The sequence below is a fragment of the Xiphophorus maculatus genome, chromosome 6 (assembly GCF_002775205.1).
Source record: "Xiphophorus maculatus strain JP 163 A chromosome 6, X_maculatus-5.0-male, whole genome shotgun sequence".
In the NCBI taxonomy this organism is placed as follows: Eukaryota; Metazoa; Chordata; class Actinopteri; order Cyprinodontiformes; family Poeciliidae; genus Xiphophorus; species Xiphophorus maculatus.
This window is the reverse complement of record NC_036448.1, coordinates 6,344,825-6,488,484: the sequence shown is the minus strand read 5'-3', so window position 1 is coordinate 6,488,484 and position 143,660 is coordinate 6,344,825. Positions and strand designations below refer to the sequence as shown.

Below are 143,660 nucleotides of genomic sequence, written 5' to 3'. Positions count from 1 at the left end.
GGATACATAGTTTTTATTCAAATCAGCAAGTGAATTGTACGTCATAGAAATGCGGAGTCGCTAACATTGTAAGAAGGATATATGAAGAAGGAATTCCTTGTGACATAAAACCATCAGGCTATAAAATATGGAGATCACTGATTTTGTCTGGAGCGTATAAAACTTTAATCAGCTTTTTAGAGAGGGTTTTGACGTAAGCCGTCCAGTCTGATCGTATTAAGAGTCCTCTGTGACATATGATAGCTTTGCTTTCATGCTCATCACTTCTGAATGGAGGCATGGAGTTTACGAGCAGATGTTCCTGAGCTTGGTTTTCTTAAGTCTATGCCCTTATGGGATCTTTATGAATGTAAATCACTGAATGTTTGTCTGTTGTTGAGCTTGATGTCTAACAGTTTGGCCATTGCCTTTAGTTACTTGGCATTACGTTGCCAATATTCAACCTTTGTGATCATCAAAGTGTAGCCAAGTCAAAACTGTAGAGGGGGAATTTCACATATCAAAACCATCATATTCAAAACCTATTATTCCATCACATTGACAATGAACATTGTGGATGTACATGTGAGCATTGTAAATGTTGATATCTTTTGAGTCTCTACCAGACCTACAGTATATCTACCAGAGACTCGACAGTCTCTACCAGAGGCTTTTCAAAGAGACTTTTGAGTCTCTACCAGAGTGGACGTTTGAGTCCACCAGACTCAAATGACTCTATCAGCTGACCAGTAGCAGCTATTCATCTGTCTTGTTAGGAGTTTAGACTTACCTTGTGTTTGACCCTGTGGGGTCTTGCAGGCAGTGGGTGGGTGTGGGGGGGGTTTGCAGCTACAATATGACTCCTGCAGCTCCGACCCATTCTGCAGCGTTTAGCGGGGGGAAAAGCTCTCTGATGGCTTTTGTCTCATGTATGGCCTAATGGCAGAATGGCTCAGCACGGAGCGCCTTTGATGCTTTTGATGCGCCTCATTAACGGTTTAAATTTACACCTGCCTCGTGCATTCCTGCGGGACCCCCGCTCGCGCGTGAGTGGGACTGTTTGTTCTGCGTAACGAGCATCGTGAACACCTCGGTCTCTGATGTGTCGATGAAGCCACAGCTAATTGGTTTTCAAAACATTTTTTATTTATTTATTTTCTTTGCATGCAGTTGGAACACACCCGAAACGGCATTAATATTCTCCGCCTGACGTCTGCGAATGTACGGCAGCTTTTGCTTCGCCGCAGCAATCCTGCTCCGTGCGGCGACAGGAATCGGCTCAGTGAGGGTTAATGAGACTTGATTGATGAAGCGACAGGATGGCCGAGGCGAAGGAGGTATCCAACGTGGCTAAGAAAGTCAACCCGAAGGCAAGACTCAAGCTGTGGGTTCGCCGCTGGAAACCATTATTCTTAGCTAATAAATGCAAACATTTGTTCCTGATGGCTCACTTAACCTCTTAATTTATGTATTACCACCAGAACCCTATTCAGCGGAGAGCCATCGGTCAAACAGGCCTTCACAGAAAGGCGCCGCATGGCCCCTCTTCCTCTTTCATCCGGCCTGTGCTCGCTGCGTGCTTCTCCCAGCGAGGAGCGCCGCTGCGCAGCCAGAACTGGCTCTCAAACGCTCCTAATTGTCCTGCTTATTGACTGCTCGGTTCCGGTGCGTTACTGATTTTCCGCCGCTTCGCGGACGGCGCTGCGGCTCCAGTTTGGGACATCTGTGGAGGAGGGGGTCAGGGGTGAGGGCAGCCCCGGGGGCCTGTGTCCATCTGCCTCGACAAAATACTCCAGTCTTCTGAGACAAGCCTGCTAAACACCTCTAATAGCCTGTGTAACGTTTGCATTAGTAGCCCCAGAGCGAGACGACGTGAATAGCGACTGGAGAAAAATAAAGAATGGGAAAAAAGCCTATTAAGATATCCATGCTGTACCGCCTATTTGAAATGATATCCACGGAGTAGAATGAAAATAATGACACTGTGCAAATTTCTCCCCATTATCTCAAACCACAGCACCAACGCCGGAGCAGCTTTTTTTCTGAAGATATCGATGAATCTGGGACGCCGACATGAAAGAGCAGCTCAGGAAACGGTTTCCTAATCTTCTAAAAGTTCTTCAGGAGGACAGTTTTTATTTCGTTTCACAAACTCAGGCAGCTGCTTTTTAAAGATTAACCGCCTCAAATCCGAGGGAGTTTTAAAGATTAAAAAAAAAAAAAAAAACTTTAAAAAGAAAACCTAGGAATGGTAAATTCATCAGTGTTTCATTCTGGGTGAATTAATTTAGCGTTTCTTTGGAGCAAGAGGCAGCACTAAGTTGCTTTATTAGTTCTCTCAGTGCCCTCAGCTGTCTGGATTGGCGTTGGTGAGGCTGCGAGAGGAACCAAAATGGTACAGAACAAATTCAAAAAGCTCAAGAGGAAATCTGTCAGCGTGCTTTCATGGTTTAATTTAGAAAAAGTAAGAAAAACGCAAAAAAATGTGGCTGATATTCAGCCTCTTCACTTTGACAACCCCAACAATTGTCTTCAGAAATCACCCAATCAGATGTGGGCATGTTTAGGTTTGAATACAAAATGGCAGAGGAAATGTTCAGACACAAATTGAGCTGAAAATCTGTTAAAACCAGAAAATTGATGTTCATAGACACTTTCAGACGGGCCAAATTGAGCTTCTAGCTGTTTAAAAAATGGACGAGACCTTCAGAGACCTACCCCAAATGACATATGGTTACAATTGCAACAAAAGGGGGTTTGACAAAGTATTGATTCGGCGCGGCTGAATACAAATGAAAGCCACATTATTCAGTTTGCAGCATTAAAGGAGAAAAATATAGGAATATTGGTTCACAAGACGTTCTGTACTGATCACTGCAGCGTCAAAGGAGCATTCATTGAGATTCAGTGCAGTTAATGTGCCTCCGTTCTTTGCTCTGCCACAACCGGCTTGAGATGGAGAGATTCAACCACAGCTTTGGAAAGGTGGATATTGTTTTACTAAACCTCAAATTTAGATAGAAAACGCACTTCTTTTTTTTTTTTGGCTTCCGACAAAATTGAAGCACTGACTACTAACTGTGTTTGCTACGCGTTTGTTGACACGGAGCAGTAAAATAATTACGATGCAGATTAAAGTGAACATTTGCCATGGTTGCAGCCATTTACTGAGCCATGTGTAAAAATTCTTCACATCAGTGTTGACCTGCAGTATTGCACTTTCAAGCGTCCAAGAAATGGTTAGTAACTTTATTTAACCTATAGAATATGTCAGCCATTCCATCTCGACGTCACACTGGGTCAAAAACTGTAAGATTACTTCATCTTCAAAGCAACGACATTGTCAGAAGCCCACATTTCTATGTAAAACAGTGACAAAATGAGACCAAACAAATGTTGACGAATGTTTCGGGTTAAGATTTTGATTTTTCAACATACCTAGCTACGCTAACTAGTGTGGGGTATATAAATAGTTGGGATTTCAAGGAGGAAGCGCTACTGTTTTAGTCAAGATCACCTAACCCGAGACCAAGACTTTGAAAATGTGGTCAAGACATGTCTGGAGTACCACAGCATTGGACGGTAGATGTAGCAGCAGAAACAGAAGATGTAATTGGTGGCAGGATGAGGAAAGACGCTTGGGCATCTGGCAGTCAGTTAAAAAAGTCAACAGACAACTTGTTGGACTACATCACCACTCCCCTAGAAACTCTCACATTCGTCACGTCTTCGCAACACTTCGAGGAAGAAGATACACGTCCATATCTATTGTGATACATTTATACGCCCCATATGCTGAAAAATGAAAAGATACGACTGGCAAACCCAAAACGCGAACCCTAGCAAAGTCTGTCGAGTGACGGTACTGATTTCTTGCGCATCGATGAGGCGTCCTCTCAGTCCGATGACCTCTAGTCTCTGTTGGGACTGATGGCGAGATGTTCCAACTGTTGCCTGTAACACGACTCTGCTGGTGAAGCGGTCACCTTCCAGAAGGGCCAGCAGTTGATGCCTAGTTAGTTTTTTTTGTCAGAAATGACAGTGGCTACTAAAAAACAGAAAAATCTTCTGTGTCAAGTCAGTATTTACCTATTATGTGCAGCTATAATGGTGAGCTCTGAGCAAAAGGATTTTTTCTGCAAAGGACGAACCATCCGATAGGACTTCCTCCAGGACTTCCTTGTTTTCAGTTCCATCCATTACACCAACTTTCCAACAACTTTTTTTTTTTTTTGTGAAAAAACTACACATTGTTTTCCCTTTGCTCCACAGTTTTGTGCTTCATTGAAATCCAGGTGAAATACATTTAAGGTTTTGCTCGAGCATAACACAGCTTGTCTGTGTTTCAAGGAGGATATGAGAACTTCAGCTACAGCCTCTGAGGAAACAACGCCTTGTCTGAGATCACCCAATCTACTGTTATGCAGCGAGAGAAAATAATGACGTTCCGTCTGCAGGGAACACGTTTGAGTATATTTTCCTGTTCACAAAGTCCCCTCAGCTGGGAACAAGTACCTGTCTTAAAGGGCTGGCCCGCCCCCAGCGCCCCGACCGACTCCACCCACCGAGCCCAGACAAAAAGGCCCTTGCTCCGGCGTAACGAAGCGAGTTTGGCCCGCTCATTGCGTTTGTTAGCCCCAGCGAGACCCTGAATACAGAACAGCTATTCCATTTAATGAGGCAGAACTTCACGGCTGCCTCTCTAAAACTTTGTCAGCCGTCTGTTCTCTGGAAACAAAGGCAGATTTTTTTTTTTTTCTTTCTTTGTTCTATGGTTTTTTTGTTGTTTTTTTAAAGATTCATCTATTTCTTTTCCCAGCGACACACAAGCTGCTAAGATGAGTCGAGCCCGGGCTTTTCCCCCCTCTCTCTGTGACGCGAGACAAGCGTTGCAAACAAAGATGGCTGAGTGGAGAAATGGGACGCTTAGATGGGAGGAGCGCCGAAGAATAACGCCTCCGCAGGGAGAGCTTTGATGGCGCGCCGGTTGTAGTTTTATGAAATAGCCTACATTTGGTTTTGTTCTGAGGGTTTGAGAAGAACAGCGAGTGAGGATGTTTTCCCCTGCTTGTTATATTCTACTGTACTCTCTGAAGACGCGCACGCCCTCCACTAATTTGCCTATTTCTCATTTACTATGAGCAAAGATAATTGGGTGCTGCCTGCTGCGCGCGTTTGCATGCTTGCGAAGGCCTCTGTTTATAAAGCGCTTTCATTTTTAGAGATTTGCTGACAGCAGTGGAGAAGCAAAATGTGGAGCACCAACTTTGGTATATCCGTCATTTGCGCTCATTCTGTGGTCCGGCAAAACCCAACACTTTTCACTTCGGCTGTTTCCAGCATCGGCGCGTCGAACCGACCCAGAAACAGCCGAGAGCGTCCGCAGTGAGGGCAGGCGCCCTCTATGTTTGGCTCTCTTCAAGATGCAGGAAACGTAGATTTTTTTTTTTTTTTTTTTTTTTTTTTCAAGCGCCGATGGGAAATGTTTATTTTTGTTATATTTAGGGATGCAAAGCTGAGCATATTACTCTTAGAGGTGCTTATATCAATTTGTGCTGAGAGCTGGAATGTTTATCTCCAATAACCAGGTCTGGACCTCGAAATTTATTGGATTTTTCAATTACAGAGCGTTGTTCCGTTCCCGAACCACAGAGAGCGGCTAATGCCTAATATCTGTGCTGAGTGGAGAGAAAACATGCTCAGGATTTGAGCAAATATTAGGAATTTAATCTGTTTCTCTACATTCCCTGTTTGTAAGAAAAAAAAAGAAGAAGTGCAGTGTAGGGAAAGGTAAGCAGAACGCTACGACACATCCCCACTACCCAATGTTGTAGCTGGAATTTGGAAAACCAGTGGGATTTGCTAATTATTTTTGCCCAATGACCAGGCTAATTGTCGTTAGCAGTACGAACCAGTAAAAAATGTATTTCTGAGCACTTTAGGCATTCAAGCAGTGCAACATTTCAGTAATAGAGGTAGTACAGATCTGCAAAGTGCAAATAGAGTTTATTACTGCATCTACTACTATGTTTTATATAAAAATGCAGCCATATTGTACTTTGAGGTCAGATTTATGGCGGAAATTTTGACCTGAGACTTTTCCCAACCTAGAAGCTGTAAATATAAACTTCACGCTGATAGTATTATGATCCCGGGGGTTTGGGGCTTTGGTTGTTTGCTTCATGTTTCGGTGGCAAGTGAAAATTTGTGGTGGCAGCTACCAAATTCATTTAACTGCCAGACAAATGCCCCTGTAGTGACCGATGATGTCACAATTTGATCTCATGCTAAGCTAGGCAGGCACTCTGTCTGCACCAATGAAGATTTAGTTAGCACAGTTTGCTGAATCCTTACAGTGGCTGACCTTGTAAAGGAACTGGACCCAGCTGTTTACTGTTAAAATTTGTTAAACCACTTGAGCAACGAAGGAAAAAAAAGACATGGTGATATCACAGCAAGAGTAACAACTTCATCCTTCCACTGGTCCTCATTGTAAATGTTATGCCTTTCCAAAATACAGATCCAATAAATGCTACCAAATGCATCTCACATACTTTATGTATATTTTAGAACTTGATGTTTCACAATGTGAACTTAATTTTCTTCACATTTGGATTTTAGTGGGTTTTAAAATAAAGTATATCACATTGGTGTATTTGTTACACCGTTATGTTGTACAGAAGCCATGCAGTACAGCAGCATGACATGTTTAGCCTAAAAATACTGGCCATCCGTTGATAAACACGGAAAAATACAATAAAGTAAAGACAAACCATTTTTTGCATTGAACCACCTAATAAAGCATGAATTAAAACATTCCCCTTGAGGTTTCCATCTACCTGTGGCAGTGTACATCGAATGCTGCTAACGTCTGACTGAAACTAACCTTTCCCTTTCCTGCTCCTTTGTATTTCCTCCCATTAACTGTTAGACATGTTGTTCTGCAAGTTTCTAAACATGCTGTAAAGCTGCACTATCTCTGAATGGTTTATAGTGCCCAACATAAAAGCTGGGAAAGCATCCTCAGAGCAGAGAGTTGTCAAACAGTGCAGTGTGCTGTGACTCCTGTACATGAGCCAACCTAACGAGCCCCCAAACTCCCCAGCAACAAACTCTTGATATTCGTCAGCAGCCACTGAGTGCATTCGGAGCTTTGTGGCTGTTCAGAAGCAGATACCATTGTTTGAATGCACGGCTTTGAAAGCATTTGCAGTGCTGAGCTGCAATCAACGAGTTCAGTAAGGGCCAGCAATGCTCAAAGCGAGGGTTCTCTGTTTTCACTCTAACCACGGATAAACTATTGTGGATTTTTGTTTTAGATCAACGTTCAAACGTTGAGTTGGCCGCAGGAGGTATCGTGTCACGAAAGACTTAAGGGCTTAATTGCAACGTTTCTGCAACCATCTTTTTATGTCACAGTGTTACGCTCTTCCAAACCCAAACCTCCAGAGTTCTCAGTCCTTCTTACTTCCCTTATATCGAAAATACAAAAGTTCCCATGGAATTTATGCCAGAGATTTCTACAATGATGTTGCAGTAGTTAATTTTTGGGCTCTCCACATAGCTTGAGTTCACTGGGTACTCACTGCTCAGCAACTTTCATGTTATGCTAACTGGCTTCTCAAAGTTACTCTTAGGTGTTTCTCTGTTCTTTCCAGTCCATCTCAGGGCAACATAGTGACACAGGACAAACGATGCACACACTCACTCCTCTGGATAATTTGGAGATACCAATGAACGTAAAGGCAGACTTACGCGGAACAGATCTGCACAAAGGTAAACTTTTACAACCGTGTATGTGGTGTCCCTCAGTAGGAAACAGAGTTCACATTGAAATGTTTTGCATGTGTCACCAAGATGTCCCAATACTCACACTTCCACTTTTGTGTCCTTCGAAGGTGCGTTCCCACTGAAGGGTTCCGGCGGGGCCCAATTCTCCGGAGTGGTCTTTCGCCCCGTCCCCTTTGCACCCTCGATCCACACTTCGGCTATAAGCCTGCGTCCAAGCAGACTTGGACAAAGTCTATCACCCACAAATCATCACTGCTTGTGATATTTTGAATTAAAAGGCAGAGACATGCCAACGTTCACCGAGCTAGTTCTGTCAAAGAAAAATAAAAGTTTGTTTTCAAAAGTATTGAACAACAGTTTTTTTGTTTCATTCTATAGTGTGAATGCTATCAAATTTTCCTCTGTATTCAACAAGTCTTGACAAAACATATTTGAACAGCTACATATCTCCTGCAGTGACTTTGGAAAGCAAAAATCCATACTGCACACCTACAATCGTACTGCCACTTTCTTAAACGACTGCTCCTGCCATTTTGGATGTCAAAGTTACAACGCAGAGGCGCAAGTCGATGATGTAACCTGTGGAGTCCCAATTCTCCAATTTTTACACGCTTGTAACCTGCACACTCAAACCGTTATGTGCACTTCAACTGAGCACACGCCGTAAGGTGTAGTGTGAGTATTGGGACAGGACCAGAGTCAGCGCAACCAGTCTAAATAAGGACACGTGGTGTGTGCTGTGGTTTCTCTGGTGGAGAAAAAAAACAAAGTTTGTCCAGGTATCTGCTTATCCATTTAGACCAGAGGTGGGGGTGTTTAGCATTAACTTTTAGATGTGTCTCTACTTCAACACACCTGAGTCAAATAATGAGACCATTAGCAGGACTCTGGAGAACTTGACTGCACTTGGGAGGTGATTCTTCTGTTGGATTCAAGTGTGTTGGAGACGTCTAAAGAGTTGCAGGACACCGGCCCTCTAGGACCAGGATTACCCACCCCTGATTTAGACTGTAGAAAATGATGGAATGTGTCACGAGAGATGTAAGCAATCGGTACGCCCGACTACGAAATCCCCAACGTCCGCTGACGGTGTGTGCGGAATTTGCAGGGCTCACAGTACGTCGGAGAACGTGAGACCGTGAGACCGTGAATACTTACAGAAAGACTCCAGGCTGGGATTTGAACCTATGACCTTCTTGCTGCCGGATGACAGTGCTCCCTGCAAACCGCCCTGCAGAACTGCTGTGAATTTGTCATTATTCATTATCTTTACCAAACTTATCCAGACCTGGAAAACATGACAAACTAAAATCCAGACTTTTCCAGACTCCATCTCATATTACCAGTCGGTCAAGGGAAAACATTTCTTATATCTTCTTATTTAAATAAACCCATCAACATATAAGCACATGCTTATATTCTTGCAGTGAGCATGTTCTACGTAGACCTGGCTACACTGTCATGGCTTCACCCTCAGCAAACCTTGCTGCAACAGACACGCACGTAGCATTAAGTGATCTTTACACCGTCATTTTTCATGCTACTAAAAGCAGAAACCCACGGAGTTTTAGCGCAGCACATGAACAAGATAAACGACGGCCGTCCTCTGAGCAACAAACCTTTGTTCCTCCTCGCACTCTCTCCCACGGCAGAACTTTAGGTTACATAACGCACGCATAAACACTCTGCAAGCTGTCATTTAAGGGCGACTCTGACAAGCGGGATTCGCAGGCCGTCCACGTTTCGCACATAAACTACGATTCAAAGAGGGTTGACAACAATGAGGCAGATTGCTTTGACAAAGCAGATCAGAGGGAAACCACATCTGCCGCTCTCTCCGAGAGACATGCCCACTCATTAACTGTCATGCAGGATAGTGGGGGGGCTTTGGGGGGCTCACTTTAGTAAGTTCTCATTCTGAGGAGAGCGCGAGTGAACCTGCAGAACCCAAGGACCGTTTTGTCTTTCAGCGAACAGCCCACTTTTATGGAGCACATTGTCTTTGCAGCTTTGCCTCATTAGCCCTCTTCTGGCCTGCGTGAACAATCAAGGCTGGGCTGCTGAAATATTGATTAGAGCCATGCTGGACGGAAAAAAACAACAACAACAACGAAAAAAAACAGTGCTGGATGTGTGTTGGTCTTTTTAGTGCATTTGGACTAGTTGTTGAATATAGTTATCTGTCTTCTATGGGTGTTTACTCCTGAGGGAAAACAATGCCTACCCCCTTCAAAGTCTTGCAGAGAAGGACACACTTATCGCATAAAGCCGGCGCTTGCGTTTGCACCCCGCCGTTAGTGTATGCTAGCGACGAGCGCCTGGGGGCTTCACGCGTGGGCGTGCACAGTGTCCCCTCTTATTTTCGTGCTGTTTTTCGTAGCGGGCATGGGGGGCAGTGGGGGTCGGCGTTCAAAGAGAATTACATAGTGCTGCTCGTTCAGGGCAGGGTGACTCAGTAAACGGGGCGGGAGGTGTGAGGTTTGGGGGGGGGGGGGGGGGGGGGGGGGGGGGGTGCTGCTCGGCGTGGAGCCGCACTGCTGAGTGCAGCACCAGCTGGACTTGTGTTACCTGTGCAATCCTCTTTAGTCCCATTAATATAGCTGTGTGCCACGCTCTAAATAGCACTGCGGGGACTTGAAACAGCAAGAAAAAGGTAGAGAGCTGCAGAGATGGAGGAAGGGAATGGGTGAGATGGGAGAGGAGTGGGGGAGGAGATAAGTGTGAGAAGCGGCAAAAGTAAGCGAGAGTGGGCGTTCTGTTGCCTATCAAATAAGTAAGTTTAAGAAGCGTTTCCACCTCAGCTGCAAGTGCACACTGATTGTCTTATGTGACTCATAAAGTCTATAAAGTAGGTCAGTGGGTTGTTGCTTAAAGTTAAAGAACTAATATGTGATTAAAGTTACTGCAGTGAAGTTTGTGTGCAATATATGAAACATGTAAGAATCTCATGCTGCTAAGAGCATTCTTTTTTTTTTTTTTTTTTTTGTCGCACCGCAGACATAATATTTGATCCTGGAGAATTTAATAGTTGAACCCTTTTATTGTCTCTGATTTCTCCCAGCTGCTGTAATGTGTAACACTTGAAGCAAGTCGAGAAAGAGAGCTAGCGCCTGCAGAACGAGAAGCTTGGTCTTATGTCCGGTCTGTTGATTTGGGGACACTCTTTGGATCGATATCCCTTTGAAAGACCTAATGATGGCCCGAGGTTTCGAGCATCCATCGGGAAGGATAAAATGGCCGGCATTATCACAGATTCTCCTCTATACTTGCCTGGCCATCGCCTTCCCACACAATTCCACTCCATTCTAATCTCCCTTCAGTACTGCCTTTGGGTTTTCTCCCATTCACTTGGACACCTTTGGTAGAATTTCAACCAGGTCAATCAGCGAACAGACGGAAAAGTTGTGAACAATGATGTTGAATTTCTGAGCTGTTTTAGAATCTGAGTCTGCCTGTAGTTTTAGCAATGGCAGCGGAGGAAGTGGACGAAGCCGTTCAGTCCGTTGTGGTCAAATATTGACTTAATAGTGACAGCCATCTTGTTCAGCTCAGCACTTCTCTCTCCGCAGTGGAGGACGGTTGTTTACAGCACAGGCAATTTCGGGTAAGCTTCACAGCATTGAATTGGCGCATTACATACGTCACGGGAACACAACACGATTGAGAACTAATTAAAACTTCAACGTCAGCAGCGTCTACGCCTCCAGCAAGCAATCGTTTCTCAACAGCCCAGGGTCCACACTCTCTGTCCGGAGGGAGGCGAAGAACAAGGCTCTGGTTTTTACCAGGCTACGGCTATACTAACAATACGCAACAACGGGCATTGTTAAAGTGCAGTGAAATGGAGGAACCGCATGTAGGTAGGGAGGTCAGACATGTACGATGCAGAGCAAAGCATTTAATAATAGAAGCAGAAACTGACTGAACGGAGTGCAGAATCAAAACCAAAACACACCAGTGGGGGCAACAGGAACGTACAACAGCAGGATATTGCAATGAAGTGAAGAAACAGGTAGTGATACATAAACAATGAGGACCGGCTGAGATAGGGAGCAGTTTGAATGAATGATTGAAACACCTAAGAGGAGCTAGAAAGCTGTACAAACATAACACAAAACATCATCCAAAACAGCAAATGGCTCAACTACCAAACCCACAAGGACACAAAGAAGCTCAGGAAAGCGGAACAAAAGGAACTAGACTACTGGTTTTAGAAAGATGTAATATACCTGTGTGCTAACTCAAAATCTCAGTACGTCCTCGGAGTGGAGGACGCCAGCAGCTAGTCAGACATGTGCCTTGGGGTTTTAGCTGAGCTTAGCAATTTTAAACAACTCGAACTGAAAATAGACATATTAGTTGGGTGGAAGGCTGAGTTGACAGATATTATCGGTCTGTTATCTATCTTTTTCAGCTAGCAATTCCTGTGGTTTAATGTGAAGCTACAATGTTGGAGCCTGCTGGCTGTATCAGCCAGGACTTGTCGGTCCTCTAGCTCCACCGAAAACGGAGTGAAGTTTGGGATTTTGTGTCAGTTGAGCTGCAGCATTGATAATAGTGTGTTCCTGCGCTACCCAGGTCCTTTGGTTTTAATGAAAGTTGTCCTGGCAGACTCGAGGTCGGTTGATCCGCCGAATCAGCTGATGAGTGAAAGTGATAGAGCTCAACCAAGATAACTCTACACAGAACCTTGGACAATGCTTGGCTAAAAAACCAGGGCCCAAATGTAGGAATGGTATGCTGTAAAACTGCACACGGTTAAAATCTACTAAAATAATGTTCCATCTTTTCCCCTTTCAGCTTGAACTTCTATAATAAACACTCAACCCCAGCATGAAATGCATAATTACTCCAAAATTCAATAACTTCCAGCAGAATAATGATTCTGGGGTTTTAAATACATTCAGTGCTTCCAATAAAACTGAATCTGTTCTTCGATCCACACCGGAGGATCGTAAAGAGTTGCCGCTTTTGTCTTAATTATTAACGCAACTGCGAACATTGGCAAGTCCAGGTGAATATGTCATAGTATCCTGGCCATTACCCTCCTACGCAATCCCGCTTGATTCTCATCTCCCTTGGAAAAAATCGGCGAACAGAAGGAGAGGTTTTAAACGATGTCGTCGATTTTCTGCGCTGTTTTAGAACTAGGCTGTTCAGGCCATGCAGAATTAACAGCTGCCTCATTTGACTCGGCACATCTCTCGCCGCAGTGGAGGATGTTTGTTTACAGCGCAGGCTGATGTTAAATACGTCATGGGAAAACGTTAGTGATTGGATACAAATCAGAACGTCAGCGTCCGCCTCTCCAAAAAGCAATCGTTCTCAATAACCGAGGGTCCGGACATTCTGGACGAAGCATAGCTTAGAACAACAGGCTGGTTTTTACCAGGCTAATTTTGAGCTGGCAATGAGCCACAACGCATTTATACACCAGTGATACCATTAGTCATGGATTACTAAAGTAAATATGAGGATTGTAGGTGGATATATACTCAATCTAAAGGTTATCTTTTTCAATGTCCAGTGTAGAATATGCCCCTGCAATAAAGAAAGCACTTGTTTGAATGTTTTTTGTGCATCTTTACCAGGAGTACCAATAATGATGGAGTATGGAAATTGTACGTAAAGTGTCACAGTCGCATTTTGCGGAAAATCTACACGAGACTTATTGTATGTTGTGGTTTACCGCTGCTCTGAGTCCAGAGTGAGACAGTTGCTTATTCCAATGTGCTTTGAAATGCTCAAGGTTAAGGCTAGCGCCCTGCGCGGGCCTGTTTTTAATAATCATACTCGTGCCCCGGAGTTGCGACTATTACCGCCTGCTTCTGCACATTCACACAACTCACGCAGCTCCGCTGACCTTGTGCCGTCGTCTGTCTTCAATTTAATCCTCGACGTATAAATTTGAATCAGAAAACAGTCCGGCCTAGCTCTGTGTTTGCACCGCAGCGTCTCACGCTTCACGTCTGAATCGGAAGATTAAGGAGGCTGCGCTCCTTCCAGTCGGGATGGATGAAGGCTGTGCATTAAAAATTGATGCTACAAGGTCACAACATGATGCTGAGGGTCCTAAACAAGACACAACGCTCGCACGCTTGTGACCGGTTGTCATTCTGTTCAGCTGCTACATGCTTGTTTTCCGTTTAGGCCACATTCTGGACTCTATATCGTAACATGTCAGATTATAAATAGCCAAATCCAAGCAGCAATAAGAAGATTGTGGTACTTTAGCGCGGCCTGCCACTTTAAGAGTGCGATGACGTTTGTGCTTTAAAGGCAAGCCATGTTGTTTCTACTGTATAGAAAATATATGAAGTGCTTCACTGGTAAACAAAAGGAGCCAGGGACATTTCTTGAAGAATAAGAAAAGCATTTAAAAAATGTAGAACTATACAAAGAAATGAACATGTAAATGTTTTATTTGCTGTGTTGCTCCTGCATCACACAATGTCTCAGTGAGTCTGTAACATTCAAACTGATTAAACTTCTCTCCATTTTCTCACTTCACTACCAAAAACTTTCATTTTTTAATGTCATTTTAAGTACTAAACCCACACAGATTAGTGTATAATTTTGAAGTGGATGAAAAATGATACATGGTTTCACACAATTTTTACTTAAAGGGGACGCATTAAGCAAAATTCACATTTTGCTCATTTCTGTACTTCTATTTGGGTTTCTACTGCTTCTGAAAATAGTCCACGGGCTTAAAAGCAACAAAAAAAAGACACCCAGCCAAACTAATGTTTTTTGATGTCTTGATAACAAGCTGTTACCTAGCCTGTTACCTAGCAACCCCAGCATCAAGCCGCCGTCACCTAGAAACCCAAGCGCAGCTCCAGCACGTCTGGTCAGCTGGTTTTACCGCTGTACAATGGCTGCTGGAAAAGATAAGAGTTTTGTTGTTGACTGACTACTTGCTGCATTCTTGTTGTTTGCGCTGGAGGCTCTAACTAATAATTTTCAAAGATGTACAGTTGTATATAACCATTTTCACGTGCGAGTGTAAACGTTGAGTTGGGGGTGGATGGGGGCGTGGCCAGCAGCAGCTTATTTGGATTTAAAGTGACAAGAGGCCCTAAAACGACTCAATCTGAAACAAGCGCAGAATAGGAAAAACTAATCTTATTATTATCCATTATTTGTGCAAAAAACTTTTATAAACACAAATCTATTCTAACCTGTTCAAGGAAGCTTAAGCTTAACCTTTAAAATTTTGCGAACTCTGTACCCTTCCAATACGTTGTCCTGAAAACCCACTGAAATACATGATTACGACATGACACATTTAAAAAGTTGAAAAGTCCAAACTTACAAGTTTACACACATTCCTGCACAGTAAGCTTTGACAGATGGATCGTCCCAGGCTGCATCACTGTTTACCGTCCTCCTATAGACCACATCACACACAGCTGCATGTCTAAGTGTATATGGCCCACGCAGTAACAACACATAACTCCACATGAGTGACATCCAGACGTGCGCCACTCCCTTCCTCCGTGCCTTTCTTAGCTCATCCACCCCCCATCTGTTCGTGTAAGGCGCAGCGCAATCTGGCATAGTGCAGCCATCAGGTGTGCAGCACACAAAGCCCCCGAGCTTTTCATTATGCTCACAGGCTACCTTGTAGATCCTGCTTGTTTTAAAAAGAGGGAAATGGGGCATTTAGAGGAGTTTGCGTTTTAGAAAACCTCCTCAGAGTAAATGCGACCCCTCCCTGCCCCCCATAAAAGCCCCCTCCTCACACACTGAAAAAAATGCTGGGTTAAAACTAATCCAACGTTGGGATGAACCAGTGCTGGGTCAAATTTGGACCGAGCCGACGCTGGGTTGTTTTAAATCAACAGGGTTGGGTTGGTGGTTTGACCCAGCATACTGGGTTACAACAACTACCCAAAGATCAAGTTAAATTGAGCATTGCTTGAAACTGGAGTATGTACGTTTTGTTTAAGATAAAAGGTTTTTAGATATTTTTTAAAAACTATCATTATGTGGTGACAGTATAATATGATAATCTGTTAAAAGAAATTCAGCTCCTCTGCCTCTCCCAGTATAAACTTCAGAAATGCACCACTCAGTCAGGAACAACCAATCAGAGCCAGACGGAGGGTCTTAGCGCCCTTAATCACCCGCGTGTACTGGCTGCTCACACACTCCCCCTTTCTCTCTGTTACAGCTGGTTCACCACAACAAAGCCTGCCATCAATGTTAAAACTAGTTAGCATGGCCACCGATGACAGATAAACTTTTTTTTGTTTTTTTTCTGGAACTGTAAAATTTTTTCTCTGTCATTTGCACATTTAGCAGCGTGCCCAAGGGTGATTGACAGCGCCAAGACCTCCCTGCTGGCTCTGATTGGTTGTATTCAGCTGGGAGCGGTGCATTTCTTCAGACGGCAATAGCTGGATGTTTTTACAGGTTATCTGTCTCATGTTATACTGTCACGGCATAGTGACAGTTTTAACAAATATGGGAGGAAAAATATGTTTTGTAAAAGTTACATACTGCAGCGTCACAGCTAAAATGACCCAAAATTGGGCTGAAACTCACAACCCATCACAAGGGTTATGATTTTACCACTATTGGGGTTAAAAAAGAAATTACTTTAAAATTCGCCATATAAAAACTGAAAGCTACTTTTATTTCCATGTGATACATATACATATGTCAGGCAGAACTTTTATATGAAATTTACAAAACATACAACTAATAAAAAGTTTTAAAAAGTATAAGTGTGCATGTGCGGTGGGCTAAAACAAGGGGCCAAAGTTGGCCTTGTGGAAACTCCTTCATGCGAGGCTGATGTGTGAATCTTTACGGGACCCTTTCCCTCCTGACAAAAAAAAAAAAAAAAAGAAGCAGAGTGACGGAAGCAGCTCCCAGACAAAAGCGGCCCAAACCGAAAAGAGGAGAAAGGAGAGAATGAGACGGGGAGGCGGGATGGAGTGCGATCCTTTAAATCATCATCGGAAAGTCATTAGAAAGCTGGCGGGGCCGGGCAGAGACGGCCGCACAGATTGCGCGCTCCCGAGCACAATACTGCTAATGAAGTGGAAGGGAAGAGGGGAGTGTCCGCCGACAGATTTCTTTGCTCTACTTACTCCTGCGGCCCTAAAGTTTCCCCACAATCTGTGTGCGGGGTGTAAAAGCCGTATTCATGAGGTGTTAACCGTTTTGTTTGTCGGGGCGAGGAATTTATTCAAAGTGTTGCGGCTATCGGCGACAGATGGGCTGGAAGGTGATGGGTTGGAGCAGGAGTTAACTCTGGGAGAAGGAGAGGCGCAGGAAGCAGAGAAGGAATGTCGGGGCGTAAAACTGGACGTTATCAATCTGCTGTCGGCTTTTGTGGTGCCAGCCCGGGCCTGCTGCTGCGCTCGGATCAGCCTCATTGCCCGTCCGCTGACCGACTGGATCTAAAACCTTTCCAAAGTTAAACTGTGTCACGTGGTTCTCCAGCCAAATTTGTAGTGTAGATTGGTGTGTTTGTGCATCTTTAAACATGAAAGGAAATAAAGTACATTTTCATATTCCTAAGTGGAAACTATGGGAGTTTAGCAGTAGGAAAATCGACATTTTAGCATTTTGCCTTTTTCCAAATTGGATTCAACGTCTCACAGTGCTTCACAATGACAATGTGAAAACAGTTTGCTCGTAAATTTAGTAAAAACCACCAACATCAACTGGCCTTCCAACCTCAAATGGTATCAACCACATGTATATAATACATGTGTTTACATTTTGCCAACATAATTCTTTTGAATGTATCTTCACCGACATAACGGTGCCGATTTCCTCAGTTTTAGAAGATCTATGATCGTATCCACCGATCTCATCTATCTCCACAAAGATCAAAAAATCAACCACTGCCCTCTTCTGCTCTGCCATGAGAAAGGTTTGACTGACAGACCAGTCCACCAGGCCACATCTGCATATTTGCAGTTAACAACAGTCCATCCCCCCTACTGTTGAAAACTCAGCAATTTTCTTCCTATCTTTTACAAAATTTTGGACAAAAAAAAAAAAATCAGTATCGGCCAAAATTGGAATCAGCGGGTCAAGGTTTCTAAAGATCGGCCAGAAAACCACAATCAGTGCACCTCTGGAAGGAAGTAATATCAGCGTTTTGAATTGGCCCATCCAAAGTCCTGACTAGAAACTCAGAAAGAGTCTGTGGAGTTAGCTAAAAATTAGGGCGATGTGAAGGAGGCCTTCCGACCTTAAATGGTATCAAAAACACCAATGGACACATCAAAACACATTTTTCCATCTATTATTAAGAAGAGTGTGAATAATTTCTGAAAAACCTGTCTGCTTTCCTGTCAGAAACTAACTTCTTGACGAAAAGAAAATAATTTCAAAACTTCTGGGCAATGCTGTTCATACGTATTCACAGTCTTTGCTCAATACTTTGTTGAAGCACCTTTAGCAGCAATACCAGCATCAAAGCAATAAATGGATGGGCAATATCGATAGAGGAATTTTAGGTCCATCCATAGATTTTCTATGGGATTTAAGTACAAGCCGCTTCTTTAGTCTCTTGCTAGGATAGTTTGGCTAATCATTGTGCTGGAAGTTTCATCAATGCCTTACTGTGATTTTCAGAGCAGAGAATTGGAGGAGAATTTCAAGAATATTTCAAGCTCTTCATGCAGAAAAATATCCGCATGATCCCTGACCGTAGGTGTGGCCAGGTGATTAACAGTGTCGGTTTTTCTTCCGGTCTCTCCATCTATAAGGTTAATTTCTGCAAAACTCAAGTAGCCTGTCCACTCTACCACAAAGGCCTGACTGGAGGAGTACCTGAACTACTGTTGACCTTCAGGTGGTTCTCCAATCGGGGGACGACTGAAGCTCTGGCTGAGTGATCGTGAAGTTGCTTGTCCTCACCCTGACAGAGTCCCGACCAGTTGGTGGTAAAGTTTTGAAATGAACCTGGTGGTGCTAATCTTCTTTCATTTCCCAATGGAAACTACAATGCTGGCAAAAACATTGATGTATTTATATCCTGTGCTGGAAGTCGAAACAATTTTTTTTTACTTCATCGCTTGGTTTCTGATCTGATGTGCCCTCTGGTGTGTCCCCATCATGACTAGTAAGTTATCCAGTTTGTTTTCCAGGTTAAGAAGAAGCAAAAAGAAATCCCAGATTAGAGTATAAAACGTTACACATCTTGGGTTTTATTTTAAATTAAACTGCTTTGGTATGATTTGGTGTGCGTGGTTGTTTGTCCTGTCTGTCTCTGTGTTGCCCTGCGACAGACTGGCGACCTGTCCAGGGTGACCCCCGCCTCTCGCCTGGAACGTTAGCTGAAGATAGACACCAGCACCTCCTGACCCCACTAGGGACAAGGGTGTAAGAAAATGAATGAATGAATGAATGAATGAATGAATGAATGAATGAATGAATGAATGGTATGATGTTTGAATTCAACCATTATTGAACAATTTCCTTTTTACAGTGCATTGGCATACAAGTGTTAAAATGACAGTATATGGTTGTCGTGTTCTTTTTGCCAAAACACCAACCTGCCTACTTGAAGTTTGGTTTATTCATGTACCAAACCAGGTAAACACAGTTGACTAAAGAAACTTCAAATGTCTTTGAACATAACTTAGACGCTAAAATGTTGACTTCATTGTAGGCTAATGCAGAATGTGGTCAACCCAACAAAATTTGCTGCCCCCCCTTCAGAAACTGCATTATGTTTTTACAAGATACATAAATAGAAAATCAGAGAGAACATTAATTTATTCGTGCTTATTGCACCTGATGGTGTTCTGTTCTGGTCCTTAAATGTGAACACAACATGATAATATCCTTGAAATTCTGTTATGGCATTTTGTTTCGGCTTTCAGACCCAAGATCATCAGTCGTCCCCATCTGAGCAACCCTTTGAAAGTTTTCTGGATACGTCGTGTCCGAAAGGAAAGCCAGAGAAGGGCCAAACATGATAAGTTCGAGTTAAGATCGTTGACAGTTTTGTTTGTGTTTTAGTAAAAAAAAACACCAAAAACATTTAAAATGAATCTTCCAGCCAGAAATCTTGAAGTTTTACACTCCCAGTATTCCCGTGAGAAGCCGCCCTGTAATGTCAGGCTTCCAACATTTACTTCTTAATGGCCACACAAAGGGGCCAAATTAACCCACCGACCACTTTATCATGAATTCAATTTCGATAAGAGTTTGGGAATAACGCTGCCTGAATGGTCTCTGCATGTGAAGTGGTGTCCTCACCATTAAGGCCTCTATATCACCGGGAGCAGCGGCACCAACTTTCTCAAGTGTTGCACTTCCCGGGAGCCGACGGGGCGCGTTCACTCCTAACGATTCCCATCAATGGTGCAGAAGGGTGAGGCCCTTATCCGGGCCAGCTCTGCGTCGAGAGCGGCTCTCCGCTGGAGAGGCCGTAATTGGATAATTACTGCTGGGAACCAATTAGAGCTCAGGGCCCGTGATGGCACGCGAGTTCGGCCAAAGGAGGGCCGCGTGAGCAAGTGAGATTTGGGGTTGGTGCGTGCGGGGGTCACCAACTCTGATCGATTATCCTAAACAGACACCCCTCCTTCCCAAAGTCGCGCGCACAGTCCTCCTTTCTCACCCTTCCTGCCCCCCTCCACCCGCAGCCCCCTCCCCACTTCCAAGCGCTTATCTGCTGGACACAAAAGCGACCAAATCGCCCATTTCCATGTGAAAGAGTTAAACCCCAACAAAAGGCACGGATCGGCCGAGCAGCTTCAGACCCCCAAATACCCTCTGCGATCACTTGAGCAAATGGAGCCACAATGCGGAAGAATGGAAGAAAAGAGGGGGGAGGTGGGGGGGGTTGAGGTTTGCTCTAAAGACATATTTATATAAGTTAAAGAAAATGCTAATATGTCTCGTGAAGAATGGAGAGGATTTCAGAGACTCTCCCTAATTCTGCTTTTGTTGCGCTCGCGTGCAGACGGGCGCGATTGACACGGTGATCACGTGACAGAAGTTTTTTTTTTTTTTTTTTTTTTTTTTTTGAGTCTTCAAATCAGAGCTTTTCTTGTCAGGGTAGATGTGTGTGTGTGTGCGTGTGTGTGTGGATGCAAGAGTCTGTCCAGCAACTGTTTTAAAGGGGGAGGAAAAGTGTCTGTGTAGTGCGCGCGCGTGTGCACGTGCAGCGATTTTTTTTTTTTTTTTTTTTTTTTAATCCGCCAGGCGAGACGCGACATACAGCAGCAGCGTTATTTGCTTTTGATTGCTCTGTACCTCTGGGTGTGAGAAAACGCTGAGCGGTGTTGGAATACGCGGGAATCCGGTGTACACTCTGAGCATGTTGTGCTGTGGGCTCAGGAAAAAAAAAAAAAAAAAAAGCCTCTCTGTCTTCATCTGAAAGAGCTCTTCACCAAGTCGCCTGAATGAAAGATCTTTTATTTTTATTTTTTTATTTTTTGCACCGAGGTTAATGTTGCAGCTGCAAAACAAATTACTACCTCGAATATCATTGCTGTTTTTGTTTTGTTGCCCTCGTAGAAGTTTTTTTTTTTAATTATTATTATTCTCTGCTACTGCTAATATGTATTTAATTAGTTTTTAGAGGAGAAAAAATAGTGCTTTTCAACAAATAAAAATAAGATAAAGTAAAATATCATAGCCCTTATGAAGGTCATCAATAACATACCAAACCATCCTGGCCAGCAGCAATGCTTAGGATCCCTTTAAAGCCTTTAACACCGTTGATCACATCTTGCAGATATTGTTTTCCAAACAAACGGTTGATTGGCATCATAAATCAAGCACAGCCCATTGATGGCTACCAGTGTTTTTATTGTATTTTATGTCGTTAATAGATGTCTTTTGTCCCGCAGAGTTGCTCATTGCGGCACAATGTTCCTGTTACGCCGATGAAAACAATAAAATAAAGGAGTTCCACAAGGCTCCATACTTGCTCCTATGTTTTTGCATTACAAAACTCAACTTTTGTCTTCCATGCTCATCACTCTGTCGTTCACTGCCTTCATTTTCATGCCGGATATCATGGTATTATTAATAACCATGCTTTTCCATCTTGTGTATGTACTCAAGACTAATGTAAGCGGGTCGTCCCTACATAATTATCACTTCAGTGACTGGAATGTGTTCATATACAAAGCCATTCTTCCCTTCCACTATCTTTCCTTTTAATGTGGAAGCAAGGAAATTATCATCTTTATTGTAAAAAAAATTATTGTACCAGCAGTAATCATTGAACAGGGAAATAAAGCTTAGGTGTTTTAGTGCTTAATACAAGGAACTTTATGCAAACTGGAACCGTCAGTCTGACCTGTTTCTGCAAGACTTAGCATCCCTGAATGAAGTAAAATCCCGGTGAGAACTTAAGTGTGCGGCATTGTTTCTCTGTATCTTTTTAAGTATTTCACTGCTACCGTTGTGAGGTCTTTGAATCTCTTGCTACAATCTCGGTCTGCTACTGTGGAGATCCGTAAAATCAACCAGACAGACTGGGTTAAATAAATGAAATGATTGAACACAGCAGTAATTCTACAGGTGGTTTTAATACCGTTGACTGAGCTGATTGCACTGGGTGACATGGCCTGGAGGGGCGCAATAAGTCCATAATTTCTGATTTACAAAATGTGAAGTACCCTCTACACCAGTGGTCCCCAACCACCGGGCCGCGGACCAATTGGTACCGGGCCGCGCAAGAAATAATGAACTACTTCCGGATCTTTTATTTTGAAAATCCTAAACCGGATTTTACCGGTTACGTCTTGCGTGTCAAAATTGAGCCAACTTGCAGCAGAATGAGTAACAAAAGAACATCGGAGTACTGTGAACCCTCGCTATATCGCGGTTCACCTTTCACGGTCTCGCTGCTTCACGGATTTGCATTGTGTTCTGCATTCTGATTGGCTAAACAGTCTCTCCGCTTCTTCTCTACCTGTGTGTCAACAACGTTGCGGTTTAATATGTACACCTACGTAACACAGCTTGCCATATTTAACATAATCGATGGTGGCATGTCGGTTTATAAGAATCTTTTTGCCCAGAAGAAAAAAGAGCGACAACATCTACCGATAATTATGTTCTTCTCTCGAAAAAAACACACCTGCACCAAGGGCTTTAGAAGAAAAAAATGCTACAGAGCGGAGTCAGGATGCAGCGGCTCAGTCAGAAGTGCAGTGAAATACTCCTGAGTCACTATTTGTCCTACTGTACCTTGATTTTTTTGTTTTTTCATAATCATTTTTTATTTTCTCCTGTTCTAATCCAATGACTCGGGTCGCGGTGAGGCGGTGCTAATCTCCGCAATTCGGGCATGGGAATCCGCCTTCAGTTCATATTAAAATTATTATTTTACAGTACAGTAGTAAAGAGGTTTTGTTCTTTGGTTTCAATGTATTATGAAATATTTCATTGTATAATAAAGGTTCCTACTTCGCGGATTTCGCCTATCACAGGTTCTTCTTGGAACGTAATCGCCGCGAAAAACGAAGGGTTAACCCGGTCTGTCTGGTTGATTTTACGGATCTCCTCAGTAGCAGGTATCTGACCGAGATTGTAGCAAGAGATTCAAAGACTTCACAACGGTAGCAGTGAAATACTTAAAAAGATACAGAGAAACAATGCCGCACACTTAAGTTCTGTCAAGAAAATCCGAGCTCATCCCACTTCCCCATGCTGGAGATTTTAGTTTAACAGTAATAATAAATAAAGTTATCTTTAAAATGAATCACTCAAGTGACATCAAGGCCCAACCGTAGACTTAAGTGTCAATAAAGTTAGTTTAACAGTAATAATAAATAAAGTTATCTTTAAAATGAATCACTCAAGTGATATCTAGGCCCAACAGTAGACTTAAGTGTCAATAAAATAAATCTGGTTGTGTGTGTTGTTTTTGTCTCATGCAAACTTTGCTTTAATTTTACTTTTTTCTATCTAATCATAAGAAATCATAGTCAGACAGAGAGAGTCATGAAACAGGAAAAGCAGGTTTCCTGGAAAAAGAGGAAGTTTCCAGCCTGCAGATTCATAAAAATAGATGAGACTATTTCTTATTTTAAAGCATGAAAGTTTAAAGAATTAAATCTAAACATTTTGATAATTTGATAAGATTCAAAGTAAAATACTTATATTAATATTGGTTTACTTGTAATAATACTTACACTTATATTTGTGGGAACACTTACAAGGAAAACAAGTAACTGTAACTTTAGTAGTAAATAATTAGAATCATGTATTATTCTTTTGGTTTCTTTTCAGAAAAACATCTGTAATAACTCACATTAGGATTATAATAAGGATAATTAATAAGTTATGGTTATAAAATCATAAATGAATGATAAATCAGAGAAGCTGAAGAAAATAAATGTGATATAAGTTATGGTTATAAAATTATAAATGAATGCTAAAATCAGAGAAGCTAAAGAAAATAAAAGTGATATAAATGTGATTTTGACATTGAACTTGAAATGGTGTAAAAGGTGTAACTGCAATTAAACATCACTGATATGTTGGAGGTAGAGAGTAGGTGAAAGGTGAAAGGCAAGGAACTAACAGGAGAGCAGAGATGATCAACGCCTTATTTAGAGAGTAGGTGAAAGGTTGTGCAGGCAATGGACATAGGAGGTTGAGCAACCCTGAGACATTAGCACAGACATCAGGACATAAGGTCTGTAAGACAGTGATGGATATGAGATCATCTGTCTAAGCAGACAGCCAATGAAACAAGCCCAGCAACAGTGCTAGCCAAAGAAACCCTATAAAAGGTGAGTGCAAAAGAGGAACCGTTCGTTGGATCCTCCGGGCAGCTTCGAGCCAAGAGATGGACAAAGAACTCTGCAGCTGAAGAAGAGCCGGGGCCACGGAGCCGAAGACTGTCCGGCCATGGGGACCAACCCGTCAGCCCTACAACCTGTGGCTTCAAATCGCACTTCTCTCATCGGCTGGGTTCAGACCCCAAAGACAAAGATGAAGACAAAGGCAAAGACAAAGAAGAAGAACTGGTGCCTTCCTTCCTGCCAGCACCAAGTCCTGTGTGACCTCACCATCCATGCGGAGAGGAGGCTCATCAGACCTACAGAGATTCCTGCCTTCGCTGATCAACATCTTCCTCCTGCTGCAACACCTTCTTCATCATCAGACCTGCGGAGATCCTGGCCTTCATCGATCGGCGTCTTCCTCCTGCTGCAGCACCTTCTTCGTCGTCGTGCCAGGTCTGGGGTTCGAGGCGCCAGGCTCCGTCCGTCTCTCTCAAAGGTTCCTTTTTTAGTTTTCAGTGTCAGCAGTAGGGAAAGATAGACTAGATGATTGATTTTACTTATTTGATTATTTCTGCTACTGAATTAAGCTGTACTGACCCTTGCAAAAATGCCTTACTAATAAAATATTTAGCATAAAGAAAATCTAAAAGATGTTGTGGACATTCAGTTAATGAGTCACCTTAAAGTTCTTTGATGGTTGTAAAATAGCTGTGATGTTTGATTCTGGAGAGGAAGAAGTGGAAAATGTTTTATAGGTTGCTGGTAGCCCATATTTAAAACGTCATCCTTGGGACTCGCCCGAGTCACTAAAACCTACCTGGTTCAATAACAAATGCAAGTTGTAAAATAGAGAACGAGCGACCGTTAACAGGTGTGCTCTGTGAAACTAGTTGGCTGTAGGCTGCTCAGTCTGGCTAATTCACAGAGGGAAGAAGGGTGAGACACCTGGATGTAGGCCGTTAAAAATCAGGTGAATCGTTTCTCGAAACCAGCTTAAACAGAGTTTACTTCAGTTCTGGACAGGGTAAATCCCGGCAGATTTAGGAAACTCAATTAACCCGTTAGATGGAGAGCTGGTAGCACATCTCCCCTCTCAGAAGAGGAAGTACGAGAGTGAGAGAGTAGAGACAGAAAGGAGGGGGGGGGGTGTTGCGCAACAACAGTTCTCACCGGGATTTTACTTCATTCAGGGATGCTAAGTCTTGCAGAAACAGGTCAGACCCCCCACCCCTCCACCCTACCCTGAGCGCTACAATAAGGTTGACCGTGGATGTTAGCTTCTGTGGAAGAGCTTAAACAGTATTAATGCATATTAAGGTATATTTACTGTTTGAACCATTAAAAAAGGCAGTCATGGAGGGGTCTCAAGTATTTGTAGATTACAGTAACTCACAGGTTGAGTTCACTGTCGTACTGTGGCTATCGCCATGTTTGAAAGACAGGCATGCTGGATTTTAACATATGGAACCAGATACATTTTTGACTTAAAACTTAGAAGTTTTCCTGTTTATGTTTCAAACCTGGAAATGTTCTAAGTAAAAAATAAAACTGATATTAAAATAGCTTTTTTTTCTCTCTTTTTTTTTTCAACCAATGATGCAATGCCAATTCATATTTCTTCATTTCACCAACCAGTTGCAGTGCGCGCACATGCTACACAATCTGATATCCTGTCCTGTTCTGAGCTCTGAACAGAAAATGAGGGAATAAGTAGACAAATTGCAAAGAAAAAAAAAAAACAGAGGTTGAAAATCCTTCAAAAAGCCTCAGGACCTCAAGTCTGACTCATTTAAAGCATAAAGTCATGAGGTGATCCCATTCTTCTGGGGTAATTGGAAAGTGATGTCATTAATCAATCAAAGTCTCCTGTCTGCTTCTTTGGGACAGGCCCAACTAAGCCGGGCTTGTTCATTCAGGTGCCTTCTATTTGACTTTCAGTGGCAGATGGGTTCTTTATAGAACATGCCAACCTGTATTAGCTTCCACTGCAAGGCAAGTGTTGCCCCTGGAAAAAGGGCTGGGGGGGTGCAGCATGAGGAGGGGTCGGGAAAGAGCGAGCGAGCCCTATAGGAAGAATGAGAAAATCTCTTAAAGAGCCGTGACGGGGCCCCGGTCTGTCTCTAAATGTATTTTAATGGGGGGGACCCTGGTGTCCGGGGCAATTCATCTCCCATCTCCGAGTAATGAAAGGAGTCATAGCCGGGGACTGTTTCTGGATCTGGAGAGGACGAGGGAGGGGGCAGGGGGGAAGGGCATGGTGCTACAAAGGCTACATGTGGCTTTGCTCCATTATGCCACAGTTAGGCCGAGAGGGAGGTAGGGGGTTTGGAGGGACTGTGAGGGGTTCAGAAAGGGCGAGGGCCCGCGCAGACCGATTCAGAGGGGGCCACAATGCAGGCGTGAGACGGCTGCAAAGGGAGACCCCGTCATGCCATTATCCCGCCGCTGCTAACGAGGGCTTCATAGGCCTTTGATATAATCTCGCCATTGAAATCCTGATAAGCACACCTCCCCACCCCAACCTCACCCTCTGCGCTGACAGCTAAATCCCGTTTGTAACGGGTGAAAGCCGGGAGTATTTGTGCATCTTCACCTGCGCCTCTCTGTTCCGGCAGCCGAGGCCACTGGGAGCCGCGCGCTAAACGGCGCCGTTACATAGGCTTTAATTTAAAAAATTAAAAAATCCCCTCTATGTCGCCCTCTCTCCTGAACAAGACATCTCGTGAGCCGATCTGAGCTAGGGCCGAATTAGAGTAAAATCCATGCCGAAGTGCACATAGTCCCCGTGTAGCCGGAGATATGATCTGAAAGACAAACAATTACAAGATTAGAGCACAGCAGGGGGCGGGGGATGAGTGAACTGGAGGAAGAGGGAATTTATTAGAATTTATTGGAATTTATGAAATGACGCTATTAGCACCACATTCTTCTGAGCGTATGCGGAAATGAATTTCTTGGAAGCGTCTCATCAACACATCATTGTGAGGTCAAATGCAGAATTTGAACAATTTTTTCACCAATAAAAATATGAAAGATGGACCCCATTGAACCCTATTTACTATGTTACCCCTAAACAAACTCCAGTGTGACAAATGTCTTAGAAAAACCAACCCTGTTAGTTAGAAGTGCACTTCAGAGTATGATTTATTGTTAGAGGTTATTATTAGAGAACAAGCGTCATCACGGTGGGTAAAGAACAGAGCAGGTCATTAGGACAGTTGTGGAGAAGTTTACATCCCAAACTGTGAGGATAACTGAGGTCTGTTCAATCAGAACACAGACACGCAAATCGTCCAACTAAAACTAACACAGCAGACCCTCAAAACACACCATGCCCTTTGTGAAACACGGCGGTGGCTGTTTTGACTTAATGAGACGGGTGGGAGTCCCAGAAGAAAACCCTCTAAGAGCCCGCAGATGACTTTCCTGCATGACAACAACCCTAAGCATGAAGCCGAAGCTACACTGGAATGGTATAATATCAAATCTTACTCCCGTGCTGGAATGGCCCAGTCAAAGTCAAGAACTAAACCTAACAGGAGAACGTGCGGGAAGTTTGGAAAACTGATGCTCCTTCCAGTCTGACTGAACTTGGGCTGTTGAGCAAAGAAAACCGTGCACAAAATGTCCGCCTGTCATGTCCAAAGCCACTGAGACACACCCCGAAAGACTTCCAGCGGCACGCCACACTTTTCAGACTCATCTGTGTGCAAAAGCTCCATATTATTTTACTTCTGAGTTTACAATGACGCAAAATCCCCAAAACAGAAAACAGTACCATTGCAGGTGGTGTGCCATAATGTGGGGGGGTCAAGGGTCCGAACACGTTTCCAAAGCACCGTGGCCATTTCCATTATTCAGCATATTCGTCCGGATGGGAGGGGGGATGAGGGCGCTCCGAGGACGAGGTGAAAATGATAAATTGTGTCGTGCGTGCTTCGAGTTTCAGGTCTCCTCCCGCTTTAGAGGTGGAGAGGTCAGTGGCGCGTCTCAGCCTCGTGTTTTCTCTTAGTGGGTTACACGGGACACGCGTGTGGGGATCCAAACGGTGTTTCGGTGTAAATCTCGTCGCACACTGAAACCTCTTTTCAGACGTAAAAGCAGTCCCAGTCAGACGCTCCTATTCAAATGCTTTGTCCTCTAGCTCAGGGACACTGCGCATCTCCGTGCCTCCCCCTCCACCCATGTGTCGGTGCGCAGACTCGTTTAACGGCCCCGAGGAACATAAACAAGCAACGGAAACTATAGCTGTATTAAATCAAGCTCTGCATTTAGCCCACAAATTGGGTGCCAACTTGCTCCGGACAGCCCAGGAATCTCTAAACGGGGTTTAGAGGTCTCAAAGAAGATCACCCCCGCCCCCCCCTCCTGTCTCTCTCTCTCTCTCTCTGTCTGTCTTCCCCATCTCAAAGCCCGGATTGGTCACAGTGCGGCTCATTTGCATGCCTCGCCATATAAACCCTCCCGCAGACACTGCAGCCCGCTTGCGCTGACAGAGCAGCACACCTCCAGTAGTGAGAGAGTGAGTGAGTGAGAGAGCGGAGCGCATCCTGAGTGCGCATAATCAGACATATGGAATATTTATCACGGGCTTTGTTCTGACAAACAACCCAGGAGAGTGGACTGAAGGGAGAGGAGGACACTTCTTTATTCTTATTCTTCTTATTATTATTATTATTATTATTTGACCAGGTGCGTTTTTGTTTGAACTCCTAAGTTGGACTCAGTGAGGACGGTTTGCTGAATTTCAGAATATCAAGATGGGAGGAAGAGGGTGGAACGGGCTGCTGGTGTTTACGTGCGCCTCCGTCCTGGTCTTGGCCGCTTTTACGCAAGGAAAAACGATGAAATATCAGACGTTTGAGGAGGACGCGCCGGGGACAGTGATTGGAAACTTAGCCAAGGACGTTTACTCTACTTCGCCCTTCTCGGGAGGCTCCAGGAACAGTTTCAAGATGATGAAACAGTTCAACTCCTCTTTCATCCGACTCAGGGAGAGCGACGGGCAGCTGACGATAGGCGAGAGGGTGGACAGGGAGCGGATCTGCAAGCACACCCTGCACTGTCTCATCGCCTTCGACGTGGTCAGCTTCTCCAAAGAGCAGTTCAAGCTCATCCACGTCGAGGTGGAGGTCAGGGACATCAACGACAACTCCCCCGAGTTCCCCCGAAAGGAGTCGAGTCTGGAGATCTCCGAGAACACGGCGGTCGGCACCCGGATCCCGCTGGACTTCGCAGTGGACGAGGACGTCGGGGTGAACTACATCCAGAGCTACCAGATCTCCGTCAACAGCCACTTTTCCATCGACGTGCTCAGCAGGGCCGACGGGGTTAAATATGCGGAGCTGGTGCTCATGAAGGAGCTGGACAGGGAGACGCAAGCCTCTTACGCGCTGGAGCTGGTCGCCATGGACGGCGGCAACCCGTCCCGCAGCGGGACGACGCGCATAAATGTCAAGGTGAAAGACTACAACGACAACAGCCCGGTGTTCGACAGGAGCAGCTTCTCCGTGGACCTGCCCGAGGACGCGCCGGTGGGCTCCCTGCTGCTGGACCTGAACGCCGAGGACCCGGACGAAGGGCTGAACGGTGAGGTGGTGTACGGGTTCGGAAACCAGGTGCCTCCCGAGATACGGCAACTCTTCAGGGTGGACAGGAAGACGGGGCGGCTCACTCTGGAGAGCCCCGTTGACTTTGAGAGCAAGAACACGTACGAGTTTGACGTCCAGGCCACCGACCTGGGTCCGAACCCGAGCCCGGCCATTTGCAAAATTGTAGTTCAGGTGCAGGACGTGAACGACAACGCGCCGGAGATATCCATCACCCCGATGACCTCTATCACAGCGGGGATAGCGTACATCACAGAGGCTGCGGCCAGAGAGAGCTTCGTGGCTCTGGTCAGCACCTCGGACAGAGACTCTGGCGCAAACGGGCAGGTGCACTGCACGCTGTACGGACACGACCACTTCAGACTGCAGCAGGCGTACGAGGACAGCTTCATGATCGTGAGCACCAGCCCGCTGGACCGGGAGAAGATCCCCGAATATAACTTAACGGTGGTGGCGGAGGATCTAGGCTCCCCTCCTTTCAGGACCATCTCGCAGTACACCATCAGACTGACGGATGAGAACGACAACGCGCCGGTGTTCAGCAAGCCCGTGTACGAAGTGGCGGTGGTGGAGAACAATGCACCCGGTGCCTACATCACCACGGTGGTGGCGCGGGACATGGACATGGGGTCAAACGGGAAGGTCACTTACAAACTAGCGGACACCTATTTCATGGGCTCCCCGATCTCCACCTTCGTGTCTCTGGATCCCGCCAGCGGCTCTCTTTACGCGCTCAGGAGCTTCAACTATGAGGTGATGAAGCAGCTGGAGCTCCGAATTACAGCCAGCGACGGCGGCTCGCCGCCTCTGTCCGGCAGCGCCAGCGTCTACGTCCGGATCATCGACCAGAACGACAACGCGCCGCTCATCTTGCAGCCGCCGCTCAACAACGGCTCGGCTGAGGTGCTTCTGCCCCGGGACGCGCCCACGGGCTACATCGTGACCCGCGTGGAGGCGCGGGACGCCGACGAGGGCATGAACTCAGAGCTGTCGTACGGGCTCGCCACCGGGGAGCCCTCCGTGTTTTCCGTCAATAAAGTCACGGGGGATATCTACCTGAACCAGGTGCTCAGCCACGACGTGGACGAGACCCTGAGCGTGACCGTGACTGTGAGCGACAACGGGAGGCCCGCGCTCACCTCCACCGCCACGCTCCACTTCCTCATCATCGCGGGCTCCCCGCCGAGCGACAGGACGGTGTACCAGGCGGGCGGCGGGGAGGAGGCGCGCGCGCAGTGGGACCTGTCGGTGGTGATCATCGTCGTGCTCGCGGGAAGCTGCACGCTCCTGCTGCTCGCCATCATCCTCATCGCGACCACCTGCAACCGGCGCCGGCGGGACAAAACCGGGGAGGACAGCGACTCCTACGGGGAGAAGGGCACGCTGGAGCGGGGCAGGGGCCACGCGGGGGACAACCCGCTTCTGCCCCTCCACGGAGCCGCGGGGGGAGGAGGAAGAGCGGGTGGAGAAGGAGGAGGAGCGGAGGTCTTTGACGGACACTCGTTCAGCAGCCAGCCCGGTGCTTTCACTCCGGCTCACCCCGGGGGCAGCGACATGTGCTCGGCCTCTGAGGACGGCAGCGAGGTGCCCTGTGTGTATGACTCAGACAACAACAGCAAAGTCCGAGGGAATAAACACGAGGTGAGATGCTCCTTTGGGACAGAGGGGTTGTGAGGAGGGGGAGAATTGTGTTTACTAAGCAGACACTAACATGTGCTTTCTTCTTCTTCTTCTTCTCTCCTTCAGGGCTACTCCACTCTGCCTGGCTATGGGAACGGCAAAGAGGCGGTGAGGCCCATCACCATCTGGAAGGGCAACTCTTACACCACCATCTCTGCCCGGGACCCCGCCTTCAGTGGAAAAGACAGTGGCAAGGGGGACAGCGACTTCAATGACAGTGACAGTGACGTCAGCGGCGACACTGGCCTGAAGAAGGATGGGGCCATGGTTCCTCCCATGGGGGGGCAAAACGGTAAGGAGTGAAGACATCAAAACAATAGATGAAGAAATAAGTTGTACCAGTCCACATATCTAACCTAACCTTGTTCCTCTGTTAGCTCTGTGGGCATGCACCAGCGAGTGTAAAGTCCTGGGCCACTCGGACCGATGCTGGAGCCCCTCGGCCACCAGAGCCAACGCGGCCCCCTCTCCGGCCCCGACCCTCTCCTCCTTCAGCAGCCTGCCCAAGACGGCCTCGCTGCCCCGGGACCCCAACCGCAGGGACAACTACTACCAGGCCCACATCCCCAAAACGGTGGGGCTGCAGAGCGTCTACGAGAAGGTCCTGCACAGCGAATACGACTACGTCCTGGTCACCCCGCCCAGACCAGCGAGGGTGCAGGAGATCAGCGAAGTCGCCATCCCCGTTTACACCCCGACTCCGACGCACTGCCCCAACAACGACGTCTAGGGCGGAGCGCCGCACAAACTCTCGCACTCTCGATGAAATGCACAGACTTTCCAGAGTTTTAATTTTTGATGCTTCAAAGCTGAGAGAGATGCGGCTGTATTGCTGAGTGAGCTTACAGAATCCTATCCTGGCATACAGAGCCGGTCCAAGAGTGAATGGGGCCCTGAGCAGAATTTGATTTGGGGCCCTTGTCAGCTGCCATCATTCAAATAATCCCTTTTATAATCAAAAGTTAACGCATCGTACATATAACAGAAATTATACTATGAAAGCTCACCCTAACTTAGGGGATTGTATAGCATAAACTGTAAAAACCATATAAATACTAAATGATTTCAGATATGATGTATAATGTGATCACAAGTTTTATTTTGCACAATAAACTGCAGATGTATCACTTGTACAAGAAAACAACAACAAAAAAATTATCTAAAACTTGACTTGTGCAACAGTTGTAGAGCTCTTTGCTGCCCCCTGTTGGCTCTGGAGGCCCTGAGCAGCTACACAGTTTTCTGATGCCTTGGGTCGGCTCTGCTGTTTCATGTATGTCTGTCTCTATGCTGAGAGCCGCCTCTGAGGTCCAGTCAATCACTTTGAGACATTTGTTGGACATGAAGTGTATCATATGCAAGCCTTGTACATGGAGAGATTTTTATTTTTCTATATATGAAAAAAAGAGAATTAAGCAAAAAAAAAAAAAAATGTAGATATATGTAAATACAGATCTTTAAGCATGCCTATTATTTAAAAACGCCCTCAGAAAATGTTCCATTTGAGGGGCCGTTGACTCAAAACGTATCAAGTTGATAACCATGTATGGAAACCTTTGAATGCAATAATTCATTGTACAGAATTTTTTTTTTTTAAATCGTCACAATACTATGAAAAGAAATAAACTTTGAGATACTCTTGTGAACCCCCCGCGCGTTGGAGTTTGTTCCAAAGGATGACGGAGCGTCAGTCAGACCAGTCGGCAGCGGGAGCCAACAGGCGTCGCTGTTATTGCAGCATGGCTGAGCCTGAGCGTCCTTGCAGCCCGCGGAGGAAGGTCACTTAAGGTTTTTTTGGGTTTTTTTCCCCCTCTGTGAATACATGATTTTGCTGGTGAGATGCCAAAAACAGACTGAGGCGCTTTTTAGCAACCCACCTCCTCCTGCCCCTCCGACTCCAACCATTTCACACACAAGTCAGCCAAAACCCGCCTTAGTAATCCTGCTCTTTATCACCGACTTTCTTGCATTTACAGTCGACACCGGATGTTTACATAAACCAAACAAAAAAAGACACGTGCACCTTTGTTTTCTCACCGTCTGAAGTTAAATCGGAACCGACGTCTTGTGTTTTAGGTCAGTTATATGCCCAGTATCACAATAATAAAAGAGGTTATTAGAGATTTATGTGTCGGTGTCTTCAAAATCAGACGTTTCCATAAATTTCCTCATTACAGCTAAAATAAAAGTGTTCAATTCAACGTTTGAACTGCGTGACTTGGGTCAAATCTTTTGCGTTTCCTTCCACAAGCTTCTCAGTAGTTTTTTGGAGTTCCCCCCTGACAGAACCAGTGTAACTGAGTCAGGTTAGTAAGGCTCCTTCCTCCCTGCCGTTTCATATCTAATTTCTCTATCGGACTGAGATCAGGGCTTTTTGCGACGGCCACACCAAAAAAAACCAAAAAACCCAACTTTGTTGTCCGTAAGCCACTTTGCAACCATTTTGGCTGCATGTCAAGGGTCACTGTCCATTTGTAATACCCATTTGGACCCAAGCTTTAACTTCCTGGATGATGTTGCCTTAATGTTTTCACATAATATTCTTTAATAACGATGCCATCTATTTTAGCCAACATAACACGATGCTTGTCATCCCCATACTGACCAGATGGGGTGCTGTTCCCAGGTTTTCATCTCCAAATGTAACAACAGACCAAACGGTTCCACTTTAGTCTCGTCAGACCGCAGGTCTATAAAAATGAATGTCTTTGTCCATATGTGGATCTTCAAACCGCAATTTGATTCTTATGTTTCTTTTTGGAGTAATAGCTTCCTCCTTACTGAGCGGCATATTCAAACCTAACTGGACATGTTTCGGTGCGAGTGACGACTCCGTCTTATCAGCTCCGGCTGGCATCTTCTCTAGGTTTTTGTTCTGGGTTCAGTTTTACTCATTTTGGACCAAATCACATTAATCTCTGGGACACAGAACCATTTCTCCTTCCTGAGCGATGTGATGACAGGACATTCACCGTGTTTACACTGACCAGATGAACGCGACTCCTTCTGGAGTCTGGACATTGTTCCCAAGGAAAAACCAGACCTGGGCAGCTCCACGGTTCTCTCTTCTGATACATTGGCCGATTTCTTTCGACTTTCCCATCATGTCAGAATAAGTTTGCTCACGAGAGAAGTCATTCAAAAATGCTGCCACGGCGTCACCTTCCCACCACTTCCTGTCGTCTTCTTCGTCTTTCACGCCTGCGGTGACGTCTGGTTGTTGATCACGAGACTCGTGTGATGCGAAAAAAAAAAAAGTGTTTCCACTTCAGTTCGACAGACATTGATTTCAATACAGCCAACAAAACAAAACAAAAAAGAAAACACCTCATCTAGCACAGAAATCTTTAATTGATAAATGTGAGGTGCTGTTTTTTCAAAATTGGCCTGTTTCCATTCAAGAAATTTATGTTTGTAATTCCAATTTCCTGAATTACATGACCAAAACATGTGAAAGGTCCTTCTGTTTTTAGTCAGATGGGTTCAAAAACCAAACTTTTTAAAATTCATTCAGCATGCTATGAGAGACAGGGAAGATTTGGTCAAGAGGTGATCTTGACCAAATCTTGCTTTGCTCGAACTTTTCTGCAAAACAGCTGTGTTCCCCGTCGAGCTTTTCGTCTTTTTACGTTTTTAACAACAGATAAAGCAACTTTTACACACTTGCATCTCAATTTTTAGTGACTTTGACCATTAAAACCCAAACTGGTTCCCCCAGTTCTTCATGCAAATACAACTAAAACCAGATATTTACCTAGTCGGAATAAAAAGACACATGCACCTTTCTTTAAAATCGCTGTCTGAACATAAATTAGATCAAACTTTTCTGGCTTTAGGTCAGTTAAAATCGCCGAAATGATTGCTATTTACTAAAATCAACAATAATGAGAATATGTCAGATTTATTGTCTCGAAAATGAGAAGTTTACATACAAAATGATTACCTTCTTTAACAATGATAATGTGATGACTTTGGAAAGTGCCGATGGGTTAACGAAAACGTTTGAGTAAATTGGAGGCATTTTTATTTATTTGCTTATTTTTGTCCACGTGCCAAACGCACACGTAATCCCATCGCCATCATTCATGGATTCAGGGCATGTTTTATTAGCAGCAAACGCTGCGGACGCAGGAGGTAGGTGTAGGAATGCGGCTCAGCGAGAGAGAGAGAGAGAGAGAGAGAGAGAGAGAGAGAGAGAGAGAGAGAGAGAGAGAGGACAGCTTTGGCTCGTCGCCATGTCCATCAAGGAGGAGGAGGGAAAAAAACCAAAACGGTAACATTCCGCAGGAGTAACCTTTGACCGGAAACAGTAACTGGGAACAAAATCAGGAGGTAGAGCAGTGCAAAGTTGGGATGGAAGGAAAGAAAGAAAGAAGGAAAGAAAAGAAGGAAAGAAAGAAAGAACGAACGAACTCCCCTATCCTCACGATTACTAGTCCACGTCGGCCCTTGCTAAGGTTGTCATAAAACCTAATGATATGAAATCCTGCGGATCAGAGCGAGATCAGACTCATGTAAGTTGCATGAGCAAAAGCCTATGGAAGCTTCAAAAGGGGGGGAAAAAAATGGTTAATGATTTTTTCTGGAAGAAAGCCTAAAAAAAAAAAAAACCCTCCGAGTTACATTAATGCCTTCTCTGGCTGCTAATCAGCTTGAAGTTACAACCTTAACTTTACCTTTTTTATTAAAAGTTCTAAGAGCTGAAAATGCTCAGCTTGGACTAAGAAGTAAAGGTCGGCTGAGAAGTGCCCTCCTCCTTTTCTAAGAAGGAGGAGAGAGACAGAGAGGGTTTTGGGGGGGGGATAGAGTGAACTGGGGCTTAAAAAGGTATTTGTCTGTTTGCCTCCAGTCATGGCCGGGAGCTCAGAGAAAATACCCATCGCGACAGCGGAACCAGAGGACCAGCATCAGTTCATGCCGCCGGTGAGTTGCTTAGTGCAAGACGGCGCCGTGGCACCCTGCTGTGCATCCCCCTAAGGGTGACCGGGTCAGTCAAACCACAGAGGTCTCATGTGTCGCGGGGTTTTTGTTTTGTTGCTCGTGTCGAACCCGTCCAGGCCTACTCCGCCGTGGCGGTGAAGCCGGCCTCCGCCGGACGCCTGCTGAAGGCCGGGATCGCCGTGCTGGTAACCGGAGCCGTTCTGCTGCTGCTGGGAGCCGCCGGCGCCTTCTACTTCTGGAACAACAGCGAGAAACACGTAAGAGTGACGTTTCACACCTGTGGCTCTGTGCGGGAGAAACTCGCCAGCCCGCCTGAGACGTAACGTGGGTCGGTGAGAAAGAAGGCTGGAAGGACATAGTGGGGCCCAATGAGAGATTCTGGTTTATTATTGTGTGCATATCGAAATGTGTTTGTTAGTATTAAAGGGTACGGGCTTTTTTTTTTTTTTTTACACTTCGTGTCTTTGTTTCAGGGTTGTATTCAGTGGTCCTTTCGTTGCTGCAGGTCCATTAAAGCGCAGATTAAAAACGGGAGGGATGTGACTGATCAGTTTGTACCAGTTTAATAGAGCTCAAATACCCCCACACTCCTCTCTGCTTCTCTACATCCACTTAGAAAGAGAAAAGAAAAACAGCTCTCTTTGGAGAAAATGGCAATCTAGAAAGATGTCGGCTGAATATGTTCAAAATGAAGGAGGAAAGAAAAAGAAAAAGCTCATTAGTCATCGGTGTTGGGATGTCCAACTTGTTTGAATTAAAGTCCCAGCAGATCAAAACAGACGGAGGAGTTCAAAATGAGTTTTTTTTAAAAACATTTTTTTTAAATTGTTGGTATTTAGGCAAAAGGAGAAGTGCAAATCATCTGCCTCCTCTCTGTGGTACAGTGTGAGGCAAATGAATGGAGCCATTGTGCTGTGGGACCCTGGACTGGAGCAACGAGGTGGAGAGGGGTGGGGGTGGGGGTGGGGGTGGGGTGAGGCCCCCCACCCCCACCCCCACCCCCCCTCTCTCTGGTCCGGCCGAAGCTCCGGGGGCAAGAGGTGGAAAACACCAGCGGCAAAATGCAGTCGGCGGCGCGAGCGCTTTCTGCTCCCGAGAGACTGAAAGGGTCTGTGGCGAGGAAAGGCCAGACTAAACCGGGTGTAGAACGTGTGTCTCAGGAAGAGGACGAGAGGGAAGTAATGTGGGATGTTTGTGGGAAAAGTGTCAGGTTTAACTTAGAGAAGGGTAGAGGTGAATGTGAGAGAACAAAAAGACATCGCTCACCATCCGACATCGTGAGACAGACTGAGGAGTTGGGTTGGTATTTCGGGTTCTTCTTTAAACCTTCTCGGCTACATTTACGTACAGATCTCGTTCGTGTCCCGCTCGTTTTGGCGTTCCACAGGTCTCTGCTTGAGGGCCGTCGCTGTTTCTGCTCCACCTGCTCCCTCTTGGTTTGATATACTGATCTCCTTCAAGGATATTTCCTGTCACTTGTTGTGTTTCCATTACAAAAGTGTGCAAACCTTTGTTAATATTCCACTAATATTAAAAAAACAACAACACAATTTTGTAAATGCGGCGTTTCCATTAAATAAAAAATCCAATTCAAATCACAGTTTGCTCTCAGGATAAGTTATTAAATAAATCCCACGCCCTCTTCCTCGTACCACTTCCTGTCCTTCTTGGCTACATCTATGTACAGAAAACGTTCCTGTCCCTTTAATTTCGGTGTTCCACAGGACTCTGTTTTGGGCCCACTGCTTTTCCTACCTGCTCCCTCTTGGTCCGATACCGTCACTTTTTGAGAATATTTCCCATCACTGGCTGAGTTGTCGTAACAAAAGTGCGCAAAACCTTGTCGGCATTCTGCTGATGTCAAGAAAAAACAATTCCGCAATTGCTGCGTCTCTATTAAATAAGAATAGAAACACGTCTAAGTAAGCTAGCTCTCGCAATAGGTTATTAAAATTCATTGGCGGCGACGGATGTAAACATCTACACAACATATATTCATATTTCAGCCACGGCTCTCGGGTGGCTGAAATATTTCATCACCAGGTGTCACAGAAGATGTCGCCGTCTTAGTAGCTGAGATTCCATTACAAATGAGCTGCAAACTTTGTTGATATTATTGCTAAATTGTGATGAAAAACACAATTTTGCAATTGTGGTGTCATTAAAAAACATTCCGCACCATCATCCTCCAAGCTCTTTCTGTCTTCTTCTTCGTGGTTTAGTAATAACATCCGGCTGTTCGTTACGTGACTTGAGTGAAGCAAAGCAAGTATTTCCACTGTGGTTTTGTAAAATACACCAGATTCAATACAGCAAATTTAAAAAAAAATCACCTCATCCTAGCACAAAATCTTTACAAAAAGATATTAGTCTTTTTCCAAAATTGCCGTGTTTCTACTTTGTTCAGCAAAATTGGCGAATTAAGCAAATTTCTTTTCGCAATTCCAATTTGCGCAACTATATGGAAACGCAGCTGTTATTATGCTGATGATATCCAGTTGTATATTTCTTTTCTTCCAAATAAAGACTATTTTGCTAAACTTTCTGGATTCAATTATAAGCTGGAGGACTGAAAGTTTTCTTCAAAGTGAACATCTTTGCGCCAGACAAAAAAAAAAAAAAAAAAAAAATTAAGAAGAAAGCAGGTTCTTGGGCCTCTTGGTTATGTGGCTAAATCATCGGTTCTAAACCTTCGGATATCCTTCACAGGAAAATCAAGTCAAATCTCTGCTTTGTTGCCGTTTCTAGCATTTGCTAAATATTGCCAAACTTAGTCCTATTGTCTCTCATCCAGAAATGGAAATCTTAATGTATGCTTTTGTTTCGTCCAGTTCGGATTTTTTTTTACATCGCACATGTTTAAACAGAACCTCCATAGATCAGCTGCAGTCTGTGCAGGATGTTGCTGCTGGGCTCCTGACTGGATCTTCATAGTTTTGTCATGTAACTCCACTTCTAATTCTACTTCACCGACTCCCTGCTCATTCTCTAGTGCATTTCAAGACATTGGGGAGCTCCACATGGACACACACTGATCTGTGCCACAAACGTTTGCGTCCCTACACCCCCATCAGGGCCTTGAGGTCCTGTGACGACTTGCCGATTGTCCCCCCATTCAAACCTAAATACTAGAGCAGACAGAGGTTCCTCTCCTGTGGCTCCAACGCCCTTCCTCTAATTCCAATATCATTTGTTTTGTGTATTTGTTAGATGTAAGACTTTTAAAAATATATGTATATTGAACAGCACTATATGAGTAAAGTTTTATGTACTTACACATCAGTGTGAGGTGGATGTCGGCCACAGAGCCTCCAAACGTCCTCACACCTTCTGGCCTTTCCTACGTTATACGTTACAATGACACAGTTCAGCATGAATTTGCAAAATTTCATGCAGTAGATCGACTAAAACGTGTGCGCTACTGCGAGGGTAAGAATTGCGACACAAGATTTTCAAATATGTTATACCAACATGATGAGGTGAGTCTTGACCGGTAATGACCGGGTTCTCTGGGTATATACTTGATTTTCGAACGAATGGTGATTAAAAAGTACATTTTTGTGAATAGTGACAAAACACTTCGGATCAGCATAATGAAGCTTCCAGGAGTGCTGGTGTCAGCTCAGCTCCACTGTTACTGTGGCAACGGGAGGAAACTTTTGCTCCTGGAGTCTAAGCAGCATTTCTCTGACGAAGAAATGAACCCGTAATAACTGCCCGACTAATGAACTGAGACACGAATAGGGAACAGTCGATGTGTGTGTGTGTGTGTGTGTGTGGGTGTGTGTGTGTGTGTGACCTTGCGCTACCATGGTGCAACATTTGCGCTAATTACCAGTTTAAGACACAAAGTACATAGCGACAGATTTGGTGAAAAAGAGACTGATTGTATGATATACTGGGGAAAAATTAATGAAATTAGTTTCTTTCTTTTTTTTAAGAAATGAATGGTGGTATTTCCAGGGTTTCACCTGGTGGATCTGTGACTCATCATGAGAAGAACTTCTCAGTCCAATGAACGGCTGTAGGCGGCATGATGAGAAGCAGTGATGAGATGACATGTTGAAGGCGGAGGGTCGGAAAGAGCAGCAGCAGCGTCTTAAAGAGACAGAAGCGCAATTTCAAGGAGTCAAATTGCAAAGTCAAATTTCTTTTAAGGCATGTTTTTTAGATACAGCATTTTTATAATAACTGAAGGTGACATACTTACTTGATAGTGCTATGAAATGGCACTGTGAGGATGGAAAAGACATAATAGTTCCCCTTTCAGAAACAATGAATGCAAGAAGGTAGCATTCACAGATACTGACCAAAACTGTTGAGATTACAAAATCCCACCAAGAATTGTTTTGGACTAGGTTTTAGTGAAAATATCTTAGTAAACTCGAAATAAGACTAAACAAACTTACTAGTAACCATTTTTTAAAGTAAATATTTCCTTAGTATTGATGAAAAAGCACTTGTTCCATTGGCAGATAAAATTAACTTATAACAAAGAGAAAATGTCAAGTTATGTTAAATAATCTGCCAATGGTAAAAGTATTTAACAATATTAAGGAATTATTTACTTAAGACAAGTCTTTATATCTCGTTAAAAAGTCACTTGGAATTAACTTTTGTCTCATTTCAAGTTCACTAAGATATTTGCCCTAGAAACTAGACCAAAAATTCTTCCTAGGATTTTGTGTTTTTGCAGTGCAATAATCTTCTATTACATGGACTTTGCTCTTGAGATTCTCCAAAGTCAAAGTTTATCATTCTGATTACGAGAAACGGTTTAAGTTATGCATTAATTTGTGCAGCTCTGTCACATTAAATCCTAAAAAAACAAACTCACGGAAGTTTGTGGTAACGTAAAAAAAACATGGAAAAGTTTGTGGAGCATGTTCTTTGTAGCTCATTGTATGCGTTGGGGTGTGTGTGTGTCCACAGGTCTACAATGTCCACTACACCATGAGCATCAATGGGAAGGTGGAGAAGGGCTCCATGGAGATCGACTCCGCCAACAACATGGAGACGTTCAGCACGGGCAGCGGCGCGGACGAGGCGCTTGAGGTCCACGACTTCGAGATTGTGAGTTTCATGCGAAGCGATCGGAGAACATCGCGCTGCCGTTGGCTGTCTCGGAGGAATCAGTGAGATTGGTCGGAACGACGACGGCTCCTCTTGGGGGTCAGGGGTTGGAAGATTGGCTCATTAACTCGGTGGAGGAATGAAGAACAAGTAGACATCGGATCCCCTCGGGAAAAATCAGTGTCAAGATGCATCGGCCCTCTGATTTCCGGTGCATTCAGACTGGTGGATTTCGACCTTTAATTAAAGAGCCCCAATCAGGCTAATCAGAGAAGTGCGGCGGCGGTTGACGGCTTTGAATATTAAAATTTTGACCTTTAATCACAGTCCCTTTGATCCTTTTTTTTTCTATGTATATTTGAAGTTGTGCACAAATGCATCAGATCTCGAGTGTGACATTATTGGTGAGGTGAACAGATAGAAACTCGCGCTTTCAAAACTTTTTCAGGGAATTACAGGCATCCGGTTTTCGGGGGGAGACAAGTGCTTCATCAGGACCCAGGTTAAAGCTCAGCTCCCGGATGTGGAGCCTCTGAACAAGGACCCGACCACATTTGAACTGGTGAGATGAATTTCTTTGTGTGTGTTTTTTTTTTCATTGAAGTATTTGCTGCTCTTTATCCCCGCAATGAGCTAAAATCTGATGAACTGTGAATTTCTTTTGCTTTGTCAAAAACAGGTGATAAATCCTTTATAACATGCTGATTGTTATCATTTTTAGCTTGGACTTCTTCTGCTGCAAACATATCTGCTGGTTATGCTGTGTAACCAACACGCTTCCATCCGTTGTGAAGAGACGGAAACCCGTCTAAAAAGACATATTTAGTCAGATGTGTGCCCAGCTTGGGCGTGATCCGCTTTGTCTTTGTTCAAAATGCTGTTCAGCCTTCATTCCGTTTATTCAAGAGATGGAAAATTGTATCTGTAATTCCTCAGCCTAATTATGAATCGTGCTTTGGTTAAAACTAACTCAGCCAGCAGCACAATCGTCAAAAATGTATTCAGTTCTCTGTACCGCTCAGTTTGGAAGCTAATGGTTCCTCTGCAGTAGTGGCGTTCAAACGTTTCACTAGACTTAGACTTAGACTTAGACTGACTTTATTGTCATTTTGCATGCACAGGGTGTATACAGAACGAAATTTCGTTGCATACGGCTCAGGACAATGTTTTGAGCTTTCAATTGTGAGGTTACTCCAGAATAAAATACAGCATAAAATATGAATATAAAATATAAAATATAAAGTGCAGGAGTGACAGTAAAATATAAGTTATTTAGCTCTGTACATGTGCAAGGTATAAAGTGGAGACTACAGGGGCCAACTTGAAAGGTCTTATGATTTATGCCCCCCACCTGCCCCCCAATTAAAAACTGTGATTCAGATTCAAATTTCAATTAATTTCACCTACACTTCAATTGAATAAAGTTGTCATTTTTTTGGTATAAAGGGGATGTAGAAATCATAGCAGCTCCAAAACAGAAACATTTTCCCACCTCGCAGTTTCCTGATTGTTTTTGGGATTGAATGTTTTCTGTTTTGTCGATCAGAGCAGCAAGAATGAGATACGAGTCCCTCCTCCCTCGAAACGCATGCATGACTTGGGAGGAGAAACGGCCTCTGTGGCGCCGACCCGACGGTAAACGTCTTCACAGTTTGTGTCCAGGATGTGTGGGGTCCTCAGAAATGCTAGCAGCTAGCCCTGCACAAGTGCTGATGCGCAACGGAGCGTGAGGGCGATACTAAGAAAAAAATTACAAAAACGTAATTACAAGAATGAAGTCATAAAATTATGAAAATACGTCATTAATATCGCAGGAATAAAACCACAATGTTATGAGAATAAAGCTATAATATTAAGAAAGTAAAGTTGAAATAACGAGAATAAAGTCACAATAATTTAAGACTGAAGTAATATTTTGAGAATAAAGTCAAAATAATACGAGAATCATATTATGACTTTATTCTGGTGATTTTACGAACTACGACTTTATTCTCATTCTCGCATGAGTTTATTCTCGTAATAACACAACTTGTAATTGTATGACTTCATTCTCTTAATTTTATTATTTTAATTTTTGTTGCTTGGGTCTAACACTGTCGTGCTGGTGAGTTTTCCGACAGACGGTGCAACCCCCACGGTTGCCAACTCAACAGCTTTCTTGCTATATTGAGCAACATTTCAGACAAAAAAAAAAAGTGGTATCGGGCAAAATTGGAATCGGCAGATTAAGCTTTTTAAAAGATCGGTAATCGCCGATCGGCCAGAAAACTGCAATCGGTGCAGCCCTATTTTTACCCTTAACGCGCGTTTATGTGCAGCATTGTTGAAGTTTAAGGGATTAATAAATGTAGCCCGTGTCGCACGCTTGCAATTACAAATCCTAAAGCTGCTCACAGGTATTTATGAAAACTAATTCTCTATACTTAACATCACTGCTCTAAACAGCTGCCACGTTTTAATTACCGCTAATGCGCGCTCAGAAATCTAAGCAAGTCACCTATCAGGACCACACAAGTGACTAGTAACACACACACAGTAGAAGGACTTGCACGTCGTGTGTGTGTGTGTGTGAGGATTGTTATCACAAAAACACACCACAGCGTGTGATTGCTCAATTGAGGCTGCGTGATAATTAAAATCATTTAGTTCTGGGTAAGCCTCGCATCCGCGTAAATCCGCATCAGCACCAACCGCTTCCCCGTCGACGCAGACGCGCACAAACACTCCCACGTGAACGCAACAACAACACAATTAATTATCACGCAAGGCTGCTCTTATTGCCTCTGTCTGCCTCATAAACGATCATTTATTTCACATTTGTGCTCGGGTGTGTGTTTGCGTTATTGCCTCATAAATGATCGTGGGCGCGCCGCGTGTGTGTGTGTGTACGCCATGTGTGAAGCCAACGTGTGTTTGGAAGACATGGAGATGTCGTTATAATGGTTGCTGCAGGCTGGTCATTTGCTATAATTTAGAATGATGGGAAATATGGGTTAGATAAGTGCACACACACACACACACAAAACCCCCTCCCTGATCCAGTGGGAGCGGGTCAGATAAACTCTTATCAGTCAGACGAGCAGTGAAGAAGGACCCCCTGCTTTTATTTGTCCCTCCAGCAAATTATTTTGAGCTGGGAAAGAAAAAAAAGAAGTAATTTCTGAACGGTTCCCTAAACGTGACTTTGGCTGGTGCAGTGCAGCCTGTGGGCGAGATCATCCCAGCAGACTTTCCCCACTTCCTCTCCTGCAGGCCGTGGATACACACAACACGTATGTTTGTGCGGCGAGACCTCATTTGGATCTTACGCAGACTCTCGTCCATTCAGGACGTCAAACTTCCCCTCTACGCCCCCGTCGGACGCTGACGAGAGCCGACGTTACGTGCGTGCGACCAAATGTCAGCGCGAAAGCAAAATCTACATATTGCAGCCCGGAGTGCCTTCGGGCTTGACTTTATAATTCCAAAACGGAGCGTTAACGGGGCACCGATAATGAGGATTAGACTGGGACACGATGCGGAGAGTGTGGGTTATTTAAAAGGGAGTGACGAGATACAGAAAAACCCCGGCAGCAAACTATTGTTTTGTTCTTGTTACGTCTGCTTGGCAATGGCTTTAGTAGTGATGCACCTTAAAATAGGTACACGTTTTTTTTAATATGGGATATTTGCTATACACCGACACAAAGCCGGTTCATAATTATGGAAGGAAAATGATACATGGTTTTGAAAGTACGTGAAGGATGACACTGCAAAAAAACCCACAAAATCTTACCAAGTAATTCTGGTCTAGTTTCTAGAGCAAATATATTAGTACACTTGAATTAAGATAAACTTTTCAGCAAGAAACAAGTGCTTGTTTTAAGTCATCAATTCCTTAATATTGATGACAAAGTACTAGTTCCACTGGCTTTGATAATTTGTCATAAACATTAAGGAATAGTTGACTTGCAACAAACTTCTATTTCTTGCTGAAAAGCTTCTTGTAAGTTAATTTTGTCTCATTTCAAATGTACTAATTTGTTTGCACTGGAAACCAGACTAAAAATACTTGGTAAGATTTGGGGTTTGCAGTGCAAATGAAACCCTGCAACAACAAAAAAAAGAAGAAAAAAAAAGCTGGCTTCATAGGTCACTTAATTAAAATGCAATCTGTCCACTGTGATCGTGCTGAAGGACTGGGTCTAATTCTTTGTGTTTCCATAGATACGTTCCGTTGACCTTTCGGCGTGTTTCTATCCAAGTTCAGCTCTATTTTAGATGTTTAAGTAAATGTGCGGCTGGAGTTTTTAATTGCCTGAACTATTTGTGATTGCCACTCCAGATAATTAGCAATGGATGTCATCACCTGTGGGACCTTATAGGATCCCCGTGGCGGCTAAGTGTTGGCAGCTACCAGGTCTGAGAAGTAGGCTGAAAGACAAACAGAAAAATATATTGAAACCTTGAACTTAATATGGATTCTCACATTAACATATTGTGTAGCAAGTAATATAGTAAGTTCATCTTAAGTAAATTAATACATAAAAGTCTCACTTTATTTCTCGTGCTGTAAATTATTTGAATGGTTATTTGCTACCCAGTGTGACCTTGATCTAAGATGGGTTACAGTTTTTATTGTCCCCAGATAAGGGGAGCTAAATGTTGGCTAAAACTATCAAACTTTCTTACCTGTTAAACTACAAATGTGTCTTTTTCCAGACCAAGTAGTATTGTGGATTTGTAATGTATACATACATAACATCCCTGTAACTATGAAACATGTATGTTTCTATGAAAAATTCATAAAACTCTTACTAAACAAGCTTCGACTCAGCCGCGTTAGCATAATGCATCCATACTTTAGCTATGGAAGCCATAGCAACCGGAGTCACGGGGCGGCGATAGCGGAAAACTGGCCAATCATAGACTAGTTATTGTTTCTTCTTCTACACTTTGTCCATTATTTAACAGGGTGAGTTGATACGTTGACAGATTGATATTTTGAGATCACAGACAGCTAATAAAGTTCATAAAAGGCGCACAGCCGTCTACAGGTGTTAATTTCCCCCCCGAAAAAACGTCATTAAACGGTATCGCTACGGGTCCCTGAATGGTGCGCGCAGGGGACGTTCAAGGCGCTCGTGCAGCTAATGACGTTTTTGGCGTAAATTCGACGCCATATTTATGGCAAGAAAGTGAAGCTCCCGTCGTGGAGAGCAGGTTATCTAAAGACGAGGAAGAACATACATGTATGGATACCACTGGCTGTGGCTCTGAGTGCGTTTCATTTTCATTCGTTCCCTGCAGGGCGACGAGGTGATGCCAGCCAAACTCGAGGACGACCTGATCCTGCTGGCAGCAGGCCCGCCTCTGTCCGACTCCTCCTTCCTCAGCAGCAAGATCATGGACCTGTGTGGAGACCTGCCCATCTTCTGGCTCCGTCCCACACACTCACCGGGTATGCAAAAAAAAAAAAAAAAACAACCCAAAAAGATTTCAGATCTGACACAGAAAGGATTTGAACAGCCAAACAGAGTGCTTACACGGAACAAAGACAACATGGGTCAAATGGGTTGAAGTATTTTTCTATTTAACATCGCAGCCGTTTGATCTGAATCGTGTTTTTGAAGTTTCTCAGAGAGCGTGAATGGAGAATTTTTAGCATGTAGTGAGGTCAAAGGTTCTCTCTCTCATATATATATATATATATATATATATATATATATATATATATATATATATATATATATATATATAGGGCTGGATAGCTCAATAGATAAGGCATCGGTATATCACCCGAGAGGGCAGGGTTCGAATCCAGTCTGGGTCCTTAGGCAAGACCCTTCAAGCTACTGCCTACCTCATACCATGAGAGACACAAATATGCATAACATGCCGGCTCAGACGTCGCCCGGCCAAACAAGGTCTGCGTCAGGTGTTGGGGAACCAGAGCACCTTGATGACAAATGGGCTACTGGAACAAGACGGAAATGGGCGAGAGATGAAAATGTGGATCTGTTGGAATGCTACTACTCAAGTAACCCTAATCAGAGAGGTTACATGCAAAGACTGGTGAAGGAATGGTTACTTCGACATCCCCAGTCAACACTAAGCGCTAAACAACTAGTAGCTCAGTGTTCCAACATCCGCAAACGGCAACTGCTATCACAACTTGAGATTGACGAGATACAACACAAATGCTACGGCAAAAAGGAGGAACCTGGATGTCAGAACTGTGGGGACTTAACTACAAGTCCCCACCCAGTCAGGGGATACACGGCCCCATTGAGCGAACATCAACAGGAATCTGAGAGCCACTTGCACAAGTGTTTGACATCAATGACATCAAGCTGTATGCCAAGAGTGAGCGACTCACTGATCCACACCACCAGGATCTACAGCACGGACATTGGGATGTCATTCGGACTAGAGAAGTGTGGTCGTGGTCGGCTGATCACAAAGAGGGGGAAGGTCATCCGCACAGAAGGGGTCTCACTCCCAGAAGGAACAATAGCAGACATAGAGGACAGTTACAAGTACCTAGGTATACCACAAGCAAATGGCAACCTCGATGAGGTCACAAGGAAAGGAGCCACAGCTAAATACCTCCAACGAATAAGGCAAGTCCTGAGAAGCCAGCTCAATGGCAAGAACAAAATCCGCGCAATAAACAGCTATGCCCTGCCAGTAATCAGATACCCTGCTGGAATAATTAGCTGGCCAAAGGAGGAGATAAAAGCCACTGATATTAAGACTAGAAAACTACTAACAATGCATGGAGGATTCCATCCCAAATCCAGCACCCTGAGACTGTACACGAGCCGCAAGGAAGGAGGCAGAGGACTAGTGAGTGTGAGAACCACAGTCCAGGACGAAACAACTAAGATCCATAAATACATCAGGGACAAAGCCTCAACAGACAATGTGCTCAGTGAATATCTCAGACAACAGGGAACGGAGGTTGAGGTGCCAGAGATACCATCATGGGAGGACAAGCCCCTACATGGGATGTACCACCAGCAAATAACCCAAGTGGCTGATATCAGTAAATCCTACCAATGGCTGGAAAAAGCTGGACTCAAGGACAGCACAGAGGCCCTCATCCTGGCCGCCCAGGAACAGGCCCTAAACACCAGAGCAATAGAGGCCCAGATATACCACACCAGACAAGACCCAAGGTGCAGGTTGTGCAAGGAGGCCCCTGAGACAGTCCAGCACATAACAGCAGGGTGCAAGATACTGGCAGGGAAAGCGTACATGGAACGACATAACCAAGTTGCAGGCATAGTGTACAGAAACATCTGTGCAGAATATGGACTGGAAACCCCGAGATCAAAGTGGGAAACACCCCCAAAGGTGGCGGAGAACGCCAGAGCTAAGATCCTGTGGGACTTCCAGATCCAGACAGACAAAATGGTAATGGCGAACCAACCAGACATTGTTGTAGTGGATAAACAACAGAGGAAAGCCGTTGTGATAGATGTAGCAATACCAAGCGACTGCAACATCAGGAAAAAGGAGCACGAGAAACTAGAGAAATACCAGGGCCTCAGGGAGGAACTGGAGAGGGCCTGGAAGGTGAAGACCACAGTGGTGCCTGTGGTCATCGGGGCCCTCGGGGCAGTCACCCCCAAACTGGACCAATGGCTACAACAGATCCCAGGAACAACATCAGACATCTCAGTCCAGAAATGTGCAGTCCTTGGCACAGCCAAGATACTGCGCAGAACCCTCAAGCTCCCAGGCCTCTGGTAGAGGACCCGAGCTCAGAGGATAAGAACCACCCGCGGTGGGTGAGAAGGGAATTTTTTATATACACAGTACAGACCAAAAGTTTGGACACACCTTTTAATTCAATGAGTTTCCTTTATTTTCATGACTATTGACATTGTAGATTCACACTGAAGGCATCAAAACTATGAATAACACATGTGGAAATATGCACTAAACAAAAAAGTGTAAAACAACTGAAAATAGCCCTTATATTCTAGTTTCTTCAAAGTAGCAACCTTTTGCTGTGATTACTGCTTTGCACACACTCTGCATTTTCTTGATGAGCTTCAAGAGGTCGTCACCTGAAATGGTTTTCACTTCATAGGTCAACCTGCCCTGTCAGGTTAATAAGTGGGATTTATTGCCTTATAAATAGTCATGAAAATAAAGAAAACCCGTTTAATTAGAAAGGTGTGTCCAAACTTTTGGTCTGTACTATATGGCTATATATACATATATATAAACCTATTTGTTTATCTTCCTACTTCATCGTCTGATAATCTTGAAAACCGTTGCCAGGGAAACGGCCGTGCGACATTAGTGTCACTCCTCTCCTAAATTTGGCCCGCTGTCAGACGGTGACGCTGTGATGTGTGCAGGCGGCCAGAGGAAGAGCAGAGCCGCTCCTCGCGAGCGCCGGCAGGCAGCTGCTGCGGTGGGGCACGAGGACGAGGACGGGGGGCCGCAGCTCAACCCGGAGAACCCCTATCAGGTGAGTCACACGCGCTCCCTCCGCGGTGTTTACATCCGGCCGGAGCGCTCCGAGCTGTCCGTTCGGATACGACGGGCGCTACCTGAGAAGGCCTTTCCCCCGCGGAGAGTTTCTCACATCTACGGGAGCCGCAGCAGATGCTGGGGTCACGGCGGAGGGGCCCGGCACGTCACTGCACATCTTTTAGTGTATGTGTTTTCTCCGCGCGGCTGTCTAAAGCTTTCCTTTTCAGGAATGAGGCTGTATGAATAATTTCATCGCCCCCAACCCGCTGCATTTCTTCTCCATACTTATGCAGAGGTTTTTGAGTATGCCCAAAAATTGTACTCAAGAGTAGTAGCGCTATTCAACATGTTTTTACTTGAGTAAAAGTACAAAGTAGCCGTCCAAGAAAGTACTCAAGAGTAAAAAGAAGAATTTTGTAAAAAAAAAAAAAAGAAGCCTACTTTGTAGTAACTGATCAAAGCACGAATCATTTAAATATTTAAAAATTACATCAGACGGAGCAAAAATATGTTATGTGGAAATTTTAGTATTTTAAAGGGGCAGTGTTATGTGTTTTCTAGTTGCATAGCGCAGTTTTATAGTACAATGTTAACTTGAGTTGCCATAAAAATGCTGTATATATCAAACATGCCTTAGTAATTTAGTGCCTTAAAATTGGGCCTCTGTCTCTTTAAGAAACTCCTCTTTCTGAAACTCCACCTTCAGACTAATTGCTCCTCTATTAATCCTTTAACATTTTTATCAACATTTCACTAAGAAGTAGCTCCTCTATTGAGCTCTGCACATGTGCAGTGCCACCAGGTGTTTGCTAATGTCTGCTGGCTAGTCTGAAGGAGATGAGTGGAGGCGGTTATGGAGGAGAGCTTGGAAACTGCAGCTCTGAGGAGGAACTTTGTTGTTGAAGGCGGGGCTAGGTCCCCCCCAGGCGTTTTGCACAATTTGAATGGTTGCCATGGAGATTAAAGGATTTCTCAAACATGCACGAAAGAATCAAGACGGCACTCCAGGTATGTTTTTGATGATGGAGCAACATTATAACATAATCTAAAGCTAAAAAAAAGTAGATTTTATGTAATACTACCCCCTTAAGGACCAAAATGAAAAATAATTCATGTAAATAGCATAATTACAAAATAGCAAAATCAGGCAAAAGAAGCAGTTTTCCAAATCAATTTCTTTCTATCTCAAGCTTTTGAAACATTAACAAAAACTTCAGGTGCGTGTCTGATGGATTTTTGGTTCAAACGTGTTTGTTCTTCATTCAGTGAAGTTACTCACAGTGGGTACAGCATCCAGAATTTTTGCTCAAGTAAGAGTAGTGATACTTCATAGTAATATTACTCAAGTAAAAGTAAGCGAGTAAATGTAGCTAGTTGCTATAAACCTCTGCCTCCTTACACATCCTCCTTTCCCTTCCAGCTGCTCAGACTTGCAGCCTCCTCTCCTTTCATCACAGCCCTGACAGGCAGGATTAAATTGAAAACTAACAGGGGAAAAAAAAAAAAAACCCACGTGTGACCTCCCTGCCTCCCAATCCTGCCAGCTGAAAAATCCATATTTAACAGGGCTGAAATGAGATCTTTTTCACTGCTAAACATGCCCACGAGGAAAACGAGCCACTCAAGTCTAACTGCTTCCCCCATCTCTTCCCTCCTCCCCCTGCAGCGTGGGCTGGAGGGCGAGCAGGGCGCCATGGACATCGACCCCATGCTGGACCACCAGGGCGTGTGCTGCAGCGAGTGTCGCCGCGGCTACACCCACTGTCAGAGGATCTGCGAGCCGCTCGGCGGCCACCAGCCCTGGCCGTACCACTACCAAGGCTGCAGGGTGGCCTGCAGAGTTATCATGCCCTGCAAATGGTGGGTGGCGCGCATCATGGGGCTGGTGTGAGAAAACCACCGCACTCGCCCGAGACGTGGCAGAGCCCGGGAGGGAGGGACAGGGTTCAAAGGGAGGTGAGATGAAGGGAAAAGTTATTAAAAAAAAAAAAGAAGAGGGAGTGGGGGGAGTTACTTAATATCATCTACTGTAGGTAGCTGAGTCTAAGCAGATTTGTTCAAAAGCAACTTGCATTAGTAGCTGTGTTTATGAATTCTAGATGCATATAAAGCTGATCTGACACTAAAAGGCAAACGCAGTGGCGGCACATCCTTTCATGCTGTTAAAACACACACACACACACACACACTGCAGCTACTAATCTGGGGTCTTCTGAGCTAGAGCACAACATGCTACCTAGAAAACAGAGATGGCGACATTACTTCATGTAAACGCATAGGAAAAGCTTGCATTAATAGAGCCAGTGATTGACATTGCCTAAAATTCTGTACATAAATATCTACAAAGACCTCCAGAAGAAGTCGGTGGATTTACAGGACCGCACATCTGGAGGTTTCCGATGTTGAATAATAGAAACTTCGATGCATTTTATTGTTATTTTAGGATTTTATGTGATAACTCGCCATGAACGTGGCACGTGGGCAGAGTTGGAGGGAAGGGTTAAATACAGGGCAATGGTGGAAGAAAACCTGTCTTTGGGCATGCCGCCCCTTTCTGAAGCCGCCCTGGGTAACTGCCCCTATGAAACCCTTCCACCAGAAGCCAGAGTTGCATAAGGATTTGGTTTAGAAATGTAAAACCAGCTGAAATTCAATCAGTTTTAATAACAAATAATAAAAGCAGAGGCCATATTTGATTGGCTATAACCTTCCAGGTGGCTCTGATTAGCAATACAATATTAATAGGCATCAACCTTTCCTACATCTTGGTGACCAAAATGCTAACAATCAGGAAGAGAAGGCATTTATGGCTCTGTCGTAATCAAAGCAGTCATCACAGTAACATTACAATGTCACCGTTTCTCACTATTGGTCAGATTCACAGATACGCTTTCATGCTAGAACGCCCAAGGTCCAGAGATAAAGCAAATAGATGCAAAAATATGAGATGTTTGTAGTATCCCCACAGCCTGATGCTTCCACCACCACGCCAGGTGAATTGAAGGTGACTGATTGTACTTGTAATAGTGAGTAACAGAGTAAAGACACATCACACTTTTAAGATTATTTGTTAAGAAACATGTTTCACTGTACAACCGTGCGCCATTTTGTTGAATGAAGACCCAAATAGAACCCATTGGAAGAGGCTCCAGGGGGGTGAATACTGTTAACGTTTCAGATCAAATTAGCTTCAACTCTTTTCGCGAGTTGCCTTTCACAAATGTAGCTGTACCTCCATTCCAAACTTTTCAAAGTGCAATATCATGAAATAAAAATTTTTTTTTTTAAAGTAAACTTCTAGGTTTCAAGCATTTTTATTCCGTTATAGATCAAAAGAATATATGTTATCTGATCACACGTCTTGTGTGTATCGCCGGGTTCCTTCAGTGTTCTCTGAGAAGCGTCTCATCTGGTCCCTGCTCCAAAGGCCCCAGCAGAAAGTTTTTCCAGAGTTCTTTAATGTGAGAGTCGAAGATCTAGAACTCTTTAATGAGACTAAAGACTCTGCAGCCGTCACGCTCCCAGATCTTACCCACGATGCAAAGCGCTTAGCTCCTTTTGATGTCGCAGAGCCGCCTCGGGCAGGGGTAGGGGGTAAGGATGGGGCGGTGTGTTTTTTTGTGTGTGTGTGAAGGATACTAGGAGTGTGTGTGTGTGTGTGTGTGTGTGTGTGTGAGAGTGAGAGAGAGAGAGAAAAGTAAAGTGTCACGGAGCTAAGAGTTCCATCTAGAGTCACAAATGGCTGTTTGATCATCAGGAGAGATGAAACGATGTGTGATGAATTTAACACTTAACTCAGTGTGAGAGGCTTGATGATGTGGTTAGGGAGGCTGATCCATATTAATGCTCTCCTGGCTTGGTAGGACGCGCCCCCCACCACAGTTGCAGCTGCTGCATACCGGGTTTCTGCCCGTTTCACCAACTTACATTGAAGACCTTTTTGAGAGCACTGTGAATAAAATTTAAGACCTATATTTCCACAGAAATATCCAAACTTCATTTATATAACTGGCAATAAATCTGAACTTACCCATGATGGACACAAACGGTAGCTAGCTAGCAAGGGAGTATTAGCAGCTAGTTAGCAGTAGCCTCAACCGTCTCGAGTCACAGAACGCAATGAAGATATCCGAGTCAAACCTGTGTGACAAAAAAAAATTACATGGAATATACGACAGAGGGGTGTGATACTGCATATTGGTATTGCTCCATAGTGGCGATACCAATACTGATACCGATACTTTTTATTTAAGTTTGATATCAAACGTCTGACCTACTGGTGGTTTTCTGGTTTAACATAATTTGGATTAAATTTATAAGTGTCTATGAAATACTTTAATAATATTAACTTGATTTGTGTGCATTTTTTCTGAATAAAGTGCAAAAAAAGAGAATTCCAGCAAATCACAACAGACTCTTTCAGGTAGAGCAGGTTAGAAACTGCAATACAAAAATAAAACTAAATTTGAAGAGGGAAGCTGGAACTGAAGCATTGATCTTACCACTCCAATATCGAGCCGATATGGTCTTGGTATCGACATTATTGATATTTTCTATCGATTTGGCCACCTCTAATATACAAGATGAATTAGTCTTGTCAAGACAAAATTTAATAGCTGCAATTAACATGTTAAAGGCCACCTTAATTTTAAAAATGAACTTAAAGCCTTAATTTAAGACTTCTTAAAAATGCACCGACACGCTGCGCATTTACAGTACGAACGCTTCCCTCGTCTTCAGCTGCATCCTCGTCCTTGGACAAACAACCTGAGGTGAGGGGGAACTTCTTCCGTCTCGATACCGATCACGCCACAGTAAGTAAACCCTGTCCTCAAGGCGTCAGCCGTATCTCAACCGCCTGCTCTCGTATCAGTTATACCACATTTCACCGCTGCCGGCGTGCAATCCCAGCACGCGGCTTCCCCTCCCCGTCCCAATACCCTGCCGTCTTTGAGTCTTGAGTGATGCGTTCAGGGACTTCCCGTCCCGTTCGCAACAGACTCCAGACAGTAACAACACAGTACACGGATTTACAGCCCAAAGAAGAAATCTTTTTTTATTTACAATGAGCACTGGTGCAGACTCTTCACAGGAAGAAAAACAACAAGTTTCACTTATAGTTCTTATCCTAAGCAATTGTACATTTTTTTACACGCTGCTGAAGACGGCAAATTGTGAAAAGGCTTCCAAACAGAAAGGCTGTGGTTGTTTAGAGAAAACTCATCTGAAGGCTGAATCGCTGCATTTCAGGTCTACCGATTACCTTTGTAAGTCCGTCGGCCTCTAAAGAAAAAAAAAAAACAACAATAGATCATTCGCATTTCAAACCCAATCAGTTGATTAGCTTGGTTTCGGTGGAGCGGTGGTGTGAATGCAGCGCCTCCTGGAGGAAGGAGGCTAAAGAGTAGACCGCGGTGCAGACGGCCGAGCAACGAGGGATCCCGAAGGAGCTGAGGTGGGCAAGAGTGTAGACAGACGATGTTTAAAAATAAACAAAAAGGAAAAGAAAGGAAAAAAAGGGACGCAGGGGGACATTCAGTATTTCTTGAACTCCACGTCTTCTGGTGGCTTCACGTCCACCTTCCTCGTGCCAACGTCGCTCCAGTTGGTGCTCAGGACCGTACCACCAGACTCCATCTGCACAAGGAGGAGAAACAGATGATTACTATAAGTTGTTTCTCTTTAAAGTTCTTATTATTGTTTCAGTTTTGTTAAAATGTGCCAAAATATGCAAAAAATAAAGGTTCACACTACTCCGGTAAAAGTGGAGCTGGCTACATAAATATAATATCGCCATCAGTTGTGGTAGATTTCTCCTGTTTTTACTGTTTTCTGTCACAATGTAATGTTTAAGTGCACCAATCTGATTTTAATAATAACCAGAGAAAACGTATATATATACTAAACAGTTTGAATTGAGAATTGATTTGATAATTCATTGACAATCCACACCAACTTGGCTCTCTGTGGAAATGATGTTAAATCACAAGGCCAGTTTATTTGTATAGCACATTTAAGCAACAAAGCAGTTCAAAGCGCTTTACAAAATGATAAAATAAAACAAAAAAACAATAAATTTCAGGGGCAAAATATAGAGAAGTTGCCAATGATGTGACCCGATCAAAGGCATCTCTAATCAGAAGGGTTTAGAGTTGATTTAAAGTAGCACAGTGTTTCAGCAGTTTTGCGGTTTTCTTGAAGTTCCTTCCAGACATGAGGAGCAAAAACCCTAAATGCTGCTTCTCCATGTTTGGATGTGGTTCTGGGGATGCAGAACCAGAATCAGAACCAGAAGACCTGAGTGATTTGGAAGGTCAGTATGACGACAACACATCTGTAATGTATTGCGGTGCCATTCAGCCGTTCAGCGATTTATTCACTAGCAGCAGTATTTTAAAGTCTGCTCTCTGAGCTACAGGGAGTCAGTGGAAGGACGTGTTCTGGGTCTTTCTGGGCAGACCTGTGAAGACGCTCTCGCAGTAATCAATGCGACTAAAGAAACACTCTCCCCTGCTGCATCTTTATTTCCACCACTCTTCCCTTTCCTGGCTTTTTTTTGTTTTTTATTGAGCGGCGGCGGCGCAATGTAGACGGATGCTTACGCCGCTCTAGCGCTGGTAAACGTTGGAGCAAACGCCTACTTGGCATGAATGTTAAAAAGAGTCGCAGGTTAATTCTGCTGGGAAAGACGGCGAATGATTCTCTGAAGGTTGGAACCTCACACTGATCACTGGGACATGTGCAGCTTCCCTCAATTAAAATAACGTTCTATGAACGGAGTTTCCCCCCACTTTTCCATTTTTTTGTGTCGTTTTGACTTTGGGGCGTGTAAACTTTGCACTCAGCTCCTCTCTTAGAGCCGGTGACAAATCAATGCCTGTAGATAAGTGCAGATGGATGTCTTCTTTAAGAGGCTTTGGGTCGCTGTCGGTTCAGGAGTGTGAGCGTGTTACACATCCACCGAGAAAGCCTGTATTTTTGGGGGGGTTTTGTCTCGAGTTCGGAATCCAAATTAGCCCGGGTCTCTGTCATTAACGCGCATTTCGCGACGGTCAATTTGCGGCCGGCATCAACATTACTTAAGATTATTAGAGTGAAAAGACCAGAGCTGCCTCTATCAAAAGGTCAGCTCTCCACAAAACGCGCAGAGACTGACATTAGAGATTTCCTCTTCGTTTTATTTCAAAGGACTACAATGGGTTATTTTCTGCACAAGCTCGGAGTGTGTTTGGAATTCCTCGGGTCCTTTAAGTTGTTAAAACTCGCATCGATCTGCTGGGTTTCCAGCAGGAAAACCAACCCTGAGCCCAAACAGCAGACGACTGCTTGTGCAGCCGCAATTACCAATAAAATCAGGCTGTACGCATCTGTGTTTGTTTCGTTGTGTGTATCTGTAGATTGCCTGTAAGAAGTGACTCTACCGATGTACAAATGAGAGCTAAAAAGGCAGAATGAGGTGAGCTAAGTGGTCCAAGAGGGAAAAACACAAGTCTTTTTTTTTTTTTTTGCTAGATTAGGAATGATCCAATCAGGATCCAATTAGGGATTTGTTTATAAGTCTCAGTCATCAAATCAACAGCATTTATAAGCTTGGTTCTTAGGTCAGATGAAAGAACCGTTTTTATAGGAGCTAGTGACGGCTTATGGAGGCCAACACCCAATCAACAAAACTCCGAGCATATTTAAAACTCCAACATCAGTTTCTTTTAAGTGGCTTTTAAACAAGGGACGCCTGTCCTACCGACTGCGACACAAAGCGGCTAAATCATTTTTGTCGTCTAATTTAACACGAGGCAAAAAGACAAAGATCAAAACACAGAGAAAAGTTGGATAAGCATCAGTGTCTCTTTTGCTTCCCATGTTTGTTTTGATGTCGCAGCGTTTGTGCGGGTCAATACGTCAACACAGATCTGCGCTTAAAATTGACATTTTCAGCCAAATCCCTTAATGTTATTTCAAGACTCGTCTCCCGATCGCCGCCCGTCTTTTATTATTGCCAGGTGGTGGTGATAAACCGAGCTGCTGGTTCCGATCGGCTCGGAGACCAAGCTGATAGGAAATATGAGGGGTTCATAAAAACCACAGGGTTAATAAACATGAATTTCTCCTGTGGGCATTAATAAAGGCAGAAAGAAAGACAAACTGAAGGAAAGAGACAGAAACAAGAAATAAGACAAAATGAAAGACAAAAACACAAAGGACAGAAAGAAAACTAAAGGCAGGGAGAAAAACAAAGAAGAAAAGGCAGAAGGAAACATAGAAAGAAACAGAAAGATAAAAAAGCAAAACACAAAGGACAGAAAGAAAGATAGAGAGAAAAAAGACAAAGAAAGACATTTGATCTATCCATCTATCTATCTATAAGAATACAACATCTATTTCCATGGATACCAAGATGAATAATATCATTTGTGTGGCTAAGTGCCCTTGTACTACGATACGATCTTCTCCAAATCCTCTGAATAAAACCTCTGAATAACTTTGGCTGTGGAAAAGAACCAACTCAGAACCGGCTCTAGGACGGGTTCTGGTTAAGCTCCGGATCTCTTTGGAGGGAAAAAAAAGCCTATTTCTGAGACATTAACGGTGTTTAATAAACTCATGTCTTTGCTCCTGCTGACAGAGCGTAGCACGCAAAGTAGTTTGCTGAAGTGCTAGGCTAACAGATAGCATGTTTCCTCTCTGTTTTGATACGACTTGTTCTGAAAGTAAGATATTTCCGTGTGGTTCCACTTAATCCCATGTGAACAAAACTTGCAGAGCTTTCTGCACAGAGTCATCTTTAGCTATCTGAAGTCTATCTGTACACAGGAAGTGACATCACAGACAGGGAGACGCTGCAGCCTTTCATTATAAATTATGAAAACCCTTAATTACAACGTGGGGGAATTACAACGTATTCTGTCGACGACATACCACAAGCGTCCTGACGTTCAGTTTTGCGGATTGTGCAACAGACCTGGTTAAAAATCGACCGATTCAAACATGGCTGCAGCAGAGACGGATCTCAACACCCGCCTGGGCTTTTCTTTAAAAGCGCACCGAAGCATTTGTCTGCAGTAAAGGCCGTTGATATGGCAACTGCCTACGGAGGCACACAGCACTTTTGTTGATGGCTGGGTCAACAACCTTGGTGCCCTAATAATGGCAGTAGTTGGGTTTTCTCTGTATTCGTTCCTCAGGTTGTGCAATGAATTAACCTTTAGTTGCGTTCAATGCCAAACAGCTTCTCTAGGTCTGCTTAATGCAGCTAAATTATATAGACTGGATTAAAAAAAAAAAAAAAATCAAGATATTCAATTACCTAAATGAAAAGGGAAAAACAGCAGTTCATCATGACTACCATCAATGTCACTCAGTTGTGACTGGGCTGGGTTGTTTTTTTTCAGCAGCAGTTTAATCTTAAAGGAATTTAAATGCACTTGAACAGAGAAATGCAGAGAAGCGCGATCCAATAAAACATGACGTTAACAGTTTACTGATATTTGCGACTTTTTTTTTGGTTTGATTTTCCTTTTTCTACACCAAACAACTAAGGCTGTCGCAGTAACAAATTTTGCCGGACGACAAATTCTCAGAGAAGTCACAGCGATAAACGATAAAATTGTTGTTTCGAGACCATTTTAAAGTAATATAACGGTACGGGTGATGATAATGAAAGAACACATGCTCGAAAGATCAACAAACTTTAAATTCTAATGAACATTTAACACTGGAAGACGTTTTAAATATCCAAAAATGAATACACAAAACAACAAAAACAAAAAGTAAAATGAATTATACTTCGATCATCCGGTTTTTGGGAGAAAGAGAGAGAAAAGACAAAAACAATAAATTATGCAAAAGGAAATCATTGAGTTTGTTTTAATTTATCATGCAATTAATTGATTTATTGCGACGGGCCTAACAACAACTTTGGGGCGTTGACAAAAACTTCTAGCGACTCAGTCAAACCCATCATTTTTAATATTGTGTGTAATCTCTAAGCCACCTTTATTTAAGAAGATATTTCGCCATTTCTCCTCTCAGTCTCGGCAGCACAAACATCTACACAGCTGCTCTCTACAAACAGAAGAAGAGGGAAAGCAGACTTTTAGAGAATTTTGTCGCGATTATTTGTTCCCCCCCCCCGGACTCCTGCCACTTGGACACTTATCAAGCTCTTCCTGCCTCTAAACTACAATAAGACCTTCATCGGATGAATGCAGACGAGGAAAAACATCCGCAGCCCACAAGATTTATTACATTTTTATATAGAGTGGACCTGAAACTCTATTTTCTTTATTTTCAGTTCTCAGAAAGATCAGTACAAGAATGATGAGAAAAAATGCTTCCTTTCTGCACACCTTAAAAAAAAAAAAAAAAAAAAAAAAAGCCTGTAAAGAGCAACGCGTGGCATTGCTTAAGTTTTTTGCAGTTTACACTTCGCTCACAGTAGTGAACGAGTGAACGTGCAGCCGCGTCACCGCAGGAGCGAGTACTCACGAAGGACTTGTTCATGGCCCGCTTGACGTCGTCCGAGCCGTCCGAGTAGATCTGCTGGAAGAGCTTGTTGAGCGCCGCGTCTCCCTCCAGCTTCTCGTTCTTCTCCTCCTCGCTTAAGTCCATCACCATCTTGTCCCACTTATGGGTGTGGTGGGAAGACGTTGGGTACTGATCTGAAGGGGCAACAAAAAAACAAAAAAATTGAGGAGAAGAACTCGCAACGTTGGTTTACTGAGGATCAAAAATGTTAACGTGGAAAAAATCTGAGAAGGTTGGAGACAAGAGAAAGCAGAACGGCTTAACTTTTTCACGTTTGGTTGGGAGCGGAAGCCTCAGAGTGTTTTACTGGGTTTTTACCAGACAGACCAACAATAAGTAGTCCTTCATTTTGAAGAGGAAGCAAAATAACTCTTTGCTTTTGTCATAAAAATCTGAAAAGTGTGGCATTCATTTTGTATTCAGTCTCTGAATACAATCACAGTTTTTGTTTTTTTTATATAAGCTACGTCTCTACCACTTCATTTCTCTTTACATTTCAAATCTTGTCCCAGATTCTCAATAGGACTTGGGTCTGGACTTTGACTGTGCCGTCGTTTTAACAGTTAGTTAGTTTTCCACCAAACAGCATCTTTCATGTAGAGTCGAAAATATAATTTTGGTTTAATCTGATCGTAGCAGAGACCTTGAGTCCTCGACGCAGCCGTCGCGGGTTCGACTCTGGGACCCGACGATATTTCCGGCATGTCTTCCTCCCTCTTCCTCCCCCTTTCCTGACAGCCTACTGTCATATAAGGGACACTAGAGCCCACCAAAGATCCCCTGGAGGGGTAAAAAATGAAATAAAAAATCTGATCGTAGCACCTTCTTTGAATTGTTTGCCAGTAAGCATGTTTTTTTTTTATTTCATATGTTTGAAGAAACATCTTTGCTACCTTTCAAATGAAATAACCATGTTGTTTGTTAAGATAAATCATGAAGAGGAATTACCGATGGCAAGAGGAATTATGCTAAGGTTAGCATACACTTTAGCTCACATGTCGCAAAAACCTTGGAAATTTGTATTTCCAATCTCTTAAGTCTATTTCTTTAATGGAAAATTAGACAATCTTGCGTGAGAAATAATCTGCGAGTGAAACATGATGCTGGCTGAATCCATTTTTACCAATTTTTCTAGCCGGGGTCTGTTGTGGTGCTATGAAAATGAAAAATATATTTTTGTTTGTTTGTTTGTTTTTGTTTTTTAAGAGAAATGTCAAACGAGATCACTTTGAAGGCGCACATGTTTAGGTTATTTAACTTTCCCTTGGGATCAATAAAAAAAATTTGAAATTGATTTGAATTTCAATTACCCACCCTGGGCTCGGCCCTCCACATGCCCACCCTTTTACGCCGGGCCTGCTTGTGGCAAATTTTATAACATTTTAAATGTTTCTTTTTATCCCCCCAGAAAATGTTTCTTCTTGCCTTTCTTCCATAAAGCCCAGGCTTGGAAACTTCCCTGTTGATGAAACAAGTAGATTCTAATTTGAAATAAGAAATTCTTTCTTATACTTTCCTTCCTCTTCTCAATTATGCCTTATTTAGTTGGTCTATCACCTAAAACCTCAACAAATTACATTGAAGCTTGTAGTTATGTGACAAAGTTCAAATGGTATGCAACCATTTGAACCATATAAGAAGAAGACAAAAAATGGCAATCTTTACTGGAGTTCACCATTAATGGTTTCATTAGAACACGCCCAGCAAGGCTGAACGAATAAACTCATTTGGCGAACAATCACCCCAAGATTTGATTTCTGTTTTCTCCAGATGTAAAAACATCCGCTTGTAATCCCAGCAAGAGATGGAGAGGCAGAGCAGGACGCGTAATCCAGACGCAGATTTACATAAATAAGGCAGCAGACAGATTCAGGCCAAGTGTGGACACGTTTCATAAAAAATTCCCAAATATCATGTTCGAAGGCGTCACAAGTTAAAAGCGTGCCCTGGTAAACAGGGGGGAAAAAAACTGGGCAGAGGAAAAATAGTTCGGCTGCCCACTTAACGACAACTTTGCCTTCCTCACCGACACAACTACATACGTATTTAATCCCGTCCATAACAGGAACGCGTGGGCTGAAATACCGAGCCGCGCGCCGCCACCGCTACCTTTCCTTTCCTTCGCCGTCACGCTAATGAAAGACTCTAGCAGGGCCCGACTGCCCACTCTCATTTTAGTGGAGAACAGACAAACGGGAGCTTATATTGATCTTCGCGCAGAGACAGAAAGAAACAAGTAGTGGTTCAGGAGGAAGATAGTGAGACGGACTGACGACAGTGGAGACAGGAGAAGAGATACAGATAGATTAGAGGAGTAAAAAAAAAAACAGAGCGTAAACACCGAAGTTGAGGACTGACTCGGATTGAAGTGTTTGATGCTGGACTCCTGTCCTTCTCCCTCCAGCTTCTCCCATCTGATGGCGTCCATCTTTTTCATCTTGATTTCCACCTAACAGAAAATAAAGAGAGAGAGAGAGAGACACACAACAACGTTTGACCAAAAGTGAATGAAAATAAGCATAACACATCGGATCATTACTGAGGCTTGTTTCGGGGGAGCCACGGAACGACTTAGCCTGTGAATGAGTGAAAGAAAAGAAAAGATAGAGAGAAACGGAAAGAAAGAATGAAACAAAGGAAGAGAGAGAGTTGGAGAGAGACATCGGGGATATGCGGGGGCACAGCTCAATCTCCAACCCCACTGACAGACACACCGCGCTAACGAGACGCCTGTCAGCCAGAGGGCCGGTGTGAGAGACGGGGCACGGGAGAGAGAGACAGAGAGAAAGAAAGAAAGAAAGAGAGAGAGAGAGGGGAAGAGGCGGCGGATCCCAATTCCACACAGCAGCATTTGATCCGAATCGTTACACACGGAGAACATAGTAGAGGAGGAAAACAATGCAGCAAAGAAAAGAACACGGACACTGAGTTGCACTGACATGGCAGAAGACAGAAACCCCTCTCCCCTCCTATTAATGCCGTGTGCGTTTTGACACACGAAAGACAGATCCGGTGATTCCGATGCAATTAAGGAACATTTCTGCTCTGCTGGGCGACATGATGATTCATTTATGAGGGTGGAGGCAGACGGTGTGTACGTGGAGGGGGTTAGAGGCGAGCAGATCGAGGGGAACCGGGCGGTGCGGTCGCTGTTAGAGGTGATGAGCGAGCGTGCGCGAGGTGGCTGTATGCCGATAGACTGCTTCGGTACGCCTCATCACTTTCTGCTCCACGCAGGGACTAAAAACGGAACATCTACCGCGACGAACCCCCGGATCTGCTCAAGTAATCACTTTACAGGGAATTTGGTTTGTGAAACTGTTAAATGGGATATTTGATTTAAAACGTTTCATGCAACTAGCACCTCATCTTTAGCTAAATAAACAGTGATATAGACATTGGAAATCGTTCAGAGTAGCATTTTTAGCTTCGAGTTTCTCAATTAATGCCTCAACTTCTTCACAAGTCATATATATCCTGGTTTCCCTGGTAACACTGGAGGACTTGACTGGTACATAAAATGACTGCTGTCATCCCACACGACTCTAATGCATCGAAATATTGTTCATAACTCTGGCAAACACACAGAGCCCTGGAACGACTTGGTTGGAAACCATTGAGCTCAGCAATAAGTATTTTTAGCAGCGGGGCCCAGCTAGCGACACAGTCGCGACAAAATCTCCAAATCAACATGAGTCGCTTTTTCTTTTTTTTTTGACCAATAAATGAGAGATCCACAACTTTAATTGCTGATGTGGAGGAAAAAAAAACTTGAGTGTAGGGCAGTGGAGGCCTGTAAGTTTAGGTGTTAAATATGCATTCATGTAGCGTTCAGGCTACAGAGCTAAATCTGGCTTTTAATGAGGTGTTATTTCATTATCAACCATTTACTGAGGAGCAAGAGGTTGCTAGTTCTAGAGAGACTAATTTAGAACTAAAAAATTAAACATAGAGCTTCAACATTAATATATATCCAGATAAAAATTTGAATAACCGAGGTTGCCGACTCATTGGCTGGTTGCGTTTCAGAGTTGCTCGTCACAGTAGATCACTTCCTCCGGGATGTTGCCATGCTTTTTTGATTGTTGTGACCTGAAACTACTTATGTTTGCGACACCTTTTTCAAAACGTTGCAAATAACCTTCCTCATATTAATACTTGTAGTGCAAATAACCATTTCAAATGCCTCCTTGAAACCCCCCCTTCATTAAAATGCAATCATGTCCAGAGGAGTTGCCAAAGTTGGTCATTCAACTTAACAGGAACTGTGTTTAAAATCTACAGAACAACATGGAAGACATTATTAATACATAAACACAAACTGCAAAGTCTTGAAAAAGGCAAAGATAAAAATATGCAATTAAAATAAATATACATTTCTTTGACTTGGTCAATTTTATTCACTGAAGTTGTTACCATGTAGACGGTTAAAGACAGGCAGTGTTTATGTGGTACCGGAGAATTAGAAAAATAAAAACAAATTACCTCAGTCTGCCTATATGTTCACATATACCATCTATTGTGCTTCCAACCATTTCATCAAAGACACTCTATAACCAGTCTATGTCATCACTGTTACTGGTTCTGGTGTATGTAAAACAAACGATGCTTAGCCTGGTGGGGGTGTAGGTATAGCCTGGTGGTCTGCCAGGCTTATAATACACTGAGGGAAACCCTGTAATGTCTACGCTTTTATCTTCAAAGTTTGGTTTTCAAGAGACGACGTGAGACATGAGGTTACATCAGAATGGGGCTAAGGAGATGGGCCGAAATTCAGCCGAGCTGCAGTGATTGGTCACTGACTGTACAAACTGAACTTTGATTAATTTCCCATTAAAAAGAAGTGCTGTGACTTATTTTTTTTAACTGCTTGAATTAGACATTGGTGTTTCAACAATGACAAGAAAAAGAATCAAAACGAATAAAGCAACAACTTGTAATCAATCTAAAGAGTAATCTGACAGGAGCCATCTCTGTTGAAAGCAATGTGTGTTTGAGAAGCTAACTTAAGCTAATCTTGGGGTTTTGAAGCAGCGTCACGCGGGAAATCAAACATTCATTAAAGCTTTCGACAGACGCAGCATCCGCCTGAGAAGGCACTTTGGTTCCCGTCTGATCTCACGTTGTTTTAAGAACTTTACGACGTAGGAAAAAAAATCCGGATTTCAATCCTCACAAACCGACGTGGTGCGATAGATATTATTTCAAGCAGTGCTCGAAATTGTCGCGCTAGCAACAACATAAAGAGATTTCATTTTTTTGTCATCTTTTGTCGCCCAAAAAATAATAAATAAATACTCTTCGCATTGAAACAACCAGCTGGTCCCGTTTCTGTTCCCTAAATATTTAGGACGCTTTAAGTTTGGCAGGAGTCAAGCCGCGGCTCTGGCTGCGTGGAGGCGTGTGCGCTGCCATGCGTGCTCCTGGGCCATACAACATTAATCTCCTGCCACATCCGAGTTTCCTGCCTTTCAAGGGACGTGGCAGGCCGAGCAGCGCGCGCGTGCATGTGCCTCTCTCTGTGTCTGTGTGTGTGTGTGACAGGCGAGGCGTCAGTCCTTAAAGGGATGCGACAGCACAGCCACAATTGGGGGGCCACCACCCACAGGACCCCAGGGGCTGGACTATGCAACACACACACACAGAGATACAGGCTATTTACAGAAGGGACCCGTGTCACTTGTCACATGTGTTTATAAGCATCTCCCCCACCGAGTTTCTAGCATAACTCTTCATCCAACATCTTTAACCTCTTTTTTCCCCCCCAGATGTTGGAAGATTTCAAACAATCTCCCTAAAAAAAAAAAAATTTTTAAAAAGGGAAAAAAAAGAAACATCAACATTCTTAGACGCTGACAGGCGTGCAAATTAAAGCGGGGAGACGGCACTTTAGTTATTTGCAGGAAAGAGATGATTTCAGAGCAGAACGAGTGTGTGCACATGTGTGTGAGCGCATCAGCCGTCTGTTCTGATCAAACACACTAGTGTGTAATTGGCTCCCCGTTGTCGCGGTGACCCCTGCGGTCGGGATGTTTGTTGTGATGAGAGGACGGGAGGAGGTCGCGCTGACGATAACGTGCCACAGACGCCACTGACACACACACACACACACACACACACACACACACACACACACACACACACACACACACACACACATAAAGAAAGAAGGAAAATAGTTTAAATAGCACAAGTGTGCTGAAAGATTACAGCTCTGCTTCTGCATTCATTCATGCATGCATGCATGCGTGTGTGTGTGTGTGTGTACTCTGAAGCCCAGCTTAGCTTCCCCCTGCTAAGTTGTCTTTAAAGACAGCGAGGAGATGAAGCGTAAACACAGTGCAGGGCAGCCTGTTACAGTCAGACACTGGTTGAGACTCAACAGCTCTGAGGGCGACGCTTTCTATTTTTTTTTCCTTCTTCTTTTATTTATTTATTTTTTAAAGGGCTCATTAGAGATGCATGCCAATCTAGGGAAACTCGACTTGCTGATGCCGTTGTTCATTGGAGTGTTTTTATCCCCCCACCCAGCCGCTTCGCACGGGGCACCAAAAATGTTAAATGAGACACGCGTGAAGAAAGAAAGCTCCGCGGTCGGTTAGGGTCTACAGCGCTCCACCTGTACGAGCTGAGGGGAAGTTTGAGGAGTTTGACTGCTGCAATTACCTGCAAGTGGTATTCTATGTGTTTGGGTGAGTGTGAGGGGGGAAGGTGCGCCTGAGGAGCCCACTGGACCTGTGAACAAACAGTCCAGGGAGAGAAGAAAAAAAAAAGAAAAAAAGAACGGCTTCGACGGCGAGTCTGTAGGTGTTTAAATAAGCCAGAAACATAAGGAGTGACCGGAGCTGCGCTGCTATGACCGTGGGCGTGCAGGGAATTGACAAAATATAGAAAGACGGGCGAGGGAGCAAACTAAATAGAAGGAGTCTAAGTCCATCCTCAGCTGCAGCCTCTCTAAGACTGAGCCCTTGTTTAAGCTGCAACCCACGTGCACCTCTGGTATGCAGTGTCTGCTGTTGCCATGGAAAAGTGAGGAAATGAGTGAAAAGGAAGTGTTTTTTTTTGTTGTTTTTTTTTTTTGAGAAGGGCCAGCTCCTGTGCGGGTCAGCCACAGCCGATAGAGAGCACACGGTATATAGATGTTGGGTTACGCAACGCTCTGCTTCGATTTTCTTTACAGCTTCTACTTTTTTTATTATTATTATTATTATTATTATTATTATTATTATTATTATTATTATTTGCCACATCCTCACATACAGTGCGTGCTTTTGAGTTCGTACCCCCCCGACTTGCCCTTTCGCTCCTCCGGTGGGGTTGCTATCAGACTGAACTGTCAGAAATGCTTTCAGCCTGTACGTTAGGACTAGAACTGTACCGTAGATGCAGCGGTGTAGCATTCACTTCTCCTAAGTTAATCATTTCCAGCTATCAAAGTGTATAACGCGATCAAACATCTATAAGAGAAGTGAGATTTTACAAGCTATCAACATATCTTCATGGAAAGTATAGGGTAGCCATGGCGATGAATACCAGCACACGAGGGTTGTAAAGAGTTTGAGTTATTATCTACGCACCTGCTTTTTGGTATTTTGTGCATTTCTGAACCAAGAACAAGATTTTGACACCGGTAAAAAACAAAATAAATAAAACACACACACACACACACAATACACTGGTTTTGAAAGTAATAACAAAAGTATGACACAGAAATAGAAATCGTTTTCTGCTATAAACATAGAAAATGAAGAAAAGTGCAGCCAGGATTCAGGAAGGAGGAAGGGTTTATTTCCACCACAGACAGACTGGGAGAAATTTAAAAAACAAATTAAAAAATTTTTCTAATACTGTTGTCTAGACGGGATTAGACAACTGTCTAATACAGCGGCTACAGGGTGTAGCCGTTGATGTATGAACTACAACAACGAGTGGACTGAGCAGCCAAAACCTTAAATGATTGGCACGGTGTCAAATGTGTTTGTTTTGCTTATTATTGACTTGATCAGGTTATGCATTTTGTTTAAAGTAACAAGAGTAACAATTGTACACTACTGACTTAATAATCATATTTAACAGCATCTCCTTATGATGGCCTTAGACACGTGTACGTGTGTTGAGGAATGAGTTCAAACTGCCTCGCTGTTGTATCTCTAGCAATTCAGTTCCAAGAACCCAGACTTCATTCAGACATTCCTCTTTTTCTCTGAACGCTGGCAGATTTTAACATTTTTGTTCACAACCTGATTATTTTTTGAAGAATGCATATTGAGCCGCATGACTCTGAGCTATTTAGTCGTCCTAAAAAGATTCCTAAGCTCTAGCAGACGACTTAATCTACTCTAATTTCTCATAACAGAAGATTCTACTGACAAAGATGGAAATGTGCTCTGACCTGAATCCAGAGTCAGATCAATGGATTGATTGCAACAGAACCAAGTTGTAGGACTTGCATCATTCCTGGGTTTTGACTTGTAGGGTAAAAAAAACTGGTTTTCAGTAATAATTCTTCTATTAGGGCATGCTTTCTTTAACATCACATGTGGTGCATCTAGAGCTGAGGACGCACAACACAAATTATAGACAATTCTTACTAATAATTCTGTGAGAAAGAAAGGGAAATCTCCTTTCTGACCCCGCTCCTCACAGAAAGTTTTAAACCATCATCCATCCTGTGGTCTGCTCTACATTAAATATATCTATTTTTGCCAGATAAGTTGGCACAAAAATAGAGTAGTTAGTGTGAAGGAGGTACAGACCTGACCAGACCTTCGGCGCAGCCGAGCAAACCAAACCAAACCAACTGCGAACACGTGGAAAACAGAGCCCGTTTGTCGGTCGTGTTTGTTTTCTTTTTCCCTCTGTTCTTTCTCTTAAGACTTTGTTTTTTTTTGCTGGCAGAAGTAAAACAAATAATTTGGCACTCTAGCGCCGCCAGCTGGTGTGTAAACCAGTGCAAGAGTTTGTGCAAGAGTTTGTTGAATTCAGTCGGCTTCAACCGGTTTGACACTTCATGCAGGTCTGCCGGAGAGGAATCAAGAGTCGTCAGTGGTGTGACATTTTTGCGAGTGTGTGATTCCCTTACCCTCTTCTGCATCGCGTTCTTCTTCTACTACTCTCCAACGTGCCTCATTTGCTGTTATTTTGACTGCGACCTTCATGTTTTTTCCTCTCCATAGAAGGTGCCTCTGGTCTGATCTTCTGTTTGACTTCCTGGATGAGGGAACGACTAATCGTTCTGCCTCTTCTCCTTTTAACCGTTTCACTTTTCACAAACTTGAAAAACAACTGAAAATCGGTTCATCCGTTTCCTTCTGAGTATCCACTCTGTCCTCTCAAACTCCCCCCAGTCGGCCACTTGCACTGAGCCCGGTTCTGGTTCTGCTGAGGTTTTTCCTCTCCGCTGTCGCTACATGCATGTTCTCAGTATGTAAAGTCAATGACAACTCAAGCGCACAGCGCTACGTGCTCGTCCAGGCGGAGTGAAAGCTGCAAGTCGATGAGTTCATTAAATTTGACCAATGAACTGAGCTTGATGCGCTGATTGATAACTAGGATCAACTGGAATGTATGTGTGACTTAAGTAAAATGATGATTTTTTTTTTTTGTCGTGGTTGTGAATTGGTGCTACGTAAATAAACTGAATTGAATTTTATTCATCTCACAAAAGTCTGCTGAACCCATGAACTTTTTGAACACCGTTGAAACTTGAAGTGACGTTTTCTGAGCTTTAGCTACTCGGGTGGGTTCGCCTCTTCAAATATGAGATGAGAAAATGGAATCTGGGGCAATAAGAGAAAAAATAAATAAATTTAAAAAAAACTTATATTTGTTTCGACTGACTCACTTTACTATTTCTTAAACCACAACTTTCAGATACCTTTCAGCTCTCCTTGATCTTTTTTTATTTGTAAAGTCATCCTCTGAGCTACTAAGTGTCCTATGCGTTGTGATGGCTGTTGTAATAGGACCGGAGGGAATGTGTGTGCAATGGAAAATAAAGGAAGAAAAAAAGAAACTTTCGAAGGCCCGGAAAAGTAAAGATCAAGATTGCTGCAACGGGAAACCTGATGCCTTTGAAGCAAACTGCATAGAAATCCGCTAAAAGATTTTTCCTCAGCACGGTGCATCCAAGTGAAATTCTCAATCCTCGGCTGGGTTCGCGGGCTTCAATGAACACGCGACCACATCAAGCGAAGTCCTCTCTAATGAGGAGAGATTTCAGAAAGCGAGCAAAAATTGATTTCCCCCTGACGTTTACAGACGCGTCGTGCCGTCCGGTGTGTGACTGCCTGGCGGTGTTTCGCCGTTGGGGAGGAATCTGTTCGCTGGGAAGAGATTTGATGTTTACAGGTCAGCGGCGTGGCCCGCGGGCGCTCACAGAGTCTTAGTCACCGTTTCCCGTCTGCTGGGCAGCACGGTAATCGTCGCTCCAATCGAGCGCAAGACAAGTTAAGAGGCAGACCTGGCGTGTTTAACCACATAACGCCTCGCATTAGTGCAAGCCGCCCCGCATCTTTAAGGCTCGCTCCGTATCGGAGGCTAGTTTTCCCATTTTCTCTCCCACCCCACTGCCACAGTTTCTGTGAGAAACTGACTTGACGAATAATAATAGTAAAAAAACAAATATAGACTTGGACACATCTCCGATCTCTGACGGTTCCAAGTCCATTTTATGGACAAATTAGAACAGGGGTTTTCTGTCTTATTGCGTCAGTAATGAGTTGCTGCAAATTCACTGTGAAGCAAAAAAAAAAAGGCTTCAAAGGCTTTGTGATCTGCAAAACAAACCCCTCTACGGCTGATGCTCATGCTGCTCGGATGTAGAACGACGCTCAATTCGATAAGTCACACAAAGCTTCAACATCACTCCTTTGACAATTATATATATATATAAAAATTTTAAAAACACATACACACACACGACTTGATTTACCCGTTTTCTCATTATAATCAACCATTTCAAAGGAGATTCTGATGCACTCGCTTTCCTATACGTAGGTGGTTTGTGTATCTCAGACAAATCCCTTTTTCATTTCTCATAAAGGTCGCCTGTCTTAATATAGTCCGTAACATTATGCTTTCGCAAGAAATTTACTTTTTCCTCTCCTCCGTATAACTTGGTGTGGGACTGTCAAAATGAGCAGAATATTCTCAGTGAACTTTTAGCTGTAGTTTTCCAGCGTAAAACTACAGTAATAGTTTCACTACTACTGTATGTACAGTATATATATACACAGTAGTCAAGCAAACCGGACTTAACAGGCAAACAAACTAGAGTTCGATTACAGCAGACGAAACAGGGCAACCAACGGAACCAAAACAAACGCGAGAGCCTAGAGCTAACAGGACAAATAGCCTGTAGTCTACTACTAACCACAAATGAGAAATCCCACAACCGTTAAAGTTTCGGACAGTGTCTTCTTCAGAGGTTTTGGTGTCGTTTCCTTCATTGGTTCTTGGTGCAGCGCCACCACAGGTGAGGGGTGGACGAGTTTTTCAAAAGGTTTGGTTTGTTTGACAGTGCGAAAGCGAACCGAACCATCTGAAAAATTTGCAAATGTTGCAATTTTGGTCTCGAATCAAACCAAGTCTACCGGACTATCATGTATGAAAACACCCAAAGCAGCAAAAAAAGAAGCAAATCTGTATGTGGGAGTGGAATGCCTTTAAAAAAAAAATGCAGTTGAGTAAGATTCTGTAGTAGAGAGTAGAGCTCCATGTTGCTGGGTTGGGCAGATCAATGCGCTGGTAGAGGAGGGGAGGGGGGGGAAAGATCCAACATTCACAGCCTTGATGATTAAAGAAAAAAGCTGGATAAAATCTGCTTCTTGATCTGTGGGGCTAAAACCTGACAGTGGTATAAATCCTGAATCAGCACATTCATTAGCCCACATCGGTAACACACACTAATTAGCGCACAGTTAAAAAAAAAGTAGCCATCCTCCTCATTAGGTCAGTAATCACCTTAAAGAGTGCAGAGGAACATTCAACGGGTAGATTATACTAGTGTGTGTGTGTGTGTGTGTGTTTGTGAGGGAGGACGAATTTGCACCTTCACTGATGTCTACACAGGAGCTGCACTGCATACAGTAAGAGTGGATTTCCCCGTTTCCACTCTTGCTTCCGAAAGCTTCAGCAGCATTAAGAAATTAAAGGTAAGGAAAGCCTACTTTATTCTGCTTTAATTTATTGAAGAGACTAAGAAGCTGATCTCAGCGCAACAACCCCAGTAATTATCAGCCGTGGTCCCAGTAAGCAGCTTAGACTCAAATCAGCGTGCTCTTTTCCCGCTTTAACGTTGTTTTACCCGACAAAGGAATTAAAGCACATCACAGAAAAATAAAACTAAATGAAAGGCCACAGGAAAAATAAATGAAAGATCTGATTAATCGGAGAAATTCCTCACTTTTGCGTGAATCGGTGCGAGCGTCATGTTTTTTTTGTTTTTTTTTTCTTTTGGAAATTGTCCGCGCCTTTTATTTGCTTTTCTAAATACTGCCGAAGCGACACCACCGTTCTGTGACACGCGTCAAATTTTCACGTTGCTCGGTCCGAAGCCTTTTCATCATGTCGTGTATGAAATGTCGCCTGGCTGTGGTCACCCTGACCCAGAACAAAATAAATAAAAAACAAAAGTGGGCTGTTCTTTTCCTCTTTCGTCTCCAGCACACTACAAAATCTCAATGTGTCTTTGGGTTGGCAGGTGACAGTTTGGCACAACAGGGGTCGTTTGCCCTTTAATAAAAGAAAGACAAAAAAATCTTCAAGGCCTTCGAGGGATGAATTTGATTGAGGCTACATGTGACAGGACAACACACAGTTGGTAGAAGTAACGCCCTACTGTAATCTGATTACATATTTCAGGAAACAAGTTTAGTAAGGGATTACAATTCCAACAAAAAAAGTAATTAGATTACAATTACTTCCATGCGAGCAGGCTGCATTACGAAACCGCGATTTTGTATGGGAGTGTCCCATGGCAATCACGTACGAGCGTGTGTCGCCATGGTAACAGTCATCTGTGAAGATCAACAACAGACAACATGGAGTGTGGGAGAGTGCAGCGTTTAATGCTTGGAAGAACCGACATTAGTTTGAGTCCATAGCTGCGTTTCCATCATCCACAGAATTACACAAACTGAAATTTATGAAAATAAATTTGTTTAATGGAAACATGCCAATTTCGTTTATTGATCAAAAAAGTTTTCATGCTAGGATAAGGTGCCAACGTCTCCTCTGATGGCTGAGAGAAGATTCTAGCGCGTGGTTGAATTATGAATATTTCTCTTGGAACTGTTTAAATTTGTCGCTGCCTTAAAGCCATTAATGGCTTACTGTGCGAACAAGTTTATTCCCATGTGATTTTAATTTTAGGTCTTACTTACTTACTTGAATTGATTCCTCGAGTGATTCGAGTACCTCGATTATTAAAATTCCTCGAGGAAAATGCATCTACCTCGAAGCTTCATTCAGTTATATTTTATTATTTAGCGCACCGTGTTCCGACCGGATTATTACTTGCGCAGCGCTCTCACTTCCACCTGAGTTGTTGACGAAAGCTAAGTGTTAGCAGCATAATGTCCAGTTTTCAAGTTTGGAATGGGAGGATTTTATTTATTGGAGATAATGCCCGGGTCTTTGTCGTTTTTCGGGGGACCAATAAGCATCTTTAAAATAAGTGGCACGATGCCTGGAGTACGGCAGCTTTTCTCCTCCCAGAGCTGCTGCCTGGTGGCGGTTCAGAGCGAACGGCGGGGACGAGCGCCGCAGGTGTATTTATACAGGTGAGCGAATAGACTGAACACTGCGCCGGCTGTGCATTAAATAATTAACAAGTAGCTTTACGGACGAACCAGGAAATTTATTTCATATCATCCCGGTCTCAACAAATGGGTAGCGGAGCTCATCGTGGCGGCACGTAGCTGCCGAACGAAGGGGTCAAATCCCGTCGATAACATGAACACAAAGCTATAAATGTCTGGGCAAGGTGAGAGTTCATCTATTAAACTGAATGAAGATGAATACAGAAACCAAAAGCTGGAGTATTGACATTTTTTATAAGCATATTTGTGAGCCTGCCTCTTTATTATTGAATTGAATATAACTTCAGGATCTTGTATACCTTTTCTTCAGGTTAACTTAGAAAGTGAGCTATTATTGTTACAGGTTAATTTTCTAAACGACAGAAAAGTTATTGTTAGGGATGCTCAATTGTGAAAAATTGGACCGATGTTGATATGCAATAGCAACTTTGCTGATATGTTAAGATTTACCAATGTTTTACTTTGTCTTTTTCTTTTTATCCGATTACTCGATTAATCGTAAGAATAATCGACAGATTACTCGATTACTAAAATATTCATTTACAATAGTCCTAGTGAAATTCAATATTAGTGGAATATCAACAAAGACTTGTAATGGCAACAAAAACATTAGCTCCCACTGCACTCTTTGAGGAAACAAAACTTATATAAAGTGAAAAACCTCCACTCCAAATCTGAGCACGCACCTAGAAAGCTGCAGAAACTGCTGGATTTATTAAGTCATAAAATCAACGCGCCCTTTTTCTTCCCGTTCAACTTACCAAAATTCTCAAAAACATATTAAAATTTGTGTCAGTGTTGTGACAAAATGTGAAAAAGTTCAAAGGATAAAACCGTTTTCTTAAAGCAGTGCTGTACATTAAGCTCCACTCAGCGCACCCACACACACACACGCCCACCCCTGTGTGTTTAGCTACCCTGAAAGCGTTACCTTGGTGGAGAGGATCTTGAAGGTGCTCTGTTGCGGTACGATCGGGTGCAGGAGGTGGAAGTGGAGGTCACAATCCTCGCCCGACGACATCTGTATCTGTGCAGAAAGCTGCAGAAAAGAAAAATAGATTTTAGTCATTATCTCTGGAGGGATTCATCAGCAACCAACTGGTAAACTCTCTAAGTGTGAATGAGGTGATGCTGCAACAACAAGAGAGTTACTATTAAATGAAACCAGGGCTGCTACTAACGACTATTTTAGTAATCAAGTAATTTGACGATTAATCAATAAACTGGATTTAAAAAAAAAACTAGCAGTCTACAGATTTTTTACATATAGCAGTTTTACAACACATAGCAGTTTTACATATTATTAAAAACACAGTGAAAGATGCAAATTAACAAGAAAATAAATAAAAAAGTAAATATCTTAGTGACATAGCATTCCCTTACTGAATTTGAGCTAGGTGAAGCTAACACTGCCACTCGAGGAGTTTTGTGTAAAACATAATTACAGACAAAGGCATTTTTTTACACATATATATTAAATGCAAAATTGAAATTTTCTTGTACAGTTTTGGCTTAATTAGCGCTCCGAATATGTTGGGTTTTTTCCAGCAAATTGCCCTTTTCTGATTCTGTATACTCCAGGTGTTGATTAATCAATGACTAAATTAGTTGACGATTATTTCAGCAATCGATTCGTCACAATTAATCCCAATGAATTCAATTAATCACGATTAATCGATCAATCTGATTAATCGATGCAGCCCTAAATGAAACAAATAAATATTCCCCGTGATGAAACTGTTGGAGAAACATTGTGATTTGATTTGACTGCAGCTCTCAGAGAACGTGCAAAACGACATAGACGGCGGGAGCGAAGGCGTCAGCGAGGCTGTGAGAACTTTCATGCGATGTGGCTGCTGTGATGGTCTGGAGACCTCGTCCTGTCCCCTTCAGCTACACTCTGATGACCAGCGAGTGGGCGGAGGGGGCGAGGGGCGCGGCCTGTCATTCACCAACACTGTGGCTGCATTAGCCTGTTCAAAAGGACACGACTTCATTGCTAAACGCTTAGAAAAAGCGAGAAACTTTGTTATAGACTCTGCATTAATAATCACGCTACGTCAATATGTGCCCAAGTCTCAGTCCACAACGAATGTTTCCCTAAAAGTGCCTACTTCTTATCTGGAACCAATGAACGGAAGAACTTCAATGGGAATAAGAGCTTAGAAAGTGAGATAAAAGTTGCTTTTGGGCAATTCCAGCAAGAAAAAAAAGAAAAGAAATCACAGCTTTAATATTCATTTCTAGCTGAATTTCCGTGCCGTCTGTAGGTACACAGCCGCCGCGCTCGGTCACGAGGGGAAAATAAGTGGAACCACCTCCTTTCATCTTTAATTTCTTTTGTATATACTGACCTAGTAAAAAATATATGAACTTATCTTTACTCGGCACCGCAAAGGGAGCTTAACGAGTGACTGTTATTCGGGTTGGGGAGTGAACTCTCTCTTTTGAAACGGGGTAAATTTGGTTTGTTATTCTATTAGGAAAGACAAAGCCACTCCCTGGGGTGCCCTGCAGTTACCCCTCGGAGAGACGGCTGGAAAGACTGAAACGAAAAGAGAAAAAGTCAAAGAAAGGAGCGATTGTCCCTGAAGGGCTCCGCAGCTGATCCAAGATCAGTTATGCCTCCCATCTACAGACAATTAGGAGGGTTGGAGAAGCTAGGGAGGGTAAATTGTTCTTAGATCTGTACTTTGGGGGCAATGTTAACAAGGCACCACTGGAGGCATGTTTGGGTCTGTGAGGCGGAGTGTGTGTGTGTGTGTGTGTGTACGTGGGTGTCTGCATCTGTGTGTCTGTGTGTGGATGAGACCCATCTAATGGGCCCCCCTGAGGAAACACTCCAGAAGATAACCCGTCTTTGTTCCGCGCATACAGAGAGAAAAGCAGACCGTGTCGGCTTCCGTGCCGGTGAGCTTCCGTACCTCTCTTTCCGTGAAGCTGACGCGCACTGCGTCCTTGGGAACGTTCTTGGCCATCACCGTGACGATGACTTGTGAGTCTGTTTGGTACCAGTCGTGCCTGGAAGAGACGGACGACACCGGTACAAATGAGTATCAAATAAAATAAAATAAAAAACTCTGAAATAAATTCTGTGTTTATGGCAGAAGCTTCATCTTACATTGATAAATGTCGAAAAATCCAATCTTTCATTTGAGTGCATTGATTTAGTGGACATACTTTAAGGAATTATAGAGTTCAACAAAACCACAAGAGGCAAAATAAATGCAAGAAAATCATTGTTTATTTATATTTTACTTTAAACCTTTGGTGCATAATCCAATCTTCCAGTTTCCAAGGGTTTAAGTGGGACTAAGAAGCCCAATTTTAAGCCTCTGGCTGCTGCTGTACTGCAAAAACACAAAAGCTTAGTAAACTCAAAATAAGGCAAAACTAACTTACAAGTAACTTTTCAGCAAAAATATTGGAGCTTGTTTTAAGTAAATATTTCCTTAGTATTGATAAGAAGAACCCACTGGCAGATTATTTCACTTACACAAGACAATTTTCCCATGTTAAAAGTGAAATGATCTGTCAGTTGAACTAGAGATGCACCAACCCGATATTAATATCTGTATGGGTCCCAATATTGAAAAATCTAGATTAGGTATTGGTTACAATGTGACCATTCAATAAAGGCGGAAGGTTTGTTGCAGCTTATGTTTTGCATGCTTGACCAAAGTAGTCAACGTATTGTTTTTATCAATTTCAGTTTCTTTATTATTTTATTGGCTGTTCTAATTTCTAATTGCACCGACTGAACCAATAAAAGTTGTGTTGTTTTTACATGTTTGACCAAGATTGTGAAGCTTTTGGTGTATACAAGTGTGCTGGTGCAAAGTTATCAGATTTATTTGTAATTCGGTACATTTATTTGTCTACATTTTTAAAAAAAGGGAGAAAAAAAAAAGAAACGTTTAAGTCAATTCAACACTGTTTCTCTAAATTTGTTATCTGCCGATACTAAACCACAGATATCGGAAGACAAAAAAAAGTGTATTGGTGCATTCCTAAGTGGAGCCAGTACCTTTTCCATCAATTTCAAGGAATTGTTGAATTAAATCAAGCTCCTGTATCTTGCTGGGAAGTTGCTTGTTAGTTTTTCTCATTTCAAGTGTACTAAAATAGTTGTTGTGCAAAATCAGGCTCTCTTTGCAGTAGAGCCTGTAGGAGGACTAATATTTATCTCAACGCCACACACAGTGAGCAGGATGGTAAATTAGATTAAAAAAGACTCCAAAGCTCACTGTTGGAAAACGGCAGCAAAGAAGTGGCAATGTTGGAGTAACTCAGTCGCCATAGCAACCATCGCACGCCATCTAAATACTAAGTCAATGTTTGGCAGGCAACTTTTTCAACACATGTTCCGAGTGGAAACTATGAAGACTTGGAAAAGCAACCCTTAGCCTCCATTAAGTAAGGTGGGTTTAGTTGAACCTTTCTCTGTTGCGCAGCATCATGACGTCTCTGAAATTTCAAGAAAGATTTCAAATAAATACCTGGTGGACTCTGACAGGAGTCCACCAGGTCTCCTGGAAAATAGCTGTGATTGTGTCTAAACAAGACGGTAATGACTTAAGTGACACAAAATCAACAATCGTAACAAGATGTTATTTCGTAAAAAAATGTACTCAGACGTTGGATTTTTTTCAAACTTTCAGCTAGGCTTCTGCAATAAAAGAGAGTAGCAAGAAACAGTGCCAGCACATTCACCCATCTCTGCAAGGGACTACGTTTGATTCTCATCATTCCGTCTTTGCCATTTTAATGTTCAACACCATCCATAATAAAAGACGTTCCACATGCCTACATCGCTGTGACACGATAAGTATGTAATGGAGAGCAGAGGGTTTGCATAATGGGAGATAAACAGCAAAAACACATCAGAAGAGGCCGAGACAAGGTATACCGACAGCTCACTTACTTCACAGGTGGAGCAGCTGGTGTCTGCCCCCGAGTCGGGACGATAATTACAGAGGAAGAAATGACAAAAACACAATCATGAAACAATAAACAGACAAGTGAGGATAAAGAGAAACACACATAAAACAACAACGAGCTTCTTTCTTTACTCCTCCTTCAGCTCATCTGATGCCGAGAGCAACACTGCCCCCAAGTGGCCCCACGGAGAAACTCACCGTGGCATCGCTGCCGTTTTGTGTCTGAGCTGTAGAAAGGAGAGAAAAAAAAAACAACAACAATATAAACAACTAAATCCTCTTTAAGTGTTTTAATACAACAAAGCCTCTAAAACATATTTAAATACTCAGCTCCGACACCATGGGCGGCAAACGGAGGCGCCTCCACGCTCACCCGTCCTCTCCACCGGTTTGTTTACTGGTCCATCTACGGCCATTAAAAGCCCCGTGAGCCAAAGCGAGGTCGCGCGCGCCGTTTACACAGCGTGCTATCATGCATTATTCACCGACTTCACCGCGTAGCGCACGTGCGTGGAGAGAGCGGGATGAGAGGATAGGCGGCGCGGTAATGTCGCCTTAATGAGGTCGAGCTTGAAATGGGAAGCAAAGCGGGGCCTGTGGGGGGGCTTTTAGAAGGGAGGCAGAACTTGCGTGAACTCTGACACTCTCTGTGCCACATGTGACAGAGTAACCGCGTGGCATATGTGTTAGCATGTGGTAAACACGCCGTCGTCGCTTGGAGAAACACCTGCTTACGGTGTGTGCGTGAGTGACTTTGGCTCCGCTTGCCTTTCTTTCACTGTGTGCGCGGGTTTGTGTAAAGGGGTTGCGTCTCAACGGGGGCTTTCGAACATCAGTAATGTGAACTCTGATAAATCAAGGCACTCTTGAGGGGCGGGGGAGTGTACGTGCGCAAGCGGGTGTGAAGCGTGTTTGACATAACCGGTGCTCCTGTTTACTCGAGATAATCCGGAGGGCCGCGGCATCGACGGCAGCCCCAACGAGGCATGCATCTTTCATTGCACAGAGCGCCGCTGCCTCCATCATGGGGGGGGGGGGGGGGGGGGAGCACACGGAGCGGATCCCCTGAATATGTGCGCTCTCGTTTGTTTGATCAGATAAGCTGATCTGCTCCCCGACTGCACCGTTTAGTTTCATGTTCGACGGCAGCAGCGAACACAACACGCGGCCTAATTTACAGGGAGTAAACCTCGGCAGAATCCTGCTTGCAAACACACCCGATATGGCGGGGCATTTTACATTTCAGCGCTGCCAAGTGCAGTTAAAATGGACAATAATAAAATGTCAGATGTAAGCATAATGTAAATTTTACTGATAAGTCAGAGATACTTACTCCCCATCATCTCCTCGCATCGTTTTATCCAGACTTCAGATGATTTGTCAGAATCTGCAAACAAAACAAAAAAAAGATCATAGTTTTAAATGTTTTCCCCGTTATACATTACTTAGTAGGGGTGCACCGATTGCAGTTTTCTAGCCAATCGGCGAATACCAATTTTTAAGAAAAAATCGACAATCTGCGATTCTGATTTTGGCCGACACTGATTTTTTTTTGTCTTACATTTTGCTAAATACGACAAGAAAGTGACTACTGTTAACTGTGGATGTGCAGACACATGACCTAGTGGGCTGGTCTGTCAGTCAAACATCTCTGACGGGACGGCAGAAGAGGACAGTGGCTGATTTTTACACCATTGCTGAGGTAGATCAGATCGATGGCTAAAAATACAAAATTTTAGCTATATTTTGAGGGAAACTTAAAAGCTCCATTTTATATCTTCATAAATCACAAAATCTAGATCTGACCGCTCCATAAATTGCTGACTTCTATGCTTTTCTAATTCTAAGGTGGACCCAAATTTTGCAAGAGGACACAAAAGACACAAAGGCAAAGATCCAACAGTAGCACCAGTACTTTTGGTAGTAATGTGACTTGACTTATATTATCCCAACATCCAGCGACTATTGACCCTCTCCACCTTGGTCCACCTTTTATCACCCCATATAATGCAGGCTTAGTCATTAAGTTTCCCCTCTGTCAGTGTTAGAGGTGTGGGTGTTTTCCAGTCTCCAGCACCTGAGTGTGATTCTAGTAGCTGACGCCATCTGAATAGTCCAGTATCAGTTGGGGACCTCAGTTGTAACATTTGTTACATTTTCAGCTGGTACAATTCTCTCTCACCCGATAGGGCATTTTGATTCTATTGTGTCAACAGAATCAAATCCTTAGTAAAACCGCTTACCCTCTAACTAGTGGTGGCGCTGCACCAAGAACTAGTGAAGAAGCAGTTTTTCTGCAGGAGAGTTTGATTGCGCATTCACACCTCAACAAACAAACTTCATTTTCTAGGTAAACAAACTAAAGTTCAATTAAAGTGGACTAAACAAGGCTGCTGTGAATGCACCCTTAGCGTCCAGAGGGGTGTTATGGAGTACAAGTACTTAATATAATGGCTTATCACTTTTTTCTCTTTATTTATCTTTTGAAGAAAGTCAGAATCAACGTGTTAGTCTTTTTGTGTGTTATTAGAGATTCTACAGCTCTTTGCAACTTTGGTTGTGCTTCCTTCCTTCCCAACACTGCTGGGTCTCCTGCTGTCTGCACCCTGGTAAGACCCTGACCGTTTCGGTCCATCTGTCTCATTAGCAAGTTCTGTCAATTCTGAAAGCTGCTTTTCTCTTCTCCATTTTCATTTTGAAAGAGACAACACTTTTTACGTCGGACACAAACTCCTAAAGCAGCGTAACAATAATGCAGCTTTTAACAACTGAGAAGATTCGTCCAATGAACATCTACTGTTATTTTCACACAGCGGACCCGCTGAACGCCGGTCTCGCCGTGGTCCGACACTCACCGGGAAACATTCAGGGGAAGCGAAAGAACATGACTGAAATCAAACAGGCGTAAAAGTAAATCTGAAGCATCCAAACACATGATGAAGAAGAAAGAGTTCACATAAAGGCACTTTAAGAGAAAGCTTGACTCTAAGCAACGACGTGTGGGCAGCTCATTAAAGTGACTCTGATATGTAAACTTGTCAATGTGCAGCTCATCAGATTTAAATGTAGTCTTTATGAACTAGTAATATGTAAACACTGAGACATAAAACAGAGTGATTTTATGTCAAAGTTAGGATTTAACTTTATAAATCTATTTTTTTCTGTGTGAGTTTTCTTTTTAATCATTAAAATAATAAAAAAAAATTAGTATTTTGGACAAGTGTTATAATATCTGTTTCAGTTAGACTTGCAATATAAAAAAATGCAGCTGAATAATAAAAAAAGGTTTAAAACAAAGACTACATTTCATGTTTCCTCATAGCCTTTTAGTTATCAAAACCAAATACAAAGAAAGAGTTAGAACGTTGTCAGAATTAATGGTATCAAAGCTATTGCTGCACTAAGCTGTTATGAAATATGAAACGCATCATCTCCAACTGTGCAAACCTTTAGTAAGTTCCACTAAGCTTATCAATTATATAAGCCAAATCTGGAGAAAAATAAGGACATCAGACTGCTGAGGTTTCTGGTGAGGAACAGAAAACCAGACTGTGAGCAGTCTCTTTCATAATCTTTGAAAGCGAATGTGTTTCATCTTGGGATGCATCAGTATGAACATTTGAGCCAATATTAAAATTGCTGTTACGGAAGATAATTATCTAAACATGCTTATCTTAGCCATGTTTAGCCGATGATAATGATTTATCTTTCATTCCTAGTTTAATGCATGTAGTGTTGGTGGATACTGCTAACTAAAAGGCTAGCCTTACCTTAAAGCACTAATCATAAACATTAGATCCACTAATACTAAATGCTGTACCAACATGGTATTTAGTGGAAGCTAATACTAAATCAATATACCAGGGTTGTATTTAGTGGAAGCTAATGCTAAAGCGCTATACCAACATATTATTTAGCAGAAGCTAATGCTAAAGCCCTTTAACAACATGATTTTTAGTGGAAGCTAATGCTAAACGCTGTACCAACATGGTATATAGAGGAAGCTAATGCTAAAGCAGTATACCAGCATGGTATTTAGTGGAAGCTAATGCTAAATCAATATACCAACACGGTATTTAGTAGAAGGTAAATGCTAAAGTGTTAAACATGTTGATACCCACCATGTGTCAATAACAACATGTATTACCTTAAGGTAATACACTTTGTATTATCTTGAATATATAAATTACCATAAGGTAATATACCATCTATTACCTTGAGGTAATACATTTTGTCATTTTCACATGGTGGGTAACAGGGTATATTTGCTACTGGTCACCTGTACAGTTGTGCTTCAGGAAGTGATTCTTTGGAACAGAACTTTCCCTCCTGGTTTCAGGTTTGATACTAACTCTGTTACCAATTTAGCTTTATTGATGCTACTCATTAAATAAATCAAACCAACTCAAACTATTTTCAGATTATAAATGGATAAACCAACAGAGCACTGAGGCAATGTTTTTAATTTAACATCAAAAAGCTTCGGGACATATGCTTTGATCAATAAAGGAGGAGTCGGCAAAACATCTCAATTGTTCCAAGTCAGATGAAATGAGACAACCTCTCACGGACCTTCACAATAAGAGCCTCAAGCATAAACACTGATCAAGTTTATAATATTTTTTTTTTAAAAGCTTACAGTATCCTCTGTGTGTATTCTGAGTGATGATGTGTTCAGGGTACAGACTGTAATTTCTCTCACAAATTGTTTGTAGGCAGTTGTCAAATCAATTTATTTAATAGCCTCACTTCTTATGAAAGTAATAATGATTTTTATCGTGGTATTTATGTTCCAATCTTCACTCTTAGTGCAGCAAGTTCAGCCTGTAATGATATTTACCCATCAGTTTCAACACATTTGAATGACAATGCATTCATCTGGATAATTGTGATGAAATCAGCCACAATAGTCTGGACTCAAGAACACAGTTCGAAAAAAACAACTTTGAGATTATCACATCTACCCATAAACAGCAGTAAATTAACAAATCTTCGCAACAACAAGATTCACATTCCCACGCGTTTCAAGAATCCAGCAGCATATATATACAAAACATTAAACAAGAGCAAGCCAGTGGGATTTCTGGGCCCTGACACAGCAACAAATATTTAGAAATCCAAAACAACCATAAATATTCGCAGAGGCAATGAAAAACTGCGGGTGGTTTGAAGTGGATTCTGCATAAGCAGAGAGCAGAAATGGACCAAACTCACCATCCAGTTGCTGACCCTGAGTGAAAGCCGAATGTGCCGACTCGTAGTTTTTCAGGTGGTACTCTCCAATTCTGGATGAGAGTAAGAAAGAAAAAAAAGAAATTCTCAATAATAACTTTGAAAATGCGGTATCTTCTATGCGTGGACGTCTTTCTTTAACAAAAGAAACTTCTTAGCTACGTGACAAGTTTGATTGGGTCAAACTTTAAGTTTGAATAGCTTAACGTTTTATATTTGTTGTCCTTCATTTTAGAAAGTGAAAATCTAACATTTCTAATTGAAATTTCAAGCCTTTATCTCTGTAATTTGCTGATCATGTCTTATAGATCACAAAATCTCAAAATTGCGCATCAAACGGAATATAAATATGTATATTATGTAAAGTCTGGCTATTGAAAATTCACCTCTATGTACTCAGACACCATTTATATTCTCAAGAAACTTAATTAGTTGATTACACTGACACCAGGAAGTCCTAATATTTAACTTTTCACAATGTTAAAACTTTATGATACACTGAATTTGGAGTTTTTGTTATGTTAGCCATAATCATCAAAATTATAAGAAATACAGACCTGAAATACTTCGCCTTATGTGCAATTAATACGTTTTATGAGTTTTACTTTCTGAAATGAGTGATAAAAATATTGAATTTTTTCAGTATTTATCTTTTTGAGATCTTCTCAAAAAGAGAAGATCTCAAATGTACCTGAAAACTATAACTATCATTATCATATCATATCATCGACAGACTAAATTTAAGACCCTATTCCTAAAGGAGCTGTTTTTGTCAAAAAAGGCTTAAAACATCTTTGCTCAACCTCAATACTTCCAGAGACTTAAAAGAATGAAGCATTGTTGTTTCTTTGACAGCTGAGCAAAGGGCCGGTTTAATTTCTATCTCTAAGTGAATTACACAAACACCAGTTGTTTTATTCTACGCACCCTGTTCGCATGAAGGCTAAAGGTAAGCTGGGTTTTAGCTGCTGCGCTTTCTTTGCATCATCAACAGCACCTAAAAGAAGAAAAGAAAAAGGTTAATCATCGAGGTAAAGCAGTTATTCAAACAGTAACCAGTCACTTTTTTAGCCAATTACATGGCAGAATTTGGGAACCTGCATCTGAGTTGGTAGAAAAGTCAAGGACTAACGGCTAGTCAGAGATATTATACTAGGAATCAAACCAAAAATATTTTGTCAATGATATCAGAGGCTACATTGCTGAATATCAAGTTTCTCACTGTGATACAACAATAAACTACCTTTTTAAATTTCGTCAGAAATTGGTTTCAAGAGCTCAGTTGATATACTTACAGAAATTTGTGCAACAGAATCAAAGTTCTTGTGCTTTTTAAGGTCTCGCAGTAATAAAATAAAATAAAATAAAGTGGCTGACTTAAAAACTGTTCAATGAAATGGTAAATTTTACAGAACATGTTCGCCTTAATAAAACCACTAAAACAAGCAAAAGCTAAATGATACTCAATATACTAAATGGTGCGTGACTTTATTTTGTAAATAAAAACGTGAGAATGTAGCTTACCATATTTTGCGGTTAACTATGACTATGGAGTAATTTCGTTTCCATCTGTGTGAAGGTGAACTTGACTTACTGCTGTAGTTTTTCAGAAGTATGTGGGCATAGGCACGCTGGCAGAGCCACTCAGCATTGTCACAGTCTCCTTGCAGAGCCTCATTAAGAACCTGAAAACAATTCAGCCTTTAAACAATTTATTTTAACGTGGTTTCCATTTGAGACAGAGAATAGAAATAAAACTATAAACGCAACAAAGGGCAAGAAAAATCCTCAACTCCTGCTGACATCACTTAACTTATAAACTCTTTTAAAAGCAAAGCATTAATTAGCCTTATTAAATTTCCTGACTAAATTCTGTGACAGCCATTTTAGTTTAGATTGTAAAGCTACTTGAAGAAAAAGTAGCTTTACAAACAAAACCGTTCAACTTACCCGAGGAAAAGAATTGTTAATATCTTAACTATAATGCTTACTTCAAAAAATATTGTACGCAGTACAGCTTTTTCATTTCCTAGACGCTGATGGTTATTGTGAAAACACATTTTACTGCAAGAAAACTCGTGATCTTTCCTAAATAAAAGCCACAATACTTTACTAGATATTTGCCTTTAAATGGTTGGAGAAGGCAAAAACCCTTTAAAGGCAAATATCCTAAAAAATAAAATAATTAGGGTACTTTTATTACTAGACAAAAAAAAAACATGCTAAACAATTCACAGAAAGGTTTGAAAAAATGTAATTAAACATTTTTGTGATTGGATCACAACATTTTACAGGTTTTTACTCTGAATTGAGGGACATGAATTGCTCAAATATTTGGCTGAAGCCAACGACGTATCTGCGTCCACGAGTGATTTTTGACATATGAAATATCGCTGTTGTAATATGTAATTGTTTGTTTTGAAAATGTTGCCAACATGCCTTTAGTTAGGAGCTGAATGTCGCTTTAGGCTCTGAAAGCGTCAGTAAATGCTGTAGCTACAGAAACGACCTTAAACGCGTCTCCTGGCTTCCACTTTCAGTTAAACTCAATACTGAACGAGTGCACGGCTAACTAGCATGCTAACTTGAAGTATTTAGCTACAACTAATGAATACAAAGTTATTAAGCAAACAGGAGGCGAAATAAAATGCAACAATTATTCTTCAGTCTCTGTCAGCCCTCTGCTGCTTTCCAAAGTAGTGCTAGCCGGAAACATTAGCTAACTTAGCAAAGTGAAACCAGAGCTAACATAACATGCATTATCATGCAATGTCTGTACAGGATTGCTGTACAGAACAGCTACTCATATCACTTTAACTTTAAACCGACAACCTTCACCAGCAGAATCAAACCACAGATGGAAACAGATGCTAATGTTTACCTCCAGAGCTTTCTGTGGATCTTCGTCAATGAAGCTATCGGAGAAGCTGCTAAAGCAAACATCACACACCCGGACTTCGTTAAATGAATGGGAAATGTTGCATTAAACCGAGTCAGAGAGAAATAAATACGTGGGTTTAATTTACCGTTCGGCTGCCATGGGTTTCGCCCGCAGACCTGTGCTGTTGGAAAGTTCTAGACGTGGAGAGTACTAGAAAACGTGTCGGCGGCGACTGTCAGTGAACGCAACAGAAGGCTCGACAACATCCGGTTTACGTTGAGCTCTGACGCTGACGCTGGCGTTGCTCCTCCCATCGGTCTGGAGTAGCTCACCAAAACATGAATTTACAAAAGAAGAAAAACCATCTCGCTGTGGCGTTTTAATCTGTTGTTGTACCCGAGTAAGTAATGTATTACTAAGAAAGAGGCAGAAAGAGATAAGAGGTGTGAATTAAAGGTTTAAACACCAACCGAGTAGAAGATTTTCAATCTGAATAATACAGCACAATTTCATTTGAGGTTTTAAAATAAGAGAAGTGGGACATTTTGCAATCACTATAAATTATTAAGAGTAATTTCATAAAAGGTCATTAAATTCAATTCAGCAATACTTTATTAATCCTAGATTGAAAGTACATTGTAACTTATATAATTTTCTTCAAAGATTTGTATGTGTATGGGCAGGAAAAGCCCTTCTTTAACAGCCTCCACAGTGGTTCTGAAGAGGCCTCTGACTGAAGACACCCATTTGTTCTATTACAGTATCACAAAAAGAGGATGCTCAGGCTTGTCCATTATTTTCCTGATTTTATGAAGAATTTCTTTTTTTTGCCCTATCGTCTCCAGAGATCGCACATTGGTCCCCAGAACCAGCCTTCTTTATCAGGTTGCTCAGCCTTTTTAAGTCCCTGAAATAAGTCTCTCCAATGCACAGAAAGTAATCCATAAGTAGACAAATTCCAACATGCCTAAGTATACTCTCTGAAAAGAAAAAAAATAATACCATTTTAAAATAATTCGCCAATATAATAACTTTACTGAAGCAAAGTAAGGAAAGTTTAGTCCTTTCTGAGTTGAGATCATGTTTCATGGACTCTGACTGCAAATAAATCTCAGCGAGTAATTAATAATTGTACGTAGAGTCTTATTAGCGCCAATCATTGAACGTCTTTTGAACACCTCCTTCTTGAATACAGAATGCTAAATGGTGTGCTCTTTTATGGCACTTTACCAAGACCAAAGGCTCAAAGCGCTTCACACTACATTCAGTCATTCACCAATCCATACCCTGATGGTGTGAAGCTACATTGTAGCCACGACTTACCTGGAAGAGTGACAGAGGCTGGCATTTAATCAGTACCATTGGACCCTCTGATCACCACTAACAGGCAAGGCGAGTGAAGTTTCTTGCCCAAGAAAACAACGACCAAGAAGGACTGATTGCATACGGGATGAACCCCTACCAACAGAGGCGCCGCTGTCCTACACCAGTTAAGCTAATTTAATCTCAATTGCCATTTGTTTTGATCAGTTAAGACGTTTAGTCACAAAATTTCTTTGAAGTCTTCAACATTGACTCACGAGTAAAGGAGCGCAGCCAAACTGTGTTCAATGTACAACATGCAGACGATCAAGTCTGGACCATTTAGACGAGATATAAGTTTGGAGTGATGGTCCGATGTTTAATATAACTTTTGGAGAATTACTCTTCATTAGCTGTTTTTTAAGCAATTTCCTGCCACGCCATTTTGTCCCTGATTCACTCAAATGTCTCCAGGCTCAGTCCAAAGACTTACTGCTTGAGTTTGTAGCATCTGCTAGCATCTGCTAGGGCACAGCTGCTCTCACTCCCATACAGACCACTACACTGGAGATGAATGCTCATGCTACAGACTGATAGAAGGTCTTTGTTGAACATGTCAAAACACTTGTGATTTCAGGGAGTAAAGTCTGTACACTTTGTTATTGTGAATAACACGTGTGCTGGTCCTCCAATCCAACATCCATGACCTCTCTAGTCGTGGAAGTGATGAAGTTAGTCAGAGGATGTTTTACTCTGCCAAACGGACTGCTATCTTCTAAGTCTTGTCCACAGTGAGGAGCGGAAGACTCCTCACTGTGATTTAGTCCCACCCATCTATCTGTACAATGACTCATGTCCACCAGTACACCCCACGTCTGCAGAGTCTCCGGAGGACATTTGCAGGTGGTCTGAGTCAGAGTTGTACTAAAAGTCAGAGGTGTAAAGACAGAACAGAAAGAGGAAGAGAGCAGTTCCCCGTGGCACTCATGTTACCGAGCACTGCATCAGACACGGTGTTCCTCAGCCAAACACACTGAGCCCTGTCTGACAGGTAATCAGCAACCCAGCAGTCAGTGGAAGCACCGTCACCCGTCCCGAGCAGCTTGTCACACACACCGTGATCCTGTCTCTCTGTGCCTCCACCACTTTCCAGGTGAAACTCGGTGAGTAGATGACAGTATCATCCACCCCTGCATGCAGCTGGTAGGCTAACTGTAGAGGGTCAGGAGCAGTTTTCACTCATGAACTGAGATGGGTCAAGACTAGTTTATCTGGAACCTTCATGACAAGCAGGATCAGTCTTGAAGTCGGAGACCTGGAGTTTGGTAGGATGTTTTCTAGAGTCCTGATTGTCAACAAAGAAGATGCCAGGACAGCTGGTATGCTCCAGACATGAAGACCAATGGATGTGATCAGGACCTGCTTCTTTTCCTCCTCAGTGTTTTCACCCAGCCAGGTGTCAACACACTCAAGCACGTGTGTGTGCTCGATACAGTAGAGGTTGCGGGACAGCAACCTCTACTGACAGCATGTGGCAGAGAAATAATATACTTTTTGCAGCCGTTGATGTGCTTTTGGAATCATTTCTGGATGATAGACCACTTCACAATATTATACCAGATATGGCAGCACTCAATTAAGCTAGTTGGTTTCCTGGTCTGAATCTCACTTTTATTTATAATCCATATACTATTAATAGGATTAGTACAGAAGAGGATTAGGACCACTGGAAGAAAAAAAAAAAATCTGACTTTTTTCTTAATCTTCTGAGATCAAAAGTCCTCAATAGACTGACAAAAAAAAACCCAATGCTACAACTTCTATGTTCTTTCTCAGCAAGTCTGGAATGTGTCAAGGCAACCTCCATGCTGACAAAAAGCATTTATAGAAGGTTTATAATGAAAGAGAGAATGTTGTGGCTCATAAATCCTAGTTTCAAGTACTGAACACATTTAGCAACATGTACATGAGCCCTATTGACAGCACTAAGATCCTACTACTGGCTCTGTTTGTTTCTGACTGGGAGTGGTACATTTCTGTAGAGGCCAATAGAAGCATAAGGAGGTAAATTTTTTCCACAGGTTATCTGTGTCAGACTGTCACAACATAGTGAGTTTTTAACACATACGTAAAAATAAAAAACTGGTTCTAAAATGGAAATATTTTTGTTTTATCCACCAGTAACGGTTTGATTAGAACTTGGGAACCAACTAGTTGTTCTAAAAGAATAATCATCGCTTGGCAATCCTGAACTCTGTGGATGTAAACCTCTAAAACAAACCGCAGATTCTCACATTTTGTTTTATAGAACATGAAAAAAATAATAAGACGAGGACAAATTTCACACATATATTCCTTTATTCCATTTACCATCTCTGGACAAAAAGGAAAGCGCGTAAAAGAAATAAGGCAACAGAAATCCTCCCTCATCCGGCCAAAGCTCGCCCTACGCTGAATAAACAGCGTCAGGAGACACCCGGGCAGCACAGCTGAGGGGGAATCTGAGACAAATGGCTTAATAAAGTGAGAAGCAGTTTTGCATAGCGGCTCCCTACAGGCAAAGTCACTGCGTAAGCATCTCCTAACTAAGTTTAGCCAGACAAAACGGCAACCTCACTCCTCAGGAGCGAGGTGAACGTTGCGAGGCTCCATTAAGGCCAGGGCAGGAGGAAACGCTTGACTAATTACTTCATTATTAACAGTCGGCCATTACGCTCCTTACATGGAGTACATGGTCTCTGTAGAGTAGAAAAATAAATGAACCTGAGGGGGGATTGGAGGTACAGGGGGAGGGATATGGCAACAGAGCAGGAGCACATTCAAACTTACAGTATATAACATCCGAGGCTTATATATGCACAGTGTCCAAACAGAAAGACATTACAGTTACAATGGAAATTTATAAGAAGCACTTCACTTGTGATTGTCAAGAAAAGAAAGGCCAAACATTTAACAGCAGCAAAAAGCCATCCCTTGTTTTAACATATCACAATACAAACATATCCAAAAACAAACAACAGTACTCTTAATAATAATAATAATAATAATAATAATAATAAAATGGAATGTTTTTCCCTCACAATTCTCATGATTATCAGCAAAAGACAGACAGAAAGCAGGGCCAGGATCGAGACCTTTAGGCACTTGGAGAAGAAAAGTACAGCAGAGTGAAGATCATAGTGCAAACAAGACGCTTTGAAGGCAAAGGAATGATTCAGCTTGTGATTGTACATTAAATTAAAAATAAAAAAGTTGACGAAGAAGTGATGGCATGATAAATGACTCCAGGAAAGCCTGAAGTGGAAGTGCAAGCAAAAAGGATCTGCAGAAGGTGCAGAGAGGCGGTGGGTTCCAGTGCATCTCTGTCTTTGGTTTCTTGAGTAGCTTGTTGGTAGAAAATACAACAGGGTGTAACGTCTTCTAAGGGACGATCAAGTTGGTTTTGGTTTGCCGTAATTGTCGTCCGAACAAAGACGCCGAGAAACGTCTAATTGGTGCCTCACTTAAATGATCGACGGCTTTACCTGGCGTTCAGACGTCGATGCAGCAAAGTACAGCTGTGGAAGAGTTCCTGAGTCAGCGGAGTGAACGTGTTTGGTATGAAGCGGAGGCTGGATGCGTTTATTGGTTGGAGGTCGTGGGAGGCACCAAATACGGGGCGTTCCGGCGTTCTGCGTGCGACTTCTGGGGAGCCCCTTTTCCGGCATCCGTTGCCGTCTCGGACGCAGCCTGCCTCTCGCACAGGCTCCCGAGCAGCTGGGCCGTCTTGAAGACGGACGCTTGCCCGGCCGGCTGCAGCGATCGGACCTTCTGCAGGTTCTGCAGCGTCCTCAGCATCTCGGCGGACACGATGGGCAGGTGCTGCTCCTGGATCAGGCTGGCGCCGGCGGGCCGCAGGACGGTGTCGCGCTGAGCCGGCTGCTTGGCGGTAGGTCTGGGCCGCTGACCTGCCGCGGCTCGCGGGGAGACCAACGAGGTCTTTTTCTGCGGCGGCTGAAAGTCCTCCTCGTCCTCTTCTTCCTCCGCCTCGTCCACTTCTTCGTCCTCCGCAGACTGGTCGCTGGAGATGGTACCGTCGCTCAGCCCCTCGTCGTTTCCACTTTTGTCGTGGTCGTCGTCCTCTTCCTCTTTGCCGCAATCTCCGTCCGTGATGTACACCATGTTCACGGGAAGAGAGGTGAACTGGTAAACGAGGCGCTGGCCCTCCACCTTGTTCAGGATGCCCCGCTGGTAGTAGTACCTTCACAAACACAGGGGAATAAACATCCAATCAGGTCTCAGTTCAAGTTTGAAGAGGAAGTTGGATCTTAAACCTGATTTACCCAGAGAGAACTCAATCATGCACAAGCAGAACATGCAAACTCCATGCAGAACGACCCCAGGTCGGGATTTGAACCCGGAACGTTCTTACTGCAAATTTTGTCACAAAGCTAAAATTTGTTTTAGTGGGATTTTATATTTTGGACCACTGTTTTTCAAAGTGTGTGTGTGTGTGTGTGTGGGGGGGGGGGGCACAAGAGGGCGCTAGAGAGGTCTCAGAAAGATGGAAATTTTTTTAAAAAAAGAATTAAAAAGTGGTATTTTTCCACTTCACAAGTACGCACAACTGTGTGATGCGCTGTTGCTTAAATTTTTGAAGTGAAGCTGCACCATTAAAACAGGACCGAGGTGAAAAACTCCACCGAAACCCTCCTAAAGAAGCTGTACCTGAGTGCTCTTCCCATGGTCTCATAGTTCATGTCTGGTTTGTTCTTGTGTTTGCCCCACAGCCTGGCCACGGCTTTGGAGTTGACCAGCTTGAAGATGCCCGCCTGCGGATCGGTCCATTTGATGTAGCGAGGACAGACTTGTCTGTCCTGCAGCAGCTCCATCAGAAACTGCCACAGGTAGAGGGTGTTCCCTCCTAAAGCAGAAAGTACACACACACACAAAACAGAACAATAAAGGAAGAGACAAAGAAAAATAACCTGAGGAGAATAACTTTGGTAAAGACTTAATAGAAGTAGTAAGGAAACATGTATTTGGCTCAAATTGATTTTTTATTAAATTTTTTTATTTTTATATTCTCTAAAACATAAGTCTGTGGGAAACAGTAAGTTGTTTCTCCACAATTAGCACATTAAACAACAATGACATAAGCATGATTGACAGCACTAAGACCCTCCTCCTGACTCTAATTGGTTGTTTTTGACTGAGCAGATTGCAGTAGGACCACAGGGTGGAGGCAGAGGAGTTTGAATTTTTTCACAGACCATCTATCTTACGTTATACTGTCGCGGCATACTGACAGTTTAAACAAACACGTATGAAACATATTGTTTAGAAAAGTTACATTCTGCAGCTTTAAAATAAAAATAGCTAATAATCTGCTAATCTACAAGAACTGGTTTTCTCTGAACAACAACTGAAAAGGAAAACTGCAAAATGGGGTCTGAATGATTTTGGAAGACACTGCATACCTGCCAGTGGGAATTTTCAGACCTCCTTTGATGACAGACTTGTGTAAGAAAATGTGGTTAAATGACTCAAGTAAAAAAAAAAAATCCACCAGGCAGGAAGTGACTTGGTTTGATAAGGAGTCATGATCTGTCACATTTCATAAGAGCCACCTGGTCTACATGGAGATCAGAACCAAAATGAAAGGGAATAGGGTTAAATATAGAGCTGCACTGTAAAACTCTTTCTAGAACCTTTTTATTTTGCTACAGGCTTTTGAGATTGTTTATATGAGGGTCTGAAGAAGACAAATCTCAATTTGCGTGTTTGAACTGTGGAGCAACAACCAGAAGTCCTTTAACAATAAAAAAAAATGGCTGCTTGTTTGCACATTTTTTGTAAATAATTCTTTAACAAAGAATCACCTTTAAGACAAGCTGACGCATCAGCTGTCCTTTATGCAATCTTTGATAAGTACTGCTTGTTCATGTGTCAGAAGCAAATTACACCCGAGGCTCCTCCATATTTCTATCACTTATAAAAATGACTCATTCTGACTGTTTGGAAACATTTTAGGTTGCAAAAAGCAGAGTCATGATGTGGAAACTGACGGCGCACCAACCATCACTCCTAATAAGGCGAGAGCGTTTTGAAACGACAGTCGGCATGGCAACATGTCAGACGGCCTGCCTAATTAACCAGCTGATAGCAACTTATGTCACTGCTACTGCAGAAAGAGCAAAGGAGTAAAATGAATGATCTTCTCTGCAGAGTAAATAGAATATTCTCCCGCTGTTTATTCTCTACTCATATTCCAGACACACACTTTGATGCTCTTCGGCTCTGTTGCCACTTAAGTACATGAAGTATGATTTGTGGCCACTCAACTGCTGGTTGTTTCATTGTTGAAAGTGAATGATGTGAGCCCAAAGGTATGCGCTTCGAATCAAAAACATGGGTTTATTGCTTTTGCAAAGATGGTGACTGGTTGATTCTTTTTTGTTTTTTCATTTCCCGCAGTGTGTGTTGCATGTCTAATTGTGTTTGTACTGAAATATCAAAAAGAAACAGATGAAATGTGCGTACCTGCAGTGGTTCGTGCATTTAATCACTAAGCCCAGACCTTTGATGATCCAGAACATGCTATGTTTTGAAATTAGCAAATCTGAATTTAAAAAGCTCTGTGCAGTGAAAACTTCAGTCAGACTGGAAGAAAAACAGCAGCTTGAAAGTCTTGCTACAGATGAAATTGCGGCGCGGGGGCCACTTACGGCTGACCTGCAATGATGGTTGTTGGTCCAGATGGACATTTTTTCTTTTAGGGCAACACTTTTTACAGATAAGTAACGTCTCCTTTAAAAATAAAAATAAAAAAAACACATAAAGATGCAAAATGCAGATTGCTAATTATTGAATTATTGAAGTTTTCTTAATTTTGGAGCTACAAGAACCACAAACACTGACTTAGTTTTTCTCAAAAGAAAAATTTTACTTCCAAATAAGAAAATCGACCCAAGTAATGTCAAAACCGCGGGCCTGTTACATTCACAAGACCTTTTTGATGTTTTCAATCTATAATGATTTACAGATCAGGTTTTTTTTTTTACAAAAACCACACTATTTGGTTAATTTTAATAAAAGTAATAGTTTTTGAGGATATTTTTAAAATGTCCTAAAAATATATCTACAATTTTTTTGGCCCCAACTACTTCCAACTCAATGACTTTGGGTCTCGTGGTAAAACGTTTTGACACCACTGGGGTAGACTTTGACTGAGCCTCTGTAACGCATGTAACGCACTCTGACCTAAAATATTCCATCACAGCTCTATATTGGGTAAACTATTGGTAAACTATATTCTAAAAGTCTCAAATCTTTTGTGGCTCTTTCTTCGCTCCATCCAGAGCGTTGTGACGACTTCCTGTAGGTGGAGTTTCAGAAAGAGCAGGAGTTTTTAAAGAGACAGAGGCTCAATTTCAAGGCGTTAAATCAAGAAGTAAAATTTCTTTTACGTCATTTTTGATCAATATAGCACTTTTAAAACAACTGAAGGTAGAAAAGTTACTTGATAGTGCCCTTTTATAGCACAACATGCCTGTAAAACACATAATAATGCCCCTTTGAATCACTAATGGTTTTATTTTGAAGTCCAGATCTAGCACCAGGTGATATATGAAAACTAATTATGTTTTCCAATACCTTTGTTATATTTGTCCTTCTTTACTTTGATATCCGGTGTAGGAGACTCTGCCCTCCGATGTCGAGGTTTCTTACCTGCTCACACAAAAACAAATCAAATCTTTTGAATCCACATGTTCCCAGGTGACCTCACCCCTCCGCTCAGAAAGATAACAACTCACTCCTCTTTCTAGACTGCAGCTGCGCCGCAGGCCTCTCTTTGTGCAACGAGTGCCACTGCGACTGGTCAACAGCTCCCACAACGCCCTCGGCGGACACGGTTACCTGGGTAACGGGAGCGGTGATGACATCGCTCAGTGCCGGGAGGAAAGCCTGGGCTGCGGGGGCGGGGAGGGGGCACATAAACAGATTTAATGAAAGAGAACATCGTATCTAAAAATAACGTCTCCCAGCACAAACCACTTGTGTGTCAGAAAATGTGTGTGCGCGTGTGTGTGGGCTTACAGTAGTGCTGTTCCAGCGAGAGTGTGTCAACGCAGTCCATGTCAAGGAGCGAGTCAGCAGCAACAAGCGTCTCCATGGTCTCCTCCTCGCCGCTCTCACATGGCTCCACTGCAGATCAAAAGAGGAGCGAGGGCGAAAAACACGTTGAGATACGGGAGGCTGGGATTCAGACGGAGAGGTCACCAAAACATTCCCTCACTTCCTGTGATGCCGACTCCCCCGCAAACTCAGAAAAGAACTTCATCTAAGGTAGATCTCCATAGACGCCACAGAGCTGGGCGATAAAAAGACAGCAATATATAATATCGCCAAATAGGTTTTGCTCGATCGATGTATGAGAAAGAGTTGATATAAACCTACAATAGACAGAAATTATGAATAGCCAATGATAAAAAAAAAAAAAAAGTTGCTCCGTGCCGGACCAATCGAGTGGATCAGCTACGTCAGGGTTTCTTCAGGTTTCACCACCTCAAATTTATGAATGGAGTTTAAGACCTGTGTCGTGACGACTACAGCAGACGAGTTACGTCCCAAAGACAGAAAATTATGGAACCATGGACAACCTTAGCATCGTCTTGATGAGACTTCAACAAAGTGTCTTCTGTGAGAGGCTTCTTCAGGCTTGGTGTAATACTGACTGCAACAGGAGATCCTTCTTGCCCTAAGCTGTCATCTACAACAGCTATTTAAAGAATAGCAATATTACATTTAATTTCCCTTTGGGATTAATAAAGCATGTTTGACATGAGACAACATTTTTTGATATTCTGAAAAAATGGGAGAAACGCAGGCCAGGTAAAAACCTAAATGTTGGGGCGTGCTGTGGTGGCGCAGGGGATTAGCACGCCCCATGTTTGGAGGCCTTAGTCCTCGACGCGGACGTTGCGGGTTCGACTCCCGATCCCGACGACCTTTGCCGCATGTCTTCCCCCCTCTCCTCACCCTCCTTCCTGTCTGCCTACTGTACAAAAAATACGAGCCACTAGCGCCGCAAAAACTCTTCGGAGAAAAAAATGAAAAAAAACCCCAAAAAACAAAAAACCTAAATGTTGTCTAAAAAGTGTTCTGCCCTACTGTGTGTCATTTAAAACAAAATTACAAATAAATTGTTGCAATGGCCTTAAATTAATAACAAATTACAAAGTAACAAGCAACTAATACTAAAGGGTCTATGATAGGTGTCTGGAAAAGCATTGACCAAAAACTATCTAAAAATAGCAGGAAAGTTTTTTTCCCTTGGAGACAAAATACTATTACTAATAAAAACTCAATACTACAACATTACAGGTTTATTCTTTTTTTTAATCTTTAATATTGTTTCTGACCATAACACACGCTATTGTAATTTTATTAAAGTATGTACTGGCGTTTTCCTTAAACCAGCGAATAATATTTGCGCACAAAGTTATGAGATTCATTTACAGTACAACCTGTTAATAAGTAACAGACTGAGTTAAACTCTCTACATGCTGTTCTTTTAACAAGAAACATCCTGCTACAGCTCGCTACTTTTTACTCACCACACGCAACCACGTTTAAGAAACATAATGTACGGTACCGTATGGTCACGACGATGAAGGTAGCCCCCAACAAAAACGGGGTCTATTGTTTTGCGCGCATTTATTCATGAGGTGATGAGGCTGTGAAGCAGCTCAACAGAACATCTGCTAGCTAGCAGCTACCTGTCTTCTGCTAGGGACAGAGCTCCACTAAACCCACCGCGCAGGTAAAAACAAACAAAACAAAAAAACACCCACTAGGTTCGCGGTTCTGACCTCCATGTTGTAGAAACTTTAAAGGGAACTCTCCTCGGCTGTCTCTTGAGTCCTTCTCTAAACCAGCTGTTACCGCGGGCTAATACAGCCGAGAGCCGCTTTTAATAACTGTCGCTCCCGCAGATAAACACGAAACCCGGCGACATGCCTTACTGTTTCATTCCGACGACAGCACGAGGAGAGCCGCAGCCTGCCTTCACCGCGTCCTCAGCATCCTGTTGGGACTCCTTCACCAACAGGAGCACGCTAGGAATGTTTTGTTTCACTTCCTGAACTTTTTTTTTTCTTTTTCTTTTTTTTTTGAGGAGGGTGGTCCATGTGCTGTGAACCCCAGTGCGCATGCGCACAGATAAGGCGCTGTTTTTTTTTGTTTTGTTTTTTTTAAATTAAGCGCTATGGTTTACGGCGAACCAAAAACTACGGAAGAGGATTAGGGCCACCGAAAGAAAAAAAAAAAAAAAAAAAGAATTCTGAGTTTAAAGTGACTTTGCACTTTGTAACTGTACAAATAGCTCTGGATTATTTAAAGAGGCGACAGGTCAAACTTGTAAATATAAGGAACGATGACATCACTGACGGAAATCCAAAACTGACCTTGGGATTGATCTGGACCATTACTGACTTTAAAGTCAGAATTCTAACTTTAATCTCAGAATTCTCTTTTTTCTTTTTCTTTTCGGTGGCCCTAATCTTCTTCCGTAAAAAACCCACAATTCAGTTACACAGACAAAAAATTAACATTAGATATGATCAATTCTAAAAAGAATTTGTGAAAAGTAAGTGTTGTGTTCTTCACAGTAAGGGGGAAGAGTGCTCGCTTGAGACACTGTCAAAAGAGAATGAAGCTCCAATTTAAAAAAAAGGAGTTAGCTTGTGACATGTAATCGAATTAAGTTTGTTAAACTTCATTCATTCACGTCTGCTTGGTGGAGCTGCTTAACATGAGAACTTAATCAACTTAATATATTTACTTGGATAAACTTAATTTTATTACTTGTAATAAATTATTTTTCTTTAAGTTGGATCACCTGTATTCTCTTTTGCCCAGCAGTCACTGGCAGCCTCTACAGCAAGGTTCAACAAAACAAGGCCATTGCTAAAGAAGTTGGCTGTTCACTGTATCCGAGCGTAACGGTTACAAAGTTGAGTGGAAGGAAAACGTGTAGTATAAAAAGTTGCATAATCAAGAGGGAGACCTACAGCCTGGCAAATATTATCAGGCTGCTTGGATGCAGTACAAGTTCATGCAAAAGGAGGCGCAACTAATGTTCAGTACTGTTTAGTAGGCTGGCATTTCAGAATCAAAATCCTTTTCTATTGAACTTATGTAAAGCATGGCTGCAACTAACAATTATTTTAGTAATTTATTAATCTATCGATTATTCTCACAATTAATCGGATTTTTTAAAAAGCATATTCTATGGATTTTTCACGCAACATTAAAAATACATTGAAAGATGTAAATAAACAAACAATACAACTTCTTATTTGAAATAAGAAATAAAAATGTTATTGCCTAACGTGCAATAAAACGGCATTCCTTTAGTAAATCTGAACCAGCTGAAAGCTAAAGCTGTGCCACTTGAGAATTTCGGGCTAGAGCATTTTGACAAGCGCAGGTGCTTTTATCTGAAATGCAAAGTGTAGATAATTTGTGTACATTAATTAATTATTGCTCTGAATATGTCAAGCTTGATTCAGAAAACTGGCTCTTTTTTTAGTCTCCGGTTAACGAATAATCGATTACTGCACGAGTTGACGATGATTTCAGTAAACCGGTTAATCACGATGTAGCCAGTTAATCCCGATGCAACCGATTACTCACATTTGATTAATTTGATTAATCGTTTCAGCTCTATATGTATTGTTCCACATTACATTTCAGGAAACTGAATTTGCAGCACAGTAAGTCACAGTTAACAGCAATAGACACTTGAACTCTGTCAGTCTGTGGGTGAGTGCCACGTCCTAAAAAAAAAACTACTGACATAAATGACATTTTTCGACAACTTTGTGACTACCGGCCGAGTGGCAGACGGGGTGAGTGTGTGTGTGTGTGTGTGTGTGGGGGGGCTGACCTTTAAGCAGCTCATGGTGATCCTCTGTCTGTGAGTGTTCACCCATCAGACCTGTGTATGTCAGCAGGTGTTGATGGGGGACCTCCTCCACCACCACTGCAGGGTACTCTGAAAACATCCCCATCTGAAACCGGATGGTTGTTTTAAATCAAATACTGGCTTTAATAATAATTTTTTTTTTTTAAAACTAAAAAAAAACCAAACTAGATCTCACCTGTGATGAGCTGAAGTGGTCGCTGGCAAAGTCAAAGATGAGCTCCGGCTGCTGAAGCATGGCTGCGTGTCCCGAAGCAACTCCAACGTCATGAAAACAACATCACAGGCCCCTCCGGCGGGGAGGATCCGAACCAGCAGAAAGGTGTTGTTGGATCTTTCCTGCGGAGAAACTCTTCGCTGAGCTGCAGATGCGCTCGGGAGCCCGTCTTGTGGAGGAGTGATGCGAACGGCTACACTAATTGACCAGAGACAAAGCGGCGTCACAGGAAACTCATGTTGCTCTGCTTCGATTCTTGATGAGGAAGTGGAGGGGTGGTGGGCGGGGGGCGGTGAACTGTCCTGTGGTCTGACTGAACCTGCTGAAGAACAACAGAGAGGCACCAGGGAACAAAATGTGAGTGAGGGGAGCCGTTAGAGGCACAGCTACACCTGCAGAAAGCCGCCGAGGGATCAAACCTAATTTCTTCAAGATATTCTCAAATTTTGATCCAAGTCTTAGATTAAAAAAATGGCATACTTTGCCTCGAGTGGAAAAAGACGACAACATCGGTATCTGAGCTCAAGTCTCTCTGTTTTACATATCTTAATTCTTTCGCTCTTATCACGCTTCTAAACTGGGCTAAACCAGCAACAGGAAGGAAGCTTTCGCGCTGCAGTGTGTGTGTGTGTGTGTGTGGGTGTAGGGGCGTGTGTGTGCGTCAGTATCTGTGGGGTGGGTGGGTGTTATGGGTCGAGGGGAGGCAGCTGGGTTTGAACTTGCAAGATCACGTCTTTGCACAACGTTCGTGGCCTCAGGGTCACGCATTCCCCACAACATGGCCGTGAAGGAGGAGATTTTAACAGCACCGACGGGGCCCGGCTCCTCTCCGCTACTCACTTCTCGTTTCTTGTTTTCTTTTTCCCTCCCTTTTTCCGCCTTCTGCCCAGCACACAACCGCCGCTGTAAAATTCCTGAGTCCACCAACCAGAACTCGATGTTCTCTGAGGGAAATTATTCTCCATGTGCTTCCGAAAATATCTCTTGTTCAGTCCCTTCAACCTTATTCCTGTCTTGTCAGGTTGGAATCACATCTCAATGTATTTTATTGGGGGGGGTTCTATGGTAGACCAACCCCAAGTAGTGTATCATTGTGAAATGGAAGGAAAGTTATGCATATGCATAGAAGATTCTAGATTTTTTTGACAAATAAAATCTTAAAAGTGTGGTGTGCCTTTGTCTTTACCCGACTTTCAAAAAATCCACTGAAACAACCTGCCACAGTGGACAGATCAGAGGGAAGATTGTGCAAAAGCTCCTTTTTTTTTGTTCACCCAATGTTTTTTTAAAACCGTTTTCACTGCATTAAAAAAATGACAACAGTAATAACAACTTAATAATTATTTGCCTGGAATAAACAAAGTAAACCGAGTTCTCCCTACACAACCAGTATAATGTAATTCTTGACTGGGGGTCAGGTTAAGGAGGAATTACATTCTCTTTCAATTCATCTCATAGGGAAACAAAATTACAAAAGTAAATTTGTTGCTTTTGGGGTAATTTTCTCTAATGGAAGTTCTGTAGATAATTCAGAAAGCTATCTACTTAGTTTTGTAGATTTTTTTTTTAGAATTTATTTATATAAATTATATTATAATATTTTAGAACTGGGCCTGTCACAATATATTTTGCTGCAATTGTCGTAGAGGTTATTGCGATAAACAATAATACCGTCGTTTTGCGGTCATGTTCAAGTGATTCAACAGTAGGGGAATAATAATCCAGGTGGACCGTCTCAAAGATCAATAAACTTTAATTTCTAAACGGCGTTTAACACTGGAACTGATATCCATTTGAAATATCCAAAACAAGTAATAAAAAAGAAGACTGACCTTGAGCTGTTTGGCAAAGACAAATGGGTGAAAGTTTCACCCTTCATATGTGCCTCAGTCAGGCTATTAAAACGATTATAAGCCACTTTTCTTCAGACTTTTTTTTAAAAAAATGTCACTGGTGACACATAAAATGAAAACTGTTGTTTTATCACATAAAATCCCAGTAAATTCACAGAGGCTTGTGGTTTCAATGTGACAGAATGTGAAAAAAGGGGGAATAAATGCTGTTGCCATGGCGTCATTTACCCCCCCCCCCCCCATCCCCCTCACCAGTGTCAAATTTAAGGTGTAAACATTGCTACCACACCTGCTCCTACCTTCAACCCTCTTTTATTTTTCTTTTAAAACTCTTCCACCCACATTTAGGTTTTGTCTGTGTTGGATCTCGCTCTGTGAACAATTTACGTCCAAGGATGTAATTCCAGTTCCTTTTAAACTGCTCCTACATTTTAAATCCAATTAATCCGCACTTGTGATGAAAAAGTACTTTTTTTTTTCCTAACGTGAGAAGGGATGTTTTTTTTGTTTTTTTTTAAACTCTCCTTTGGTGTGTACGTGTGAGATAGAGTCGCAGCGTGTTTGGGTCAGTTATCACACAGGAAGCACAGCTCAGTTAGATGGAACCACTTCCTGAGTTTCTGGGCCAAACCGCTGGGCCAATACCTCTGCCAGCAGCGGCCTCTTCTCTCTCAGCTTCTGATGCTCCCAGTTGTTTTTAGCCTTGGTGGTATTAATATGACCTGAGAAATGACAGGTCAGCATGTGAGTGTATTTGTTATCTGATGGTACACGAGGTGCAAAGCATTATTTTAGAAAAGACAGACGCCTCCAAAATGAGCAAACTGTTTTAGTTAGATTTAGAGATATCATCTTGTGGGGGAATTTCTTTTTTTTTTTTTCTCACACCCACAGACGTAAACTGGATATAAAAACGCAGCTGGGTAGTAAAGTTTGGTGTTTGTGTTTAACTTTCCATTTCTTGAAATGCTAACTTTTTAAAGCTATTTGAAGTGAAGACATGAACTTCTACTTTTTGTGAAAAATCAGCGTGGAGACGAGCAACTCTGATGAATTTTGGACTTTGATTCTGAAGCAGTCGAGTTACATTCCAGTCCGCTCTGGTTCTTCTCTCCAAATTTAGCTTAGATCCATGCAGTGTTTTTGCATACTGTCACATTTTGTGCTACATCCATTCAGTAAACTCAGCAAATTTAGATTAAAACGCAAAAAAAAAAAAAAAGAGAGAGGGAACAAACTTGGCTCGGTTGCCACATGCCGTATGTGATGGCACTCGGGGCGTGCACGTTATTTTTGTGAGGCTGAATTTTGATTTTAAATAAAGAACATTTTAAATCAAAACTGTAACAGGAGTTGCATCTTTTTCTGCAGGTGTTAAGTTAGTAACTTGTTTTTGTATAAGTCTCCCCTGTAGATCAAATCAAATCATTTAAATTTTACTCAAAATGGAAATGTTTAGTTGAGCTGCATGTGGGGGGTTTTTCAACATAATTTCAAAACAACTTCCTTCCAAAGTCTGCATGTTTCACTCTAGATGTAAGACTTAATTCATAGTAAATTTTAAGCCTTTTGGTAAACTGTAAACAAAGCGTTACATTTCTGACATTTTTATTTATTCATTTTTTGCATAGAGAACGTACAATGTCTACATAAAATTTGCATTTCACAATAACCAAACGAGCTGCCCCAGGTGGAAGTCATCGAAGCATCATGTTGAAATGTTTGTCCACTTTAAGACATTTTCGAAAACCAAAATGGAGTCGACGAAAGCTAAAATGATCATATAGTCATAATTAAGGAATATAATTATGACAATATGTATAATTAATATAATTAAAAAGTTATCTTCACTGAAAAAAAGAAAAGCCAGAAGGGGACATTTGAGCAGATAATTTAGGCTTTGGGAATTAAAAATTGCAACAAAAAAAAAATATTTTTGTTAATAATGTGATGCTGCAATCTTTTTTTAACAATAAGTATTCAATAAGTATGGTTTGAAATGCTCCTTTTCTTAAAGATAAGAGGGAACTGGATGGTCTGTTATCTGTTCAATCACAATAAACTTGTTGAATGCAGAAATAGAGTTTGTATCACAAGCCAGCAGCCGCAAACCATTTAGGAAACTGACAAACTGCAGTTTTTGTTGCTGCTTTCAAACCTGGTCTGATAATAATAATAAAAAAAAGTTACTATTGAAATGAATCAGTAAATCAGTTTAAGGCAAATAAAACTAGTTAATCTCAATATGGGAGTTAATCAAGTATTGAAAGTGAGAAATATATTGCAGTGGCTTTTTAATATATATTTTATTGAGTGGAAAGTGCAGCATGGGCTTTATATTGTCTGTCTTTAAAAATGAAATCATAAGAGAAATGTCATGTCACTAAAAGAAGGAAGTGCAATAAGCATAACAAAGAAAACAATTCAGTTATAACGTTATGGCTGTATTTATTTTTGACTGGGACTTTAGACTTTCACGTATACCAAGAAAATAAGTCTGTTATGTTAGAAACACAAATCTATAGCTGTTATCTCTCTGAAAGGTTTTAAAAATGTAAATGACAAACCTCCTATAAAACGCATTTTCTGATTTGACTCAATGAAACAAGTAAATAAATCAGTCACAGAAAGAGGTGAAAGAGTTCCAACCGTTCATCAGATGGCCAACAAATGATGCACACAGCAGTTGAATACTAAAATATACGCCAGAGTTTAGCAGATGTTTTGGAATAAACATGCTTATTATGCCCAAAATTATCGCTTTTTGAAATTCGACTCTCTACAGAGTAACCCTGACATGCTTACAAGCTAACATTAGTTAGTATGGCAGGCTATTAGCTCAAATTGCTAACCTGCATTCTGCTCGTTAATACACTCTGGCCTCTGAACATGCGAACTGTGCTTTTAAAAATTTATTAATATCACTAATGGGTGATGTGACTTTAGTTTCCATGTCATCACTTCCTGAACAGCCATTTTAGACTTCCAAGCTAGCAAAACATGTAATAGCAGTGACCTGAAACATGTAAGCTAGGGCCAGCAGGCAGTGAATCTGCTTACACTGAACTTTAGCATTCTGTTAAAAGGACTTCAAACTCTGAAGCTGGAGTGATGGAAAGTGTTTGTGGTTTTGACACAGTAACTCTGGCCCATGGCTTCTTACATTTAAGAGCAGTTTGAAGTGTGTAGTTAGCAGGGCCCTGCTAGCTGAGAATCAACTACGCTAGCCACCGCTCTGCCCTGTGTATCTCTACTTTGTGTGGCACACCTGCTCACTCCAACAAGAGCAGGTCAAGTCTTAGGTAGAAATGTGGAATCGGTACTGAAAACAGGATGCTCATAGAAATGGATTAGTGGAGTGAATACAGCATTATTTCTGAACAACAGAGAGGTTTTTGAGAAGCACCTGAGGCTAAATGAGTACAGTTTTGAAAGGTACACAAAGAAAGCGTAAACTGAACAGATAATAGGGGCTGTACATGGACGAAAACCGGTCTTTTGTAAATCAAGCGGTACTTGTGGAGACATGCTAGCGCCATCATCAAATGTCACTGTCGCTAATTTAGTTTAGAGCACTGACACTCTTTGATATTACATCATCTACTGTTTAACCACAAGACCTGAAAGAAAACAACTTGTTGTTGGGAGTTTTGATAAGTTATATGAAGAAAGAAGATGACATCTTTATTCTACAGAATTATATTTTTATGCATAATGACTTGTGGTTTAACAGAAATAAATGAGCGGAGGCTTTTGAGGGCTTTGCCAGTGAAGTGTGTTCATGTGGTTTGGAGTCTGAATCAGAAAAAACATCTATGATTCAAACCTTATTTTTCCGCCTCAGTCCCACAACAATTAATGAATTGCTTAAAAAAAATTAAGTAGCTATATAATTTAGTTACACAGCTACAAAAAACTAGAACGTTCTACAGTGGTTTATGCTATAGACATACACAGGGTAGAATGTAACACTGAAAGACAGTAGAAATGTGGTATTGAACATTTTGAAGTTTCCATTTCAGTCTCCAAGATCGCTTCCCCTGAACCACTGACTTAATAGCCTTGCTAAATTGAAGCCTCCCCTCAGCATAATGCTGCCACCATCTTCTGCCACTTTGGGAATGGCATGCTGAGGATGATGTGCAGAGTTAGTTTTGGCAGACTGTATGTTCAGTTTTGGTCTCTTCTGACCTTTCATAAGTGTAACCTCTGACCTGGGGCCAGGGCACTAGCCCAGGGCATCAGTTGGTTTTTTTTGGGTGTGGGGGTTCCGCAGGATTTTTATTTGTTTTATTATTTTTATTTTACAAATGTGTGTTTTGCAAACATTGTACTTTACATAAGAGTCACGGGCCTATATCAGGTAAGTTGTGATACTATTTTGGGACCTCTGTATGAAGATAAACAATATTCAAGTATTTAAAAATTAAGAGGTTGTAATAACATTTGGGGAGAACAACATGAAGCTACTGGCCAAGAGATGTATTGAACCTACAATTATCAGTTCGTATCATCAGTTCACATTCAAAGGGCTACCTATTAATATACTGTAATTTGTATTAACATTAGCCCTATTCTTTACTTTAGTGAACAGGTCACCAAAACAGTTTCCAGCCCAGGTGCACCACTTCCTTGTAAATCCTAAAATGATTTTACTATAGTCTAGCTAGCCTGTCAGTTTAAGTCATAAGTAGCTTGGTAGATTTCTGTTTTCCACTGATGGAAACGGGCAAGTTTATGTGTTTAAAGCTTGAGCTATTATTTTATAACCTGTTCTGTCTACTGAGTCGCTTGGCCTTCATGATGATGTTTGTTCGTTAATATTCTCTAACAAAGCTCTGACGCCTTTTGGATTTACACTCATTTACTCATTTACTATTTGTGACTTTGCATGGCAATTAGTTGCACAGAATCTTATTTATCCATATTAAATCAAAAAGGGCCTAATTTTTCAGATTTTTGTGTCATTCTATTACAAATAATATCAAGAACTTACATTAAAGTTGTGCTTCAAAGGAATAGTATTATGCTTTATGGGGACATTTTATAGCACATTCATGTTAACTTCATTTGTTATAAAAATGGTATATCGAACCAGATTTAAAAGAAATTTGACTTCGCAGTTTAACACCTCGAAATTGGGCCTCTGTCTCTTTAAGAAGCTCCTGCTCTTTCCAACCTGCACCACGTCATCACGGCAACGTTTCTCCATTAAGCCTTTAACGTTTTTACCAGTGCTGCACTGAGAAGTAGCTCGTCTGACGAGCTCAGAAGAAGCGCAGGTGTTTGCTAAATGCTGCTGGCTAGTCTGAAGGAGCTGAAAGGAAAATGCAGCGTTCAGTGAGAACACACGTTAAGGCATCCCGTGAATGGTTGCCACCGGAGATTAAAAGGACTTCTCAAACAGAATCAAAGCAACACTCCAGGTATGTCTTTGATGAGGAAACAACATCGTAACATGATGTAAAGCTGAAAAAAAAAAGTCGATTCTACATAATCGCCGCAACTTTAAACGGGACAAAATGAGAAAAGTTCGAAAGGTATGAATACTTCTGGTAAAATTAAACCTTTGATTGGTTGTCTCTAACCATTTTAAACAGTTAGCTTAATAGCTAATTGCTTTGTTCCTTCTGTAACTGAAACATTTCTGAAAACAGAACGGTTCTAGTCAAAGCACAATCGGTTTTGGGAGTAAAAATCAACCATTTTGTATAAGAGGAAACAGACAGAACTGTTTTTTTTTCCACCCGGCAGCAGAACAGTATCATTTTTCCTGCCGTGAACAGAGACCTGTCCCCAGCTCCTATATGTTGATCGTTAGCGAGGCCTGCAGCCTGCTGCCTCCATAGAGGACACTCCAACTGTAGAGCCCTTTGTTCATCAGCAGTCTGGTCACATAGGTTGGTCCCTGTGGCCCCGGCGCTGGGATCCGAGTCTGTGAAGAGACTGCCAGGCCCCCAAGGACACTGATAAGCCCCCCTCCCCACTACCCATAACATTCATTCCCCAGTTTGTGCCAGCATGTGTGTGTGTAAGCGAGAGCGAGTCAGAAAGTGAGATAGAAAAGAGCGCGAGTGTTTTTGACAGAATAGGACAGAGTATGCGTGTGCCTACGAGTGTGTGTGTGTGTGTGTGTGTGTGTGTGTGTGTGTGTGTGTGTGTGTGTGTGTGTGTGTGTGTGTGAACTAGGCCAGTGTGATAACAGCATGGCAAGAGAGGGAGCAGATGATAAGCCCCTCTTGTTGCTTTGGGTAACCAGGCCTTGTTAAATGAGCACAGTGAAATATGGTGTGTGTGTGTTTGCTGGAGATGGGGAATTGGAGCACAGTGGAGGTGTTTGCAGCACTATTTTTTTGTCTTTCTTTTTTTTTTTTTAACAAGCAATCCGTGCGAACGACAGAGCTGTGTCTGAAAGAAAAGATTTTTGTTTTTTCCTGTTTTGTTTTGTTAGCATTCTCAGGTAAAAAGCTTTTAAAAAGATACACCACAAACAGCCACGCTTGGAAACCTTTTGCTCCCTGGAAAGCACTTTCACTTTCTCTTCGGCACATGTCAGACCCCAGCACACGTTTTTTATTCTGTTTTCCCCCCTTCTTTTACAGAACAGAAAATCGCCGTAAGGGCTGGTAAACTGAAGAAGAGGCATGCTTACCTTATCTGTGCTGGGCTCGTTTCGGGGTGTGTGTGTGTGTGTGTGTGTGTGTGTGTGTATATATGACCCAGCCGCAGTCGCCTGGAGGATCTGAGGAGAGGAGCGGAAATTGTTCTCATTACATCTGACAAACTGAGAGAGAAAGAGTCCTCATCTGCTCGCAGACCTGGGATCTGCTTCCCTTATTGTGAATTCCCAGGAACCAGGGAGGGAGTGACGCACACAGTCAAGATCAGAGTTGTCAGTTGTTGCTTCCTCTTTTTTTTTTTTTTTTTTTTTTTTTTTATTCCAGAGAACTAGTTGAACACACACACTCAGTCACACCTCTTCCCCCAGCCTGTGAGATCTGATTGGCTACCTGTGTTGTTAGCGAAGGTAACCCATAGAGACCATTGTCGGTGTGAGGCAATGTAAACACGGCCTTATTTGCAATGTAAAGCAGCGAGCAGGCCTTCTGCAAACAAATGTGGCGCTTAAATGAATGCAGACTAATAAGGTTAACACGCTCCCTAAATATTATATTTAGCAAAAATAAAAAAAAACATCTATAATTTTTCACACCTTAATGAGAATGAATGAATATGCTATCAGGTGTTTTTTTTTTTTTTTTATAATAATAAAAAACTCCAAAACTCTCAGAGAAGTTTGCATTTTACATGAGACCCTCACGCCCCCTAGTGGCAACAACTTGAACTTGCTCTTTTTAAAAATAAATCCATTTGAGTGTTGAGTGTTTACACAAGATATTACAAGTGCGCCTCAGTAAATTAGTACATTATTGAAAGGTTGCACAATATTTATTTATTCATAAAGCCTTTTAAAAAAACAACACAATGTTGAGCAAAGTGCTGCACAAACAACGGAAGGCAGAGTTCAAATTAAAAGTTGATTTATTTCACTCACGTATTCCACTCCGTTAAGCAGACTGATGTTTTGTTTTCGTTGATTATGGTGATTTCCTGCTTACGATGAATAAAAACACACCACTTGAGGTTAGAATCTTTTACCAGAGCAATAAAAACATTCTTAATATGGAAATGTGGGCTTTAATAACAGCTTAAAAGTTGCTGTTTGCAAAAGATTTATTTTAAATCGTACAAAACAAGCCTCGTCTGAGCTCTGCTTCATAAGTCTGTCTGTCCAGAGTCTGGTTTGGAGATCTTTAGAGGCTTAGAGGGCTGCAAGTGCTTACTTTTAAGTGTTTAGCTTATCCACGTAAACAGCCGCTCTCTGTCTGTCTCTGAAACCATCACCGTGGCGATGACTGTACAGCCGAGCCTTCTCCTGGGGAAGTCATGACAACTTAGATGTGTGAAACAATGAACATCTGAACATCAGTGAAAATATGTTGTGACCTCTAAACCCCTTTGCCCAGAAAAACAAGCCTCGGGTCGGCTATTGAAAGAATGCGACCGACAGGAAGTGGTCTAATACTTGTGCTGACGTCGGAGAAACAACTTACCCTAACCCTCCTGTGGCAACAGGACAAGACGATTATCCGCCGTCATCGGTGGCCATGCTAACTAGCCTTAGCATTCACGACATCAGGATCCGGTGTGGGGAAGAAGCTGTGGCGTAGCACAGAGCAAGCTGTAGCAACGTGTACATGAGGGTGATTGACAGCGCTAGGACCCTCCTCCTGGCTCTGATTGGAGCTTGATATTTTTCACCGATTGTCTGTCTCGCGCTCTACTGTCACGACATAATGATCATTTTGACAAATATTTAAAAAACATATCTAAATTTTTAAATAAAACTTAGACGCTGCAGCTTTAAAAAAAACCCAACCTCAAATAAACAATTGTATTTCTGGAGTTAATTTGAATATTTTCCTGCCCTGACATCAAACCACTCCCTCCTAAACAATAAACAGTGCAGCCACACATGCATGCCTGTTTTTCAAACTGTACCAACATTTTTTTTTTTCTACATGTTTTTGCGCGAACTTGAGCAACGTCACTTCCTTCTGCTCTGTGTCTATGAGGCGGCGTTGAGTCACAATAGAGGGAATCTTAAATCTCTTGAGATATAAAAGTTTTCATAGGGTACATGTGACAAAGAAGTATTTTCAGCTTCAAGCTGATTGTGCAAACAAACAAAAAAGAAGAAGCTGCGAATATTAGAGTCTGACTGGAAGAGTGGAGTTGGGGAAATGTGTGGATTTCTACACAACATACAAACAGCAGACAGGAAAATGTTCATAAATCCTTGTTAAAACACCGACTTTATGAGGTGTGACCAAAATAAATCTTTCCAGAAGTTTTTTTCTTTTTTTTTTTTTTTTTTTTTACCTTTTAAAGTCAGTGAATAACAAACCAATCTGTTAAACGGAAACACTTAGATGGAGCAGGATCAATATTTCCCAAAATATTGTTTGAACATTTCCATGTCAAACGCTTGCATCTCTTGCTTTACCAATATCCTCATCGGTCTCGTAGCGAGACTGATAGATCCGAATGAATCGAGCCTCCTGCAGCAGCAGATTGAAGAATGTGCTGGTTTGGCCTGAAACAAACATGGCTGCCTCCCATGACGGTTCTCCTAAGGCAGCAGTGAGCAGGACTGGATTATTGCAGCATGAGTTTACATTTGCTCCTCTGTCACTGAGAGGCAGAACACATGTTTTAGAAAAAAAAACAACAACAAAAAAACACCGTCCTCCACGTTGTGTTTTCAGTCAAGATGAAGAAACATGAAAGACAGTTGCTTAACCCTGGAGGTAATTTACAGACACAACGCAAAGCTGACATGTTTACGGGGAAAAGAGGAAATAAATTCAGGCGTCATTAATATTTTTGTTTCGGTTTTAGACTTTTACACTCGCCACGTTTGATTACGCCGCTTGTTTCTGCATGCACTAACTAGTATGCCAATCCTACTTCTGTCTGTTTTCAGGGTTTTATTCATGCAAACATTGTTGACACATGTGAATAATGGGATATTTTAAAAAACATACCAAAAAAACCAAAAAAGTATTGACAGACTTGTTTGCGTCCTCCATACATAGAAAACATTTAGACCAAGACAAACTGTTCAGCATATACCCCATGAATTTTTTTTAAATTTTTTTTATTGTAGAATAGCTCACGTTTAGTCAATCTGGATAAAAAAGTGTCCTTTTCTACCATTTGTGAAACATTGCCAAACTTAGACCCATCCTCTCTGCTCTTGAAATTGAATTCTTAAGTCATGCTTTTGCTTAGTCTCATCTGGATTATTGCAGTGCGTTTCCGGTTGCAGTCTACAAATACTCGTCAGTGGATTGTCAAAATTTGATGTCTCTCCACTGCTAATGGCAAAACGTTGGGACACCCCTGTCCTACATGGATTAAGTGGGCATACCAAATGATTGGATGGCTAAGTCAATCACTTTTTTTTACATTTAAAATCAATCAAGCAGTTCCTTCCAGTTGAAAATGGTGCACCTTGTTGTGATGCTCTAAATAGCAATACATTACAGATGTTTGTTCCTTTACAGATGCAATCTGTAACTTTTATAAAGAACATGTTTCTTTTATATATTTGTTAGTCTGTGAAAACATCAATCTCCTCTGCATCCTCCCTGAGCTGCTATTGCCATCTAAAGAAATGCACCAAAAAACAACCAATCAGAGCCAGGAGGAAGGTCTTAGCTGTCACTGGGGCTTGGATACGCGCTGCTAAATGTGCTAATGACAGAGAAACAACTTACCATTTCAGGAAAACCATTTATCCGCCGTCATCGGTGGCTATGCTAACTAGCCTGAACATTCACAACAGCGTCTACTGACGGGGAAAAGTTGTAGCGGTAGCAGAAAGAAGGAGAAGGACAGGTAGGGTTGGGGTCGATGGTGATTGACAGCGCTAAGACCCGCCTCCGGGTTCTGATTGGTTGTTTCTAGTTAGCTGGGAGCAGGCAGAGGAGCTCAATTTGTTTCACAGATTACCTGCCTCATACCATGCTGTCACCACATGGTGACAGTTTAAACAAATATGTTTTTGTTTTTTTGTTTTGTAATAGAAGTTGCATACTGCAGCATTAAAGTGGTAAAAAAATAAAAAAGGGACTTCGAAATCCTGTTCAAGGCCCTCTAATTGGGGGGCTCTTCTTGCTAAATGTTAAAAAATGTTCTAACATCTTTTGGGACAAAAGTGGTCGAGGTTTTCAGTGAGGACTGTTACACTTGCCTTGCGGGATTTCCTTTCAAACGCACATGCTCTCCATATGTGCGCTCCGGGCCTCGAAGTGACTCTTTATCTTGTCATCCTGCCCCGACGGGGTTGTCGTCTTATAGTTCAGACAAGCAGTAAGAGGCCACGTGCGCTAACAGGAAGGGACCGAGACACAAAATTCACCGTCCCCCCCCTGATGGAGAGGAGATCTGAGGGAGGAGATAGATGGGGGAAATGCTCCAGAGTCGATGCTTCGTCAAGCTGATGAATTCCTCCTGCTAGCCGCGTCTGCTCACCTTCTGCCGCTGCCAGAGAGTGTGTTTTCGATGCACGGGCTGAAAAAGTGCGACATTCGTGTATTTGTGGAGGAATGAGCTGCATTTGTGTGTGTGTGTCGTTTGTCGGGCATTCCTAGAAGTGTGACACTCACCGGTGTGTTCTTTCCTTGACGTTATTTCCCTCTAACACAAAGCGACACACACGTTCACTCTATTAAAAGAAAAGCATATTTTCCTTTGTTCTTTTCAAATGCTAGCAGATGCTGTGGCAGAGACCGAAAACTCGCCTCCTTCTGTTATCAATCCACCACAGTTATGCTAAAATCTCAGATGGAATCGCAAAACATCAAGCGCTCCGCCTGCACTTTAAATTATTACATGCTTCTCAGATGCAGATTTTATTTAAAAATGTGACATAAAGAAAATTTGTGAATGTTGCCTTTAAACTATTAAAAGTGTTCAGATTGCTGCGCTCTCACCTTTTGAACATTTGGAAAGCAAAACTGCTCTCATGTTCAAATTTTATTTTCAATGCAGGTGCAGCCTGCTGTTAAGCATAAAAAAAGCAAAGCATTGTATTGAGAGGAAAGTTTTGGGGGAGGAAAAAAAAAAAAAGTCAGATCGGCTAAACTTCCAACCTGAACTTTAAGACCCCGACCTGTCAGAGGACGGGAGAGGACAAACTGTTCACCACAGGTATGTTTGCGTTGGATGCAGAATTGTTGCTGCATCTGGTGGGTTTTTTTATTCGTCTTTGTTTTTTTAATAACATCTTTCTTCTTCTGCTGAGGCATCGCGAGAACGCTGGAGGTCCACAGTCTCAACCCACATGTGTTATTTTATTGATAAGTTTATAGGACGTTATTTTCATACAGTGGAAAAACCCAAAACCTTATCCAGTGTTTTCGGTCTAGCTCGTAGTGCAGATGTTTTTGGACACGTGAAATAAAACAAACTTACAAGTAACTTTTCAGAAAAAAATAAGAGATTGTTTTCAGTGAATAGTTCCTGAATATCGATATAAGCAAATCTATTATTTCACCTTGCCATAGGTGAAATAATCGGCATTTAATCGACAAATAAAAGACATTTTCTCCGTGTGAAAAATCAAATAATCTGCCAGTGGAGCTTGCACTTTTCATCAACATTAAAGGAATTGTTCACTTAAAACAAGTTTCTACATCTTTCCAAAACTATATTGTAAGCTAGTTTTGTCCTATTTCAAGTGTACTAAATGTGTTGGCACTAGAAATTAGACCAAACCTACTTGGTAAGATTCGCTTCTTTGCTGTGAAGTTCCCCTCATTGACATGCTCACAATGGCTCTTTTGACGCCCTTTGAGCAAAAAAAAAAAAAAAACAAACAAAAAAAAACCCCTCAGTCAGAGTGTGGCAGTCCGCCTTTCATCCAAAATTTACTGCTCTTTTTCTAGCAGTGATGAGTCACTCAGCTCCCCCTCCCCCCACCTCATCCCCGCTGTATTAAATGTTTTCAATTGACGCAAATCTGGAAAGAAAAACACAAAAACACATGGAGATGTTGCTACAGCATGCGCCAGCGTCACCAGCAGAGACGGAGAGGGAGCCCTCCCCCTGCTCCAAAGTCAACACTTTTCAAACTTGGCTGAAATTTGCACGTGCCCAGATGACCTGTGTAGCAACTGTTAAACATGGTGGCGGCAGCATCATGGGTCTGCAGCGTAAATAAGCTGGATTTTTACAGAGGATTTTAGTTGGTTTGGCTGCTGTCCAGATCAGTGAAAATCCAGAATTGATTCCAATTACTGAACCAAATGCAATTTTTCTAATTTAAAGAAAAAATGTATTTAATGTTTAAAACTCAGTATTGCTGTCTGAGTAGCGAGGAGAAGCCTAATAGATTTACAGCGCTCTCTCAAATGCTCTAAAAAAGAAGGAGAAAACGCAAGTTTTCAGTACACCCTGTGTTAGATTTTGTAGAGAAAAAATAATAATTTAACATCCAAAGTGAGTTGACTTTCATACAATCAGACATCTGAGTGTGAGGAGGTTTCCTCACAGGAACTTCAATAAAGCATTTTTTAAATTGAATTTCAAATCTGAAAACGGTGCTGTAATAACAATCTTGTGGTCTGATTGAAAGTCCAAATTTATTAAATTACATTTATAAAAAAATAGTAAAATAAAATAAAATCTGCAATTACAATAAAAAAAACTTAGGGGAAAAAGCCCATATACACTGAATGGCAATCTTGAAAAAACCATTGAAAATATTGGCTAGTTTATAGGCGCAGGCATGAGAGCCGTCCCGTTATTTTTCTTTGTTTAACACGATTTTGCTTGTTGTTACTCGAGTCTTCTAATTTGCGATGCTAATAGAGAATAAAAGTTCGCTGTTCGCTGCTCTCCAGTACACGGAGTACCCAGAAAGATTTGGCTTGGAAAAACTGCGAAGGGCTGATTTGGAAAGCCCGGGTGTTCGCCCTGTTCCTCTCAGATGGCCCATTTTCCTGGGCTGAGGGCCCTTCAGACCGCCGCAGCCATGGCAACAGACCTCAAATGTCACGCCTTGAGTAACCCTCAGAGTTTAGTGTCGAGTAAACAACTGAGGGTTTTGTCAGAGATGCTAGAAGGTAACGGAACCTCTTTGACGCCACTCCTCCTGAAGTTTAGTTTAGTTTTAACAAACATTGTCTTCATACATCTGCCGCATCAGGTGTGTTGTTATTGACAAATAAAGATGAGAATCTGTAATATATGTGTTTTTACTGAAATCCTTCACGATAAACAGAGCATGTTTTGATGCAAATTATCACGTTTCCTAAGAAAAGTGTTTTTTTCTTCTTCTTCAGCTTAGACTTACTTAACCTAATTGGTAAAATGCTGTTAGTAAATTAAAACCACCCTCCAGAATTGCTTTTTTTTTTTGTCAGACGTGACAAAAATGTAGCTATTTTCACTTCGTTTGAGCCAAATTTGAGCTTTTTAAACCTCGGAACACTGTGTGAAGTGTCCAGCACGGTAGTGGTAGTGTCATGCTGTGGGCCAGTAATATTCCCAGCCATACTGGCGCGACAAACTACCTCCATTCATCTTCCTGTAAACTCTCACCAGCTTCCCTGTCTCTGCCGTAGAAAATGATTCCCGTAGCATGACCCTGCCACCGCCGAGTTTCAAAGTGGGAATGGCTCTGGTGCATGAAAGATTGTGTCGCTTTCGTGCAAAAAGTTCTGAAACTTGTGGCACAGAAAAAAGAAAATCAGATGGAAACACGGCTTTTATAAATCTGGATATTAAATCTTTTGTTTGGTGTGTTCCTCGTTCTTTTTGTTTGCTAATGTCTTAAAAACCTCGTAGACCTTCACAGAACTGAAATTATCCTGGAATTAAATGGATTTAGTTGGTAAAATTATATAAAAATTGACTAAAAAAACAGTTTTCGACTCTGATTTAGTTATGTTGATAAAAAAAAAATCCAATTACCGATTGACCCCAACCCCACAACAATTCAAAGGCCGCTAAGCAGACGTCCTCCTGGACGACTTGCACTTCACACGCTGCTCCTTTTTTGTTTTCTCGCAGACGATCCATCAAACCTTTGGAGAGCCAACCAAAAGAACCGGAGCCAGATATATTATTTCAGCTTCTGCTGGGAGCCAAAAGCATTCCAGAGACGAATGTTCTGAATGCGATTCTGTTCAATTAGACCTGCTCAGAGCACCTTTGGGTTTGATTTAACATGGAACCACAGCTCGGTGATTGAAGGCATGTTGGAAGAGCAGCAGCAGAGAGGGAGAGAGGGGGGCTCCAGGGAGAGGAGCTGAGGCAGGAATGCAAAGAGAAAGAAAACAGACACAAAAAAAGAGAAAAAAAAATGAAGGCCGAGTGAAGAAATAAGATGAGGGGTGGTGAGAGATCGGCGGACAAAGAGCTTCTATGACAGTTAATGTGACATGCGTGACACTGGTTAGCTCTGAGCCAGATTCCAGGTCAGAATTAGCTTTTTTTGTGACTGTGAGTGTGTGTGCGCGGGTGTGTGTGCGTTTGTTTCTAATACCTTGTGGGGACCATTTTCCTGACATATACTACGTTGTGGGGACACACTGCTCTTTGTGGGGACTGAAGCCTGGTCCCCACAAGGGGAAACGCTGTTTTTGGGCCAGGGGTCAGATTTAGGACTAAGGTGTGAATTGAGTTTTGGGTAGGGTTAGGCATGTAACTGTGAGGGTTAGGATAAGGGTAAGGTTTAGGCTGTAGAAATGAATGGAAGTCTATAGAAAGTCTCCACAAAGACACACACACACAGAGGGCGTGTGTGTGTGTGTGTGTGTGTGTGTGCGTAGTTAGAGACGAAGAGTTGGGTAAAAAAAATTGGAAAGATCACAGTAATGTTCTGTGCTGGTGTTCGTCATCACATGGCGCTGCCTGCTGCCACATTTTAGTCAAGCCAACAAGCACAAAACCTTATAACACACACACATACACACACACACACACACACACCAGCATTCATAAAGAACACAGTCAAAGACAGACACATGAATAAAATGCTGTAAGCAATAATTACCATCCATCTCATCACATATTAATTTTAAAAAAAAATCACAGGGTCTCTTTTTCACAACAGCATCTTTTTTATTATAATTATTTTGTGTGTTGGAAGAAAATTTGTACGTCATCTCATACGTTGGTATGCGGTGACGAAGTGACGAAGGTAATGAGTCAGACAAGATTATAGAAAAAGCGAAGCTGGCCATCAATTAAAGCCACTGCACAGAACAACATGACTTCAGTAGTTTAAGAACCAGTGAGAAAAAACAAGTTTAAAGCACTAATGTGGCAAACGAGAGGAGAGTTCTTTTTATTTTTTCCATTTCAAAATGACTGCGTTATGAAAAAGACCTTAGGTCTTTGCATTTTTGGTTGCAGTCAGAGTCACATGTCAGCTTCGGAAATGCTGATCAGCTGGTTCCACTTGTAAACAACTCATTTGGTCAAAAAAATAGAATAATAAGTGGATAAAAAAAATTAAAGTGATAGAAAATTTTTCAACCATGGCGCAACATGCAAACCAACATGACCATCGTTAAAACAAGCAATACTTTCAGTTTTAAAAAAGTCGAGCAAGAAAAGAACAAAGAACAAATCTTTTGAAGCGTTGTAAGGCTACAAGCTAACTTCACCAATGGAGCTACAGTACAAGCTAACTCCATAGATTATTAGTTAGCTTGTAGCTTCACAAACTAGGTAGTTTGTGAAGCTACATATTCTTGGGTGAACTAAGAACGCCCAGTTTTTATTTCACTCACAGAATAAAGGGGAAGAGGTCTCAGCGGTGCTAGATGCGTGTAATTATAGATGTGCGTACTATTTAGTACCAAACAACCCGCGCGCACGCTCCAGAGGCTCAGCGTTTCTTCTCCGACCCGTTTGATTCTGAAGCATTGACGCTTTCGCTGTAATTGTCCACATCTGGAGTCCAGCGATCCGTTCAATCTCTGGGGAGTTTCTGTAACAAGGAATCTGGAAACGTTTGTGAAATAACTCGAGTTTTGATTTGTTTACACATAATACGCAATGTCAACGCTTGGTGGAAGCTGAAGCCAAAAACAATACCGCGAAGGTTTCTTGAAGCTGTCAAAGAATCTCTGTTCAGGGTAGAAATATCCACTCCAGTTTCAACCGATCAAAGCATGTTTGATTTAGATATGTAAGAAAGAGTTTTAAAATAAAATTTAAACACAATTCCCTCTGCCTCTCCTGCTTTGAGAGGTTTATAATAAGGGCAGTGGTGATGTCACACTGTGTGCATCAAAGTAGAGTTCCTGTAAAATAAGGTTTTACTGTTTTTTAAGTATTGCGTGTGATGGTTACGTTAACTCTGAGGTTTACAAAACATGACAAAGAACAGCCTGAAAGCTCAACGATTAAAACAGAGCAACTTTACTGCAATATGTCCGGCCTTCCTGGTGTTTGCTAGAACACTTGCTCTCTCTCACTGCCTAAATGAACTACAGCTCTGTCTAGACACATAGAAAATTAATGTTAATTTTTTCTCCTTACTAGCTGCGTTTCCATTTTTTTCTTAAAATTGTGCAATTTTGACGTATCAAAAAGGAAAACAAGGCAATTAAAAAAAAAAAAATCTTTCAACACAAAGTTTTGCCACCAGGTTGAGGTGTTTTTTTTTCTTTTTTTGTGGCCGTATCAATATTGTATTGTTTTGCAAAACTGCAACTGAAACACTTTTTGGCATCACACAGGTCACATGATCAACAATCAGATGTTACTACTGGCGAAAACCATGAAGAAGACGACAGGAAGTAGTTGGAGGATCATGGCGCAGCATGTCTTTTTAATGACTTCTCATGTGAACAAATTTATTCATGTATAATTTTGATTGTATTTCTTATTTAATGGAAATGTCACAATTTAGAAATTGTGTTTTTTCGACGTTAGCTGAATTTTGACAAAGTTTTGCACATATATGTAATGGAAACACATCTGCTGAAAATAACTATGTTAGATAATGTGTTACTCTTTAGTGGCCTCTACACCGAAGAGTGTTACTACCTGTGTTTCCATTGGCCATGAAATTGTGCGGATTGGAATTACAAAAATAATTTTGCTGAATGAAAATGCTTCCAATCTTTTTTTTTTTTTTTTTTTTTTTTAAAGCATGTTTTTGCTAAAAAAGATTTTTGTCCGAAGATGAGGAGGTTTTTCGGTAATCAAAATTTGCGTATTTCACAAAATTGCAACAGAAACACTTTTCACATCACACAAATCAAACCTTTAAAAGTGGCACAGGCCTCTTCAAACAGTTGGCTCTGTCAACACAACTCAACAACTACTTCCTCCTTTACTTCAAAATAAGAGACGCAAAAAAATAAGAGAAACAAAGCGCCAGGTTAAAAGTCCTCAGAAGAATAGCTTACTCTTGCTTCAACAGACATAATCAGAGACAAACAGCAACCAGATGGCGGTTCAATATTGCAAGAGCTTGTGCTGCGATCCCGTTACACCCCTTGCGGTAAGTATGCAAAGCATTCAAGATGATTAACACATACATTCACTTAACTGGATACACATCACATGAACAACAGAGCCTCAGAGCCACCGTAGAGCCGTATTGGAGAGCGTCTGCAACAAACGTACAACCGTCCATACGATGAGATTCTTTGAGTCAAAGTTACAGTCCAGACTGCGGGTTTGATTTGCTGTTGCAGTGGGATGACCTTTAACCCTTTTCAGAGCAACACTCTTCAATTTTACCGTTTTTCTTTCTTCTTATTCTTTCTAACATTGGCTCCAGCTTTTGAAAAAAATATGAAACGCAAAACCCAGAGTGGAGTTTTTGGAATTCGCTGATTGCCCGCTCCCATCTCTCTTCGGATAAAGGGTGAGTTTCTGTAGAGGCGCATCTGGAGCGCTCGTATGACATCTTAAAGGAGAAAAGAATTCGGCCTCGTTCACTCAATCGTGTCAATCAAATTTGTTTTTCTTGCTTTCTCGTCGTTTTGGTTTTGGGTCCTCGTACCCGCCGCTAGCTGCGCCTTCCTAACTCCTCAGGCTGGACTTGTTGGTGATGTGGGAGTGGCTCTGCTCGGAGGATCGCTCGGTGACTTTGAGCTTCATACACGACTGCTTCTCGTCCATCAGCATTTCGGCAGGTAGGATCCAGCAGCACAGACAGGACTGGAACCGGAGAAAGGGGGTGAATTTAAAGGAAAAGAAGGTCACATTTTCAGCTATTTTATGCACATTATGTTTTTACCAAACATCGCTTTGCGACAAGCAGCCCTTTAACTTGTTGACATTTTGTCACGTTAAAACCACAAACTTTAATATGACAGAAGAACACAAAGTACAGTAATTTGACTCGACCTGAAAGCAAAATCTGCTGTGCGTCCTTAGAGAGAGAAACCTTTTTTTTAAGTAATAAACTAAGCGTAGCTGCATTGTGTCATAACAAGGATCATTTGGAATGTGTGCATGATTGGATTTACTTTTATGTAAAGTGTCTTGAGATGACATGTGGTGAATTAGAGCTACGTAAATAAACCAAATTGACTTGAATCAAATTGACATGGTGAAAATGTACAGTATATGCTTGTCTGTCAAAGTTGAACTATAATATTTCCTTAAACAGCTTAGAATAAGACTGTAGATGATACAAAACAAGTTCATTACATTTGTTTTTCTTTGTACAAATTCATTCTTGGATAATGACAGTTTAGTCTGGTCAATTCGGTCTATTTTGAGCTCCTTTGAAAAGTAGAAGTAGAGTCTCCTGCACAACCAACAAGAGTGCAGCAAGTTGCTTCTGAATAGTAAGTCAACAACAAAAACGCTTGAGGTTTCCAGCAGCCATTGTATAGTGGGAAAAACCAGTTGGCCAGACGTGCTGGAACTCGGTTTGGGTTGCTAGGTGATGGGCCGGGATTCGCTGGTGTTGCTAGGTGACAGGCAGTGCCTGTTGATTTGTGACTTTAGATTTCGGAGTGCCGTTTTTGCCATTCACTGATGCTCCCATGTCTCTCTGGATAAATGTGAGTTTCTGTGCAGGAGCATCTGGAGGTTTCCACAGGTTTTTGAAATGCGTCGTTCCCCGGACATCAAAAAACATGAACTCATTGCCAAAATACTGCTGGGTGGGTTTTTCTTAAGCGCTTGGGAAGTTTTTTTTTTGTTTTTTGTTTTTTAGGAAGCAGTAGAAATCAAAAAGGATGTACAGAAAAGTGCAAAATGTGAATTTTGTACGACAGAGGCTGGTCTTACCCTGAAGCAGTTCTTGAAGCGCTTGCTGACCATGTACAGGGCGATGGGGTTAATGCAGGAGTTGACAGAAGCCATGTTGATGCCGATGTAGTCCAGCACCAAAAAGAAGCTGTTAAGGAGTATAGATGCCATGCCTCAGTGTTCCATAGTATTTTCTTTGGCAAGCTGTGGCCTGAGTAAATGCCGCGTGTGTTTTCCCCGTTCCGTACCTGAGCAGCTCGCAGCGGTTCGGGTCCACCTCGTCGTAGATGGTGAGCTTCAGGATGCGGCTGAGGTGGAGAGGAAGCCAGCACAGAGCGAACACCAGAACCAGACAGAACACCGTCTTGGCCACCTCCCTCCGCTGATTACAAAAACACACACAACCACACACACACACACACACACACACGCATCCATCATGACTTGGCCTGGACGTGACTGCGCCTCTGTGGAGTTATACATCACAGAAAGACATGCTGCTCTCCCCTAAATTTGTCGTCATTTCAGATCAAGTTGATTCCAAAAAAAGAAAAAAACAGTTATTCTGGGGCTTTTGATTACATTTAGTACTGAAGGTTTATTTCTGTTGCTCCGCTATCGACGCCAGCTGCATTTAAAAACAGGATTGTAGGCATCTGATGTTACCGTTACACAGTAAGAAAATTTATGGCTAATTTGAGTTTATTTAGTCGGTCACAGAGAATACAATGTGGGAGTTCGTTTTCCAAAGTTATATTTTCACCAAGTTATTATTATTCTTGGTGAAAATGTATTATTCATACATTTATAAATATCAGAGTTCCAAAATAAAAAAAATGTTCACAAACTAAATATTTAGTTATGAAGTTAAATATTTAGTTTGAAGACTAAATATTTTGTTCCCAATTCAGTGTTTAAGGGTCTTCAGTTTGGGTGTGAGCTAAATATTTAGCTTTCAAACTAGCTATTTTGCCAACTTTATTAGGTTTATTTATCTAACTAAGTATTTAATTTTAAAACTAAATATTGAACTTGCTAACTAACCATTTAGGTTGCTGGCTAAATATTTAGCTAGTATGCAAATTAACTTGCCACTAAGCGGACAAGTTTTTCAAACTAAATGTTTAGTTTCAAATGTTTAGTTTGAAACTTGAAACCAAACCTTTAGTTTGAAAACTAAATATCTAGTTCTGACTTAAACATGTAGCTAGGAACTAAATATTGGTTTGCAAAATAAATAATCATCTTGCTGACTAAATATTTAATTTGAGAGCTAAATATATAGTTTGTAAACTAAATATTTGGCTTGAGTGATATATTTAAAAATGCATGAATGACGCGGTGAAAATATGACACCCACATTTTTGTCTCTCTATGAAAGGCTAAGTAAAACAAAATGCTGCTGTGAATTTTCACCTGTGTAACCCCGTGTTCTCTGACCTGTTTGATGTGGTCGCTAAGGGCGATCTGCACCCCGTTCCTCTTCCTCAGCATCTCGCAGGTCATCAGGGTGTAGAAGATGCCTGTGCAGGCCAACGGAAAGCAGAAGTACGCGCCGAACAGCCACCAGTCCTTTGCTGTTTTATAAAACTGCACAAAAAAAAAGAACAAAAGGACCGCATTGGATTGCGTTCAAACATCTGTGTGGGAGCGCTCTGAGCTGGAGATAAAGCATGTGAGAAGCTGATTTACTGGAGCGCAGCCGCCGCCTGAACCTTCGCCGGAGTGGAGGGGGAAGCTCAGGAGTGGGTTTGGCGTCATGCAGGACATCCTTTTACCAAATGCTGACTTATCAGCGGCAATATGCGGAGGTCACGTTGTTACATTTTAGTAAGGGGGACGCCATGCAAAGTAAAAACAAGCTATCTCCCATCTGTGATGTATATTATTTCATCATCCATGAACTCTTTCCAGGCTCCCTCGCCCAGGCGTCACGCTGTGACTCTATAAGTGCGCCGCTTTGCTAAGAAAGCTTTCGTATTTGCACACAGCATGCAGATCTGAACCTTTGCACATTTGCGTTTTTGCTGCGTGCGCGGCTGAGTCAACACGCATCGTTTCTCCTTTCAGACAGAAAGAAGAAGAAGAAGAAGAAGAAGAAGAAGAAGAAGAAGAAGAAGGAGACGGTCCGCGTGTCTCAGCTCACCTTCATGAAGTCCGTCTTCTGCCTGGGGTGCAGCAGACAGATCCTCAGCTGCTCCCCTTTGTAGTCCATGGTGATCATGTCGAAGCCTATTATCTCTGGAACGGCCAGGATGACGGATAAGATCCAGATGAGGGCGATCTCGATGGCCATCCACTTCGGAACGCCGATGCCTTTGATGCGGCTCCAGGAGACCACGGCACGAAACCTGGAAAACCGAAGCGGCATGCGATCCTTAAAACAAGTCAGATTTAGGCAGATAAATGGCTGGATCCCTTTGGGGGGGGGGGGAAGCACAATGTGATTTAGTGTTTGGTTTGGATACAGCATGCAGTTCGCTTCCAATGCAACGCCTTGCGAAAGCATTTGCACTCCTTCAACTTTTAACTTTCCCCCGCTTTTGTCATACAGTACAGCCAGGAATGGACCGATCCACTTTTTTCACTTCCGATACCGATACAAATATCTGAGGCTTAGTATCGGCCGATACAGATTGGATACAGAAAAACAGCTGATCTAACTCCAAACTGTTGGTTTTTTTTAATAAAGCATGACGTCACTCAGCACAAAGCATGGAATTAGACTGAATGTTATGGATTAGGCACATTGCTACCAATACCCGATCGAACATTTTTCAATATCAGGGCCGATACAAATATTAATCTCGGGTCCGATTCATCTCTAATTACAACAAGACTCATTCTCAATTAGAGTTAGATGTAAAGTTTGATTGGACCATTCCGACAGGCGACGCAGTGATCTCAACTATTCCACTGCACTAGTCTCTCCTCTCCAGGTTCAGCTTACCAAACATCCCTACAACACAACACTGCCACCACCAGGTTTCACTGTGGGGGGTGATCGTGTGTTAGTTTGCCACTAGACATTTTGTACGTAGGCTAAAAACTTCAATTTGAGTCTCTTCTGCCACTCGTTCGTAATGGCCATATTCGCTTTGAGTCTCTGAAACTCCTCTAGAGATTTGGGTTCTCTCCTTACATGACCTGTAAGTGTAGGCAGACAGCCATGTCTCAGTAGGTCTGCAGGTGTGTGCACCTTCAGATGGATTAGCCTGCCGTGTTCCCTGGTCTTCGTGAAGTTGCTTGGAAAGCAAAGCCCCTTCTCCCCGGGTGTGGCTTTAACCATGTGCTATACAAATAAACTTGCCTTTACTTGACTTAACGAAACTTCCAGGCCTCCGCACAACAGCTGGACACTGAGATTGAATTACACACAGAAGGATGCTAACATCTGCTAACTGCAGTTGTTTGCTGGGAGGTTTGTTTAGAGGTATCAGACTATGGAGCATTGAATAAAAATGACAGATTTTGCCATTGTACACTTTGTGTTGGGTCAATCGAAGAAATATCCAACCCCTGTGTCCAACAGTCCCCAGCTCTGTATTTCAAAACGTGAAGTTTCCAACTGCTTAAATAAAAAAATTATAATAAAGAGATAGAGAGAAAAAGAAGCTACCAGGACAGGAGGGAAGTGTGTGTTTGCGTGATGCGTGGGTTTTGAGCAAGCGTACCTGTCGATGCTCAAAGCGCACAGGCTCAACACGGTGATCCCCACGGACGCCTTCTGGACAAACGGCACAACCTTGCACAGAGTCACCCCGAACGGCCAGTCCTCTGCCAGGAGCTGCAGACAGATTGCAACACGGGCAGAAGGTCAGCGAGTTAAAGCCGAGGCAGGGAGTGATGCAAAGGGCCTGTCTTCTCCAGGACAGCGCTCGCCGCCAGCGCATGAACCTGAACTCACAGTTTTTGTTGGGTAAAACATCGTAGCCTTGTCTTTAATTTAAAAAAAAGAAACACACAGCGAGGCCCCGCACGTCTCACTTTTGACCCGTCAGCTTTCCAACCGAATGAGAAGTTTGAGCTCCTGGAGTTCAAGAATCACCCAGAGGATCATGTACAACACAAAGCCTTTAAAGCTTTTCTTGGATGGGGGACAGGAATGCGAGTGGAAATCAATTGAAATCATATGTAACAGATAAATGGTCTCTCTCTCTCTCTCCATACCACCCTGTCTGGTCCTCGCCTACGCTACGGTATGTAACTGCGACCACCAGTTGTTTTAACACGCCTGCCCGCTTACCCAAATATACGGACACTCCGGTTGTCTCTGGCCCTCGCTCTCACAAAGTGAGCCTGGCGCACAATAACATGCCGAGAGAGATGGGGGGATATGAAGAGGCTCAGAGTCCAGAGGAGTAATAACATTTCAGAAGCACTAGGGAGCACACACACACACACACACACACACACACACACACCCACACACACACACACACACACACACACACACACACACACACACACACACCTTTCTACACGCACTACGTCTCCACTTTCACTGGTGTGTGCTTCATTATGTGGACATAAGGAGGAATAGGTGTGGCTGAAGGGTTTAGAGTCCAGAAGGAAGCTAATCTATCTGTGGCTTCGGTTTCTTTGACCATATGATTGCGCAAATTGGAATTACAAAAATAAATGTGCTTCATTTTTTTGGGATAAAAAGTTTTTGCTCAAGGATGAGGTGTTGTTTTGTTATTTCTATTTTTTTGGCTGTATCGAAATGAGTGTATTTCGCAAATCTGCTACAGAAACACCTTTTTCGAATCACAGGAGTCATGTGATCAACGACCGGATCTTACTACTGGGGGAAAAGAAGAAGAAGAAGACGGCAGAAAGTGGTTTAATGACATAAACGTATTCACATGTAATTTCAACTGCGCTAATTTGAAGAAAAAAAAACGCCGCAATTTCGAAATAGTTTTTTTTTTCTTTTTGTTTGTTTTGTTTTTTATGTTAGCGGAATATTGACAAAGTTTTACACACATTTAAAAGCAGCTATTTGCTCCGCCGGAGCTCTCGCAGCATGTAAAGTTCATCAAAAGTTGAGTTTGTCATTCAATGGTGTCGAATGCACACAGAGCCGGTTCTGGCCTGTTTGGCGCCCTGGGCGAACCACCCTTCCGGCGCCCCCCCCCCGTCAACGAGGCTGTTGACCAGAGGCTGGAATGGGTGCTTGGCATTAGGTCCTCTGGTTGAGAGAGCGGGGCAGCAGGGTTGGCGCTGATGACGCCCTCCCTCAATATGTTGCCCTGGGTGGTTGCCTATGACTAAGAAACCGCCCCTGAATCCTAACTCTTCTGTGAAAATGTCAACTTCAAATTTCCCCAAAATGCTGCATAGGTAGCCACTACCATGTATGAGGAGTTTGCCGCTCCAACGCCTCAATAGCTGTGTTTCCATTGACCATATAATTACATAAATAAGAAGAATAAATTTGATTAATGGAAACACGGCAATTTAAAAAAAAAAAAAAAGCAAACTCAAGTTTTTGTATAAAATGTTTTTGTGGTTGAGGTGATTTTTCAGCTCCATCGAAATGAGCCTCTTTCACAAGACACTGCACTGGAAACACTTTTTCCCCGCATTACACGAGTCACGTGATCAATACTACTAGCGGAAATGAAGAAGACGACAGGAAGTGGTAGGAGGATGTTTTTTTTAATGACTTGCCGTGTGAGCGAACTTATTCACGCAGGATTTTAATTGCATTTCTTAACTAATGGAAGCACCGCAACTTTGACACAATTTTCAATATTGAAAACGTTCGAAAATACCGAAAAGTCTTCGCGCACATTTGTAACGGAAATGACGCGGAGCATCTCTAACCTTGTAGACGTTGATGGGGATGCCGACGACGAGGTGCAGCAGGTCTCCGAGCGCCAGGCTGCCGATGAGGATGTTCGGCCCGTTCCGCATGCACTTGTTCTTGTAGATGATCCGCAGGAGAGTCGAGTTGCCGATGATGCCGACCACAAACACCAGGCAGGACACCACCGTGTTGATGTACTTGAACGTGTCCCGGATTTCCGTGGGCCCCGTGCACATGGGCGGCTGGCGGCTGCGCGGCATGGTGATGTTGGGCCTGGCCGGGTCCTGGGCTCTCCTCTGGACCAGCCCGAGTCTCTGAGTGACGGACAGCGGGACCTGGGGGATTTGGTTCTTTGGCTCCGGCTGCGCGCTCGCAACCGTCATGTGAGCGGCCAGTAAGAGGAAGCAGAGGCGAGTTGTCATTTTTTTTCTTTATTATTATTTTTGGACGTTTTTAGGAGTGGCCTTTTTGTCCGGGGAAACGCTCCCACTTTATGTCCTCCTTTTTGTGCTCCTGGAAACACAAAGTAGAAGCAGAAAATGTCGCGTGGCGATTTGCCAGAACGTTCTGGAAGGCAGAGGAATCGTTTGCATGTCAGAGAAGGAATCCCAATCTGCGTTTGGTAAAATGTCAGGGGAGAGGTGGAATATTCTGAGGCAAGGCTGGAATTTCTCTAGGATTGTGAAACTCAGCCAAGACGAGCTAAGCCAAACCACCCGTGGAATAACAAAAGAGTTTATTGATTTATTTAGACTCTGAGCTTAAGCTGTCTACAGAGAGACTAAAAATTTTTAGTCTCTCTGTAGACGCCCAAAACAATTTGGGCTCTGAGTAGCAGGAATGAAAAAATAAAATGTTTGGAACATTGATATGTCATGGGGATTACATTAGTAACACTTTACACTGAATGCGAAACTTGTTTTTATGAATATTTGTTGCCAAAAAGCTTATGCGTACAGTTTTGCTCAAAATGATTCGTACCTTTGGCAGATTTAGTTATACCCCTGGTCTATTCATTTTTGCCAAGATTAAATAATCTATGTGGGGATTTTAGAGATGATGGTGATGGCAGGGAGGCCTTCAAAGAGTTACCACATGACTAAGGACAAACAGCGACATTAAGCATTTTTTCTCCACTGATTAATTAGAACAATTTTTATCACAGTCTAAATTGTTTTTGACATATAAAAAAAAAGTAAAGGGAAAAGAAAAAAACTGAATTGGAAAATCCTGTACCGTGTACTGAGATTGATTGTTGGAATAATAAAATTAATGACAATAATAACTTCTTTAAAAAAAACAACAACTAAGTTTTGTTTTATTAAGAGCAACTCATTGTGTCATTTTCTTTCTACTTCTTTTTTTTTTGTGTCTTTTTTGTATCTTATGAAACAACGATGACGAGAGAAAACCTCTGACTCAGTTCAGATGAAACTTTTGAGCAAAATATTTGCACAAACAAAAATGTTTTTCAAAATCTTTAAATACTTGATAACTATTGATAAATTAAACTACAAAATTTCCCTGTCGGTTTGCAGTGGGAATTCCCTTGGTGCACAAAAACTTCTTTCAGAGAGAAGAGTTTTTAACGCTGATCTGTCTCTTTAGCTCCTAATTCTGGTTCGCTAAAGAGTTCACCCTGATCTTGACAGAGCAAATTGCCCAGAGGGAATCTTCGTGGTTTAAAAAGGAGAAGCTGATTTGAACAAAACGAGATAAAGCCAAAATGCAGACACTTTTCTTTGTAAGGCAGTTCCCTAATGTTTTCCAGTCACTGCTGTTCCAGCCTGTACTTACCTAACCTCAGACTGAGGCAGGAGCTCTCCGAAAGCTTTCCCCTTCTCAAATCAGACTTTCCCGGCTCCCAGCCTCAGGACCGAGAAAGATTCCCGAATCAAAGGGACGCGGTTCCAGCAGCGGCGGCGCTCCGCTCATCTCCAACAGAAGCCACCCTCCCTTTCGAGCCGCGTCAACGTAACGAGCTCCAGCGGCTCCTCAAGTCGCTCCTCTCTGCTTCTGGCCGCTGAGTCTCAGAGTACGGAGTCTCATGAGCTCGACTTGATCCCTGCCCTCCCATTCTTATGCAGAGGAGGGGGGCGGAGGACCGCGGAGGCAGGAGGGATGTTCATGAGTTAGTTGGTGTGTTTACATGGAAGCGGTGGCCTGAAATACTGACCGGTTTTCGGCTTAAGCGGCGTCAGGGGTTCAGGCTGTCACGGTTTTACCCTTGACAAAAGCCTTTCCAACTTTTGAAAGGCGTTTCACATTCATGACCCCGTATTCATCTTCATCCTTCTTTTCATCAGAGTTCTTAGTATATCCACCTGCGACGGTGGATGCACAGTTTTCCTGTAAAGTTAAGTTGTTTCTCCACCATGAACACATTTAGGAGCAAATACACATGGTTGACTGACAGCGCTAAGACCCGCCTCTTGCCTCTGATTGGTTGTTTTCGACCGGAGTGCTGCATTTCTACAAATCACAATAGTAGCACTGGGAGAAAGTGGAGGAGCTCGATCTTTTCACAGATAATCTGTCTCATGCGTTACTGTCACAAGAAGTCTTTTTACTTAACAAATTAAGTAAAAAACGATTTGTTTTATATGTGTATAAAAGTAAAAGTTAGTCAGTTCAGTCTTAAATCCCGCCAAAATACAGTAAAGCCTGAGGTTGTAATGGGAGAAAATGTGAAACAAAATGTTGCTGCACCGTCGCAATGAAATTCTTTAGTCAGATCGTTTTATCAAACCGTAGGTCAGCCCAACGTCTTCCCGTACATGCAGTCATAATGACACCAGCATTCACGTTTTGTTTTGTTGTTTTTTCGTCTTCTCAGATGGTGCGGAGTAAAATTACGTTCAGGATCGTTCCGTTTTCCAGAATTTCGCTCCCCGCCTGCAGCGTTCGCGGTGGCTCCTCTCTTAAAGATAAAACTCAACGCACATCTTAGCGTGACGCTCACTTCCTGTGTCTCTCTGCGTTTTTGAACTTGAACTTTGACAAGGAGTAGCGTGGCTTCTTTTTTTTTTTTTTCTGTCACTCTTTCACCTTTTCAACCTTTCAGACTGTTGACGGTGCGCTGACGTTTGCAAAATCACTGCATGTCGGTGTCGCGTACGTTTCTCGTCTCTCCTGCCTGGGAGGATCGCGGCCTCCGTGAAGGATGACTGTGGATGATCTTCTGTTGACAAGAGTTGCATTTATCTGGAAAACCTTCAGTTATTTATTTATTTACTTTTGGACAAATGTTTGTCGCAAGTAAAAGATTAAGAAAACAAGATTTCTATACTTTCATTGATTTGTTTTATCGACTGAAACTAGGCTCGAATTGCCAGAATTATTTGGGAGAAATCCACCGCCGGGCCTGGAGCTGTTGCAGATGTACAGACACATACACACAGATACTGTATATGCAGTCACTCGATGCTGGTCTGAGAAATGTCTCTGACTCTTTTTGGGGTTTTTTTTTGACCTGAAGCACTGTAGTGAAAGTCAAAGTCAATACAGTTTGTTTTTTTTCCTGGGACACAACAACATCTCAGCAGCTTCCTTCGTTTCTTCCTTTCCAAATGCAGTAACCTCCATCGCTCTCTTAAAATAAATAATAAAAAAGAGTAAACCCTAACAAAAATATTGCAAAAACCAAAAGTCCAAGTCAAAGTTTAAAATCTGCAAACAATAACTTGCTGTTTTGACTGTAGCTACATCCATAATTGATCACGGATGTCATGATAAAGGCCAACCATTGATTCTGTAAGGACAATTCTTGAAACATAATGTAGATTTCAGAATTTTGGATGTTTGCATGAGAATAAATACACGTACCCCTTGTACTTTCCCTGAACTTACTTTCTTGGACATAGAGATTACTTTCTTGAAACGTTCATGGAAGTTTCAAGTTCAGTACGACAAACAGTGGCGCAAAAAGTGGGAATGCACTAGATGCAGCGCAAAACGATGGCAGACAACTTTATTTCTTTTTTTTTTTTTTTTTTTTTTTTTTTTTTTATTCATTTCATTCAATACAAATAAAAAAATTTTTAATACAAAGAAAAAATAAAATAATTTAAAAAAAATGAAATGAAAGGTAGCAGAAAGAAGAAAATAATCTTATAATATCTGCCCCTTTTTCTCAACTATGGATCAAAACAACAAAAAACAAACAAACAACAAAACAAACAAAAAAAAAAAAACTAACATTTTTTTTATTTGTCTTATGTGACAAAAAAAAGAAAACAAAGGAAGAACAAAGAAACAAGGTCAATCATCAATCTCAACTGAACAATACTATACTTTGACTTTATACTATTTCATACTTCTTCAAAAAAACAATCTTTAACATTCTTTTAAACATGTGTAATGATTTAGCATTTTTAACATCGTTTTGCAGGTCGTTCCACAGTTTGACTCCTTGTATCGAAGTACATCGTTCTTTCAAACAAGTTCTGAATTTAGGTTTCTTAAAAATCTGTGTCCCCTTAAGGTTATAACCACTCTCTCTCTTTTCAAATTTTTTTTGGATGTTTAAGGGTAATGTTTTTAGGTGTGCCTTATACATAACCAACAAAATATTATAATCAACTAAATCATTGAATTTCAAAAACCTCAAATTACAAAATAATGTATTTGTTGGATATTTACCATGTTTTCGAGCAATAACTCTTATTGCCCTTTTTTGCAAAACAAAAACAGATTTTATACTAGTATAACATGCCTTTCCCCATACCTCAACACAATAAACCAAGTGTGGAACAATTAGTGCATTATACAACATAAATAGTGCATGATCATTCAGAAAATCCCGTACTTTATAAAGCACTGCAATTGATTTTGCTAATTTTGTTCTTAAATAATTCAAATGGGATTTCCATGATAATTTCTCGTCAATTATCACACCCAAAAATTTCACCTCACTAACTCTACAAATCTCTACACCATCAACTTTAAATGGAGTATTTACAATTCTTTGTCTCCTTGTAAATAACATATAATTTGTTTTGTCCAAATTTAAAGATAATTTATTTAGTTTGAACCATTTATGTATTTGCATAAATTCTATTTTCATTTCTTTTAACATCCCTTTTATATCATTGCCCTGACAAAAAAAAGTGGTATCATCCGCAAATAGAATACATTTGAAAAACCCTGATACATTTACCAAATCATTTACATATAAAATGAACAACTTTGGTCCCAGTACTGAGCCCTGTGGAACTCCACATGTAATTTCACAAAATTCGGATCTAGTATCATGTACTTGTACAAACTGTTTTCTATTCTCCAGGTAGCTCGAAATCCACTGTAATGCCGGCCCTCTAATCCCGTATTTAATAAGTTTTTTGAGTAAAATGCTATGGTCAATCGTGTCGAATGCTTTCTTTAGATCGACATAAATGCTAGCACTATATTGTTTTTGATCAATAGCATTTGTTATATGTTCTATCAGTCACTATTTCTAGTGACATTTTCTGCATTTAACCGCTGTTCACCCTCTGAAAACACACTGTGATGTGTCTGGATGTACCTCAAGAAGTACTTAGCTGCACCACTGAGGGTAAATTGTATGAAAGAACCTTAGAATTTTCAGGAACACACGTTCAAGGGAAGTACTTGGTAAATTTTAGGAAAGCATCTAGTAGGTTTTTGGAAATCTACCGGAAACTACTTTGTGAAGTTTATGAAAGCTACAAGAAAGTAGCTGTAAAGTTTTGTGAAAGTTCCAAGAAACGTACATGTGATTATCTTGTGTCTTCTGGGTTCCATTAAAGAACCCGGAAGAAGTGATTTTAAAGTTCCTGGAGAGTGCCAGGAAATTCCGGCAAGTTCCACCTGATAACTTTTGGGGGCATAAACCTCTAGCACAAACTGTATAACGTTGCCAGGTGTTAAAGCACGTCTCTGTGACATACGAGCAGTGACCTTGCGGGGAAAAATGACTGCACTGCAAAGTTTTCTGAAAAAGAATTCGACGAGTACACACATTTTAAGAAGATACCGTCTCCAGAAAAACCTCGACAAATTTTCCCAAATGATGAAGCAGCTTTCCAATTTGCTTATCTTAAAAGAGACTGGACAAAAAACAACGTAACTCAGCCCTCTAATGTGTGCAGTGGGTTTGTCGCTGCCAGGATTTGGCCGGGACAGCGAGTCACGATGCACCAGAGGTTATGCAGCCGTGTCCCTGCTTCCACTCGTTCAATAAAATGTACTGGATCATGTAATAATGGTCAGCTAACTAATGACGTAGAAGCAGAATTTAGCTCCCAGGGACATGGACTGCGTTTAACGGACGCTTGACACGCAGGATGATTTTTTTTTATCAAAGCCAGGGAGTTCTGTGCAGATCTTAAATTACGTTTTAAGTCCCCGTCTAAAGCGGAAAAGTTTACAACTGTTTATGTCCCGCTTTTGCACGGAAACGCCTTTTTTTTTTTTTTTAGGGGATCCTAAAATTCCCAAAACAGTTAACCACTTTGTTAGTTCACATTTCACCCCAGCATTTAATTTTTTTTTTTAAAAAAAAGTAAAAATCATTTTGTACTTAAAGCTAATGGAAATGAGTCAATTTCTATTATTTAAATTAAATATGGTCACCTTCTTTAAAAATAATCCACTAAATAATTTTTTTGTAGCCAAAATGACTTTTTTTTTTTTTTTTTACCTAAATCACCTTTTGGAAATAAAAGATGATGGGAAATATTTTTAGTTTATTTTTTGCAAAAATAACTGTTGGCCCAAAAAAATGACGTAGGGGGTTATCTTATCCATAAGTTCCTAAGATATGATAGAAATTAAATCTATAAATACGCAAAAATTCTTACTTTTATTTTAGTTTGCCTGTATATTACTTGTTTAAAAAATTGTTTAGGTTACATTGTGTTTAGTTTGGATTCATGTCAGGAGTAGAAAATATGATAAGATTATTATCCGATCAAATCAAAAGAAATTCGAGTCACACAGCAATATTTTCAAGTTTCAAGTAGAGTAAATTATGAAAAATTACTTTGGGTAACAAAATGTCCCACAGGAGACGTTTACTGTCCTTAATGAAGTCCAACAGACCTGATGACCTGACTTCATCAGGTTCATATTGTTGCAAAGCTACAATATGAACCATATGACCTATTGTCATGTTACATGATTGTTTCATGTAACATGAAACGCTCTGATGTTTTAAACTCTCAAGTTTAAAACATCAGAGTCGTAGAAATCATAAATGAATAAAACATCGTTTGTGTAAAGAAAGCAGCATATCTCGCACTGTGATCCATTACAGTCCAGTCAAATGCCTCTTGTAACAGAGTCGAAACCAGGCTGGGCTTCAAACGAGCGGGCTTAAAAAAAAACTAAACCGAAACGACTGGGTCTGCTCGACCCTCCAGTAAAGGTCAGAGGAGGAATTTTGGTTTGATGAGAGATCAAGTCGGATCCAGGAGCATTAAGGTATCTCTGTGAGCCGAGTTAGAATGCAAAACTGGAAACGTGTGGAACTTTTACAACATGATTTGGAAATGTTTACAAAATTTTTTTTATAAATCTTCTGATTCCAGGCTTTGTCCTTTGTTTCATTTCAATGTCATACTCGTCAATAAACTTTAAATGGAAATCTTGTCGCAGATTTCCATTCACACATGTGCTCTACCTTTCCTGCTCCCACCATGTGACTCTAAGGTCATCACAAGGTCGTGCCAGAGATCAGACCGCAAGAAAAGAGTCAGTCCTCTGGCTCCTGTTCAAGCTGCCCAAGGCAACAAGCTTAAAACACTAAAACATCTGAGACGGCGTCTGAGCCGAGAGGACAAAGTATCCACTTTAGCTTTGTCACTTTGAGATGACACAACACACCACAAGTAAAAAAGATAGTTAACCAGAAACCCAATAATACAAAAAGGGACAAAAGAGCTTAGAGAGCATCTAAATGTCATGATTTTATGATTTGCTGTGTTTTTATCCTCTTTAGCTCCTGATCCACCTAGGAGGACGTTGCTGAGCGCTCGCTAGTGGACACACCTGGGCCGTGTTTCCTCGTCCGGCAGCCTGGATTTAAAGAAGCTGCCAGAAATTCCTTCCACGCCACGATTCCCTGTGAGCTTTCTGTTTTTCCTCCTGTCCTACAGTCAGAGCCTTCAGCCACCACTGCTTCCTGGTATTCACTCTTCTCCGTGTGGAAATGTGACTTCTTGCCCGGTGAATCATAAAGAAACCAGAAAGACTGATCTTTACTCACATATGACCTATGCTGAGTGCGTACATGGGGCCGTGCAGTTTGCCTACCAGCAGCACGTTGGTGTGTGGACGATACCCTGATTTACTTTCTCCAAGGTGTACACACACACACACCTAGCCGGGTAAGGTATCTCTGTAAGGGATAAGGGGGGCATGCTGTGGTGGCGCAAGGGGTTAGCACGCCCCACATTTGGAGGCCTTAGACCCGCGGACGTCGCGGGTTCGACTCCCAGTCCCGACGACCTTTGCCGCATGTCCTCCTTCGAAAATGGCGCCGGCTCAGCTGGCTGCCTGCAGACGCAGCTCCCGTTGTGTGTGTTAATCTTGCTGTAACTGCGAAATAATTTCCCTGCTGGGATGAATAAAGTAATTCTTCTTCTTCTTAAAAAACTCTCTTGTTCTTCGCTTCATACAGAGAGTCTGGACCCACAGCTATTGATCAATGATTGACTCCAGGAGGCATGCACTGCGTCAAAGTTCCCCAATCGCTAACATTTGTCCGTGTCGTGTGTGACGCGCCAGTTCGATGCCAAGAAGCTTCCTGAAAATTCCCTGCACTGTAAACGACCATCCTCCACTGCGAAGAGAGACGTGCCAAGCTGTTAAGTCTGTTAATGTTAATTCAGTATTTAGAGTCGTGACCAACACGGACTAAACGGCTTTGTTCACTTCACCCATTGCCATCGCTAAAGCTACAGACAGACTACAATTCAAAGATCGCAACTTCTTCTGTTTGCTCATTGGCCCGGTAGAAAATCTACTGAAGAACATTAGCTCAATGGGAGAAACACCTGATGGAGAAGTGGAGAGAGATTCAGATCGAGCGGGATCCTGTGGAACATTGTGAAGACGATGATGTACGTCCACTTACTTCGACAAACCACAGTACGTCCGTCTGCAGACCTTTGTCTCTTGGAAGATCCTCAACGGCACAGGAGCCCCACCAGGTACAGACCCACGTCTGATTTCCAATGCCGCTCAAAGAGCCTCTACTTTCAGAAAATTTGGGATGATTTACTAATTGTTGGGACAGCGTACATAAACGATAATGTGAAGCAGAGTACAGGAACATTATCATGACTTTGTGGATTAATGCGGTCCCACCCTTGTGAACTTTATTCCACAAAGACCAAGGAGACGGTCTTAAGATAAGAGCTTTATGCCAGCCTCAGTAACTGGGAGAGGACAGGCGGAAAAAACTTTCAATTCTTTTTAGGACAGCAGAGGTCTTTGTTGGATTTTTCTCTCCATTTGAGGTTATGTTGCTAAAAGCAACTGGGCTGTCTCATTTAACATAACAGTTAGCATTTCCCTCTGGTCTCATGTTTTACAAATGGAGCACGGTTAATAAGCTAGGCTTCATGTTGTTCCCTGATCTTTGCCAGCAGCCGTTGTTCCTGGTTCAGTGTTATCTACTTGAATTTAAACTGGGAGTTAGTTAAATGTTCCCGACTGCACTTCTGATGTTCCGCTTAAGCAAAGATGCTTTCTTGTTTCTTGTTCTTGTGTTTCGCTGCGACTAATTACCTCTACGTCCACGTCAATTAGCTCTGTATCGACCTTATATACGGTAGATTAAAAAAAAAATCTCTAGGAAACAGTGAGATGTAAATCAGAGACGGCCTCGATTAACTGGGGTACTTTTGTCACTCCTGTTTTACTGCCTTTTTATATTAACAACAGTCTTTCATCATCATCCTCTTACAAGTGCCTCCTTAATGCCGTAATTTAAAAGAAAAAGAAACAGTGTTGACAACCGAAAGCCAAGAACGCTTCCACTTCGACCGGTTCGGTCGTCGCCTTGTTCTTTAAACTGGGACATCTGACTTGCCCCCGTTGATCTTCAGAGATCTTCCCGCGTCTCTTGTAGCACCTCTCAGCTTGCTGCTCCAAAGGCAGAAAATCACCCTGGGTCCATGTGAGCACAAAGAGGCGAATTGTTATCGAACAAGCAGGGATTCACAGCCGTCAGTGTGGACGTGAGGACATCTTACAGGCTAAAAAGTAAGACACAATGGACCCACAGAGCTCGGCTCTGTTGGAAGCAGGTCATATTAATTTACGGCCGCACTATAAGTGTTTTAGATGCAGTGTATTTGTGTGTGTCTTCTTCTGTTCTTATGGGGCAGGAAAAGTTCAGCGGCCTGCGCCCCGCAGCCTTGTGAATTGAGTGGAAGATTAATAGGAGGTAAATCACTGCCTCTTTAGTTCAGCTGTAGAAAAATGTCTTCTGGTTTTCTCCTGAAGCATTTTCTCTCTTTTTTTATTATTCTATCTTAGCCTTGAGTTCACTGTGTGCTTTTTGTTTCCACCATTGGTCAAGGGATGCTTCATGACAGATGAATGGTTCTTATAGCTTTTTTTTTTTTTACTTGTACTTCAATAGGTTTTCAGTGTTGACCTTCTTTAGATCAGTAACTGACTTTAACCTACTTTTGCATCCTTTAAAGCATTTGAAAACACAGACTTGCAGTTTTTCCACTTTTCTAAAAGAAAAGGCAATTGAATATTAAATGTCTACTTTATTGTCTTGCTGATCCCTGGCTGAAATGAGAAGATTGTATTGCTATAAATAGCTAACTGTAACACCAACTTCAACACCTTTCTGCCCCTTAAAACATTTCAGAAGCTGTCGCCAGATAGCAATAAACTTTAATAAACCACATTGCAATTTATAGTATTTCCCAACACAAAGTAACACACAGCTGAAACTAGATCTGTCCATAAGGTCATGTAAAGAAATTAGCATCCTTATGAAATATTCAGTTCTTTATGGTGACGTATTATGGCCAGACTCAGATATATTTTGTTGAAATTACAAGGATAACTTATATTAATAATAACAATAAAGTTGAAATATTCACTGAATAAAAACGCGATATTACCAGAAGAAGGTGGTATCAAAGGGTTGTCGTGACATGTCCGGTTCGCCTTTGAGAAGTCATCACATCCACCTGTTCAAACTACTGTAGGTTAAAATAAACACCATGACAATGTCCGGTGATCAGAGGTCCTGTTTACTAGAGATCAACATGTTTTGGTGCGCATTGTCAACCCCCAAACAAAAGCGAAAGACGTTGTGACGGAGGTAGCGTACGCTGATAAGAGGGGTAATTATCCACATTGATGATACGAGTGGGTAATTACCCAATTGTATCAAGTTGATATCCATCAAATGGTGTCAAGTGTCTATGATACCGTGCAATCATGGCCATATGTCGGCCATTTGTCCATATGTTGTCCATATGGACAAATGGCCGACATAGGCTGGTTGGCACTGGGTGCTATGTTTTCTTTCTTAGTGTATCTCCTCATCCTCCTTTTCCTTGCCACATGTTATCTTTCCACAGCGTCTTCCTTTTTTCTCTACCCTGTGTCTTTATTCCCTCAAACCTTCTCCAGGGCTTGATTCTTCCGTCTTCTTGGTGACAGAAACAGAGGCTGGGGCCGGCCCAAGGCATAAGCAAACTAAGCAGCCGCTAAGGGCCCCAGGGCCACTAAGGGGCCTGCTCAGTGGAGCTGATTTATAATTTTCTTTGTAGTAATTTCTATGCCATTGTAATATCAAAAACACATAATTTCACCATGAAGTGATTTGTTTTTACAATAATATTTATTTGATAATGTACAGTACAGACGAAAAGTTTGGACACACCTTTCTAATTCAATAGGTTTTCTTTATTTTCATGACTATTTATAAGGCAATAAATCCCACTTATTAACCTGACAGGGCAGGTTGACCTATGAAGTGAAAACCATTTCAGGTGACGACCTCTTGAAGCTCATCAAGAAAATGCAGAGTGTGTGCAAAGCAGTAATCACAGCAAAAGGTTGCTACTTTGAAGAAACTAGAATATAAGGGCTATTTTCAGTTGTTTTACACTTTTTTGTTTAGTGCATATTTCCACATGTGTTATTCATAGTTTTGATGCCTTCAGTGTGAATCTACAATGTCAATAGTCATGAAAATAAAGGAAACTCATTGAATTAAAAGGTGTGTCCAAACGTTTGGTCTGTACTGTATGTAGAAATTATAATTTTATTGATATAAAGTAAAAAAAAAGAAAAAGAATTGCTCTTGGGGGCCCCTGGTGGCCGCGCTAGGTACCGTATCGCCGGTAACATGAGAGCATCCAAACGTCCAAAGCTCCGGTCAGAAGTTAAGTTAGCAAAACAATGTCTCAAAAAGGACTTATTCTTCAGGGAGGGAGAAAAAAAGCCAAGATAAAAGTTTGTTTTAATGTGCCTTGGTAATGTAATGTAAAATATTGTTAAAGCTGCTAATAGAAAATTAGCTTGATAGCGACGTGGAACGGTCCAGTTCAACAGCCAAACATTTCTGCTCGGGTCTTTGTGTTGGTGTGAAACTGAGTTTAAACTTTAAATGAGTTGATTCTCATGGTTGAGAATCTGTATATTTCTGGGGTATTTTGGCTTCACAACGCGTGTTTGAACACGTTTGATAACAATAATGAAAACTTCTCAATGTTTGACATTGTCTAGCAAAATGTTTTTACGTCAGGCTACATAGCTGCTACATCGATGAGCTGCTCTATGCTGTAGTTGGGGATTTGTTGTTTGCTGCTGAGCAAAATTATTTTGTGGCTAAAACAAACATTATTTTTACATCAACTTCTAAGTTATGTGAAACTTTTGTTGAAATCATTTGAAGGCTCAGAATCAGCACCAGTACCGGTACCGGTCCACATTCTCAGGGGAGAAAGACTCACCTGGTATAAAATAAAGTTTTAGGAGTAACGCTGAAGAGAAATTTATTCAATCAAAGAATGTCGGCTGCACCGGTTGCAGTTTTCTGGCCGATCCCCGGATCTTCAAAGAACCTGACCTGCCGATTTTGATTTTGGTTGATATTAATTTTATTATTATTTTTTTGTCTGAAATGTTGCTAAATGTCGCAAGAAAGTTGCTGAGTTGGCAACAGTGAGGTGAATATTGTTAACTGTAAACATTCAGACCTGACCTGGTGGGCCGGTCTGTCAGTCGAACTTCTCACTGTAATAATACTTCTCAATGTATATAATGTAATCAGCACTGCCAGAGATGCAATAAGTTTATAGCAGGTGTGTGAATGATCTAATGATCGAACTGCTGATTGCAGCCAGTCCACATTGTTAGCAGAACTAGAGGGCCCCAAAACCACATTTCGCTTTGGGCCCCATGGAGGGTTGGGCCGGCCCTGCTGTGGCCTTTTGAAACTTCTATCTTCAACAAGGGACTCAGATGAAGCGACTAAACTGCGACCCTCCAGCAATCCTGGGTTGCAGCAGATGTGCTTGTCTGTGTCATTGTGCCATTTCCCTCTGCATGGGGTGTGTGTGTGCGTGTGTGTTGCTTTGTTTGTGCCCCCTCAAGCCATCTTCCTCGTTGTCTTTTCCCCCTTTCTTCGTGCCCCCACTTGACATTAGCACGATGTACTCCTATGAGTTTCTCTGCTGCCTGAAGCTGAATGTGGGAACAGCGGCGCTCACGGCGAGAAAGTCTGCTGAAGTCTCAAAAGGCGCCGCAAATAAAGACTTCACCATGAAGAGCACGTGAAATTCAACGATCACTGAACAATATTTCTCTGTTGCTAGGTTGCGGTTGCTACTCATTGATGACGCGGGTGCTGAGATGAAAACCACTGAGTGCTACTTTTGTATGACTGCAGAGCATGTGTACGCCATCAGGCGTCACAGAGGCAGGAAACTGAGACCAAAACCAAAATGTGGTCTACTTTATCAACCTTTATTTACGTAGAATCCATTGTTCCTCTGGTACAACCTCAAATCTCGATGTATCCTCCTTGACCAGCAGTGCCCAAGTCCGGTCCTCAAGAGCATCAGTCTTGCAACTTTTGGATGCATCCCTTCTCCTACATGCCCGAGTCAAAGCTGTGTTTCCGATACAAATGTGCACAAAGCTTTGTCGATATTCCGCTACAGTGGAAAAACCACAATTTCCCAATTACAATTCCATTCCATTCAATTAAATAATGAACGTAATTAAAATCACAGATGAGAAAGTTTGTTGACGGAATAAGTCATTAAAAATCAAGCTGCGCCATCATCCTCCAACCACTTCCTGTCATCTTCTTCTGCGTCATTTCCGCCAAGAAGTAACATTCGGCTGTTGATTAAGTGACTCGTGTGATGCGAAAAAAAGTGTCTCCATTGCGAAGTACATTAATTTTGACACAACCAACCTATTGAACCAACCAACCAAAATTGACGTGTTTCCACTTAGTGATTTTATTTTCAAAACTCCATCCATCCATTTTCTTTACACTCTTGCTCCAATTTGCTTAATTTTACGGTCAAGCTACTCTGTCTTCCTTTGTTCACCAGCTTAGTGAATCTACCTGCGCCTGTGTGTGTATATATACAGTATATATACACCGTGTTCCAAATTATTATGCAAGTGATGTTTTCTCAGATTTTCCTAAATGGTCAGTACAAATGATGGTCAGTATAATTTTCAAGTCATGAACTATTACAGTATAAATCAAATTTTACTGAACAAAGCTCCCCATGAGAACAGTATTTTTTTTTCAGAAATCAAAAACTCAAAATGAACTGTTCCAAATTATTATGCACAGCAGATTTTCTAAACATTTTATGGATTATAAAGAACTGCAAACTGTCATTCTTTGAATGTGCAGCATTAAGTGGTCACATGTACTAAAATCAAAAGCTATTTCAATCAAAAACATCTTAACAGACCGAGTTACATGTTAACATAGGACCTTCTTTGATATCACAGCTCAATTCTTGATCCATTGAACTTGTGAGTTTGTGGAAA

At 42.1% G+C, this 143,660-nt stretch overlaps 5 protein-coding genes across 10 annotated transcripts; 2 read left to right on the top strand and 3 right to left on the bottom strand.

Annotated features, from left to right (window-relative positions):
* The first annotated feature begins 28,999 nt into the window (after positions 1-28,999).
* Positions 29,000-34,991, top strand: pcdh8 (protocadherin 8). The gene is made up of 3 exons (XM_014475421.2): positions 29,000-31,753; positions 31,859-32,084; positions 32,170-34,991. Exons 1-3 carry the CDS (start codon positions 29,264-29,266, stop codon positions 32,520-32,522), a joined length of 3,069 nt encoding a protein of 1,022 aa, XP_014330907.1. The 5' UTR covers positions 29,000-29,263; the 3' UTR covers positions 32,523-34,991.
* Positions 34,992-36,499: 1,508 nt separating this feature from the next.
* Positions 36,500-53,572, top strand: cnmd (chondromodulin). Its single transcript, XM_023335853.1, has 7 exons — positions 36,500-36,715; positions 36,850-36,990; positions 41,666-41,806; positions 42,255-42,368; positions 47,096-47,246; positions 50,161-50,273; positions 51,945-53,572. The coding sequence occupies exons 1-7, from the start codon at positions 36,644-36,646 to the stop codon at positions 52,167-52,169; spliced, it is 957 nt and encodes a 318-aa protein (XP_023191621.1). The 5' UTR covers positions 36,500-36,643; the 3' UTR covers positions 52,170-53,572.
* A 1,735-nt stretch (positions 53,573-55,307) lies between these two features.
* Positions 55,308-87,933, bottom strand: sugt1 (SGT1 homolog, MIS12 kinetochore complex assembly cochaperone). 2 transcript variants are annotated; one of them, XM_023334814.1, is made up of 13 exons: positions 87,824-87,933; positions 87,679-87,727; positions 86,392-86,482; positions 85,725-85,794; positions 84,780-84,850; positions 80,899-80,952; positions 79,764-79,792; positions 79,550-79,572; positions 77,550-77,646; positions 75,557-75,664; positions 63,161-63,251; positions 60,764-60,936; positions 55,308-55,915 (listed from the first exon to the last, which is right to left on the bottom strand). In XM_023334814.1, the coding sequence occupies exons 1-13, from the start codon at positions 87,835-87,837 to the stop codon at positions 55,814-55,816; spliced, it is 972 nt and encodes a 323-aa protein (XP_023190582.1). In that variant the 5' UTR covers positions 87,838-87,933; the 3' UTR covers positions 55,308-55,813. The 2 variants fall into 2 exon arrangements, with proteins under 2 accessions (XP_023190582.1, XP_023190583.1); XM_023334815.1 differs by having other exon boundaries at positions 87,679-87,724; positions 87,824-87,928.
* Positions 87,934-91,319: 3,386 nt separating this feature from the next.
* On the bottom strand, positions 91,320-109,926 carry LOC102226609 (ETS-related transcription factor Elf-1-like). 5 transcript variants are annotated; one of them, XM_023335691.1, is made up of 9 exons: positions 109,837-109,926; positions 109,671-109,760; positions 101,127-101,487; positions 100,913-101,036; positions 97,060-97,167; positions 96,777-96,932; positions 96,616-96,690; positions 93,688-93,883; positions 91,320-93,220 (listed from the first exon to the last, which is right to left on the bottom strand). In XM_023335691.1, exons 3-9 carry the CDS (start codon positions 101,184-101,186, stop codon positions 92,602-92,604), a joined length of 1,338 nt encoding a protein of 445 aa, XP_023191459.1. In that variant the 5' UTR covers positions 101,187-101,487; positions 109,671-109,760; positions 109,837-109,926; the 3' UTR covers positions 91,320-92,601. The 5 variants fall into 5 exon arrangements, with proteins under 5 accessions (XP_023191459.1, XP_014330250.1, XP_023191460.1 ...); XM_014474764.2 differs by having other exon boundaries at positions 101,127-101,484; positions 109,671-109,868; XM_023335692.1 differs by lacking the exons at positions 109,671-109,760; positions 109,837-109,926 and adding an exon at positions 101,646-103,207.
* Positions 109,927-120,708: 10,782 nt separating this feature from the next.
* On the bottom strand, positions 120,709-130,679 carry LOC102226870 (endothelin receptor type B-like). Its single transcript, XM_023335925.1, has 8 exons — positions 130,434-130,679; positions 128,654-129,149; positions 126,496-126,608; positions 124,968-125,172; positions 124,262-124,411; positions 123,070-123,203; positions 122,861-122,969; positions 120,709-121,777 (listed from the first exon to the last, which is right to left on the bottom strand). Exons 2-8 carry the CDS (start codon positions 129,056-129,058, stop codon positions 121,640-121,642), a joined length of 1,254 nt encoding a protein of 417 aa, XP_023191693.1. The 5' UTR covers positions 129,059-129,149; positions 130,434-130,679; the 3' UTR covers positions 120,709-121,639.
* Between the last annotated feature and the right edge of the window lie 12,981 nt (positions 130,680-143,660).

What these genes read in the sequence shown, in the direction of transcription:
- pcdh8 (XM_014475421.2), top strand. Translation starts at nt 29,264, where the DNA reads ATGGGAGGAAGAGGGTGGAACGGGCTGCTGGTGTTTACGTGCGCCTCC. An exon ending in TCCGAGGGAATAAACACGAG is followed by an intron (nt 31,754 to 31,858) that starts GTGAGATGCTCC and finishes TCTCTCCTTCAG; the next exon opens with GGCTACTCCACTCTGCCTGG. An exon ending in TCCCATGGGGGGGCAAAACG is followed by an intron (nt 32,085 to 32,169) that starts GTAAGGAGTGAA and finishes TTCCTCTGTTAG; the next exon opens with CTCTGTGGGCATGCACCAGC.
- cnmd (XM_023335853.1), top strand. Translation starts at nt 36,644, where the DNA reads ATGGCCGGGAGCTCAGAGAAAATACCCATCGCGACAGCGGAACCAGAG. An exon ending in GGAACAACAGCGAGAAACAC is followed by an intron (nt 36,991 to 41,665) that starts GTAAGAGTGACG and finishes GTGTGTCCACAG; the next exon opens with GTCTACAATGTCCACTACAC. An exon ending in CCGTCCCACACACTCACCGG is followed by an intron (nt 47,247 to 50,160) that starts GTATGCAAAAAA and finishes TGATGTGTGCAG; the next exon opens with GCGGCCAGAGGAAGAGCAGA.
- sugt1 (XM_023334814.1), bottom strand. An exon ending in TCAGGGTCAGCAACTGGATG is followed by an intron (nt 80,953 to 84,779) that starts GTGAGTTTGGTC and finishes TTTTGTTTGCAG; the next exon opens with ATTCTGACAAATCATCTGAA. An exon ending in TCAAGATCCTCTCCACCAAG is followed by an intron (nt 63,252 to 75,556) that starts GTAACGCTTTCA and finishes ATTTTCTGTTAG; the next exon opens with GTGGAAATCAAGATGAAAAA.
- LOC102226609 (XM_023335691.1), bottom strand. Translation starts at nt 101,186, where the DNA reads ATGCTTCAGCAGCCGGAGCTCATCTTTGACTTTGCCAGCGACCACTTC. An exon ending in TCACCATGAGCTGCTTAAAG is followed by an intron (nt 97,168 to 100,912) that starts GTCAGCCCCCCC and finishes TTTGATCTGCAG; the next exon opens with TGGAGCCATGTGAGAGCGGC. An exon ending in GCTGCAGTCTAGAAAGAGGA is followed by an intron (nt 96,691 to 96,776) that starts GTGAGTTGTTAT and finishes TTGTGTGAGCAG; the next exon opens with GTAAGAAACCTCGACATCGG.
- LOC102226870 (XM_023335925.1), bottom strand. Translation starts at nt 129,058, where the DNA reads ATGACAACTCGCCTCTGCTTCCTCTTACTGGCCGCTCACATGACGGTT. An exon ending in TTAGCGACCACATCAAACAG is followed by an intron (nt 123,204 to 124,261) that starts GTCAGAGAACAC and finishes TTTTGTAATCAG; the next exon opens with CGGAGGGAGGTGGCCAAGAC. An exon ending in GCTTCAAGAACTGCTTCAGG is followed by an intron (nt 121,778 to 122,860) that starts GTAAGACCAGCC and finishes CTCCGGTTCCAG; the next exon opens with TCCTGTCTGTGCTGCTGGAT.